This window comes from Leptodactylus fuscus, chromosome 6 (assembly GCF_031893055.1).
Source record: "Leptodactylus fuscus isolate aLepFus1 chromosome 6, aLepFus1.hap2, whole genome shotgun sequence".
In the NCBI taxonomy this organism is placed as follows: Eukaryota; Metazoa; Chordata; class Amphibia; order Anura; family Leptodactylidae; genus Leptodactylus; species Leptodactylus fuscus.
The window spans coordinates 128,726,717-128,842,750 of NC_134270.1; the positions used below are offsets into that span (position 1 = coordinate 128,726,717).

General features: G+C 43.1%; 4 protein-coding genes across 4 annotated transcripts; 1 reads left to right on the forward strand and 3 right to left on the reverse strand.

Annotated features, from left to right (window-relative positions):
- Positions 1-658: 658 nt before the first annotated feature.
- KPNB1 (karyopherin subunit beta 1) lies at positions 659-21,813 on the reverse strand. The gene is made up of 22 exons (XM_075277210.1): positions 21,660-21,813; positions 21,447-21,505; positions 16,357-16,539; positions 16,071-16,271; positions 13,792-13,944; positions 12,932-12,991; positions 12,763-12,852; positions 12,578-12,688; positions 11,084-11,185; positions 9,747-9,971; positions 9,054-9,245; positions 8,820-8,950; positions 6,905-7,052; positions 6,742-6,813; positions 5,549-5,693; positions 4,915-4,997; positions 4,211-4,318; positions 3,986-4,129; positions 3,798-3,903; positions 3,527-3,641; positions 2,409-2,570; positions 659-2,312 (listed from the first exon to the last, which is right to left on the reverse strand). Coding segments are annotated over exons 1-22 (2,631 nt in total). The 5' UTR covers positions 21,700-21,813; the 3' UTR covers positions 659-2,311.
- Positions 21,814-42,414: 20,601 nt separating this feature from the next.
- On the reverse strand, positions 42,415-83,400 carry NPEPPS (aminopeptidase puromycin sensitive). The gene is made up of 23 exons (XM_075278278.1): positions 83,125-83,400; positions 70,327-70,411; positions 60,309-60,386; positions 59,367-59,488; positions 57,754-57,861; positions 55,595-55,795; positions 55,034-55,130; positions 54,915-54,948; positions 54,091-54,205; positions 52,277-52,441; positions 51,544-51,648; positions 51,162-51,222; positions 50,928-51,037; positions 49,669-49,732; positions 49,255-49,394; positions 48,842-48,976; positions 48,501-48,720; positions 47,069-47,211; positions 46,910-46,966; positions 45,813-45,920; positions 45,455-45,610; positions 45,315-45,362; positions 42,415-43,616 (listed from the first exon to the last, which is right to left on the reverse strand). Exons 1-23 carry the CDS (start codon positions 83,245-83,247, stop codon positions 43,464-43,466), a joined length of 2,628 nt encoding a protein of 875 aa, XP_075134379.1. The 5' UTR covers positions 83,248-83,400; the 3' UTR covers positions 42,415-43,463.
- Positions 83,401-89,449: 6,049 nt separating this feature from the next.
- On the reverse strand, positions 89,450-94,230 carry LOC142210055 (G-protein coupled receptor 39-like). Its single transcript, XM_075279086.1, has 2 exons — positions 93,384-94,230; positions 89,450-89,778 (listed from the first exon to the last, which is right to left on the reverse strand). The coding sequence occupies exons 1-2, from the start codon at positions 94,222-94,224 to the stop codon at positions 89,450-89,452; spliced, it is 1,170 nt and encodes a 389-aa protein (XP_075135187.1). The 5' UTR covers positions 94,225-94,230.
- A 9,573-nt stretch (positions 94,231-103,803) lies between these two features.
- On the forward strand, positions 103,804-114,246 carry MRPL45 (mitochondrial ribosomal protein L45). The gene is made up of 8 exons (XM_075278722.1): positions 103,804-103,888; positions 105,986-106,184; positions 106,605-106,722; positions 108,362-108,460; positions 109,927-109,975; positions 110,062-110,211; positions 113,678-113,848; positions 113,942-114,246. Exons 1-8 carry the CDS (start codon positions 103,847-103,849, stop codon positions 114,038-114,040), a joined length of 927 nt encoding a protein of 308 aa, XP_075134823.1. The 5' UTR covers positions 103,804-103,846; the 3' UTR covers positions 114,041-114,246.
- Positions 114,247-116,034: the final 1,788 nt, after the last annotated feature.

Here is a 116,034-nt window from a genome sequence, read left to right on the forward strand (position 1 = left end):
AGGTGGTGGGTGACAGAAGGATACTGTCTGTGGTGACCTCCATGCGGGGGAACAAATCCCACCCCATGTATGGGACCCTGATGGGACTTGGCAGCACTGTAAGCGACCGTCTGCTTCACCCCAAGTGTGAGAAGGAGCGCTATCGCAGGTCCTTCCTTCCAACCGCGACCAGGCTGTATAATCTACATCAGACCAAACGAAGAGCTCTCCGCACAGAGAACTAATGATTATGAGGATGATCATGAGGTCTTCCTCTTTCTCTTCTGTTTTTCCTTAGCTGCCATGGACTCCTAGTATATCTTCTCTTCTCAGCTTATCTGTGTCTACGTCTGTAACATATTACTCTGTATTATCCTGTATCTGTATTACTATGCTGCTGTAACACGCTGAAATTTCCCCAAGGTGGGACTATTAAAGGATTATCTTATCTTATCTTCAGACACAGAAGGTACCACGAGAACATGGTACCAGCAATTACTGGCAACTATGTCATGTTCCATGAAGGCTGCTATAGAGGCTAAAATAAGTGTGTGAGCACCCGAGGGGGACAGGTGCAGATACATGGCTGCCATTTGGACATGGGACAGAAAGGGGAGGGGGGGGGGGGGGGGGGATAAAAAGTGCTCATACCAAATTTAACAAAAAACAAACCACAAGATGAAGGGCAGGGGATGTTTGACACCATTTTATTAATATTTAACTGCAGTGAAAAAATAGAACCTTGTACAAGTGCCATGGTCCAACGTACATCCAGTCCGTATCTATAATATACTTAGTTTTTTTTAATTTTTCTTTCTATTTTTTCAATGTTTTCTCTTTTTTTTTCTGTTTAAGTGCAGGAAATTGAATATCACATTAGACTCTGAAATAAAAGTTAGCATTGCACGCTCTATAGCATAGCATCACTTTAGTTCATCTTAGAAGTACCCATTGCCTATACTCTAAGGAGGCAGCCATTGTGTGAGCGAAAGGATTCATGAGAACACAGTTCAATGCGGTGACCCCACTGAGGCTCTAATTACTTCGTTAAATTAATCTATTCTCATGAACGCAGCTTCAACTCACATAACGGCTGAATCTACCATACAAGCAATAGCCTTGGTAAATTGTGTAGATTATACCATTTCACTGCTAGATGGGTAGAAAAGAAAGCACAGGGAGAATGCATTGTGTAGAACTGGTGCAGCACAGCCCCCCCTGGCTGCAGCAAAAGGTCATTTCACATTCTGAACATTTAAGGATTTGATTCTTTGGCACATTTGAGGGCTATCTTTTCTTTACAAATAATGACACCGTGAGGGGCAGATAGATCCCTCAAAAGCCTTGCACCCTTCAGATGAGATGTTACATGAAAGGCTGGGGGCACTTTCCCTGGTTAGCAGTTTTCCTACATTTATCTTAAACTTCCCTGCTCCCCCCCTTGTCCCATTCACAGATTGACAAAAGCAAGTTAACGGTGTATGATCCCCGCTTGCTCACTACAGGACTAGAGAATAACCAAGCCAGTGTTTCCCTTAACTACTTCCCTGCCAGGGGCAGCCGCTATGCAGACACCTCTGGAAAGGAAGCAGTTAAAAAAAAAAAAGAAGAAAAAAAAATGAATTAAAACAACCTAGAGAAACAGACCTTAATTTGTAATCTAGAATGCTTGTGTTGTGCATCTGGTAACAACGGCGTTACTCCTTTCAGCTGAATCCAGAAGCATGTTCAACATTAACACCTTCTCCTCAGAAGAAACAGTAAATGAAGTTCAGACTGTAGACTGCTATACCTCCGCACTCACACACACTTGCTCTTGAGAGGTTTTTTTTTTCGTACAGATCCCCCCGTCCTAAAGAGATGTCATATGCAGCTATTAAGAGGTGTGGGCTGCATCTTTATGCAGGGAGCTTATAAAAAAAAAAAAAAAGTAGGAAAAAAAATAAAAGAAATAAAAGCCAGATGTAACAATGGACTGAAAAAGAAAAAAAAAAAATTATAAAGTTACACCAGTCACTCCTGCTCTGCCCTGGCCACGAGGCAATGAAAGCAGACACCCAATTTGTGAAGGCCAACAGGCCCCTTGCTCCTCTCAGCTGGTGGGCGGATAAGGTTACAGCTCTCACCCCTCTCTCCCAGGAAGTCTGCTCTTCTCACAGCACTGCTGTGGTCGCGTTATCCATGTGGTATGTTTGAAGCCTCACTCAATCACTCTCTCACTCTCAAACATTCAGTACCCCGCTCATACGTCTCGCTTCCGGGATATAATTTTTTTGTTTTTGAAAAGGTTGGAGAATTCCAGTGGGTTATCAGCTTCACCCAGTCGATGTGGTCTAAAGGCAGAAGAGAGGTCACAGTAAGAATAGTGTAAAAAAAAAAAAAAAAAAAAAAGCTCCACTCGTGTCCGAGAAAATCTTGAGGCTACGTACCAAGCTTGGTTTTTTAGCTTCCGCAGCTCCTTGGTTGCCCAGGTGGCAAGAGTTTTCGTCTTGTTCGTCTTTGATCGCCTGCCCTCTGTCAGCAACTCATGGATCATTGGCCGAGTCTCCACTAATTTAACAACGTCCTTCCCAAAAGCAGTGCACAGATCCCTGTAGTAATATTGGAAGGAGGAAATTCAATTTGAAGAAATGAGCAAACAAACTGGTATCTGACAGAGCCATCTTCTACAGGCGGCTTCATCACCTACTGGGGTATTTAATAATTGACTGGCTTGTGGGCATCAAGTAGTTTAATAGAGGACCTTTCACCACATTCACCCACTTCAACATGCTCGAATCATTGGATTTATTTTCCTGTAGTCCCACCTCTGAGAAACCAATGTAGTTGTAGTGCCTGATATAATGCAGTTAGGCCTTGTACTGGGTGGTCACTGACCAACATCATCCAATCAGATCCAGAGCTCTGAATCAGAGACCACCCACCTTGAAACATCCCAAATGTGCTAGAATTAGTCTAATAACTGGTATTGAGGGTGTGGAGGTCGTCCTCTTAAAGGCTCTTGTAGACCATTTATAAGCCGTTCTCAGTGAGTAGCAATACTGGGAAAATACTGGTATCAATCTGTCATTTTTAATTTCTCAGCAGCAACGTTTCTTTCCATTTACAAATGCGCTATTTGGTGTACCTAAGGCATTGCACCATCCAGAATTGCCCACTAAAAAGACTAACAGCTCCAAAGTAGAACAAAAGCACAAGGGTGCTCCAGCAGACATTGTACCACCACAGGAGCACCAAACAGCTTATTTGTTTATAAAAGGCAGATTATCTCAAAGTAAATTTGCAAGATTTTGGTTTGGGTAAACTTCCTTTACCTGCATCCTTTTTATTTTATTCTATGTGTGTAAAGGAATGACAGCTATATCAGATTGCATTGTCCCCTATATAATGACCTTTTGTCTCATATGAGTATATCAGTTTGGCTTTGTAACATGCAGTTATTTTAAAGAGGTTTTCAAAGTCAAAGAGATTGATGACTTAGCCTAGGTTATCTTTTTAGTGTGGAAAACGCCTTCAATACATCTGCATACACATTAGCACTACTCACCCAATAAGCCCTGCACCGCATGCTACCACATTGTCTGTATGATCTTCATCTCCAGCAATATGATCGATAAATGACAGGATGAACTCCACACGTGGCTGCACCAACATCACATCAGCTATAAGAAGAAGATTGCCGTGTTAAGTTCTCCACTAGTTTATACATTACTGGAACAAATATTGATGTTCTAGGAAAATCTACAATTGAATATTTAACGAAAATTATTGTAGAGAGAGAAAGCAAGGGGGGGGGGGGGCTCCCAGATTCTACTCACGGTGAACATTCTCTTGGTCTCCTTTAAGACCCTGAATAATGCCTGTGTATGCTTCCAAGCATCCTTCACGCAGGTCATTGAGGTAATCCACCATATCGTAGTCTGTCTAAAGAGATTAAATAAAAGGCGTAAATACAAGACACAGTGAAGCCATTCCCATACAATAAGAGGACAAGTCTGCTACCAACCTTGTCCACCTGAGCTTGAGAGGCTTGCTGCAGAGTATTGAGCACTACATCTAAGTATTTCTTGAACTCCCCACCAATAGCCAGTGCAATATCTCCAAACACCGAAAGGATTTGTGGCTTTACTGACCGGTGAACATTCTCGTTCTAGAAAACAAGTTTAAGACCTTAGGAACTTGATCACAAACATCAGGTGGCTCAAACATTGCTTGAAGAAGTGGTGGTTACCCCTAGGTTCTCCAACAAAAGTTGCATTATCTCATCACAGAACGGCAAGATATTTGATTGCAGAGCACGGCAGAGATCCCCTACAAGTCCAACAGCGGCCAGGCAAACCTACACCAGGACAGTAACAGAATGTCAGTCAATGAGGCAAGAAATAGGTAACCATTTACAAGTACAGAAAAAGAAAAGAGAAGGCTGCAAAAACTGAAAGGCAATAGATGGCTTTTGCTTCCATATTCTTAGTGTCCTAGTGTAAGCAACATTAGCAGTGGGGCCCCTATCTTATTGATAAGCTATAACTTCATAACTTGGTACCTCCCCTTTTAATTTATATACCTCAAAATAAATTCTTGATTTCTGTGCCCTACAGAGCAGTAAAAATCTAAAAGGTTTTTTTTAGGTTTTCAATGAACAAACCGCAAACTGCAGCGTCACATAAATAGACTAGGACAAGCAGTGTCAAGAAACGAATATACACATAACCCATTGAAAAATGAATAAAAATAGTGGGCCAGATATTATGGATAAGCAATTCCATCTCCTGCATTACACATGTGATGGGCAGGTTCATTTTAAGTATGGTGAACTCAAGTACAAAAGAAAAAAAACAAGAAAAAGGAAAAGAGTTTGTAAAGTGGATTTCAAGTCACCAAGTTACTTTGAAATTTTACTATAGGGTATCCCCACTAAAGCCTAAATAATCTCACCTGATACTCTGCATAGTTCTTGAGTCCAATGCCAAGGAATGGTTTAAATGCATCCATGTATTTCAAAAACTCTGCTCCAAGTACTACAATGAAAGATAAAAGCGACAAGGGCCCAACAATGAGAACCAAAAATACAGACCATGTGTCACTTAGAGGGGAAGGGTCCCCTACTAAGATAACTTATCCCCTATTCACAGTAGAGTGTTGGTCCTGTATACCCTTCACTAGAATGGAGAGGCGACCATGTGCATGCATGCTACTTGTCCATTCATCTCTGAGACTGCACTGTACTCGGCTTCTCTGGCAGTCCCACAGATGAATGACTAGCAGCGGCGCACAACACACAACTACAACTGCCACTCCAGACACATGACCTGCACTCTTCTGATCAGCGAGGGTCCCAGGGATCAGCACAAGCCCCTGTATGGGGAATAAGTGATCTTGGTGGAAAACAGCCTTACATCAAAGTTCTTCAGAAAATCATAATCAACACAACAAATTCTGTGTGGTGCATGAACTTGTCATCCTCAGACATTGATATAAGAGATAGTGAGATCAGTACCAAACACCCTGAACTTTCTAAACAGCATTAAAACAGACGAGACTAGGAGAGAATAGAGTCTCTGACCCTTACCTTCAACTAAAGTGCTCACAGCCATAAGGGCGTCCTCCTGTACACCACCTGAACCTGCTGTGCTTTGGAACATGCGCAGTAGAGAGGCCATTACCACATCAGATATCTGCAGGGCGTCTTGGGGCTGTACTTTGCGGAGTACATTCTTGAAAGAGAAAAAGTAAGTTGAGGTCTGCTGCATGCCTGGTACACTAGAGACTACTAGTTGCATTTTCAAATTGACATTGCATACAAAACCGATCCCAAAAAATAAAGGGCATATTTAAAATAAATAAAAAAATTTAAAAAATGGGAGGCTACAATGGTGAACAGTGTATGTTCATTCTGTGCTCAGCACACCTCATATGTCATCGACCACTGTCTAGGTGACGGGGCAAGTCGTGCAATGGTTCAAAGAGGACTAGTCATGTCCTCATGAATGTGCAGTTTTATATACCGCTAGAAAGCAGAGAGTGCGCTGAATTCAGCACACAGCATCTGCTTTGCCAGTATGTCCACCTGTAGTGGCCATATCAGTGCTGTTAATTAATTGCAATATAAGGTGTCTGGTGAACTTTTTACTGATGCCATCTTGGTGAAAACATGCGGTTTTGATCACTTTTTATTTCATTTTTTGGATGGAACAAAATGGTGAGATTCAACCATTTTCATCCCCCCCCCCACTAAACTATCCACGTGGGATATTTTTATATTTTAATAGTTCAAGCAATTCTTCCCAGGAGAGCTATTCCATTACCGAACAAAAACTGAAGCGAAAAGTAAAACACAGAGGTGACTGCCATGTGAAACAGCAGGGATGAGGCTGCCATATTTATGACATCTGCAGCAATAGTACTGCACATGCTGCCATGGGATTAATAAAGAGAACCAGTCAATAAGATATGGTTAAGCTTGCCTGACTCTAGAAAAGCCAGCCCCCACGGGCACAGCTACCTCTTGAAACAGGAGAGATGGCTCTAATTAGGTGACCAAGGATCAGTACTAGCGCATATATCACAAAAGCAGGTACACAATCTCCAAAAATAAAACTGTGTCGACTTGGTCTTTCAACCACATGTAAGTCTTCAGAACGTCATAAATCAACACAGCAGGATCTGCGTGGTGCATGAACTTGTCATCCTAAGACTTTCCATGGTTATCTGATCTATACCAAGCTTTAAGTGGAGTGACCAAGTATATTCAAGATGACTTACCTGGAGTGTAGCACACAGGAGGGACTGCAAATCATTAAACTGTATCCTGTCTGATGTGCTCTGTATGTGGGACTGTCAAAAGAAATGAGAGGTGGAATGCATAAGAACATGATGTTGGCTCCAGATAGTTACGTCTCACGCAGCAGATGCTCCCAACTCCTACCTCCATCTGAAGCACTTGCTGCAATCTCTCCATTATCACTAAAGTAGTTTTCTGCACAGCCGGATAGCAGTCCTTGGCACTGTTCTTTACTATCTCCATTAGAGCTTCGTAGGCTGAGCTTCGTAGGTTGTTCTGATGCCCATCAGGTCTGATTAAGGGAGGGAAAGAGACTACTCAATTGCCAAGTCCAATACAAACTACCAAACACAACAGAGTGGAGATTTAGAGACACTCCAGCCTGAAGTATTTATCACCTATCCAGAGATTCAGGCTGGAATACTCCTTTAGCAACAAAATAAAAACATTTAGGACACCTTTAGAATGTCTTCAGAATGTCATAATCACCAGTGTTACATCTGCGTGGTGCATGAACATGTCATCCTCAGACAAGGAAATCATTTCTACACAATACAGACTTTCCCAGGTTTAAGGTGGCTCCAGAGAGCTCCAAAACATTAGTGTACAGAGCAAGGTCGGTAATGGCTGCAATAGTCAGTGTAAATTGATGTCACTGATTTAGAAAGGTGAAGAACGACTGAAAGGTATCAATATCAGATATAGTGAAGATAGTCTTCATGGCTGTAGTGGACTGTTATCCACTTCCTTTTAATCCTTGGATTACAAGGTAACCAACAAGAAGACTGACTTCATGACTACACAAAGGATGCAGTCAGTTTCTCCATTTGATTCTAGGGAACTCTCAGAAGCCAACGGGAAAGTCTTACTGCTGGTGCCATGACCTAGGTGAGGACTAGAAAAGAGTGGAAAATACACAAATCCATCCACTAGTGAACTGTAATGAAGGTAATCTTACTTCATGTATGGGCCAGATGGAACTTGTGATAGTGCTGCTTATTATGAAAGTGCCTTAACCTTCACAGTTATCTTTTATAAAACAGAGCATAGTCCCCATCCTCAAGTTAAAAATAAGCAGACATGCTTTACGAAGGACCCACCAACTGTCCTGTTATGTCATATTTAGGGAAACATTGTATTTTCCATAAGCAATTCTGGAAAGTCTATTCTAAAAACTACCCTGTGTGCCAGTCCCAGTTCTGATAGTTTTTTTTTTTTTTATGCAATGGTAAGTGGGTGTTACTATTCTCCTTGTTATTGGGATGTGGCCCTGCACTCCGATACTGTCAAGCACTGAGTAACCGTGCAGGCACACAAACCACTGACAAGGTAAAAGTAACACCCAAGTATATTCATGAATATCTAGGAGAAACATCAGGATGTGAGGTTTATAGGAAACCCATTACACTGGGGAATATTTTGAGTCCCACTTTGTACAAATAGTCAAAGTCCAAATAAAAAGTGCGGTTCCACTGTTGTGGGTTTTATGAATGCGGCTCTACTCACTGTAAAAATTTCTTAAGCCATTCACTAACTTTTTGATCGCATTCGGAGGTTGCAGAAAAAAAAAAAAGATTAAGATTTATGTGGATATTTTAGTTACATATTACGATAGACATTCTAGTTAATGTATTTTTAATTTGTGCAGCCCAATTATTAGTAATGTTCCTTTGTTTTTCTATTTTTATCTTCAACACTTGTGATTATTTTATACCATGTATCTTATGTAGTTTGTGTTGGTAAGGTACTTGTAAGGGTATTTATGCAAGCTCTTGCACTGCATAATCACTTCTCAGTCATGTTTTGTATTATGGATGCCATATAGTCAATATTTCTTCCATTCCATATTGTGCGATGCACCAACAACCAGGTGACCCAGAGGTGACTACTGTGAGGGTTCTTGGGTGCTTTTGACTTTGTGGACGCTGAGCGAAGCTCCTGTGCTTCCATAGTGGATCTGCGCTGCTGCTAACTGGTGGAGGTTTGTTTTCTAGGACTAGCTAATGCTCCACATGATAGTCCTCCCCTCTTATACCCACTGACTAAAAGCAATGCTCACCTGTCAGTCGTTTCGAGCAGTTTCTGTACAATCACCTCGAAGGAGCTGGACAAGCAATATGAGGCTGGCTCTTCCTGGTCATCTGTTACATCTGCGGCCTCATACGCAGCCTCAGCCAAACTGGAGAAAGCCTGAAAGCAAACAAACCTTATACTACCACTATAAAACAGTACCATGACAGGTATCGTGTCTAATCTATGGAGTTCTTCCCATACATGAGAACAATTTACTTACCCAGCAGACATTTGTAGCTACTCTTGGCTCTGCCCCTAGACCCTCTATGAGGCACTGCAGTAATGGAACGAGGTAAACATCATTGATGGCTGCCTCTGGCAGAAGCTCACATATCCTTCCTACGGTCCAAGCAGTAGTGTCCCTGACCACCACACTGGGATCCTTCATTAGCTCAATGAGAGTGGGCATTGCCTAGAGTAAAGCAGAGCGAAAACGCAATTTAGGAAGGACAAAATAAACTTTGAGAATTAAATTATGCTAGTCCTGGCTAGAGAATGAAATGTCACAGTAAATATACTTCTATAATATAGTCCTGTCATCCAATTAAGAGACCACCACCATCAAGTATTCCTTATATTACCTGTAATGAACAGTCAGAATACATAAGGTTTGGCTTAACAGTTGCTAATGAAACAGAGGTCCTGCCAAAACAGACAGACAATCTCCACATCAATAGAAAATTTTTCTAACAGGCATTGTCAAATTAATCTGTCAGAATATAACGAAACAAGATCCAAGTTACAACGTGAGCATTAGCTCAGAACATAATATATAGTGCTAAACTATAAAGGATGTTCTGCCTATAAATGTCTTCAGAAATTCATAATCAACACAGTTTGTTCTGTGTGGTGCATGAACTTGTCATCCTCAGACACAAAATAATTCACAAGAAAAACTGAAGAAAGCACCAACCTGGATAACTAGTGGCTTCAGCTGGCAGGCTTCGGGACCCTCGAGTATACTGCCAAATGCCATGACTGCTGCGTCTCTGTAGCGCCAGTCTGGATTCTTAATGTGTTCTTTAATGAATGGCAGCACATGTGGGACAATGTCATCTTCACAGCAGGTAGCAAGGAGCATGAGGCATACCCCAGCAGCCTTACAAGGGTTCCAGTCATCATCGTCATCATTCTCATCCTAGTAACAGAGCAAGAGGTTGGATACTGGCAGTACACAAATCCTTGCAGCATTTCAGATTTATGTGCAAGTACTTATCAGGAGACAGACCCAGAGACTAGCAAGTCCAATCTGCGGCCATTAAAGGGGTATTCCAATCTACATACCGTATATACTAGAGTATAAGTCGACCAGAATATAAGCAGAGGCCCCCCAATTTTACTCAAAAAAAAAACAAAACTGGGAAAACTTATTGACTCGAGTATAAGCCGGGAGGGGGAGGGGATGCAGAAGCTACTAGAAAATTTCAAAAATTAAAATGGTCAGAGTTTTTGGGTGCAGCAGTTGCTGGGGTGTTTTGGTTGTCTGTCTGCCCCTTCCCTGAGCTTGAGGACTGGGTTTCCCCCCCCCCACTTGGAATTCAGCCTGGTTGAATATATAGGATATCTGCAGTGCTCCTATTAACCCCTTCCCTCCGGAACAGGAGCACTGCAGATGCCGTATATTCAGTAGACTGGGCACTGTCAGACACAGGGATACCTAAGGTGTATGTGTTTCACAGTATTTTCTACTTTTATATGCATTTAGAGAAAAACAATTCTATGTGTTGCCATTTTGGGCATCTATACCTTCCTAGTGCTATTCAATTTTTTGGGGGACACAAAGCAATTTAGATTACCGGATAAATATATTTATATTTTAAGAGCCTCTTCGTGACAACTGCCATACTGCTAAAGAAGGTGTTCACGTATACCTGAATCTCTGTTATAAAGTAGCAGAGGAGTATGTTTGCTCAACACCTTTAGGCCAGGTTCAGACTGGGTTTTTTGGTCAGGATTTTGACGTGGAATCTGCATCAAAATCCTGACCACAAAAAACGCCTCCCATTGCAATCAATGGGAGCAGCGACATGTTCTTTCTTCAGGAGGATTCAGCCACGGACGTCCACCTGAAGACACTTCCTCCCAACTAGGCCCATTCATTTGGGCCTAAGCCGGCATCCAGTCGCAGCTACCCATTTTTTTGGTCTGGAATCTGAAGAGGCCTCTGCGTCAAATTCCGGACCAAAAAAAAAAACCCCGTCTGAACTCAACCTTAAAGTCAAAATTTGAAAGAAGAAAAAAAAATCTCACCTGTTTAGTCAGAGTCTGTGTCAATATAGGAACAAGGTACTGCAGCGCCCCCTTAGCATAGAACTTGCTGGTGTGTTCTGGTGGTCTCCCTTGTTCAGCAGCCTGGAATATAAAGAGTGCACTACAGTCATGTAAACATCTCGCATTGAGGTTGAAAAAAAACAAAAAAAACAAAAACTTTGTGGACAGACATAAAAGGGTTTTCCCCATAGAGTTAAGATATAATTTAAAAAGAATAACTTGCAGGTCAGTAGGATTTTGAACAATCAGAATAGGGGTACTAAAATCCACAATTCTGATCCGTGCTGGCCTGAGTGGAGCAGTGGTTGGGCAGCACGTACACTGCTCCACTCATTTCAATGAGAAAGGCCAGCTGTATAGCTTGGCCATCTCCACAAATCACCGAAAGCAAAAAAAGGTGCGATGTGGACAGGTTACATGACCACCGATCAATTCAGAACGAGGAACAAATGTCCTCAGTTCCCCTGATCGGTGAGGGTCTGACCTTTCAGACCCACACGGATCTGCAAGTTATTGTTTTAGTATGAAACCCCTTTAACTGTAAGGATAATGTTAAAGATAACTTGCTCAATACTCAGAAAGACAAATCTGTAGATGAGAAGGGGAAGGTCACAGCAAGAAGCTGCCTGGCAGAAGCAAATACGTGTTAGATTAAAAGATAAATATATATTTTCTATCACACCTAATTTGGTCAATAACCTAATTGTCAGTCTTCAGAAAGTCATAATCAACAAACTTTTTTTTTTTTTTATGAGTGGTGCATGAACTTGTCATCCTTAGACATACAATCAGGTATGACCAAAGCAGGACATCACAAAAGCCATTAAATTTTATATAGTTATCTATATCTAGTGCTGTGTCTTAGCCACTATTTCAACTGTATACAGTTGGTGAAGTTGTCCTAGAACCGTCATATTCCATTCTGACCATCTAAGACCATTAAGTCTGTTTAATAAGCAATTTCTCCATATGCTTGATTAACTTGCATTGGAGGTTACCTGAAAAACTGCATGCCTTTATTCTGCTGGACTGCAGTACAGGATGGCTGTGTAGCCAGAACCTTACAGAGGACCCATCCGCTGCTCTCAGGTATGTGCTCTAGTAAATGCTCGTAATCCGAAATAAGTTTGTACCCAATTACAAAATAATTTACCAACTGGGTATTACTATTGCAGTTTTGAGTCTGGCACAGACAGCACCGACTAGAAAAGTCAAGTGTTGACACCCAGTTGCCGATTTATTCATAAATGGATAAGGATACGCTAAATGGAAAAGATACTCTAGATTTGTTATTTCATGAAGTAAACAAGAATTTTTCCCCAAAACAGACAGGACCCTTCTAAAAACAGGAAGCCCTTTATAGTCAATTTGACACACAAAGCAGTAATTCACATGCTGCAGATTTATTCCAGAAAGTGTCATCTGCTCCATTCATGCACACACTAAAATGTGACACTTTCTTCGGATTCTTACCTCAGATGCTTCAATTGCCAGGTCCATCTCCTCATCACAGACGTTGGACCAGAATTCAATTCCCTGCAGTGCTACCTCATCGATTTCATTCTTCATTGCCTCCACGGTGATCTGCACAACAAAATCTACGTCACAAAGTTCTTTACATAACTACAAAGCAGTTCTTGTCAAATCACAGAACTTACAGCAAAAAGTGCAGGTCCCATGTAAGTTTCCATATACTGGTAGTAGAGGGACATGATCTTCACCAGGTTCTGGAGAGCAGCTACTCGCACCTAGAAAATAAAGATCTGATGAGAAACAAAAAGCAGTAATGTCACACTGATATATGCGCTGTTATTTCTAACAACTTACCCTAGTATCAGGACACTGCGTTGCTTCACACACCACTTGCATAATATAATGCCTTTCAGACTAGAGGTAAAAAAAATAAAAATAAAACTGATTATAACAAAAAACCCAAGCAGCTTATGCCATGTTCACACATGTATCACTCTGCCATTGTTCTGGTCCAGAGCAGGACTACAATGAGACACACGAACCACTAAAATAGTGAATACCAACAATGCACGATGGACCCACTGACTAATGGAATCAGTTGGACGTCTTCTTTAAAACTGATACCGCCTGACAAAAATGTTGGTGTGCAGCACTTTTGTCTGGCAATTTCCAATACACACCGTGACAGTCTCTAAATGGAGACTCCAACACAAATGTGTATGAAGCCTAACACATCCTAAACAAAAAGAGGTCTTGACATAGGCTGCGGAAATAAGTGCTGTGACATAAGTTATGACAATAAGGCTGGGAGTTACCACCCACACATGTAATGGTCTTGGCTTCTCAACTGAAAGTGGCAACAATGAACTTTCGACACAATGTATCTAACAAGCCTACAGCTTTAAACATGCCTCGCTGTATTGCAGAAGGTTCAGAGCACCTTGCCTTTCGGAAAAATTAACTTCTGTCTGTGCACCTTTCACTGAGCACTGAAGTCACATCCTAAGTCAGCAGTGATAGCCATCAGCAAGCTCTGGGTCACAATAGCTGATTCAAGCACAGGGGCCGGACGCTGCTAGTTCAGCAATTCCACACATTCTCTGTGGGCCTTTTATACTATGGCAGTACGTCCAGCTGGGTATAGGCCAGCTGACAGTGTGAAGGGAACACACTGACATCACAGGTAGGAAATAAACAGAAAACCACCAACTAACCTCTTTATCAAAGTTAGATTTCGTGAACTCCAGAGAGTTGAGCAGAGCATTGGTGGCTGCTAGCCTAACGTTGTTGCTTGGTTCCTCTTTTCTCATACCCTGGATAATTGCAGTCAGGATTTCATTGGATTTGTGTTGCAGTTGTTCTGGGTCCTAAAAGAGGGAGGAAAAAAAATAAATTATAAAATATTATATAGAACCTGTGAAATCCTATATGCATTGCAGTACAGTTTGCCATACTTTAGAAGGTCGTGCCATGTTAGAGGATAAGTTTCTGATGGGTGAGGGTCCAAATGCTGGGACCATCAATGATCACAAGTAAGGAGATCCACTACTTATGATTGGAGAAGTTGGGCATGCTGGCTCCTGTCTCATACATCTCTATGGGACAACTGAAAATAACCATGTGCTATGCTCTGGTCCTTTACAAGACTGTTCGATGGCAGTCCCAGCAGTTGGATCTCATTGAGCAAACATTTTAAACCCATTGCCTACACCGCTAGACTTTACTGTTTGAGCTAGGGCTCGCCATATAATTTAATGGATTAATTTGCCATTTTTAGGATGCACAACTCAGATTCTCATCGTGAAATTGATGATAACTCCACTATAGAACCAGATATATTCCACACAGGCTCGATCCTCCACTTAAATACAGTTTTACAGTAGATACTAGATCAGGGGTGCCCAATACATTGATCGTAATCTACCGGTCGATCGCAAAGGAAGTATGAGTCGATCACATGACAGGAAGAGATTCTGACACTAAGCTGACATTCAGCTTAAGTCCAGGGCATATGGACATGTAGGGTTCTTCTGTCCGCTTGAGAAGTCGGACATCTTTACATGAGGACAGGGAAGGACGGGCACGGAGTGCAAAAGAACGCACCTGATCTTCATTTAAATAAATGACAGGTGTCACGGACACAGCTAGTGTCCGCTCCTAATGTCCCTGCCAGATTTTGAGCGGACACTACCTGTCGGACACCGACGGTAGTGTGAACTCCCCCTAATTCTCACTGTGCACACTCAGATTTTATTTTTTTTTTAAAAAAGGGACTCTAAGAAAAGAAAATCTAAAAATGGAGACTTGCCTATACACTCAACGCAAAGCTAGATATTTTTATGCAAAAGTTTCCCGGCCAAAGTCTGCGCTATGGAAATCATCTAGTTGCTGGCGACAGACCTGTTAGCATTACCGTCATTGGACTGTTGAAAAGAACACCCAATGCAGCTAAAAATTCTTGCAATATAATCATTGCCCAATGACATTAGGCCAGTACTCATCACGGTATTTGAGTGTTCAGAAGTTATTCAGTCTCTTTCATTTGTAAAAGAGAACCTTTCAAGTCCTCTTAAAAGTGAGGTATAATATACCGCTAGAAGGCAGTGATATATTGGTTCCATTATTTTTTGGCTCAAATATTTTCCCACTGTCATAAAGGCGTTGCTCATAGCTCCATCGCTGGGAACACTCCCCCCTTCTCAACTGTACTCTAAGCCCTGTACTGTCAGAAGGGACATTCCTTACAGCCAAGCGATGACCCTGAGCTATGAAGAACGCCTTTCTGACACTGGGGAGATATTGGTGCCAAAACTAATGTAACAGAAACCTCCATCACAAAGGCATATATCGGAAAAGCCGATAGTGCACCGAATTCAGCCCACTGTCTGCTTTCTAGCAGTGTATAAAACCGCATGTTTATGTAGTCTAAGTAAGGGGGTTGGTTCACACTAGCGCTTGTATTCCGTCCGCAAGGAGTCCGCATGGAGACCCCACCGGACGGAATACCAACGCTAATGCAAGCGTTGTGCAGTTAAGCACACGGAGCCCATAGACTATAATGGGCTCCGTGTGCTTGCCGTGCACTGCCCGCACAATCCATTCGTGTGGGCAGTGCGCGGCAAGCACACGGAGCTCATTATAGTCTATGGGCTCCATGTGCTTTGCAAGCACATCGCTTGCAATTGCATTCCGTCCGTGCACGCCCTGACACTTCTCCCTGCCATGCTATCCACTAGATCTATTCCGATGAAGGTCTAACAACCGAAACGTCAATACTGATTGATCTAGTTTGCCTTTCAAAACTATTATTTTGCATTGTGTCAATGGCGTATGTTCTATTGTAAAATCATTATATTCCTTCAATACTACTAGTGTGCAGCAAGATTTATCTTCCTATGATTATATGGGTCGGAGGACCCCTTCTTTGCTAGCACCACAAACAATTTTTAATGAGTGTGCGGTACCACTGATTTCTCTGTAGTAGAATACTTACAATGTCCTGGCAGATGTACCCAATGGCTTCCAGCGTAGATTCTTTCATATGTTCTGTACTGCTTGGGTCTGTGACATTGGCAACAAGCTGGGGAATTAGTTGAGGCCATTGGTTGACTGGTATTTCCGCACATGCTATCCCTGCCACACACTGTGATGCTGAACTAGGCCTGTAGCTCTCTGTACCTAGTGTTCGCAGCACCTGTGAAGACATAAGAAAAGTCAATTTCTGCAACTTTAATATCAATGTATCCTTCCACCCAAAAACCAGTTAAATCAGAACTTACCAAGGCTTTTATTTCCCTACGGACGTTAGCGTCAATGGCCAGCCAGCGCTGTTGGTACTGGGCCTTCACATCTGGATCTTTTGAGGTCAACGAATTTTTAATCTGCAATCCAGATGCAACTCTAGCCACCTGACTGTTTCCAGGATTTGCAAGGACTTTTGAGAGCTCCAACAAGAAGGTTGCCTAGGAAAGAGAAAAAAAAGTTTGCTAAAGATACAGGTGTCATACACAATAGTATAAACATATCCATTATATGCCACCCCCAAAAAATAAACCTCTTATAGACCTGCAAAGGTCAATCTCCAAACCCCAAAAATCTTAGGATATTGCACAAGCAAAGTGAAATACAGTTATGACAAATGGAGATTTATATTTGCCACCACTGGCTTGCAGAGACCAGATACATACAACATGGACACCAGTGTGGGTCTCTGAAATACTGCTGGCACTACCTGTTCGCGGGTCTGCTTATTGCCTTAATACCTTTACAATACAGGCTGCAATAAGCACAGGCTCCCCATGGGTGCAGCAGGTAAATGGTATCCCAAAGTAGTTAAAAGGAGCTGTGTGAAGTGAACAACTTTTATCCTACCCTGTAGATAAAGGAAAACCAAATGGTAAGCGCCTGACAATTGAGGAGAGGACAGGGGTCCCTTTTACCCCTTTTGGAATAGTGCAGTTATCACACAAGCGCCATGACATTCCATTCCTCTCTATGGGACTGCCAAAGAAACTGAAGTACAGCTTTTAAGAATCTTTGGCGACCACCATGACGTTGAATAGAGCAGCATCGCACTCTTCATTGCCTCCTGTTCTCATGACCGGTGTTCCGTTAGCCCCCTTCCCCCTCACTAGTGACTCATCCCCTATACTGGGGAGAAGTTGTAAACTTGTAACTACGTTAAAGTGGCTGCAAATGGGATTTGTCACTCAACTAGCAAAATTTGTTGAATTTTCACAAGAAATATTACAGAATAGAAAACATCTGCCATCAACAGTAAGCATTGATCAAGAAACCCCAAAGTTCATCCAAACAACAGATTAGAAGACTCCCGTCTTGGATGACCCCCAATATGCAGAAAAGTAAAGCAAGACGACTCATGTTCCAGCACACACCCCTAGGAGAGGCGGGAGCTGGAGACACACCTACACTACTTCCTGCATAGGGAACACAGACTATGTGAACTGCACACAAGTCCCAATCTATGCCAAACTTTCACTTAGTAGTAACAGAACATGGACATCTCAGAGACTGGTCACCCTGCCAAGGACTGGGCTCACCAGCCCTCAAACATGTCCTTTTGCTGTCCCCTAGATCACACCGGCACATGCCAACAACTTTGTGCAAGTTAGCTGTGCATTGTTAACCATGTGAAAACTGAACTCAGCTTTAGGTCACATACAGGTACTGTAGCATTTCACAAGAAATGTAGTTACCTGAAACCTGATGGGTAGAGAGAGCCACTGTACTTTCTATAATATTGGGGTAGAGATCTGAGCAGGACATGACAAAGCCATCTGGCAAAAAGGACTAGAAATACTTTCACTGACAAAGGTTATAGCTGGCAGCTGTAATATTTCCTGTGGTGCCTGCCAAGTGGCTCACATCAGTCCTGCTCAGTTGTCACAGCCAGCACAGGCTTCATCTGCAGCCTAGCCAAGGTTGGCAATGGAACTATGAATAAATGTATTTAAAGTGGTATTCCAATTTTGTTTATTATTTTTTTTTAACCCTTAATATAATAAACAGTGCATACTCACCTGTTTGGCCAAGGATCCAGTGGGGAGTCTCCATCTGGGTCACTGGCCTTTGGCCTGAGCACGCCAGCCAATCAGTAGCGAGCAATGATGCAGTGATCAAATGAATCATTGGCTGACGCACCTGTGCAGAGGCAGAAAGGAGACCTGGGGACTCCTCCCTGGCCAAACAGGCAGATTAGAACGCAGGTTAGATATGTTTTCCCATTAGGGAACAGAAAGAACGCATTGTAAGCAGAAGACTGAGAGGATATGCGACAGAGATATACAGATATATTGGGGCAAGTTGGGTTCCAGTTAAGGGGGGGGGGGAACGTTCCTTACCGCTCTGAGTCATCACTGGGTGGTAAGGAGCACCTCCTCTCACATTACAGCGCAATAGACGCTACTGTGAGGAAGGGCATTTCTGAATAACGCCCTTCTGACAGTGAAGAGCTACGGTATCAGCACAGATAGCTCTTCACCGGGGGCACAGAATGGGAAAGCTGATTGAATTCATCGCACTGTCGGCTTTCTAGCGGTGTTTTACACCGCATGTGCCCCAGGAGGTGAAAGGTCTTCTTTAATGGTTAAGAGACAATTGCTGGTGAATCTACTAAGTCAATACAGCTTCGCTAACCTGCAGTAACATAGTCTGGCCACTACACACACCGGGGCAGTCTGCTTCCTGCTATATTTATTATTTACTGAACACCCAACTGTTGAGAGTGTCAGCCCCAACTGATCTGTTTATGACCTGATCTTTGGATAGGTCAATGTTTTGGGGGGGTTTTTTTAACCTGAAAACGCCTTTCAGGCTTACTTACACGTATTCAGCTTTCCTATATGTAGCTAGTTAGCAGCAGAGAGCCTGGACTCTTAAAACAGACTTTGGGTTCTGGATATGTTCTACTGAAAGAAGGCGGCACTACATTTTACCTACTATCTGATGGCAAGCCTATTGAGAAAAAACAAAACGATAAAACAACCAGAATGCCTATGGAGAGAAACACAGGGCTCAGCGTGTTCTCACCGTATCAGTTATATTGAGGTCTCATGAATGAATTATATCACTCTCTACTAGGATATTGCTTGAGGTTCGTATCCCATTGTCTACATTAGCTCCTTCAGTCTCCTCTGGACAACTCACTCCACTTCTGCTTTGTAAAGTTTAGGAATATAATCTGAACCCAAATCAGCATTAGCATCAATGTCTACAACATAACTATTCTAAATTGGTTTTCCCAGGACCGGAATATTGATGGCCTATTGGATTGGGGGAAGTCAATGTAGTGAAAAGCAGGATGATCAGTCCACAGAGCTCACCTGAATGGCTCAACTACCACAGAGAGCGGCATGGAATAGATGCTGAGAAGTGAACCACTATAGGTCAGCAATATCCTGTATACATGGTGGAGGATACAAGTATATATGGAAAGGTATTCATGCAGACAATGATTTGGAACAAACAATGAACCTCCAAGGGCAGAGAACAGGAAGGGAGGTCAGCAGCAACTGTATCCGTGTGACAGACTCCACCAGTGCCAAGTCCCTGTCAAAGCAGAACTTCTTGGAGAAGTTCTTACTAGTGTTTTACATGTCTGTTGCTCTGATCCATAATACAGGACAAGAACGAATAATGTCAATAGTGTGATAGACAGTGACATGACAGAGCCACCTCCAGCTGGTGTCCGACCCAAATCGCTCTAATGTAAAGAAACCTGACAAAAGCTGGCTACTATCAGGTATGTTTACTTCTGTGATGGAAGAAAGCCCTGCATGCATGACTTATGTCAGAAAAGTCAAAAACATGACAGAAAAAGGCGCCATTAGAATGAATACAGACAGAAACGAGAGAGGCTTCTCCATCACGGTGTCACTCTGCCGCCAATGCTAATGTGAACTTGTCCTTAAAGAGGACCTTTCATCAGATAGAGCACAGGCAGTTCTATATACTGCTGGAAAGCTGACAGTGCGCTGAATTCAGACTGTTGGCTTTCCCGATCTGTGCCCCGGGTAAAGCGCTATCGGTCCGGGTACCGTAGGGCTTTACAGTCAGAAGGGCGTTCCTGACACTTAGCCAGGGACGCCCTTCTGCCCAGCAGCGCCTATCGCGCTGTACTGTGTGAGCGGGGAGGAACGTCCCCTCCCCTCCTGGTAATACTCGCTATGGACAAGCACTGTGAGCAGAGGGAGGGGGCATTCCTCCTCGCTCATACTGTACAGCGCGATAGGCGCTGCTGGGCAGAAGGACGTTCCTGGCTGTCAGGAACGCCCTTCTGACACTAAAGCGCTACGGTCCCGGGACCGATAGCGCTTTACACCGGGCACTGTCAGCTTTCCAGCAGTATATAGAACTGCCTGTGCCCGATCTGATGAAAGGTCCTCTTTAAAGGAATTTTGGCACAAACCTACATAAACTTTCACCTACAATTGTGACCAATGTACAACTTGTCTCATGGATGACTGTAGGGGGCAGCACGCAGGGGTGGCTGTCATTTCATCACTTCCTGCACCTGGTGATTATCTCCGATCAGCTGGACAGGTTTTCCTTGTGGGATAACTCTTAATAGTAAAGTAATGGCGACTCTAAAGACAATTTTATCAGTGCTTGGGGGGGGGGGGGGGGGGGATACATTTTAGTTAATCAGGGGTAGTACCCGAGACCCTAAGCTTGGCTTTTCCAGTACAGAACATCTGGACACTTGGCTAGGTCAGTCAGCAGATAAACTGCTTCTTGCATCCATGTAAGTGGGACCAGCAGCAATACTCCTGCAGCACTCAGTGCAAATCTCAGACACCACCTATCTATATAGCAGCTGTGACACTAATGGCCACTGGGCTGACACTTGAGGCTCCCAGCATGGCCTGCCAGGCTAGTCACACGAGGGAAGCTGCAAAGCACTGGACCATAGTCCTACACTACAGAACCCTGCCAGTAGGGGCAGCCACACTATGGACACCACAGCTCCATCCCCACATGGGCTTTGGTTCCCGGCACTGAGCACTAGGCCACTCGTCAACTCAACATGCTGTGCCACCGCCCCCTGCGCCGCTCCCTCAGCCTCGCCTTCCCATTGGCCAGACGCCACCCGGCTCCATCTCTCCTAGCAATCCCATTGGCCGGACGCTTGTGGCGGGCAGGTTAGGCTGCGCGTGTATTGGCGGTTAGAGGAGGCCCAAGCACGGCCCTTTCCTAGCACACTGTAGCCGGCAACCTCTCACCCCGACCGTGTGCTGCCAACTATCCTGCTGCTCTACCCGAAGCACTGCCCTAAAGCTCGCGCTCGCCAGGCCCCAGTTGCCCATGTGCAGTTTCACACATAGTCCCCGGCTTTTTCCATTTTTTTTACCTGGTTCTCGATGGCCGCCTGCTCCAGGAACTTCTGCGCCGCCTCCAACTCATTGCGGTCTATGGGAGACAGAGAGCGTGACAGAATGAGGCTGTATGCCGTACCCTCGGCCCTAGCTGCTGTCACACCCGGCTAGCCCACCCTATGCCCATTACACCCAAACCCGCTGATTTCCGGCCTCCTACCCACCACCGAGGGCCCCCTCTCACTCACCAGGAGATACGGTCTTCTCGAGGATAGTGATGAGCTCCATGCGGGCGGTACCGGGTCACTGCTCGGGCGGTGCCGGGCGGTCTGCCGGAGGGAGGGAGGGAGCGTGGCGCGGAGGGATTCAGGCGCGCAGTGCAAGAGGGGTGGAGCGCGATCGCGCACTGATATCTACCGGACTTCACTCTACGCACAGCCTGCTGATTGGTAGCGAGCACGCTGCGGCGCCAGTCTCTGCCGCTATGGATTGTGGGATGGGAGAGGCGGGGTTTAGGAGGCGGTATAGAGGGAGGGCGGGGCTAAGCATGGCCATGTGACAACTGGATCTACATGCCAGATAGAGAACTGTCAGTGCTGCTCTATAGGGTGATGGGTGTCTAAATGCAGCAGTGGAAGTGTAACTTTAAATCTGTAGCAATTACAAGTTAAACAGTTTTGCAAATATAAGTTATTAGAAGGTTTATTATTAACATTTTCATAGAACCATGAAAGAAAACTTACATAACTTACATGGAGGGAGAGGAAGGTGAAAAGATACAAGGGGGAGACCAGGAGGAGGTAGGTAAGATGGGACACGTAATCCGAACACCGCTGGGCAATAACCAACAAGGTGAATTACATCAAAAACTGATAGGAGAAAAGAAAGAGAAGTTACTAAGCCCGAGAGAGGTCCGGGAAATAGGACCATGAAACAAGTGAAAGGTAAATGAGTAATAGAAGGTATTCCATAGTAACTACACTTTCTGGTGGGCACTATCATCCTGTCTAAGTGCCGCCATCCGGTCCTCCATTTGCTGAATATGCAGGATCTCTTGGAGCCAATGCGCATAGAGTTGGGGAATGACAGACCTGGCCGCTATCAGCATCAAACTAACTAATATATGAACGTGTTTTTGAATTTTGCAGGGGAAAATGGAAAGAAGAAGAGGGGCTGGGTCGTCGTCCAATGCAACGCAGTGACTGTCCTAATGATTCTACGGACTTCATAGCAAAATGAGTGGCGTCATGTCCACCAAACGTGTAACATCTTGTCTTGATCAGCAGAGCAGTGCCAACATCAATCAGAGGAAGAACAAAAAAATCTCGTGGTGGACAGAAAGAACGCTGTACCAGCACGAGAGAATTTTATAGTTGGTTTCCTGTGCTTTACAGGAGATAGAAAACTTATAACAGGAGCAAAAGGCAGAGAGCAATGCATGAAGGGGAAAAGTAGTCCCAAGTTCCTTTTCCCAGGCTACATATGTCATTAGGGGCTCATCCTTATCAGCAGTGAAGAGGTCATAGATGATAGATATTGGATGGAGTGGCATTGTAGAGCGCACAAATAGGTGCTCAAACAGGAGTAGAGGTCTGTGTAGGTTGTGCGTCTTTTTCAGAGATGAATAAAAGTAGTGCAGTTGAAGGTATTGCCAGTGGGATACTAAGCCTCCATTTTTTTGGGATACCAGTTCAGTGTAGTGTAAGAGAGAGGTTGGAGACAGGACTTTAAGAAATGTCAGATGTGACTGGGTGGGGCTGTGAACAAGAAAGGGTGAGTGCAAAGCCGCAGGAAAGTCTGGGTTGCCCGATATAGGAGTCAATTTGCCATCGCTGGTGAAGAGATGAGTGACGGTGCTGTATAATCGACACACTGAGAACTTGTTGAGTAATGTATGGAAGGTTAGAGGCAGTTCTACCCCACCAGTGGCGTCTATGGGGTCACAGAAGGGATGTAGAGAGCTCTCTAGGACAACTCCGATTTTAGAGATAGTGAAGTGGTGCCAATCTAGGATTCAAGCAGTGACAGCAGCCAGATAGTATTGAGAGAAATCTGGAATGGCTAGGCCACCCAGTTGCTTAGGTTTGGTGATGACTCACCTGGCTAGCATTGGTTTAGAGGCCCAAATGAATTCAAATCAAGCCTATATCCCACTAAAATTAGATGAAACAACAGAAATTCAATTGTTCGTTCAAACCGTTTGGGGATTCTGTCCCCAAATGGAAGATCCACTCAGTCTCTCTTTGGAGGGTCAACCACTCCCAGTTGCCTCCCCTAAGTGGTCGTTTCACAATGTCAATCCCCATAAATATGATACAGTTAATGTCTCCTCCATGACAGGCATTAATATGCCTAGCTACGGGAGTGTCACGTTCATTGCGGATGTCTCCTAAGTGCTCCCCAAGTCTCCTTCTCAGCTCTCTGTTTGCCTTCCCGACATGTTCCATCTTACATGAGCATGTCGCTTTGTATATTACCCCTTGTGACCTACAGGATATAAACTCCTTAATTTGTTAGGAGGTGCCCCATCTCTCTGATACAAATTTCCGTCTGGTCTTGACAAATGGGCACCCAACACAACAAGTGTCCTGCACAGACATTATTATAAGTATTCTATGGCAGAGCAAGGACAATACAGTTCCCTGCTCTGTCATAGGTTTAAACTATCAGCATGCATAGCACGCCAATATAGTTGTGAGTGCAGTGCTCCTGGGCACAAAGTCTGGTTTAAGGGGCTCTATCATTGGGAAAAGTCATTTTTAAATAAGCACATCCTTGCATAGCCTTTAGAAAGACTAATCCACATGTACCATTTGTATGTAAATTGCCTCAGTAGATTTGGAATAAGCAGGGTCGGACTGGGGTGTCTAGGGCCCACCAGTGGAATTGCTTCTAAGGGCCCACTGCCAGGACCCTACAGATCAGCGGTACCGAGACACGACGGCTATAGGTAATAACATGTCGGGAGCTATGCTGCTCACGCACTATACCATGTGCACTACTACCTAAACCTACTGCTACACCTTGTATGGCAAGTGAACAACATGGCTCCTAGAAATGTTACCATCACCTGTAGCCATGCTGTCCTGGAAAAGCTGATCTGCAGAGGTCCTGGCTATTGTATCATCGCAGATGTAATATTGATGGCCTATCCTAAGGACAGACCATCAATATTAGAAACATGGATAAATCCTTTAAAGTGGTTGTCCAGAAATTGGAACAGCTCATGTGCCGGGCGGGAGGTGTAAAATAAAAAACAAATAAATAAAAAAGAATACTCATCTGCCCTCGGCGCTCCGTTGTCCGCCGGTAGTGTCCATTCAGTCTCGTGCTGGCACCTCCTTGCTGGGAGTCCTGCACCTCATGTGATCACTAAGACCAATTAGGTAGAGGATTTCCAGAAATGAGGCCATGAGACCAAACAGACACAAGTGGGGGACAACGGGGTGCGGGGGACAGGTGAGAATGATTTTTTTTTTTTTATGTATTTTTTTTTTTTTACACCTCCCTGGCGGCCAACACAGTGATCACTCCAGTTTATAAACAACCTCTTTTAAGGGGTTGTCAGGGCCAAATATTTTATAGCCACTTCACTAGTCCCCCCATACAGTGGCCTCTTCACTGGTCCCCCATAATGTGTGGGGTACAGTGATGGGGCCATTATATTGTGTGGGAGCAGTGATGGGGTAACATCCTGTGCGGAAGGGGGATGTTAAACTGTGTGGGGCATATTAAAGGGGTTGTCCAGGGTTAATCTTTTTTATGACCTATGCCCAGTATAGGCCATAAATACCTGAAACCCCACATTGCAGAAACACAACGTCTTTGGCTACTACAGAAAAAAAAAAGTGTTTTACGGAACCAGCAAAGTGAATGAAATTTAATCATATTTACCTCATCCACACACTGCAGGAAAAAAAGATGTGGAACAGCCGCAAACTCCAAAATGTGTGCGCTTCTAAAAACATGGCCGGTTACTTTCAGCTGAGAAAGTGCAGGGAAAATGCATCAAAAGCTCAACGAAAAACACTGTGGAAAAAATACATTGAGATTCAGCACTATCTTTTTCCACAGTGTTTTTTAGCTGCATCTCACTGTTGGGCCTCATCCTTATCATCTCAATATACTGAGCATCACACTATAAGGATATGTCCTCATGTAGCAAGCCGCAGCAAAAAGCGCTGCGGGAAAAACCCCGGCGGCAACGCATGGGTTTTTCCCACAGCGCTTATTGCAGAAACTCCACAAAGGTTTCCTCTGAGGACTTTCTGCTTCCTTTATATCTATAGGGAAATGGCTGGTGTGTCTGTAGGCATAAGTGACATGCTGCGATTTGCAAAACCACAACAGTTTTGGAAATTGCAGTGTGTCCGCTGCGTATATTTTACTGCAATGGGTGGATAGGATTGCACACACTATATACCTACACACTCAGGCCTGGTTCACATCTGCATTCATTAATCTGAACTACTGAACGCATTAGCAAGCGGTGTGCAGTGAAAGCTATAGACTATAATGGGGTCCGTGAGCTTTCCGTGTGGTGTCTGCACGGAGCATGTGGACAGAAAAGTACTTCATGATCTACTTTCCTGTCCTCATGACTCGTGTGGAGACCACAGGGAAAGCACACGAACCCCATTATAGTCTATGCGGTCCGTGTGCTTTCACTGTTCACTGCTTGGTAATACGTTCGGTAGTTTGGATTAAAGATGTGAACCAGACCTTATATATATACCATACTAGCAGGAGGACCCGGCTTTGCACGGGTATATTTCATATTTTGTTTGTGTAGTGGCCCCATAACAATTGTCCAGTTTTGAATTGGTGTATTTTGTATATGTATGTGTGTGTATCCATAAGCATCATGTGTATCTCATTTCAGATATTAGTGACGAACCAGGGTTCGGTTGTTATGGAGATCTGGAGTGAAGCTATATCGCACGTATCTAATTGTTTGGCATGTGGAACTGTGTGCAGACACGCGTATCTAATCCTCTGGCATGTGGAACTGTGTGTAGACGCGTGTATGTAATCCTACAGCATGTGGTACTGTGTGCAGATGTGCGTATCTAATCCTCTGGTGTGTGGTATTGTGTGCAGTGGTGCGCATCTAATCCTGCGGCGTGTGAAACTGTGCAGACTTCTGTATCTAATCCTCTGGCGTGTGAAACTGTGTGCAGACTTGTGTATCTAATCCTCTGGCGTGTAGTATTGTGTTAAGACGTGTGTATCTAATCCTCTGGCTTGTGGTATTGTGTGCTGACCTGTGTATCTAATCCTCTGGCATGTGGAACTGTGTGCAGACGCGCGTATCTAATCCTTTGGCATGTGGAACTGTGTGCAGACGCGTGTGTGTAATCCTCTGGCGTGTGATACTGTGTGCTAACCTGTGTATCTAATCCTCTGGCGTGTGGTACTTTGTGCAGATGCGCGTATCTAATCCTCTGGCATGTGGAACTGTGTGTAGATGCACGTGTCTAATCCTGCAGCATGTGGAACTGTGTGCATTGTCGCGTATCCAATCCTACGGCTTGTGGTATTATGTGCAGTGGCGTGTATGTAATCCTGCGGCGTGTGGTACTGTGTGCAGACGTGCGTATCTAATCTTCCGGTGTGTGGTACTTTGTTCAAACGCGCGTATCTAATCTTCTGGCATGTGGAACTGATCTGCCTCATATATGCCACACGCAGTCAGCCGCCCGACAACTATGTGCACTGAGAGAGAGGCGGGGGAGTGTAGCAAGGTGAGTCCAACTACACTGAGGCCGATGTAGGGGGGGGGACATGCAGCTGGGAGCAGAGATGGGGGGACAAGAAACTGGGGGCATAGATGAGGGAACAAGAAACTGGAGGTAGAGATGGGGGTGACAAGAAACTGGGGCAGAGATGAGGGGGACAAGAAACTAGAGGCAGAGATGGGGGGGACAAGAAACTGGGGACAGAGATGGGGGCACAAGAAACTGGGGACAGAGATGGGGTACAAGAAACGGGGCAGAGATGGGGGGGACAAGAAACTGGGGGCAGAGATTGGGGGGACAAGAAACTGGGGGCAGAGATGGGGGGACAAGAAACTGGGGGCAGAGATGGGGGCACAAGAAACTGGGCACAGAGATGGGGGTACAAGAAACTGGGGACAGAGATGGGGGCACAAGAAACTGGGGACAGAGATGGGGGGAACAAGAAACTGGGGGCAGAGATGAGGGAGACAAGAAACTGGGGGAAGAGATGGGGGGACAAGAAACTGGGGACAGAGATGGGACAAGAAACTGGGGACAGAGATGAGGGACAAAAAACTGGGGGCAGAGATGTGGGGGACAGGAAACTGGGGGCAGATGAAGGGGGGACAAGAAACTGGGGCAGAGATGGGGGACACGAAACTGGGGGCAGAGATAGGGGGACAAGAAACGGGGCAGATGAAGGGGGGACAAGAAACGGGGCAGAGCTGGGGGGGCAAGAAACTGGGGGCAGATGAAGGGGGACAAGAAACGGGGCAGAGATGGGGGGACAAGAAACTGGGGGCAGAGATGGGGGGACATGAAACTGGGGGCAGAGATGGGGGGACAAGAAATTGTGGGCAGAGATAGGGGGACAAGAAACTGGGGGCAGATGAAGGGGGACAAGAAACGGGGCAGAGATGGGGGGACAAGAAACTGGGGGCAGAGATGGGGGGACAAGAAATTGGGGGCAGATGAAGGGTGGGGACATGAAACTGGGGGCAGAGATGGGGGACAAGAAACTGGAGGCAGAGATGGGGGGACAAGAAACTGGGGGCAGAGATGGGAGAACAAGAAATATAAGTGGTTCAGTGCCACTGCCAACCCGCGGGTAACTGCTAGTATATACATATTATACATACAAAAGAGTATACTCACATTTGCTAGCAGTCAACCATCACAGCAGACATCTTCCTGGCTCCCCCACACGCTACGATGTGAGAGACTAAAGTGGGAGGCGAGGGAGGAAGTCCGGCAGCAGGCATGAGACATCATAGGAAAGCAGGCAGCAAGTCAGTGAGAGGATTACAAGCAGCCATTAGCTGAAGCTGCACATGGTGTCCTCCGGTATGTACTTTCACTATATATCGGGAAGACACTGTGTACAGCTTCAGCATCAGCTAATGCGGGCCCCTGTGTCTGGAGGCAAATGCTGAGAACTTTCAGTCAGGGCTCGGGGCCCATCGGTGGATTCACCGGTTCCCCGATGGGCCAGTCCGACCGTGGGAATAAGTCTGTTTTTATCCATATGTTAATGAGCTTCCACCGTGCACTGGAAGTATCTGTAATCACAGTCTGCTCTATGTGTATGATAGCAGAGATGAGTCATCAGCACAGCAACCTCGGCTACACATACACATAGAGCAGACAGTGCACACAGACACTTTCGATGCACGGAGAAGCTCATTAGCATGTGAATAAAAACGGACTTATTCAAAATCTACTGAGGGAATTTACATACAAAGGGTAGGTGTGAAATAGCCTTTCTAAAGCCTATGCAAGGATGTGCTTAACTAAAAATGACTTTTCCTAGTGATAGAGCCTCTTTAAAGTTACTGTGCCAACCTGAAGTTGCTGCAGTTTTCAAGGCTCTTCTATGCTGATCCAATCAGCAGCCGAGGAAGGATACTTAAACCCTGTTCCTGTTCATTCATATACCTGCTATTTGGTTGTACCTTAGTGAGGCTGCTATACCCTGATGATTTGTGCTGCTTTAATGTTGAACTTTGGCTTGTTACTGAAAATCTGCTTGTCTTCTGATTTTGGCTCTGATGTTAGGCTTAGTTCACACGTAAATAACGTGTGGATTATTTTGGCACCGGAAAAAAACGCTTCCTAACTAGGAAGCTTTTTTTTTACCTTGGCACGCTTTTTGTGGAGCGCTTTATTGTAAAAACCGCTTTCAGGTTTCCCATCCTTTAACCTTTTCGCTGCTAAGGCTCTCTGGAAATTTTGCACCTCCAGTAGCCAGAGCAATTTTCACAGTTTTGAGATGGATAAATCAAACCTAAATTGCAACATTAAAAAAGCATCCAACCCCCCCATACCTATATATTTTCTTAAAGTAGACACCTGCAGCATTGTCAGAATGCCACCTGGTACTGTATACGAACAGGCACCTTCATGCAATTTTGATTTAAAGTGAATGTTTTATGAAAAAATGCTAATAAATGTATATTAGTTGTTAAAAGCGGAAACCAAACAAAAAATTAAATGCACCAAACCTCCTAAAACTAAGAGTTCAACATGTGCAGAGTTCATACATATCACTATGGCCTGAACCCGCATGCACGTGTCTTCAGAAAATCGCTAGAACTGGAAGGAACAAAATTCTGCTTTGAAGCTGGAAATGTTAAAAATCATCCTATAAAATGTAGGGATTACACACCATGAAAAGTAAGTGAACCCCTAAACCCTATATATTTTTTGAAAGTAGACAACCTGAAGATTACAAATGTCTTAATGGGTCATCGATAGCCACATCCACCTTCATGCAACTTTGCGACCAACACAAAAAATTTTTTGAAAAAATACGCTAAAACACATATTTGCACCTAAAACTCATGTTCAATCTCAGATTCATATACAAAATACTTTTAAAATAATAGCTTATGGTGTATACAATGTGTAAATATACTATATGTACCGCAAACATCAACTACAACAAGAGCTCGGACTCCCTAAAACACGAATACAGAAGACAAGCAGGATTTTGCTGTTGTTCACTAATATGTTAAAAAGCTATACTGCACCTACCAAACTGTGACTGTGATACCAAAATCTAACTTTTTTCAGAGTACGCAGCATACCGTATATAAAAACAATTTAATAGTTTATATATACAACCATAGTAACAAGGGATAGAAGTGGGATTTTAGGTACACTAAAATGTAACTTTTATTTGTTTAATTAAAAAGTTTCAGTGATAACAAGTAAATAAAATACGTTCAAAAAAAGGCATGTTTGGTGTGTCTTTTCTGCCCACACTCACCCCAGCTTCACTCCTAATATAGCAGTGTAGGTGATTAAACTGAATCCCTTAAATCCCCGCCTGCAGACATCAGATGTAGCAAATGTAACATATATAGCACCACATACAAATGTCAACCACTCAATATTCGATTCACTTGTAGTGGCTAAGGAGGGGAAATGGCATTGCTATACTCCATTTAGAGCTAGTCTCGGGCAACTAGAACACTCAGCTATTTTTCTTGTGAGTTACAATCACCTAGAGACTAGAATACACATGCCACCAAACTCACTGTGGACCAGTATATAAGAAAGCGCCCAAAGTCAAAAACTATGACCGACCGAGCGTGTATGAAGCTCGTTTAAACAGCGCTGTATTTACAGCACGTTCCTATTGAGCCTCTGATGATTTAGCTCCATGTTGGAGTTAATTGAAACGCGTCAGGCCTTTTCTATACGCTTATTATAGCGATCTATCTAGCATGTGTGTATGAGTCTGTGGGTGACTGTGGCTTACAAGTAAAAGAGCTAAAGGTCCCAACTGCCCGAGATTAGCCCAAACTTAAGTATAGCAATGTCATCCCCCCTCTCCAAGCTACAACAAATTAAGTGGAGTGATGAATGTATGACTTTGGGCGCTTTCTTATATACTGGTCCACAGTGAGTTTGGTGGCATGTGTATTCTAGTCTCTAGGTGATTGTAACTCACAAGAAAAATAGCTGAGTGTTCTAGTTGCCCGAGACTAGCTCTAAATGGAGTATAGCAATGCCATTTCCCCTCCTTAGCCACTACAAGTGAATCGAATATTGAGTGGTTGACATTTGTATGTGGTGCTATATATGTTACATTTGCTACATCTGATGTCTGCAGGCGGGGATTTAAGGGATTCAGTTTAATCACCTACACTGCTATATTAGGAGTGAAGCTGGGGTGAGTGTGGGCAGAAAAGACACACCAAACATGCCTTTTTTTGAACGTATTTTATTTACTTGTTATCACTGAAACTTTTTAATTAAACAAATAAAAGTTACATTTTAGTGTACCTAAAATCCCACTTCTATCCCTTGTTACTATTTTTGGTCTGTACACATACCTATTTAAACAAATACTTGATTTATATATACAACCACCTTCATTCAACTTTGCCGCAAACAGAGATTGCTAGCAAAAATTGCGCAAAAATTCAAATTTGCCACTAAAGTGCGGGTCAAGAAATCCCTTTCTGCAAACATAATGTACTTTCCAAAAAACTGCAATATGTGAGGAGTTCATACATACCACACTAAATAGGACATACAATGACTGCTACGGGCGCCAGGGGGTCGGTACACGGTGGTGGGCCAAAACCGGGCCCCCCCCCCCATTTTTCAATTTGGCCGGGCCCCTGACGCCAGTAGCAGTAGTACTGGCCTATCAGCGGCCCTGGCTGAACTGCTCGTGTCCCTCTTTCTTTCTTGTTCAAGATCGCACTTTGGAGCTCTATATCTTTGGACTGCATCAACATATCTTGATGCTTTCAATTGCATTTTAAAGAGGAGAATCTTATCTTTAAAATGATGTCAAGAACTCGATGATTGGATGTACAGTTTTGGAGCGATTCACTGTTGAAACGCTGTTGGGAATTGAGATCTGCAGTTGGATCTCAATGCCAAATAGTGTTTTCAACAGTGAATCCCTCCAAAACTGTACATCCAATCATCGAGTTGTTGATATCATTTTAAAGATGAGAGTCTCTTCTTTAAAATGCATTTGAAAGCATCAAGATTTGTTGATGCAGTCCAGAGATATCGGCATTAGTAGGGAGGATGTAGTAACTACGTCCTCCGCTACAGAAGTGCCACCTTGGGAGCACGTATAGCTACGTGCCTGGCAATGAAAGGGTTAAGAGAAAGGGCCGGTAAAAAACGCTTCCCATTCACTTCTATTGCTTTCTTTAGGCGGAAAACGCCTGAAGAAAGGTCATGTCGCTTCTTTTTCTTTGCTAGTTGAAAAATCTAGCAGTCTACATAGACTTATTGTATGGAGGAGGATTATGACGTGGATTCCGCTGTCAAAATCCTCCTCCATGTCCCCGTGTGAACTATCCCTTACCGCTCAGACTGACTCTTGGCTTGGACACTTTACTTTTCTGAGTCATCCCCCTGGTTTTGATCTGCCTTGTGAGTCTCTTGTGTGTTCTGGTTAGACTTCAGTTTGTGGAGTGTTCATTTCTTATATTAGTTTTAGTGGTGATCATTTGTGCCCCAAGTTCTGCACAAGTCTTGGTTTTGCAGTTGGTGCTGGTGAAGACATTTGAGCGCCCAGGATCTAGTGCCCAAGATTGCTCTCTGTTGTCAGCCAGTGCATGTCATTTCTAATATTTGCTCCAGATTTACTAACATAACTATGGACATATCCCCCCTAACACCATCTTCCTCCACAGACCCTTTTACCTTATAATGGGGTTTGTTAAGGTTATATCATGTTGTCCCATCACTTTAATGGGAAAAATCATGCTATAGTTTGTCCTATTCTTCCCACCAAGTCCGACATAATGCCTGACAGAGGCTCCAAATAAAGCTTTCGTTTGTTAACATTTGGGGTAATTTCAGGGTAATTTTTTTTCACTAGGAGGCACTTTGCCTGAAAAGGTTGAGAAATATTGCTATTACACCACAAAAGACTAGTTTTTCTTATTGGTGAGTGCCCTGCTTATTCTTTTTGCATATTTGTATTCCTTACAGGGGCGGTCTCATCAGAGACAACTGCTGTCAAAAAGCAGCTGCAGGGTTATCATCTGACTGCCTGGATCCTGCTTCTGGCACCCCTAGCAAACAGCTGACTTTGTCCAGGAAGCTTTGGCCGACCTGGCATTTCCCATTCAGCAGCAAGTGCAGGGGAAATGTTATATTACATGGTAGTGGTTTACGCTAGGTTCACATTAGAGTTCGGCTTTCCGTTCTTCTGGTCCACTTAAAGGGGCTCTATCAGCAAAATTATACTGTATGAGCCCCACGTATGCGTGAATAGCCTTTAAAAAGGTTATTCAGGCCCCGCTAATCTTATTTTAAACCCCCGTCCCGTTTTAAAATAAAACTATAAAAACATATATGTAAATGATAACTGAACGTGCACGCTGGGCGGTTGTGCACGATCCAACATCATCTTTGGTCCCTCCTTCCTCTTCTTTCTTCTTCCAGCGACGTCCTCCTCTTCTGGATCTTCTCCGCCTTCATCTTCTGTTTTTCCGGCGAGTTGTGTTCAAATTTCTCTGGAGCGCTACTGCGCATGCGCCGCCGCCATTTTTGTTGTAGTTCTAAGGATCCTTAGAACTACGTGAGCATGCGCAGAACGCTCACGAATGTCTTCATATCCAGAAGAAAAGAAGATGAAGGCGGAGAAGAGCCAGGACAGGAGGACGTCGCTGGAAGAAGAAAGAAGAGAAAGGAGGGACCGAAGATGACGTTGGATTGTGCACGACCACCCAGCGTGCATGTTCAGGTATCATTTACATATATGTTTTTATAGTTTTATTTTAAAACGGGAGGGGGGTTAAAATTAAATTACCGGTGCCTGAATATTCAGCGCATACGTGGGGCAGTATCAGCATAATTTTGCTGATAGAGCTCCTTTAAAAAAAGGTTACATGTGAAAATCTGTAGATCATAGACTATAATGGGGTCAGCTGGGTTTCCACCTGAAAAATGCATTTTCAAGCAGATTCAGGGATGGAAGCCTTGACAATACAGCAGCGCTGGTGTGAAATACAGTATACCTGTTCTCCCAGACCACACCCTTCACTTTCTCACAATATATTCAATAAATATGAACTTCCTTTACCTTCTTGTGGGCATGCTTTTTTGTACTAGTATTATCCTAGATATTCCACGGTTTGTTTCTCTCATCTCTAGTATTAGCCCTTTTGTTTGTCATATGCTCAGATACAAGTGTGAGGCCATGCACCGCAATTCTACAAGATCCAGCGGGATGCGTTGTTTTCCATTGTGATAAATAATGAAGCCTCCACCATATTTTTCATGGAAGACAAAGGTAGGCAGAATAGGGATAGTTTTTGGAGAGGATTTTGAGGACCTGTGAACATACACCATCCCATTACCTGTAGGCAAATGAATATGTATTTTACTTAGCTTCTGCGATGAGCACATATTACATCCGAGGAGCCCCGTCATCCATTCCTTGTGGCCCCACAGAAGAATTGGCAATCGGGACACAGGAGTAGTTAAGAACAATGAATGATTTAACTGGACCCCCTAGAAAAGGTTTGAGAGACCAAACAAGATTTCTGTTTAGTTCTCTTCAGGTGCTTTAGAAGACTACAAGTGCAGATTGGTTTTCCTTTTGGATATAGACAATTCTTCAGACTGGTTTTCAGACAGTTTTGCAGTCTACACATAAGCTGAAAGCAGTTTGGCTCAGATGCGGTGTCCTCCTCCCTGCAGAATGGGGTCTTCCAGAAAATTGTCGACAAGATGAAGCTTCCTGGTCTCAATGTAATAGACCATAGATCAGGGGTAGGGAAACTTCGGCTCTCCAGCTGCTGTGAAACTACAACTCCCATCATGCTCCATTCACTTCCATGGGAGTTCCAAGAACAGCAGAGCAAGTATGCATGCTGGGAGTTGTAGTTTTGCAACAGCTGGAGAGCCGTACGTTCCCTACCCCTGCTATAGATGGTCTATTGATCAGTGAGGGAAACAAACAAATCTTTGTCTTTCTCTGCTTCCTCTCCAGAGTTCTCAGCAAGATGGTGCACGAGCAGTTGAATGCCAAAGCCAAAATGCTATTTTTTCATATTGTGACTCTCACATCAAGGGTCAAATATTGAGGATGCTCAGATCAGCAGTGTCTTCTCTTGCATCAAGGAATGCTTGATTCTTATATCAACAAACAATCTTAATTTTATAGCGTTTGAGTGGACAGATGTAATAGAATTCGGCCTGTCTACAATAGACAATTGAGAATATACAAAGACATCTATCTTCAGGTCACTAAACCATTCACAGGTTCAGTGTCTCTCTCTGAACGGTTCTACAGTCAAGAGTCCAAGATTTATCTCAGAGATATGCTTTACATCAGCATCTTAGGCAGAGTTTAAGAGGCCCTTTCTTGTCCTCATGCACATGCAATTTTATATATTGCTAGGAAGCCAATAGTCCGCTGAATTCAAGCGCAATCAGCTGGAGACATTGGTACTGTTAGTTTTAGCACCGATCTCTCCCCACTGTCAGAAGGGCGTAGCTGACAGTCTAGCTTCATCACTGGGCAGTAAGGAACATCCCCTCAGACAGTACAAGGCTATGGACGAGTACTGTCAGGGAAGGGGGAGTGTATTCCTTACAGCCCAGCTAGACTGTCAGGAACGCCCTTCTAGCAGTGGGCAGAGATCAGTGTAGAAACTAACGGTACCGATAGCTCAATCACTGGGGCACAGAATGGTAAAGCCAACAGTGTATTGAATTCACTGCACTGTCGGCTTTCTAGCAGTATATAAAACTGCATGAGCAGGAGGACAGTAAAGGTCCTCTTTAATTCCGGTCTTTGGACCAAATCTTCAGATCAGCAACCTGGAGTCACCTTCATCCACAATTACAGGGTGATTGCCATATAGATGTTCATTTTTTAGAAATAGAGTGTTATCAAAAGCTGCTCCTATCTACCCAAATTATTGCTTTTCAGTTCCTATTGGTGTGCTGCCTATGGTTGAATGAAAAACGTAAAATTTGCTTACCAAAATTTTTATTTCCTGGAGTCTGGAGGCAGCAAACTTTGTCACCCTTAAAGAGGACCTGTCACCAAATAGAAAATTCTAAATTCCATATCTCATTTGATTCTCGCTGTGCCCCTGATCAAATTGGTATTTTTGTTTTTAAAATCCATCCACCTGTTCAAAAGATATGTCCCCTGGAAAGTTATAGCTTTGATTCTCCTAGTGGGCGGTAACCTTACGTTTTTCTACTAGTACCACCCACATGGAACATCAGAGCTATAACTTTCCAAGGGCCATATATTTTGAATAGATTGTTCACGGGCACAGCAAGAATCAAATGAGGTGTGAGATTTAGCATTCTGTACTTGGTGACAGGTCCTTTTTAAATATCTTTCCCATGCTACATACTATTGCAGTGCGGTTTGGTCTTTCCACCATTAAGGGTGGTCCAGTCCTCCATAGTTAGTTGATTTATTGTTCCTAGCCAACTCTTCTAATTGTACCCAATGAGATATTACCCCATTGGTTTGCTGCTTCTTGACTCCAGGAACTAAACGTTTTTGGTAAGCAAATTTTATCTATTGCTGTGTGCTTTCCTCCTTATCTATAGCTTATGTGATTTGCCCTCCCATACAGCTTAGGGTGCATTCACACTGAGTAAACGCTAGCTTATTCTGAACGTAAAACACGTTCAGAATAAGCGGCGTCTAAAGCAGCTCCATTCATTTCTATGGGAGCGGGGATACGAGCGCTCCCCATAGAAATGAATGGGCTGCTTCTTTCACTCCGTGCAGTCCCATTGAAGTGAATGGGGAGTGCCGGCGTATACGGCAAGCTCTGCTCATGCCGGAGCGTACACGCCGGCACTCCCCATTCACTTCAATGGGACTGCACGGAGTGAAAGAAGCAGCCCATTCATTTCTATGGGGAGCGCTCGTATCCCCGCTCCCATAGAAATGAATGGAGCTGCTTTAGACGCCGCTTATTCTGAACATGTTTTACGTTCAGAATAAGCTAGCGTTTACTCAGTGTGAATGCACCCTTAGAAGCTATTCCAGGCACTAGCACAGATACAGTCTTATGAAAAAGTTTGGGCACCCCTATTAATCTTAATCATTTTTAGTTCTAAATATTTGATCATCAGTTTGATATATCTAATAACTGATGGACACAGTAATATTTCAGGATTGAAATGAGGTTTATTGTACTAACAGAAAATGTACAATATGCATTAAACCAAAATTTGACCGGGGGAAAAGTATGGGCACCTCAACAGAAAAGTGACATTAATATTTCGTAGCTCCTCCTTTTGCCTCTAGTCGCTTCCTGTAGCTTTTAATCAGTTCCTGGATGAAGGTATTTTGGACCATTCCTCTTTACAAAACAATTCAAGTTAAGTTTGAAAAAAAAATTTGCAGTGACATTCCTGCTGGGATAGCAGTGGGTCCACTATTAGTCTGCTTACAGACTATACACATGGGAGAAGTCCTCACTTATCTTTAAATATAAGTTGCTTTTCCAGCATCCGATGGGGCTTCTGAGCCCTGTGAATACTATTTTGAGCCCTGTGAACGCTGCTTTCTTGGAGTCTTCTAGGGATCCTCCTGGGCATCCTCATAGGTATCCTCTTCCAAACGCTCTCAGCGGTTTTGCTCCTTTTGTGGCTCCACTTCTTGCTCTGGAGGTCAATCTTCTCAGGACTCCCGATCCAACAAGCCCTCTTTCAAGCCCAGACCCGCTTGGAAGTCCTCCACTAAGTTATCCAGGCCCACTGTGTCCAAGCCCATCTCTGCATGAAGGCCTGCTCCCACTCGGGCCTCTAGGGGTGGGGGGACGACTGCTCTCCTTGTGGGTGATTTGGCTTGCCAGCATCGGCGATGCCTGGGTGCAAGAAGTGGTGTCGACCGCCCATTCCATAGAGTTCACCTCCCTCCCAAGCAGAAGATTTTTTCCATCCAATTTGCTTTCTTCCCCCGCTCGAGTGGCCACTTTATTTCAGGTCGTCTCCATTCTCCAGCGTCAAGGAGTCATCATCATTGTCCCCGCTTTAGAACATTACCATGGCTACTATTCCAAACTGTTAACCGTTCACAAGATGGATGGCTCTGTTTGCCCCATCCTGGACTTGAAGGGGCTCAAGAGGTCCCTGCGTTTTGTCATGGCATCCCTAGACATCCGAGACACTTATCTTCACATTCTCATCTCACCGTGCCATCAGCGGTTTCTTGGTTTTGTAATAAGTTCACATTTCCAGTTTGTCGCCCTCCAATTCGGACTGGCCTCTGTCCCTGGATATTTACCAAGGGGCTGGCAGCTCTCATGACCATCCTCCACACCAGAGGAGTCGCCGTGATTCCATACTTGGACAACCTGCTTGTGAAAGCCTTCTCCAAATAAGACAACCTGACCAGCTGGCTCCTCAACGAGGAAAAGTCTTGTTTCGTGCCTTTTCAACGTATGGAATTCCTGGACATGATCCTCAACACGAACCAGGGCAAGGTTCTTCTCTAAGAGTTCAAGATTCTGCCTCTTCAGTCCAGTGTGTCTTACCTTTGGAGAAAGTTTCTTTCCACTCTTCGGTTCTGCATGTGGGTCCTTTGAGGCTATTCCTTTTGCTCAGTTCCACTATCAGTCTCTGCAGTTGGCGATTCTGGCCCGCAGACTGACAACTCCACCGCGGGTGGTGGAATCATGGGATTTTAACTTTGTCCTAGAGGTACTTCAGGCTCCCCCCTTCCAGCCTTTGCAGCTTATCCCTTAGCCTCTTGTCCTGGAAGGTCAATTTCCTGGTGACTATCACCTCCATTTGTAGGCTTATGTCCGCTGGAGTGAGAGCAACAAATTCCATCCGCTCTTCTTTTCCCTTTCCAGTCTGCCCTGGATCAAGGTCTGGGTCTTTCTTCTCTTAAAAGGACAGGTCTCTGTTCTCTCTATCCTTTTTCAGAAGACCCTTGCGTTCTGGCCTCCAGTGAAAACCTTCCTACAGGGAGTGACGCATTGTGTCCCACCCTACCATCCAACCTTGGAACCGTGGATTTTTTTGGTGGTGGAACTGTGGGATCTTAGCTTTGTTCTAGAGTACTTCAGGCTCTCCCCTTCCAGCCGTGGTGGCATATCCCTCTTATCCTGGAAGGTCACTTTCCTGGTGGCTGTCAACCTCCATTCGTAGGGTCTCTGACTTGGCTGCTCTTTTATGGCAGCCTTCCTTCTTGTTATCCACATAAGATAAGATAGATTGCCCTCAGTCTGTCTCCGTCCTTTCTACCTAAAGTGGTCTGTGGTCTCCTCCTTCCACAGCGAGAACATTGTTTTACCTTCCTTCTGTCCTGACCCCAAGCATCCACATGAACGTGCCTTTCACGGCCTGGATATTGTCTGGGCAGTTCAGATCTATTTGTCACGCATTGACTTGGACGTTTTGTTTGTCCTTCATGAGGTTTGCCTACCTTCAAGGTTTCCATTTCACAATCCGTTCCGTGATTAAGGAAGCCTATTTGCTTAAGGGTAAGGCCCTGCCCTTCTGTGTGACGGCTAATTCCACGAGAGCTGTTGGAGCTACCTGGGCTGTTCAGCATCAGGCTACTGCCGCCCAGGTCTGCAAAGCTGCCACCTGGGCCACCATCCATACCTTTTCAAAATTTTACAAGATCCATTCTGTGGCTTCTGCCGATGCCAATTTGAGTTGTAAGGTTTTGCAAGCAGCTGTGTCCTAGGTGTTTCGCATGGCTGTGTATTTCCCACCCTCTTGGACTGTTTTGGGGCACCCCACTATGTCTCCCAGTGAGAATTATTAGAGAAAGAGGGAATTTTTTTTTTTTTGAACTGACCATAAAATCCTTTTCTTGACGTTTTGCTTGGGGGACACAGATCCCACCCTAGTTATTACATTTTTTTTTCCTGTCCAGTCTGTTTTTTTTTTGGTTCTTTTTATGTTCAGGACTTATTGATTACTGTTGGTTCCATGTTCTTTTTTTTCCTTAGTTTGTGTGCCTCTCTCCTACTGCTGCGGTACTACTGATTAGCATAGTGTCTGTGAGAATGGTATTGCCCAGAGGAGGAGCCAAATGACTTTTGGTTCTACTAGTGTCAAGTTTCCTAGTGGCAGGGCAACACGGTGGCTCAGTAGTTGGCACTACAGACTTGCAGCGCTGGAGTCCAGGGTTGAAATCCTGCCAAGGACATCTACAAGGAGTTTGTATGTTCTCTACGTGTTTGCGTGGATTTCCTCCCACACTCCAAAGACATACTGATAGGGAAAAAATGTATATTGTAAAAAAAAGTTTCCTAATGGCCAGGCTAATACTCTGTGTCCCCCAGTGAAAACATTGAGAAGCGGATTTTACAATGTTAAAAACAAAAAAAACAACCTCTTTTCTGTGTAACAATAATATCATCTAAATCTCATAGTAAACAACCAAAAGAAATGTTTTGTTTCCACTTATTATACCCCTTCTCCCAGGTAAAGGAAGGACAATTACTTTTCAATGATGATCAATCATCGGAATAGGTCATCAATAAGAGATTGGTCCGCAGGGACCACCGCCGATTGTTTTGTCACAGCACAGATGAGATTTGGTGAAGTCTTATCCACAAATCCTGGTACTGTGCAGCTAACCCACTGTGACTATGCCCCAGGTAGACATGCCTTTAAGACTGAGACTCCACCTTGTAAAAAAGCAGCTTAACTTTTTTTTTTTTTTTTGGGGGGGTGTCAAACCCAGTAGGTGATTGAGCACAAAGTAGAAATGCACAAAGTATATGAATTTACTATACATCTCCCATTCCTTTTGTGGCCATTATCATACAGGCCCAAAGCCTTATAGTAGCAGTAACAGCCTGTTGCCGTACGCGCCCAAAGCCTGTGCTAGCAGTAACAGGCTATTACTACTACCACAGGCTTTGGGCCTATATGGTAATATCCCAGACCACGTGACGTCTGGGTTATTACCATATAGGCCTGAAGCTGGCTAGGATTAACATCGGATCCCGGAGAGGTGAGTAAAACTGTTTATTATTTTCTCTCACCTCCCCTGGGGCTCTGATTATTATACTCAGGGGTCTGAAAAGACCCCCCCGAGTATAATAATAGCAGCAGTGGGATCGCGGCTGGGGCCTACGCACTGCCGGCCTCCGCGGCCTATAGTATAAGGTGACACGGGGGTCGGCAGTAAGCAGGCCCGGGGACTAACAAACATTAAGTTCTCATACTTACCGACCAAGCGCTGCTGCTCCCGCTGCCTCCACTGCTCATCTTCTCCCGCGTCTGGTCCTGCGTCTCAGTGTAGGGGGCGTGATGACGCTGCCTGTGCTGTGACGCAGTACGACGTCATTGACATACGCCGGGTGCGGGCCTGAGCTAACGTGGCCACATCACCCGGCATGTGTTGGAGCCTAGGGAGGGGGCCGGGACTGGAGCAGAGGCCCGCTGCAGCGAGTCAATTACCATATTGACTCGAGTGGTAATTTCACTGGTCCGTAGTAAAAGACATCTGTGGGAGGCCGCTGGAACAGTGCTGCCTCACCGACCACCTATCGGCAGCAGCGCTGTTCCAGCAGCCTCCCACAGATCTCTTTTACTGCGGACTTCACCTAAATGGTCCATGAGCCTTTTAATAAATTACATGTCCACCCTTGCACACAGGAGGATCAAAATTGGAGTAGATAGCACCAGTGTTGATAAATTCTAGTTTTACTGTACCTGTTGTGAGAAGGTGACAGACAGGGTGCTGGAATCTCACTATACCTCCCCCAGGTTTTTAACTTATGTGTGGTTCAGTGCAGTTCTGGAGTAGGCCTCAGCTCCAAGTGTGAGTCCTTGGCTTATTACTGGGCCAGAAAAAGGCTGTAGATCCTGCACTTCAGTGCACATCCATGGAGTGAGAAGAAGGCACCCGAGTTTGTCCTGTAACCCTGAATCTGGTGAGACAATATTGTGCTTGTTTTGTTTGTGTGTCTATAGGTAAGCCACATGTATAGTCAGGTTATCATTACAGTTTTAGTTAGTTGCTCAGACGAGCAGGTTTTTATTTTGGGTTTTTGCCTGTAGTTAAGGCTGTATTTTGTTTTGCTCATTTTGTGCCTGAAGTCAAGGTTTATTTTCCTGGTTTTTTTTCTAAATAAACCAGTTTACTGCATATTTTGCATCCCTGTTTTGAATGTTTGGGTCCGCACCACTGCTTCTACCGAGCTACAATCCTCATACTGTACACATTAATATCCGATAGATAACATCCAGCTAAAACTGAACAGAATGAAAAATGTAAATAATTCATTTGTAATGGGCAATAAAATACTGATTATCAAAAGACAGTCATGACCACACATTCATTACACACTCACATTTTGTCTTTATTAACGCCAACTTTTTTTTTGTTTTGTCTTTTTTTTTTTCAATTTTTATTACTCCTTTTTTGTTTTAAAACAATAGCACAAAAGAGGACTCAGGTAAGCAAGTCTCAGAACCAAGGCCCAAGGCCCTGCCACTATGCCATTAGACTGCACAAACCCAGAGTGTGGGTATAACCTAGAAATTAACTAGGGATTAGGAAGGAAAAGAGGGGAAGAAAACATCAAGAGCATGAGTACAGTGCCTGCACCTTATTCTTTCTAGCACAGGTAAGAAGAAAAAGTCTACAGTATAGATATGCTTATCCATACAGTACTAGACAGACTTCCACAATGCAAGCCTCTCCAGTACTGGCCCAGGCCACAGAAGTACAGAGTGGTGGGCAGGAGATTAGTGTGAGTGCACACAACCCCTGATTAAATACTCCTTCCAGAACAAGGGGTATAACATCAGAACGGACAACAGGCAGCCAACAAGTACAATTTTCTGATGGGGGAGATACAAGAGGTAATTAAGGACCAAACATGAAGTGAAAAGCCCTCACCAGAAAATAAAGAAGAAGAAAAAAAAAAGTTCCATCTAAACCCAGCCACCTTCCATTAATGGCCTTGGCTAATGCACACTCTGTGATAACTCGTCAAGTCGTGGCCCCTTAAAGATAACCCTCTGCACTGGTGTTTGGGTACCTCTACCTCTCAGGAGCCAATAGAAACATTCTTTTCCCCTGTCTACTTTCAGGCAGAATTTCCATGGCAAGGGCATCTGGGAGATTCACAGTTAGCAGCTTGACGCTACTTCTATCATATATACAGATTTGACCGAGCAATTGATAAAATCCCTAAGGAGTTGACTGGGGACTGAGCAAGGATCAGATGGGAGCTTTCATTTTTTATTTTTTTGCACCAGCTTCCCAGTGGGTGGAAAGGGTGTTGAGGGATAAGGGAGGACGGGTACATAGCCTCCCATAGCAGGGGGCCTAGGGTTTAGCCTGTTGGGGCGGTGAGAGAGCAGGCGGATGGGAACGGCTGCACACAATCACACTGTAGAAGAGGGTGACTTGCGCAGAAGTAGAAACTGATGCATAGCATCTGCATCTCTCTTCAGCCAGGCAGCATTCAGTAGGATATTTTCACAGCACTGTTGCACTGTACGCTCAGCAGAGGGCGCTGGATGAGCATCAAAGAAAGCCTAGTAAGGAGACGAGAGAAAAAAACAAAGAGCAAAACATTAATATGGACTCACTATTATGCTCCCTTTTTTTGAGGGCAGCAAAAGGAAGTGACAGAGATTCTGGTATCATTTGGTCTGTCCTATAGTTTACACTTTATTAATTGCACCTAGTCATAAGTGAAGGAAACACCCACAGCAGATTGACAGCTTTCCTACAATTACTTTGCATAGAGAGAAAGCTGTCAATCAGCATAAAAAAGTATCAGATTCCCTTTAAGACAAAGCATTAAAGACACAAACATTAAATATGGTTGCCGCTTCAAACAGCTGATCCACAACGGTCCCAAGTGCCAAATCATCAATCTTCAACTAATGACTTATCCCAAGGATAGATCATCAACTGATGAACCTGATAAACACTTTTATATGTCTATCTTACTATTGGACCGAAGTATGCAAGGCAAAGGAACACATTGCTGGAGGCAATGCCTTGTCTAGGTATCTATGGGTGCTCAAAACAAGCAGAAACGGTTATATCAACAAATTCTTATTTTTGAATGATTTTCAAGTCTCCAAATCAACATGTACCTTAAAAAGTATTATCCATTGTTGTGACGTTTCTGCTGAATAGCTGCAGTCAACAGGAAAGTCAAGAGTCTATGAAAGGTCTCTGCTGTGGTGCTTTATTATATGGGTTTATATGGTACGCTCTTCATCAACCCCTTCCATCTATAAGCCAACTCCCTTCATTACATTTAATGAGACATAAGTGAATTATGTCCAGGTTCTAATATTGATGGGCTATTCCTTAGGATCGGTCATCAATATTACAAGTGTCCAAAACATGGGAGCGCCACCGATCAGCTCCTCTGAGACAGAGTTGAATGAAGCAACACAGTAGTACACTAAACTTTATACAAGTGAAGAGTGCTGCTTCCAGTGTCCTGGTGCAGCTGATCTGCAGGGCTTCTGGTTTTTAGACACTTGGAAAGCTGATAACTACTTTGATCAAAGGAATTTTGGCACTGCAATTGAGTACTGCTTAAAGGAGATGTCTCATTATGGACATTTCCATAGGACAGGGGGATAAAGTATCTGATTGCTGGGGTACCAATTACCGGGTCCCCCAGTGATCAGGAGGATGAGGTGAGGAAGGGGGATTGAAAGTCCCTTTAAGACCTCCTAGGGAATGGAGTTTCAGTGCACTTGCATGACCAGCACTCCATTCACTTTAATGCTGTGGGCGCTGCTGGAAATTACAGTTCTGGCGCTCCCTACACAAGTAGGCCTTAGGGGGACTTTTGGTCACTCATCTTCCTGATCACTGGGGGAAGCACTGCAATCACTTCAAATAGCTGATCTGAGAGGGTGCCAGATGTCAGACCTCCACCTTGTCCTCCAAATGTTAGGTCCTTAATATAAAAAAAAAAAAAAAAAAAAAAAAAAAAAGCCCTTTAAAATGTAATTAAAAAAATCCCACTCAGTATTTGGATAGTAGGGATACAGTTTCATTTATGTTTTATATAAAACTATTTAGCAACAACAACAAAAGAAAAATTCACCATCTGCAGACATTACAACGTAGACCAGCCAAACAGCAAATGAAGTGTACTTAATGGTGGTTTTCATCTTTGTAAAGCAGCAGACATAAAACTACGCAAAGCAAAAGATTGATATACGCAATTTTTGTTTTACCCAATTACGCCAATTCCTTACCTTGACCTCTGTAGACATTTTCTCACTAGCAAAGCCATCCGCAGCAAGCTAATAGATAAAAACAAGAATGTGTTAGCCACACAAGGCTGCCAATGCCACCAGAATGTAATAACACAAGGCCACTGCAAAAGTCTTCCTACTTTTATGAGTCGCGAGATAAGGAAGCCCCCTTGGTACCGATTATACAACTCCTCCCAATTATCCTTCACGAAGGTCCATGCAGATTTCCTGCCTTGCTTGCTGGCTCCAGCGACACCTCCAATTACAGATACTGTGTCCTGGGGGCGGACATCTTCCTAGAAAGCACAGAGAAGGCCAAGCATAATCAATAAGCTGTTGTCCTCTTGATGGGCCAACAAGGAACATGGGGGATAGTTGGATGTAGTGGTATTCTGTCGAGAGTACTTCAAAATCTGACATACTCTATAGAAACTACAGTAAAAACAGTGCAACAGCAACTCCTAAGGGAAACACATGTATGAGCAGCCACAGACTTACCGAAAGTGAAAAGGCTAACACCTTCTGGATTAACTCCGTGGCAGAAATGGCTCCGAGAACCCTCTCAATTCGGTTCTTTTCTTCCTGCATGTCAGCTTGTTTGTGCAGCTAAAAGTTGAAGACATTGATAATATATGAGACACCGATCATAAATGACGCCAGGCACTGTGCAGCATTATGCAACACGTTTTAAGGACCACATCGGGTAGCATGGTTGTGATGTACTTACCACACAGCCACTATACCACAAACCTTCTAGATTTGCGCCTCTCAAAATATTCACAGGGGATATAGTGGCAGAATTTAGAGCCGTGTGCTAGCCAAAAATGTCTTCAGTAAATGTAAATAATGCTACTGGCCCCTCCGCTCCTTTCCATATGGTAGATTAGACTATAGGCACATGTAATCTGATAAATTAGTGCGCTGACAGTCCATCTTTGGTGACCAAGATGGGTTTTACAGAGATTTTAGGGTGAGGGGTCTAATAAATAGATGGTCTGTCTTTCTCTTTTTATATATTTCTTAGATTCTTATAGTTGCCTGTGTTATTGATTTATTATTGCCTGCAGACAGGCTTTTCATTGGTTGGCACTTTTCAGGAAGCCCTCTTTAAGACTTCATTAGCACAGTCGAAAGCGTAGAGGGTGGAAATGGGGTGGGGTCTCATTTACTGTGCTTACTGATTTCTTGTTGCACCAGCTCTCTCGTGCTTGTAAAACTGAGTGCAAGCAAAAAAAGGAGGATAGGGTGCGGAGATCAGGGTAACAATCTGGTCAATGCCTTGTGAAGGAGAAGCAAGGCATACTGGGAAGAAGGCTAGGAAATTCAAGCACTAATTCCAGTCTGATGATTTGGAAACCAAGTATCACATCATAGTCTATAATATCGTCTACCCATAGGTCTCCCCATAAATGACCAGATCGGATTTTCATGACTGTATTCCCTCACGTGCAGGAGGCCTTAAAGTACTAGAAGAATGTGCAGGCAGAGTTTAAATCTAAATGGCATGAGTGCTGCAAACCCATGATATTCCTCCAATTTTGGGCAAAACCACAGGAACTCCAAGATTACAATGTTACATGTAAAGACACACTAACCTTCAGCATGGTGTCCAAAGTTGTAGCGTCTCCATGCTTCAGAACAGTCACATAAACCTGCAAAGATACATCTTGACTCAAGTAGATGCCATTATAAGGGGAGGGGGTGGGAGTAGTGAAGTAATCTTAAAAAAAAAAAAAAAAAAACACCACACTAACCGGGCTCCTAAGGTCAGCACTCAGCGTGATCTTTCCTTCTACGTGGTCCTTAAATCTACGACGGGCTTCCTCCAAAGTGGGTTTATGGCCAGCCTTTCCCAGCTTCCCTAAAACTAGCCCCCTCAGCAGTGCGTCCAAGTGTCCTACAAAGCAACACAAACTTAAATAAAGCAACAAAAGATGTGACAGCACGAAGTGTGTTAAGGATTTAGGATTTTTTTTTTCCTTCATCTGCTTTACTTAAATGTATATTAAAAGGGTTTTCCTAAAAGATATATACCTTCAGCAACCATGCGGATAAACCATCTGTAGTTATGTCCAACTCCTATGTGTCCTCTTATCCAAAATCTGCCCCCTCCATGGCTGCATTACACTTTCTACATTTCCCAGGTGCACATTGCTCTGTGCACATCCTAACTACCACAGTGGTCATTCCAGTGGCAACTGTGCTTAAGGGGGATTTCTGTGGCTATTACTATAATGTGTACCCTTGCCTTCTTTTAACCTCTCACCCCCCTCCCCCTTTCATTTCCATGTGTTTGATACAGATATGGAATAAACAGATGTGCAGAGGATTAATAAGACAGTAGACATAATGAAGTCGCAAGTTTAGCTTCCATTATAAGCTATAAACAGATGGGTCTTTTTGGACTATTCTGCAATGAAACCCGTTTAGCCACTAGATGTCAGCACAAGTGAAACCTAGCTAGATTAGTTTTACATACACTGCAAGGTGTGTAGAAAAAAAAACACGACAGTTGGATCTGATGAATAGATGATGTAATCCATTCGGAAGATCAATAAAGGATCTTTCACTACCATGTGCTTTCTGCCATTTGTATTATGCCAAAGAGAGAGTGTTACATCCTATTTTTTTCTGTGTGTTCATTGAATATCATTTCTCTTCATTATTTTTACATAGCCAGACATGTCTAAAGCTGACCACACACATTAAGTGTCCGACTTCAGAACACCAATATTAAAAATGATCAATATGTCAATGTGAATTTGATATGCCTTTGAAGGCCTCCCTCTTAAAGGAACATACAAGGTGTTTGCGAGTTACTCTGTGTATGTCAGTGTATTTTATCAAGTCTCTGTAACGATCTTGTGTTGCTATCCTGTTAGAACATGTAATATGGTGTTGTAAGGAAATAATAAAATATAAAAATTAAGATAACAGCAGACTTGTGTTTGCCACAAATATGATCAGCCAGCACTGTGGACAATCCATCCTACATGTATGGCCAGCCCAATGCAGTACCTTACACATTAGTTGGCTTCCTCTATTATCCTATTAATATATGCATGCTCGGCTAGGATGAATATGCATGCTTATGTTAAAGGTGATACTTCTTTCAGCAGCGTATCGTCCACCATAAGGCAGTATAATGAATGACACGTTGCAGAGCACACGGTATTTATAACCTACCCTCCCCAGGTTTGGGGTCCCAGCCTAGGCGCTGTCCAATCGGCGAGAAGACATCTCTGATGAAACCTTGAATCTCCTCGTGGAACTCTGTGTGAGATAAGAGTGTGGACAGGATCCCTAGATTACAGCTCAAGTCGCTCCATACAGTGTAATTAGGTTCATTCACAAAGGCCTCCATGACTTTAAGGACTTCAACCGTGCTGATGATGCCTGCTCGCGCCTGAAGGAGGGACACACATTAAATGATACTGGGAAAGTTGAAGGATTCACCATTTTTAGCAATATGAAGATTGAGGAGAAATACTGCAAAGCTATTATTCTAGTGTAATCTTCATACTCACCAGGGAGAACAGATCATTCTGCAGGCCTAGCCTGTCTACTGGCTGAAGGGAGAGATCTCTAATACCAGGCAACAAACTTTCCAGCATAGAAGGGCTGTACTGGGTGCGATAGAAACCAACTGTCCCCGGATTTAACTGAGTTGGATGAGAGCAGAATGTAAAAGAGACCTGAGAAATTCTGAGACATTATGCAAACAAGAACTGCAACAATTCCAAGCTACATTTTTTTTTCAGGTACTTTTTGCGATTCTGAGAAAAACTGAAACTCATAGTTGATAAAAAGTCATTTAGAAATCATACCATCAGGGGGCGGTACTGTTCCTTCCTTCCTGTGGCGACATCACTGGCAGAAGTTGCCTTTCACAATAGGCTGTATAGACATTGATCAACTTAGGCAACACATTTAGGCTCACCTTAACCCACTGGTCTGAGGTCACACCTTCAAGAACAACAGTCATCTCCGGCTTGTCCATTAGTAATCTCAATTTAGCAGAGGCTGGGGATTCACTGGTGCAGATGCTGATCGGTACCATCCAAAGGGGACTCTCCTCACCTGAGCGAGGGCAATAGGAGGATGTTATATGGAGAGAGGGGCTGGAGGCTTACCAGCCAACCTATCATCGGGAGAATAAAGGAGATAAGAGAAATAGGAAGAAAGAAAGGGAGGATAGCTTTGAGCAGCTCCAGAAAAGCACAAGTGAGACTACAAAGACAATACTGTACAGGTGGGCAGCATTGTCTGCAAAATGTGAGACTGCTACTGTAGCCATGTTTAGGGTCGCTCATGGACTAGAAGGGGCAATAAAAAGTAGCCTGGCAAATCTTACCATCATGTGGCCCACTTGCACAAAACTTCCTTTGAGACAGCTTTAATATGCGTGTGTCTTCATTCTGAAAGCAAAAAAAACTTCAGAATTATGTGCTTCTCCTACACAACTGTGACATACACCAGCCAGCCATAACATGTAACCACCTGCCTAATATTGAGTACTACATGGCACGGTGTGATACAGCCTGTACACTGACACCTTTCTATCAAAGGCAGCATTCGCTTATTCAGGAATTTGTACTACAGTAGCTCCTCTGGGATTGGACCGGATGGGCAAGGATTCAGTCTCAACGCCCATCAAATAGACTTGGCCACCAGTAACCCTGTCACCAGTTCACTAGTTGAACTTCTTTGGACTACTGGGAATACCCCAGTTGTATATGCATCACAAGTAGACCTTCTTAAAGTCATTACTTCCTTAGATGTCACTCAGACGACAGTGAATGACCGTAAAGACAGTTTTCTCAAAGGAGGTTGCTTAGCCCTCGTTCACATCAGCGTTTGGATTCTGTCCGGGGGAGTCTGCATGGGGCCCTGCCTGAACGGAATACCAACCGCAAGTGCAAAGCACACGTAAGCCATAGACTATAATGGGGTCCGTGTGCTTACCGCTAGATCTCCACAGGGATCGTGTGGACAAGAAAGTAGTACCCAATCTACTTTCCTGTCCGCATGGTTCGTGCAGGCAGCGCACAGCAAAGACACGGACCCCATTATAGTCTATGGGGTCTGTGTGCTTTTAAAGCACAGCACTTGCAATTGGGTTTGTATTCCGTTCAGGGGGGGGTCTCCATGCAGACTCTCCCCAGATGGAATACAAAAGCAGATGCGAACCAATCCTTAGTCATTTTCAAAACAATGACAGTATGTGCGGCTATTCACATGTTCATGTTCTGTAAAAAAAATAGCCTGTTAAATAGGACATGCCCTATATTTGGGAATTTTTCACAGATCACTCAAGTCTGACTGATCTGTTTGGAAAAGGTTGGATGTGTGAACATAGCCTTATGATTGCTGTTTCCATCATATCTTCAAGAACGGACTAATCACTTGTTGCCTAATATATAGCACTCCTTGACAGGTACCAATGTCTTCGATAATCCATGATATTCACTTCCCCTGTTTTTTTTTTTTTTTTTTTTTTGTTATGGCTGATCAGTGTATACAGCACATTACTGAACCAAGTATTTTAACTGGGGGTCAATGGCTGTCATGCAACCCATGTGTGGAACAAAATAAACATGAATGTCTAGTTACCTGTTCCGATTCCACATAGATTAATGGGAAACCCATCTGCTTGGTCCATGTACTCATTACAGCAGCAATTGGCTTCCCACTGGCTTGCTCAAGAGACTCCCACAGGTCCTCTGCAGAAAAGAGCACTGAATTTACAGCTGTGCGAGGGGAGCTGAATGGAAAAGGGAAGGTAGGTTTGGGTGGAGGCATCGCTATAATGTTAATGGTTAGTAACATGACAGGGCTATGGAATACCTGTGGCAGCGTTCTTCTCCTGGAATTTGGTGAGATATTGGTTCATGCCTTTACGGAAGTCCTACAAGAGGAAAGTAAAAAAAAAAAAAAAATTTGTAAATGATACTAAGATAAAAAGATGACAACTATAAAGGATTAAAGTTCCTCCAACAATGAGCAGATTGTGGAGAATGCTCCATAGTCAGGAATAACGATAACTAATCACACAAGCAGACTGTGACTACTACTCTCCCCGGATAGCAGATGTCATGGACATGGAGGATTTGGCCATGTTACATTTACATCATACCTGCAAAGTATGCGGCTATTTAAAGAGTATGGTCAGCTGTAGCCCCCCTTTTCTTAAAGTAAGCAAGAGGTTAATTCACACTCATACACTTACCTCATCACCAATGTAATCGTGTAGCATACGGATAACAGATGCTCCTTTGCTGTAGGATATAGCATCAAATATTTCATCCACTTCAGAAGGATGGCCCACATTGACCTACATAGAAAAAAAAGTTTACAAAATGTGATTGTGTCATTAAAATTTGGAGAAAGTCTAATATAAGCAGATCATTACCTAACCCTTACCACATAATGGTGCCATTCATATTACCAAAAGATATTGTTATTGATATGGTAAGACCCAACTAGACTTCTCTCTGACTGGTTATAGCAAGGTACCTAAAGTAATAGATGCTGATCAGGGGTCACACTGATCTATCTTGCAGCCTGCACAATTCTGCAATGGCTGCAATGACTCCTTGAGTAACAAATTTTATATGTGAGCACCTAGAAAAGTGGCACAAGTATTAAAAAAAAAAAAAAAAAAGCCTCAAATGCTACATACATATGAACAAGCTTACGATTCACATGAATAAGATCTGTTGGAACAGACAAGATAAAAGGCTTGCAAAATGGCTGTGTGCATGAAGACTAAGGCTAACTCCGCATCTGCAGGAGGAGATCAGTAAGACGAGTTTGGCTTCTTTTATTATTTTATCACATTCACATAGCTTTCATTTTTGGCCTTAACCCCTTGAATTAAGTTTTTGGCTAAGCCACGTCGGTCAAAAGGCAAAAACCAGAAGTGTTAAAACCAAATAGTTGACAAAAGTAAATGGCAGTACCTCAATTGGGTGACTATTATCCAATGCATCCAGTTCTTGAGCACGAGTATAATCAGCAGATACAAACTGAGTCCATATATCATATTCGGGGAAGCAATGATCCACACAGAGGTATTCAATCCAGGAGGCAAAACCTTCATTAAGCCACAAGTGGGTCCACCATTCCTGCCAGAGAGAAAGTATATCAGAATCTACTGCAACCGCATTACTACCTGACTGACTATGCTGTTAGTAAAACCCATGAAAAATTTTACGGAAAAAAAAATAAAAAAAATCTACAGCTAGAAACGATATCTAATTTCCATTTTTTGCTTTAATCCCTCCGCATGTATACTGAAAATGATTATTTTCCCTCTCCATACCTGCAGATGAATGTACTCAGCGTGTTGTGATGTCAGCGCTATAATAAAACATGTTGCCTTAGCATATAGTCTCACATACACCGAAAGGGAAAGCAACTCGTGTAGCATACCACCCTTTCAATGGTATTATCACCATCATATGCCCATTTTAAAGGGGCCAGAGATGTACACAATGGAAACAAATGCAATCTAGGGCGTAATATAACAAAGAATTACTCACCGTATTAAATCTGCCTTCACCCCAGTCCTTCCCACTTTTCTTTACTGGGCTGCAGCAATGACATCACATTGATAGCGTGTGACCACTGCAGTCACTGACATCATCCCTGCAGCCCAGTAAAGAAAGACTGGTGGGAAGGTTGGAAATGCAATGCTGCAACAGCAGCAAATTGAACAGAAATGTCATACCATTTTACACGACTTCTGTCTTTTCACCAATTCTGTTCATTTTTAGACAACCCCTTTAAAGGGGTATTCCCATGACGCTTGTTCACCAACCTGCAGGCTGTTGTGCTCTATTCACTTCCTGCTATTCTCAGCACATTGGTGGGCGGGGTTTCACTTGCATGGGATTGGTTGTAAATGAATTACCACGGTGTGAAGCTGATTTAGCAGACCTGGATTTGAGTCAGTTTGTATTACATACAGAGGTAATGGGCTCCCTATCTCAGCCCTTATCAGCCAAATTCAATTAAACCAACTGCAATTCCAGAGGTGAGAGCTCAGAAATCTCTCACCTCCCCTATCTGAGAAGCTCCGCTACTTAACAGACGCAAACAGCTCAGAGCTGCTCTCAGCCCCTCCCTCCCCCCCTGAGAGCAGGCAGTTACATCACTTGACAAATGAGCAGATAATTCCAAGGGTCATAGAAATAAATTCTAAACAATGAAGTGAATAAATTAAGATAGCGGCCAAACAAAGCAGTTTTGATAAAGCAATGCATTTAGGAAAAGTCTTAAAGAGGACCTTTCATCAGATCGGGCACATGCAGTTTTATATACTGCTGGAAAGCTGACAGTGCGCTGAATTCAGCGCACTATCAGCTTTCCCGATCTGTGCCCGGTGTAAAGCGCTATCGGTCCCGGTACCGTAGCACTTTAGTGTCAGAAGGGTGTTTCTGACACTTAGCCAGGGATGCCCTTCTGCCCAGCAGCGCCTATCGCGCTGTACTGTGGAGCGGGGAGGAACTCCCCCCTCCCGCTCCTGATAATACTCATCTATGGATGAGCTGTGTGAGAAGAGGGAGGGGGTGTTCCTGAGCTGTGAAATGTATACTATGATGCGATATTCCTCCTGTAACTAATGTATTAGCTCTAAAAAAAAAAAAAAAAAAATCACCACACTCACATCACAGGGTCTAGCCAAAGTACTTACATTTGTTATGATATTTATTTCATAGGGGTGGGCTTCACAAGAAAATAAAAAGTAACAAATGGCGTTAAATGCACTTACCATAGTAACTAGGTTCCCAAACCACTGGTGCGCCAGTTCATGCCCCACAACTAGTGCCACCCATTGGCGAGAGGAAGAACATGAGTTCTTGGGATCAATAAGAAGAGCTGTCTCCCTAAGGAGAAAAACGAAACGGAAATATCTTCAATATCGTATAAAGAAATCAGCGTCTATGTAGGCTCTGTTCACATTACACGTCGGAGGCATATGTCGGGAGTATTCCCTGGTGTCTAGTACTATATATACATCAGACAATGGTCATAATGGGATAAAGAAAAAACATACCACACAGATTAGTTTTTGGGGGTTTTTTTTATATGAGGTGGTCCAGTACATGTTGGTGGGGATGGGGGGCGGGGGATATGTCAATACAGATTACCCCAATGGAAACCAGATAAATAGTGGTCTTTAGCTACATCTGAAACGCTCCCAATTTCGCCAGATATAGAGAAAAAGCGAGATGTGAACAGGCTCCTAAACTAAGCCTATAAGTCTGCAAACACTGAATGATACATGAGAAACCTCCTATATACCTCAGTCAAAATGTACCAATACTTACAGAGGTTGTCTAGAAGAGTAAGACATCAAGCATCTCTTGCATACGCATACTTATCCCATACTGCCCCACATGTTTAATATGACTGCATTCCATGCCGCCATTGTAATAGTGCTGTTCTCATGTGCCAATATAACACACTCCAGTACAGAAGCGTAATAATGCATAGCTGTTACATACATATTACATGGCATAGCTGTTACATGCAATGAACATCCTTTCACCTATGATCTCACTGGAAAGGTGAATATAAATCCAACAAACGCACCTGTAGGTGACCAGACCCCAGTTTTCCATGGCTCCTGTAAAAACAAACAGAAAGTGAGGAATGAAAGTACACCAATGGCAGCGTCACCTGTACGGCAGGCCATTCAGTGGAAACTTTACCAGCTGCAAAGTCTGCAATTGCGATGAGGTCAATCTTGGGAAGAGGGTAGGGAACATTGAAGTAATCCTTATAGAAAGGCAGAGTTTTAGCAGCAACCTAAAATGAGCGACAGATAGAAATGGTTGGCGGAAGGCTAAGTATTAATATTAAAGGGGTTGTCCAGACCCAAACGGATTCTCCATAGTGATGACCTATCCATCAGTATGTGATCTTTGATAGTCCGACACCAATATACACAAACACAGTTCAGCTGTTCCAGTATCTACTAGTGGATGAGCTCCGTATGCAGCACATCTCTTGTTCAAGTAATAGGAACAAGCGCAGCAGCTCCATCCACACGACAGCGGTAGTTCCAGGGAATTCAGGTAATAGAAGCGGTGCCGCATACGCACCCATGATTGACAACTGGAGGCAACAGCTGATCTGTGCAGGTCCAGGTGTTGGACTCCACAGATAACATACTGATAGCCTATCCTGTGAATAGATCATCAGTATGAAAAAAAACAGTTTGGGGCTAGAAATCCCTTTTAATTTACGCAAAGACAACAACTGAAATTTACCTCCAAGGCAAATTTTCCTTGCTCTGCCTTTCCAACTGGTGTATAAACCCGGACAAGCACTCCGTCGGCAGATCGTGTCTCTACGAAGTCATACTCTCCCACCACAAAGGCCACGAGATAGGTAGACATTATAGGGGTACGTGCAAATTTTACTTCAACCAGGTTCTCATCATCTGGATATGGCTTACGTTCAATTAGGTTCTAAACAATGTGATATAAAGATGTAGAGAAGGATGAAAATTCAGACAACAGTTCACAGAGTAAAACTAACTGAAATAAAACTGAAGTGCCACAATATAGGACTTATGAAGACAATCCATTTGTAACATTATTGCTGCAGTGCCACTGCATAAAAAAAACGTATGGTACACTGCAGATTTTGCGACTGATATGCTGGTGAGGCTTCAATGTCCACCACTTAACATCCTCACCTCTCCCAGTGTAGTCTGGTTCTGCAGCTCTGCTGTTTGGCATGATGCGGGGATTTCGCCTGGAAGAAATCATCGGCCTCAGCGAAGGACATGGGAAGTCACGTGTCCTTTGCTTAGTCTGTTTGGCCTCAGCAGCCTGAGGAAAGTGACGTCACAGCCACGATTTCCGGCAAAAGGCGACAGCAACAGAGCAGCAGGACCAGAACATGCTGGGAGGCATACGAACATCCGGGGACAGGTAGGGATTTTTTTGTTTTGTTTTGTTTTTTTCTTGGCAGGCCTAATAAAAATTAAAAAAATATATATATATATTTCCCCAAACAACTTCTAATTCTCATTCACTTATCCAGGTAGTTGGTATTCAGGTGTCAGACACCCACCTAGCTAATATTTATGACGTAGCCTAAAGACAGGTCTTTCTTAGAGATGAGCGAGTACTGTTGGGATCAGCCGATCCGAACAGCAGGCTCCATAGAAATGAATGGATGCACCTGGTACTTCCGCTTTGACGGCGGCCGGCCGCTTAACCCCCCGCGTGCCGGCTACGTCCATTCATTTCTATGCGAGCGTGCTGTTCGAATTGGCTGATCCGAACAGTACTCACTCATCTCGAGTCTTTGAGATTTACAACCTGGAAAACCCCTTTAAATCTCGCTGTCAAATAAGTATATCCAAAATGTCAGGAAAGAGATTTTTTTCTAGAAGGAAAAAAAAAAAAAATTAAAGATTGATCTCTAGTGTGCTATTACTTGAGATTGTTAAGCAAAATATGATCTAACAGTGCAATCTTTTTTTAGAATTTTTGCCATGAGTCAGCAATCTTCTGCGCAAAAGTAATAAAAAGCCGATCAAGGTAATATAACAGTTGAAAAACAAGTTTGCCGTCCTACTCCATTTAATTGTTTGCGCAGGCTTCTGCTGATACGGGTCTAGAGGGAAGGTTGTCTAAATAGTATTCAGAGGTCACATCAGTCCAGCTTTATTAAAGGGGTGACCCAGGACTATGATTCATGTGAACAAGACTGAGCTATAGCGTAGCCCTGTGTCCACCAGATGTGGAGCACAATATCATCGCAGAGATGCATCAATTCTCCTTATGTGCCTCTAGTACTCCACTGGCAGATCAGGCTTCAAAAAGGTGACTACGCTATGTATCAAACTGCTTTGTATTGCAATTTGTCTACTAGTGGACGAATTTACAGGATCTAATGCTTTTCGCACGTCTAGATATAGGTCGATAGAGCGTTTCCGTCATGATGCATGTGCCGCGGTTTTCTACTGGAAGCTCGCCAAAGCATAGGTCAACAATATTTAACTTTCAGAAAACCCCTTTAACACTGTTTATGTAATATATCAGAGTTTTCTATTGTATACTACAAGATCCAATCCTTGGAAAGAGATTTCCTCAAGGACAAACCAAAGAAAACTTTGCCTAAATTGTTTCACAACATGTAGAGTAGATCTTTCCTTTCACTGCTCTATACCTTCATTGGATGGCGCTCTGACACTATGAATAGTCTGGTATGAGCACTGTTCTCTCGCGGACTAAGCGCCGGGGGAGGAGTGTTACATAATCTTGTTATTTTACTAATCCCTCTCTCATCGGTTATGGGTGGAGCTCACCATTACATAGTACAAATACAAAGAGTCAAATTAAAGGGGATACTTTACTAGAAAAAAGGCAATTCAACTTGTAACATGGAGAAGAGCAGTCCACATTCACTTTACCATGTTTGACAAAGCCACTCGATCTTTTGGGACAATCAGAATAACGTCAAAGGTTGCCTTGATAGCCGGTTCATCCCAGCAGGGGAAAGCTCTGCGTGCGTCTGTGGCCTGAAAATACACCAGGTAGAAGGTATAGCACGAAAATAAGAATCAGATGAATACAACCTGAAAGGCACTCAAACATGAGAGCTGCTAATCTTTAGAAGGGTTTTCCCACAAAACAAATAATCCCCTTCACTTCAGTGGGAATGCCAGGGATAGCCGAATTACAGCTGCCCGACCTTTACTACACTCAGAAACGCATTGTGGTTTTTTTTTCCCCGCAGAGTTTTCCTTTACAGACTTTCTGCCCCTATTATATCTATATGGAAAATGCCAGCATTCATGATTGGACATACTGGGATTTTCAAAGACGTATGTTTGAGAACGTAGCCTTTACGCTGCAGCTTTTATTCTGCAATGTGTGGATGGCATTAGCCAGAATCCCATCCACTTTGCAGGTACTGTATAACACAGCGTTTTTTGCAACGAAGGGCTTCAGCCCTAGGGCTAGTTCACACGGGGGCAATGAGGCAGATTTTGACAGCGAATTTCGCCTCAAAATCTGCCTCCATACAATGGTGGTCTATGGAGACCGCTAGCTTTCATTTTTCCGCTAGCAGTTTCCGCCTGAGGAAAGCAACAGAAGTGAATGGGAGGCGAAAAACATCTAGCTATTTTTTTTTGCAAAAAAAAAAAAAAAAAAAAATCCTTGCATTTTTTTTGCAAAAAAAGGCGACCAAAAATGGCTAGCTTTTTTTTTTTTTTTTTTTTTTTTTTTTTTTACAATGCATTCACTTTAGGGGAGGGGAAAACCGCGTGGAGTTTTCTGAAGCAGTTTTTACCAAAAATGACTCCAGAAAACGCTCCAAAAAAACGCCTCAAGGTCAAAACAACGCATTTTTTTTCGGGACCAAAATATGCCAGGCTGTTTTTGTGTAAACTAGCCCTTAAAAGGGTTGTTCTTCTCTAAAGACAGCCATTCCAGCAATCAGGCAGAGACATAAATATGAGGTAGCAGTCGTTACAGGGCCCCAAAGGTCCCCCATACCACATAAAATATACCACTATTGTAAACAGCACAAGGTAAACGGGCCAATTCCAGATTCCGACTGTGGCCCAGGAACTTCAAGTTAAACCTCTTGCTGCTGGTCTACCGCCTAGAACCTGCGGCGAAGACAACCAACCATTGGGGGCTTCAGAAGTTGGACATGCTGTGAAGTTTCTTTCAGCCATAATGTTCCAGGGAAAATATTGTATGACACTCCAAACACTTTACTTTGCAACTCTTTGCTCTGGCTGAAAGCCCTTAAACATATTTCTGATAACTACATTCTAAATGGGGTTCATAAGCTATGTTACCTATATTATAAGCAAAAAATCCAAAGACGTGTCCACTATTCTGCAGCAAACAATTAACGGATACCGTTATGCTTCTCTTCTTGGGCTTGTGCTCTACCTATATGCCAGAAGTAGTCCCAAAACTATACCTATGATCTGGTCACATAGTTTTGAAGACTCTTGAAAGCCGTCCTGTGATCCCACTAACGAAACTCAGATCCACCTTTCCTTACCTCAAACTGAGTGACTGCGGCATAGCGCACTTCTCCAGAAGCTGTGGAATATTTACTGCGATAGAATCCTTTCATCTTATCATTCAGCTCGCCCACAAAATCTATCTTCAGCATCCCGGTACCTACAAACATGCACAATAATAAAGCAGAAAATCAGAGTCTTTGTTACACAATAAGTCCCTTACACGGCCTCATATTAGTGGATGATGAATAGCTGGATACACAATAACAAGTGTAAAGCTGCTGCAGACAAGCAGTGTGCCTGGGGACCATGAGAATATAATAGCACCTGTACACCGCCATGAAGTCTGCAGCCTGACAGAAGGTGTATAATCACAGAAGATAACCAAATAATAATTGGAGAACCTGTCAAAAAGTGGCCAGTGAAAGCCATAGACATCTGATGGCAAATAAGAACATAAAAGACTGAAATATGCAGGATTGTTTGCTCTGTGTGACCTAAGGTCTATGGGTGGCCTTGGATATTATCTAGCACTGACAGGTAAAAAGCAAGTTGTACATTAAGGGAGAGTTCACACAGGGAAATTTCGGGAGAAATCTAAGGCAGTCTTCAACTTCTAATTTCTTTCTAAAAACTAGCCCTGTGGAACCTGCAGCAAAAAAGATAGAGCCACAATTGATATTCCAAGCCCAATCAGACATAGGCCTTACACCGCAGTTTTCGTGGTATTTCAAGTTTTTCCAGTGCACCTTCCAATGAGAACAATGGGACGTAGATGCAATTTTGTGGGAGAATCAAAATCACTCCAGCGGTGACGTCTTTTGTCACACAAGTGCTATGTCCCAGCCATGTGATGTCTTAGACCACAAGATACAATTAGAATATGGCAACTGGCCCCACAATAGTGTATGCTGCATCGCTTTACAAAGTTCACCTTATAGGAGACGGAGTCCATTTATTTATTTATTTTTTTAACTTACCCTTTTGCAAAGTGCTAGGAAAGGACAGAGTCACCTTCTCATCTTCATTCTGATAGTTAAAACCTGTGGCATGAATTTCTGCAATACAAAAAAAAAAAAAAAAAAAAATCAGGTTATATGAACATGTTAATGCTGACCTTACCCTAAGAATTTTCATTTATTTATTTTAACATGGGACACCAGACAGAGGGGCTCTATGTACATTGATCCTTTAATGTCTGCTGTTCTCATCAGTCATAGGATTAACACTAGTGTGGGCCCACTGTTGGATTTATTATTTCATATACTAAATATATTCAGTTAATTGTCACTTTTTTTTTTTTTGTAATGACAAACGGCATTAAAGAAAAAAACACAAGCAGCAACTCACACACACTTTGTTCCACCTGGCCCGTGCGGATTACGTTTGTGGGCATGATGCTGACCTCAGCTATTAAAGGGTATGTTCCCACATCATAAAGTGATGCCAAATTTGCTTGGATATGCTATACTGACTATGAAGCAGCACTGCAGGTCCCTCACTGGGTTTCCCTTAGCAGCCATTCATTGAGTAGAGCTGTGCTGGGTGTCCAACAGCACCACTATGGAGGAAAAAGCACTGAGCGTGCCTCTTCATTCTCAGGATTGGTGAGGCTTACATCCCCTGTGACTGATCACACCTAATAAGGTGGAATACCCTTTAGCTGTATATATCATGAGCCCAGGCATGAATGTTCTTCTCGCAAGGGAAAAACACTATGATTCAGGGGACCACCGAGACCACACACGCAAAGTATAAACCCATTCATTTCTATGCCCAGGCCATAATGCAAAATATGGAGTCATACTTTGGTCAATTTGAATCTATCATTGAAAATCATGGATGACAAGCTTATCCGTGTCACCTGTGCTGTTTGTTCTAACCTGTAAGCTGCGCATGGTTGTGTGCATGTAGTCTAACCTATCTGCGGGGTTATTATAATATGCTGGGTTCTGAAGACACCCTCTAAATTCGGCATTGTGTTACAGTGTAAACTGAGCTTTGCCCGACGTCCAAGGAAATATTCTAATATAAATGAAAAAGGAGAATCATGAAATGAAGTGTTTAATAGTGCTGCTGGTTGGTACTAATACTACTGCTGGCACAAACCCTATTATAGCGAGTTTCTCTTCTTATCCTGCTCTAAGGCAATCTCCATAGCCCACAAGTCCCCAGACAGTAATTGCATCAGAAAAAACCAAATGCCATGAAAACACTGCACCCATGTGCGCCCAGATTTACTGCAGACTAAATGGATTCATTCTCTGTGCTGACTTCAGGCGAGAACCTCTGCAATAGGGACATTGTCCGTATTGGCTGCATAACCTGCTGAAAAGTCTGGCACCGAGCCTGCCGGCGATTGTAGACTAAGCTGGCATCAAAAGCGGCGCTGAGATCATACCTGGCACATTAGGACATACTATAGACTTATGTCAGCACAATACGACAGACTTCCTAAATGAGACCATTCCCTCCAAACACTGGAAAATTGTTCACTGCTGACACTGTAATCTAAGCTGTGCATGAAACAAACAGTCTCCACGACCGAGGAAACTGTGTCATCCATTGCTATGTCCCCATACAACAGAGTCAGCACTGTATTACAGTAGCCGAATGAAAACTGAGGCAAGAAGGACTATAAGCAGTAAATACCTGGGTGCAACTATTAGTGATAAGAACCTGGCAGGCCATTTTACCACTGATAGCACTAACATGTCAATCGATGTCCTGACTGTCTTTCCAAACAAGCCCATCCGTTTTATGCAGATGTAGCAAAATTGATAAAATCAATATCTGTATTCTACTGACGTGTGAAGAGACAAGGGGCGTTCACGCATGTGCCTTTGTCTTGTACTCGAGTATACATGGTGCAGCCAGTGACTGAACACCTTGATAATGTGTGCATGCTTGGGGAGTAAAGCATTGGACCATACACGAGACTTGGAACAGCCTGGTAGGGACTACAGTAGGCAGGTGAGGCCAAATACCACTGGAGTTCAGACAACACCGCAGGAATGGTCGCCTGACTCTAAACAGATCAGCGGACAGGGCTAATTTTGGATAGACTGTCGGATCACCTTAAGGGGCATCGTAATCATCTAGGTTAGTAAAATTACCTGGGAGGTAAATAATTCCAACTGAAATGTTAGGGGGCGCTCACACTACCGTCGGTGTCCGACAGCTAGTGTCCGATGCTAATGTCTACGCAAAATCTTGCGCGGACATTAGCATCGGACACTAGCTGTGTCCGTTACATTTTGCATTGATTTAATGGGACATCGAGTGCTTTCTTTTACAGTCCATGTCTGTCCTTAAGTGTCCGTTCAAAAAGATGTCCGATTTTTCAGCCGCGGCGTCCGCCTCACCACAGCACCCTGCAGACTAGGCCCATTCATTTGGGCCTAATCTGGAGCGGAAAGCTGCGACAGGATGTGCACACGCGGAATCCCTGTGTGAACTAGCCCTTAGGTTTCAGATCCAACCAAGGAAAACATCTGCAAGGAGTTTGTGTGGGTTTCCTCCAACACTCCAAAGACATACTGACAACTCCCAGTTTAAATAGCACGCACCCATAGGAATGAATGGATGCACCCGGGACGTAGGGGTTAAGCAACCGGCCGCTTCCATCCATTCCTATGGGTGCGTGCTATTCGAAACGGCCGTTCCGAATAGTACTCACTCATCTCTAGTTGTGAGCCCTATATGCGACAATGTCTGGAAAGTGCTGTGGAATATGATGGCGGTATACATGAAAGGGAAAATAAATATTGCCATCTGCTATTTCTTTACTTGAACCTTGCTCCTAGCTATAAGTGAAGGTGATAACAGATGGCATTTGGACACAGTCAGATAGTGATGAGAGCCATGCACAGTGGGAAGCAGTGTATATGATGTGATCCACAGGCGGCCCCTGTCTCTGCTCACCCTCACATGGTGCCAGTCTGTTCCCACTAGGCAGATGCAGCAGGAACCTTTAATCCTCATGTCACTGCACAGGCCCCTGGCAGAAAGATCTGCACACTATTTCTCCTATACAGTGTGACAATTGCAATTGCTGAGACACAGCCAAACACATCCACCCTGGGTATCACAAGGCTCCACAGGTACCAGAATAGAAATACACGACAACACTTTACTGGGCACCTGATAGCATAGGACTACTGGTAGCCTGTGCTGCAAGAGACCGGGATCTGGAGAGGTTATCATAGTCATTTGATAATACAATATTCCAACTGCACTATAAAGCCAAATCCAGGCAGGGGTGCCCACTGCAATGCAGAATACAGTATGGTGGGGGTGAGCAGATCATCACGTTAGTGTAGCATACTAGAATTCTCACACTGACAGGTTCAAGCTACTTGGCAACCAACCAAGGAATGTCCATGGCAAGACTAGACTTGTGCTGGTAGGAGAGGAGCAGAGAGGACTGTGGGTAAATGGAGCCAATTCTACCTAATGCTTATTATCTAAGGATTGCTCATTTACACACTATGGCGGAAGTAGGTGGGTCCCTGATTCCATCTATAGTATTAGTATAGCACTAGAAATGCTGAGCAGGAGAGGTATGGTATGCTTGTACGCTGCAGATTTCAGACACACAACACTGAACTCTCCTCCCCCCCCCCCCCCCAGCACTAACAATATAAATCCAGCTTAGCTATGCTCTCTGGCATGGCCAGAAAGCTCCATTAGTGCATTTGTCTCCTTAATAACCTGATGTACTAATGGCCTGTAAATTACAGAATCGCTCAGACCAAAGGAATCAAACTCCGGTGTGGTCACCTCTTCATCATGTCCGCTGCTATAAGAGATGGGGAACATCTCTGATGGGTTTATGACATGAGGGGTATAAGAAGTGGCCGACATGCTTAAGGGTATGACTGTTTAACTGAAGCATATTCCGACAATACAGGCCTCAGCTCTAAAAAGGTTGTGATCCCCCATCTATATACCTGGATTAGGACAAAGGGAAATGATAGTGATAACTGGTGGGTGGGTTACAAGACCTCTATTCTTTTGATGAGTGAGGGTCCGAGCAGTCACACCATCTAGTGATAGATGGATGATAACTTCCAATATTGTATCATTTATTAAAGGGGTATTGTGGTTGTAATATGCCAGTAGGATATCAGATGGCTTGTCCATTTTTATTATTAACTCTTACATCTCTTCTCTTTACGCTTCCATGACCAGCTCCAGAAATAATTTTGGAGTCAGTGACCTGTTCATCTTAAAGTCATTCAACTCCCTATAGGACGCGTCCTACTTCCCATGCCTGCCACATTTGGCCGACATCCAGTTTGTCCATGCATTCACAATTTGGAAACCAAACACTCTGTGGATCCCACAAAGGAGAGGATTAGGGTACGAGGTAGATTTCCCTACATCTTCTAGAATGAGCCTTCTTGGAAAAACCATTATTTTGGGCGCCTATTACTTGGACTCATGATACTGTACAAGACAATTTAAGACGGTACTTGACCCGTGGAGGTTATCCGCATATCTCTCGGCTCTCCAGAGTATACATAGTCATTCCCCCAGCTCCCAAGCACACAGATTATGGTCCGTGTATGTCCTAAGGCATCACTAGGGAGCTTAATGAAAAACAATAAAATCAGCAGAATATTCACTCAGGACCTCAACTAGATAACAAAGGGCAAAGAACAAATACTGGAGTCAATGGGTAAAGTGCACTTGGAGGAAATCTGCATCACGAGGACATATTCTTATCATAGCTTGTGCAACTTGTCCTCATCTTAGCAAGTCTGAAGAAACTACAAACTGAGGGAAGGTATAAAGCACTACAGAAAGCCTTACAGCTTCTTCAAATGTATTGCTACTGTGTTTTGTAATGGATCGGCTGCTCTGGAAATGACAGATAAGGACGATCACCATCCCCCCTTCGTTGCCTATGATAGTGGGGGGTCCAACCGCTTAGGCTTACACGTTATTTAGCAGGGTTGCTCCATTTATATACAGTGACAAGTTGGATAACACCTTTGGCACAGTTCTGCTTTCTACTACAGAAAAGGCATTAACAGTAGCAAAAAAAAAACAACCTAAGAAACTGCAATGCAATGAATTTACTCCTAGCAAAGCAATATGGAGGCCCCAGATAAAAGCAATTAACTAATGACAAGTCTTAGAAGAGGCAGAAACCTGCTGTGAAGGAAGGCGGCTGAAAACAGACTGGTTATAGAGGTGTGAAAGAGGACATTTGACCACAGCTTATCTACTAAAAGAATTGGGCGTTTGGAAACCCAACTGCATGAGTCTTCACTCCCCAAAATCTGCTGGTGGGGAAGCTTCAGGAGGCTTCCATTTATATTAGCTGGTTTGCAGATTTAGATGACATTTACCTAACGTCTAAATCATTCCTGTAGTCATAAAAAAAATACAAAACTTTTTATGCATTTCAAAAATTATCTTCGTATATCTTATTAAAGAAATATCTATAGAGAGGGGAGGGGGAGGAGGAAGCTGATGGAAAACAACATGTTCTGTTGCTACACTTAGCAAGATAACATTCTGACTTTGCTGTATAAGATAACACTATTACTATACAGAGCACGGCAATGAATCCTTTACAAGCCAGCATCGGTCTCATCCCCCCTCCCCTCTCTGTAGACTTTGCATAAGGCTGGATACAGATGACAGATTCTATTAGCAATGGACTGTAGGAAAATGGGAGAAAGACAGCCAGTGTATATTCCCCTGTACTATTCATTTCTAAATAATTTAATGTAAGCTTTATATATTTGGGGTGGTACACTTTAAGGTTTCATGCAAGCGACTGTATAACAGATCGGTGCTCACAGCTAATAACGTACAAAAAAACCACAAAATATGATCCTATATCCAAGCGTTTCAGATTTAATGTGGAGTTTTCTTCCCAATTGACACATGATGAAAAATAAAAGTGTGGTACATTTGACTAAACACTACAGAGGAACCAGGTATAGATACACATATGGCAGCGCGGTGTGTGCCCAGGATTCTGTCTGCGTTTTACTGTACAAGCTTTCCAGAGGCTCTACATGAAGGGAGAAATGTATGGTGCGCGCACAGTAACAAGCTAAACAAGTATTCTGCATACCCTTCCTCCTACCAGAAAAATGTCTGCACACGGCTGCTCTGATCCTACATGCAGAACATACCTTAGACAAGGATTCACCTTACAAGCAAGACTGCTTTTTAAAGAATATAATACAAGGCGACACTTTATAAACATCACCACCCCATTACCCTACAGAGTACATTTCCCAGGTAAAGGTTTATCAAGTAAAATAATGGACAACATTTATCAAAACTGTAACCTTGCTTTGTTACCCATAGCTGTCATTCCACAGCTGAAAGGGGATAGTGGATGGTACCAGGGATAGGTTATCAATATCAGATCAGTTAGGGTGTGACACCGGCAGTGTAGAGTGCCCAGTATCCCAAAATACTAAGACACCCCCCCCCCCCCCCATTAATCACCAGAATAGAGTTTTGTGTGCCCTGCATGGAGGCAGCATCAGTGATGCATCTGTAATGCCACTCCACACTACAGGATTGTTAGGCCTAGTTCACACGGGGCAAGGGGGGCTGGGGGGGGGGGGGGGGGGGTCGGTGGGCGTATTTTGGTCCGGATTTTGACGCGGGAAGAATAGGTCCAAAATACACCTGCCTCGACTTCTGACATTTGCGGCACTCCGGTCCGGGGTAGGCCCAAAAGAATGGGCCTAGCCCGGAGAGTGCTGCCGCGAGGCAGACGCCGGGGCTGAATCAGCCGCAGAATCCTCCTAAAGAAAGGGCAGCTCGCTTCTTTTTTCCGGAAAAAAAGTAAGCTAGCAGTCTACATAGACCGCTATAGTGAGGGGGTGGATTATAACGTGGATTCAGCGTCAAAATCTGCCCCTCTTGCCCCGTGTGAATGGGGCCTTAGAGAAAGCAGAGCTCTGTACTTTGTTCATCGCAGTGCCCATCCAATCCAATCATAGACGATAAATGGGGCACACATACTCATGATTGTCAGGGTCCCAATAGTTGGAACCCCACTGATCAGACAGAAAACCCCTTCTCCTCCAGATGTACAGGAATATCCCTTTACCAATACACTTACATGTGTGCTGAAAATTGCACAATAAGCCACTTACTAATATATCCTTATTACAACTTTAACCTCAATGTCCTCCTCCTCAATGTCCTCCTCCTCCTTCACTGTCTGCACTGAACTCACTGGTTCCCCTGTAACCCACTCCTAAAATGGACACCAATCAAGGACCCCGCTCACCTACAAGGAGCTTCCATTGAATAACATGGCATTCAACATGAGACATCATTGATTGGATGGGTCTGACCACAGGCTCCTCCCCCAGTAGCCAAGATATAATAATTAATAACCACCACATTTACAAAAAGTAATATTAAACTGCCCAACCCCACACTTTGCTATTGCCTTTGTTAATGATATTTATCCACGATTCTTTACTTCTTTCTTCCCACTATTTGCTTGCTGCATAAACACTGACTGTAATAGTCTGATGTCATTTCAGTGAATTTCCTATGCGCTGTGAACTTTTTCAATGTAACAAAGTTACTAGCTGACACATTGCATAACATTGTTCTTTATGAAGTGATAATACCGCTTTTTTTTTTTTTTTTTTTTTATTATTGGTCACACAAGGATGAAAGTTTTCCATTCAGGGATGGGTTAAACTGTGCTGACAATGTCCAAATACCAACAGCAAGGATATCTCTTAACTCTTAACATGTTTTTCACTAACTTCCTCCTTTCACATGCCAAATACTTAGAATATTCTTCAGAGCCGTAACCTGTCACACACTGATTTATCATTGCCCTCTCCTATACACCATATTGTCTACTCATCTCCTTCCAGTCCATTTACACGATTCTGTAACGCCGCAGCGAGAGGTATAGCTTACACATTTTACTACACGGGAATCATCTTAAGTCTGGGATGCTTTCACACGTTGTGCAATTAATAAATTATAGGCTTCATCCTAAATGGATTATTACACTGCATCCACTTTCTTCTCATACACAATTGTCACACCCATTCTTAAGTCGCCCTCTTTCCTTCCGAACATTTCAAAGGGAGTTCATCAAAAGCTGTAGTCACTTGATTTGCTTCCTCTTCAAGTCATCCCCCGCTTGACCCCCTGCAATCTTATTTGTCATTCGCTGTACTTAACTAGAGTCAAGTAAGTCACGATCTGCTTGTACTTCCTTCTGAAACTGTATTAAATGGCTCAGTGAACTTCCCTTATGCAACCAATATTAATACACAAACCTACAGTCTTCCCTTCCCTTGGGGGTTTCTCCGGTAAAACACCCATCTGCTGGCTGCGGTTGAAGTGCCTTAGGATTTGTATAAAAGTATTACCTATGCAGCATGTTTCATATACAGATAACAGGAGAAGACATTGCAGAGTGAGTGTAAGAATTGGGACCAGCAAAATGGTACAACACTAGAAAATAGCCCCATACCCTTCCCCCTACCAATCTATTCCTATAATGAGCCATAATGCTGGCCCTAAAAGACCAGTGTAGCCTATTTCTATGGTGCCACAATAGCCACTGCCGTTAGCAAAATAGTTGACTGTGGGCCCATGCAGGTTACAGTTTTAGAGCGTACATGGACCTACTTGTTCAACTAAATTTAACAAACACTTGCTGACCATTACGCTTCAATTTCAAGTCTGCTTTATATATATATATATATATATATATATATATATATATATATATATATATATATATATATATATATATATATATATACACAAAAAATAAATGATCTTCGCTGGGCCACTCTAACCTAAAATGATGTACCGTGATACATCAATAGGACATGGGATAACTTCATGATCCGTGGTGGTCTGACCACCTGGACCTCTATTAAACCGAAGAATGGGGGTCCAATTCTCCTGAGCTGATGGAGAAGCAGGCTAAGCATGTGCCTTGATACTTCATTCATTCTTTATGGGAGAACAGAAACAGACAAGTGCTGTACTCGGCCATCTCCAGCGCTCCCTTAGGGATCGTTCACACGTGAACAAAGGGGCGGATTTTGACAGCGGATTTCGCTTCAAAATCCGCCCCTTTACAATGGTGGTCTATGCAGACTGCCGGGCTTCTTTTTTCCACTAGCGGCGGGCTGCTGCTAGCGGAGAAGAGAAGCGACATGTCCTTTCTTCAGGCGGAAGCCGCAGCGTGCTAGACCGCGGCTTCCGCCTAGCGGCAGCACCCTCCTATGTCGGCTCATTCATTTGAGCCGACATGAGGGGAAAGCCGCGACCGCGATGGTCGTGGCAGGCGGGTTTTGACCAGAGAGAGACGCGGCTCTCTCTGTGTCAAAACCCGCGTGGGCACCCCATGTCTGAACTAGCCCTTAGAGAATGGACAGAGTGACAGAACACATTGTCAACCTGCTGGTCCATCAAGATGGGAATACCAGACTCCATTTTCAGGATCCGTGAATGCTCCACCAACCAATCATGAAGTTATCCCTTATGAATGGGTTAGAGATTAACGTCAAAACTTGATACAATTCCTATAAAATCACATTCCACATACGATGAAACAGTCTGGGCCAATTTGCAGCATATGTGACATTCAGAAGAGGCATTTCACTAGCTAAACGTGTAATACTGAAATGCATACACTCAGATACTGTCTGACACCACTTCTCTACAGTATTATTTCTCTCATACAGTGGCAGCATAGATCACAGGACTTTACAGATGTCACTCACTGCTCCTAGTAGGGCTCACAATATTAATTCACTATATTTTTGGAGTGTGGGAGGAAACTGGGGTACATAGAGAAAATCCATGCAAACAAGGAAAGAACATACAGACTCACTGCAGAGGTTGCTCTTGTTTGGATTCAGACCCCAGTGCTGAGTTGCCATACTGCCCTCTACTTTATAGGTATGTACAGTACTTCTCTTTACCTGTGCCAAGACGAAACCTTCATATGTGGGAACTCACCTTCATCTCCTTCTGGAGCATACGAGGCGGTGATGATGTCAATATCCGCACAGTTCATAACAATCTGATTTGTGGAATTCTTCACCTGCACACAAAAATATATATATATTTAGGTATTAGGTATGTTAAATGTTTAACAAGTCATAGAGTTATCACTTTATTCACTGCCGCTTCACACTTCATGATCTTTGCTGGGCCACTGTAACCTAAAAGGTTGTACCACGATACAAAGGTATCCCCTATCAATATAATGGGAATAACATCATGATAAGTGGGGGTCTGACCACTGGGACCTCTACTAAACTCAAGAATGGGGGTCCGATTCATCCACTGTGCCTGCCCTACAATGCTGGAGCATGAATTACAGGCTGAAGGATGACTGGCATAGGACAGGTCCTCTGCTTGATGAACTACATAGTCTTCATAGGATGCAGAGTTCAAAGGAGACAGGCAATTGATCTGTGGCTTCGGAGGGCAGGCACGTCATCTTATCATATTTAAGTCGGCCATTAATTAGATTCAGCCACTGAGACTAGGCCGAGTCATTAGGGAAGTTTCCAGGCATAAACTACAATGCGTCTTTAGCGGGACCAGAACGTATCCAGGAAAATGTTCACTCAATAGCCCCAAGTGTGTGTTAACAAGGCCTGATTTTCCATCCATATATATATTTTTTGGCTACTGCAATGATTTACAGTATTGGTAAAGGAGAACAGGAATATTTCCAGAAATTATGTCTAAATAGGTAAACCAGCTCTTCAAAATTCATAAGTCACCATTTTCAGATTGTGAGGGTCCAATTGCCAGGACCCCTACAGATCAGCAGAAGCTACAGTGCTCTCTTGCTGTAGATTTAATAACAATAATTGTGAGTACTGCTGCAATTGTCCCAGTCAAATCCAAGAGACAGCTGCCGCCATTAAAGGGGTATTTGCTGGATTCTGTAATGGAGAGGGAGAAGATACATATGTTGTGAACAACTTAGAGAACAGGTCATAGCTCCATCTACCAATAGCTAAGACTTACGGTCACACGATATATTTATATTTTGGCGATGGAGAGCAGCGCCAGGGGAATTACCTCCTTTATGTACTACCGTTTGCTCAAAGATGAATAATGAAGTGACAGACTTGACCTGACTTCCTTGGTTTGTGGGAGGCTCAGTGTTACTTGCCTATTGGAGATATAGGACACCCTCTCTCGTCTTTGAACTTTGGGCGAAACAGGACTCACACAATGCGGACTAAAGCATGCTCACTTTATGCATATACTATGGGAATGGGGGGGTCATTTTGGATGATGTCCACTGCAGCTCATTCTGTCACAAACGTCTGATCAGCGGGGCTCCAGCAGTTGGACCCCACAGATATTAAATGTCCTGGCTTATGAACAGGACATGAATTTTACAAAGCTGGATAAGCCCTTTAACCCCTTCCCGCCGATGGCACTTTTTGACTTCCTGACCAAGCTCGATTTTTCAAAACTGACATGTGTCACTTTATGTGGCAATAACTTTGGAACGCTTTAACTTACCAAAGTGATTTTAAGATTGTTTTTTTTCGTAACACATTGTACTTCATGTTAGTGGTAAATTTTGGTTGATATGTTTTGTGTTTAATTATGAAAAAATTGGAAATTTGGTGGAAATTTTGAAAAATATGCATTTTATAAAGTTTGAAATGATGTGCATTACATACAGATAGTCGGACCGCCAAAATTATATCATAAATCTCATGTCCCAGATCTCTGCTTTATGTCGGCATCAAACTTTAGTCACCCTTTTAATTTTTACGGACATTATAAGGTTTACAAGTGAAACAACAATATTCAAAATTTTCAAGAAATTTCCAAAACCCATTTTTTAAGGGACTAATCCAGTTATGAAGGCGTTTTGAAAGACCCTTGTATTAAAGCCCCCCATAAATCACCCCATTTTCAAAACTGCACCCCTTAAATAAGCCAAAACAACATATACCTAGTAATTTAACCCTATAAGTGCTTAACAGGAATTAATACAAAATGGAGGTGAAATTTTCAAATTTGAATTTATTTTACTAATATTTTTGTTTAGCCCTAGAATTTGCACATTCACAAGGGGTTAAAGGAGAAAACGCATCCCACAATTTGTTAGGCAAGTTCTCCCGACTACCATAGTACCCCACTTGTGGGTGTAACCTAATATATGGACGCACAGTGAGACGCAGAAGGGAAGGCGCGCCAAAGAGCTTTTAGAGGGCAGATCTGGCTGTGATCAGTTTCAGGAACCATGTTGCATTTACAAAGCCCTTGAGGAGTCAAAACAGTGGAAACCTCTAGAAAGTGACCCCATTTTGAAAACCGCACCCCTCAAAGTATTTATTAAGTGATGTAGTAGCATTAGTAACCCCGAAGTGAATGTGTAAGCTGTGCGGAGTAAATTGGGTACACCAAATCCTATTCTATTTTCCCACTAGCTCCTATGACACGGACGGGGAAGAGGGGCATTCTGGGGGATCAGCACTGCTGTATTATCTCTCATAAGCTCTAAATATGGGGTGCCCCCTGAAAACACTCGCACCGCTTACACATTTCCTTCTAGTCGCAGCCACTTATGTCCTAATGATTTGGCGACTTTTGGGGTTTTTGTCTTCACATTGTACAAGCTAGATTTTTATTTTTATCTTCTGGCAATGTGGCCATATGAGGGCTTGGTGTTTGCGGTATTAGATGTACTTTTCAATGCCACCATTTTGGGGCCTGTAACTTATTGACTACATTTTATTAACTCTTTCTGGGTGGGATGTAAAAGGAAACATCAATTCTAGCATTGCTTTTTAGCATTTTTTTTTTTCCCGGGCAGCGTACAGCATAAGTAACATGTTACCTTTATTCTGCGGGTCGGTACGGTTACGGCGATATCTCATTTATATGATTTTTTAATGCGTTGCTATTTGTGCAGAATAGAATTCAATTCAGGGAAAAAAATCTATTTTTGCATCGCCATCTTCTGAAAGGCATAACGTTTTTATTTTTCGCTAGACAGAGCTGGTTGAGGGCTTATTTTTTGCGGGAACACCTCTTCTTTTTATTGGTACCATTTTGGTTTTCATCTGACCATTTGATTACTTTTTATTGAACATTTTGTAAGGGAAAGGTGGTGAATAATCATTATTTTGTGCGGTTTTCTACGTTTTTTTTTTTACGACATTCGCCGTTTGGGTTAAATAATGTTTTAATTTTATTGTTCAGGTTATTACGGACGCGGCGATACCAAATATGTAATTTTTTTTCTATTTTTCTTTATTTTACATAATAAAACATTTTATATGGGGAAAAAGGGATTTTTGGGGCTTTATTTATTTATAATTTATTTTAAACTTATTTAAACTTTTTTATTTTGACTTTTTTTTCACTTTTTTTTTCTGTCCCCATGGGGAATTGAAGCAGTGATCGGCTGATCACTGCTTCAATAGAGATACGCTTCAATACACGTGTAACACATGTATTGCAGTGTATAGGAAGCTGTCAGCCTGTGTAGACGCACAGGCTGACAGCTTCATTTACGACAGGATCGTCCAGGCGCGAGGACGGGGTAAGTGAAGGGGCAGACCCGGGGTCACTGATCAGACCCCGGGCTGCCCCCTACGAACACCGGCACCCCCCGAAACCGGCGCGGGGGGTGCCGATCGGCACCATAACAAAGTGAAACCCCGGAGGTGCCGGTGGTCATGTTGATCACCGGCATCTCAGGGGTTAACACCCGCGATCGGACCCGGTTCCGACCGCGGGTGTTACGGGGCATTGTCAGCCGTATATTAAGGCTGACACCCGCTGTGCATGGTGCGCACACAGTTTCTGTGTGCGCACCATGCATCCGCAGTAATAGTACGGCGGTTTGCGGGAAGCCCTTCCCTGCAGCGCCGTACTATTACGGCGAATGTCGGGAAGGGGTTAAAAGAAAAACTAAATAAAATAAGGCAAAAGCTTCCAGCTTTCTTACATCACCCTTCCAGCATGTGTTGCCCTAGATAAAAAAGAAAAATTAAAGTCTTATTACTTTCCTCTAAAGCGATGAATTCCTGATTTTAGGGAAAAAATGGAGATAAAAGAAAGTGTAAAATGTCAGCAGCGCATGTGCGCTCTAGATAGTCAGATACATAGATACTTCTCTCCTAAGAGATAATGGTGTGCATGATATGACGCCATGTCAGAGGTATACTTATATTAGGAGGATACAAGCTCTCGAAACTCAGGAAACAAAATAGGCTGAATGGCATCTGCGGGCCATGGTAAAGTGTCCCACGGGACTATCCCAACTGCAGGTAATCTCTACCAAAGCTAGCTGCCTTTCCTCACTCAACCCTATATCATATGCTAAGCTTTACGTTACCATACACATTGGGATTCAAAATTTGAGCTGAAAAGTGTTGTTTTAATATGCATTTTAACTTTGGTGCCAGCCTTTCTAAACTAACTTCTACGGCTTTTTTTCAGACTGGCATCATTTTGCTTTTTCGTGTGTTTTTTTCAATTACAGTGATAGAGCAAGGCAGACAATGCTTCAATGTAATCTCCGTTTATCTATAAAATTGACCGAACATAATAAACTAGAGTTAACACTAAGGCTGCGTTCACACGGAGTAACGCGCCGCTCATTCTGACACGTAAACACGTGTCAGAGTGAGAGCTGTAAAACAGAATCCCATTGACTTCAATGGGTGCCGTCTTACGCTAAAAAGGTTAAAAAGTCTCCCATTGATTTCAATGTGTAGCAAGCATAAGACGGCACCCATTGAAGTCAATGGGATTCTGTTTTACAGCGCTCACTCTAAGATGTGTTTATGTGTCAGAATGAGCAGCCCGTTACTCTGTGTGAACGCAGCCTTAAAAGGACACTCCAGTGCTTTTTGGGTTTTTTTTACTTGTTTTTCTGAACAACTATCCTGTCAATAGCAATGGTCGTCCACTCAGTGTTGTTCCTTATCCTGATTTAACCAAGTCTTAAGATCATAGTGCAACTTTTTTTTTTTTTTTTAGCATGGATTGCTGTATAAACAGGAGGTGCTGCCTGCAGATACCAGTGAGAGCTCCCATGTGACCTCAGATTCATCAGAGCCACAACCCCGTTCTTCTGCCCTACCTCTCCTGTAAAAACGCCTCCTCTACCTCTCACTTAATCTGCTTCCTATAGCCCCTTGTCACACACTGCCTATAGTTCCTCACAGTTAGGTCACCATGTCTCTATTACCTTCCCTATAACTATCTACAGAAGGTGGTGCAGCTTTTGGACCTGTGGTGACATCATCGTCGCAGTCTAAGGTCCTGACACGTATATAGTATTTATGACCTCTGCAGTGCTTTTGCAGAAACAGGCAATAGACACGGATAACAGCATAGCAATAGCAGAGTTTACATCTACTTCCATGACTACCTTGTACATGGACTTAGTAATCCTAATGACTCAGAGGGTTTACCTATAGAATACAACCCTGTTTGATAGAACTGCTTATCTTGAAATAAAAATGGCCCAACATTAACCACAAGTATGTAAGTAAAGGCCAGACAATGCCAGGATCCCGCCACTCTCATCATGTCTTCCACAAGGTTCTGGCATCTACCTAGTTCAGTGTAAATAAGACTTTGCTATGATATATAATGGAAAGGTTTTATTCCCACCCGCGACATATCTCCTTAATTACAGATGGGATACCTGAAAGACTGGCAGTGCCAGCTGCACAGGGCACGAGCCCAAGTATCACACCCAATGTCCTCAAGTACTTCCTATGGTCCTGAGAGTGTGTGGAGTAGGAACCTATGTCTAGGGAGTTCATGGAAAGAAAACAAGAAGGGAACTGAGAAGTAAAACATGCACATGGCGTCTTGTACTTTACACTTTGGAAGGAGATCAATGGAGTAGCACAAGTCAGGAAGGAAAAAGCTTATTAGACAAAAGAGAAAAACTTACAAGTGACAGCTGTACAAAGATGTATCAGCACTATGTTAGTGGCAATGTCCTTAAGACTGGTTGATGGTCATTCTGCTATCTAAGGGGTATCACTAAGCAAGAGGCACGCCCTGTTAGAAGGCTATACAGGGGACAATAAAGCATTCCCTGCACTGGGTAAGCTTTATTACTAATAAATACCCAGGAACCTCACATTAGTCAGTCACCTGATCCTTCTACATCTCACTTCTATGTAAGTGAATGGGACTGGGCTATTATACCAGACACAGCGACTACGCAATGTACAGTGCTGGTGCCTGGTATACAATAAAGAATACACAGTTCTTTCAGATCCCCACTAATCGGATTATTGATGACCTATCCAAAAGACAGATGATCAATGTAAAATTCCAGGAATACCAGATAAGCTGATCAAACACATTCAATATATATGGTGCCCTCCAGACTCCCGACAACGCCAGTGCTTAAACTGGAAAAATTTAAGGGGAACTCTGGAATAATGGCCCATAGTGGCCCCTGCAAAAAGTATTATGCCTTATTATACTGGCCCCTGCACACAGCATTATGCTCCACTGTGGACACCCATGAATAATTCTTATACTTACTTATACTATCTTTTCAGACCCCCGAGTATAATAATCACAGACCCAGGGAGGATACAAAGATAAAAAACAATGTTACTTGCATCTCCCTGGCTCCGGCGCACTCCCCGCAGATGTAGGCCATCTTCAATAGCATATGGAACGTCACGTGAGCAGGGGCTTGCATTGCGAAACATAAGGACGCAAACCACGGCCCACGTGACGTCTGGGATGGCCAAAAGAGGTAAGTAACTGTGTTTTGTATGTTCCACTTTAGACACATTTATACCGGAACGCGGAACCATTTTGCAATTATGCCTGAACTGATTCCCAGCGCGTTCCGGACCACTTTAAGCACTGCTCATAGCAATGATTGTCAGTGAGAGTAAGACCCTACACACACAGAACTGGTCACACTTTAGATAGGAAATCTCAATGAGACAATTTGACTTCAAGGAATTGTTCACGTTACAGATTTTCTGACACTGACCTTGAGATCTCAGTGTAGTTTGTAAAAAGACAGACATCTGCCGCAGATTTATGGAACAGACACAAAAGTATCTGCAACAACGTGTGACCATACCCTTCAGAAAATCTCTATGAATACATGAAAAGAGAGCACACCTAAAGGATAAGTTCACACTTTGCATTTGATGCATTTTCACAATTTTTCACTGAAAAACAAACCCTAAAGTAGCAGTTGCGATTCCTGTTTTTTCCTTATTCACACTTGTATTTGGAGATCCTTTGGTCTATAGCATTATTTTAGAAACCGCCATAGTAGCGGAGAGGACATAACCATCTTTCTCTGTATTGTTACACCGTGCTTCCCATCTTCTATATAGTGCTGTAAACTATTTCCAGAGGGCAAACTGCTGACGGATTCCCTTGAAAAGGGAGTCTATCAACTTCCCCACCCATTATAAACCACTGCCATAGTCCTGTAGAGGCTGTGAATGATTCTGCATGTGCAGAATTTTGTAATGACTCCTTGTGATTCAGAGAAGTAGCAAGATCAGAACATACTAGAATCCAGGATGGGCGTGTTTAATGATGACGCGGCTGTGCTCGGCAATTGCAGTCAACTTTTCACATGGCAAACTATGGCAACATGGCGAAAAACAGAAATCAATCCCAAGTGCCACATGTCATCACTATGAAGAAATTCTGCCATCTTAGTATTAGGGTCTGGAAATATTAAGACACACCTATGGCTGGCACATGCTGAACCGCTAATTATACTCTTGGCCAAGAGCAGCCACCTCTTGTCACACTGCCTGTTCCACAACGGCTCCTGGACGCCATCTCTACAGGGTTTCCAAGCACATTCTCATATAAGAACAACAAAAAGAACATCCAGGTTCTCAATTTTCCTGAGTATAAAAATATGTGTGAGACTTGGACATGAAATAATGGAGAAGTGTTTTAGCAATGAGCCCTGGGCAAAACATCTCAAGTCACCCTGGAGCTGTACAAAACAAGCACTTCTAAGGGCTAAGTACATCATCTTCCTTAGGGCCATACTACAGCTCCTTATATGCAGAGTTGTACAGGGCATATCTAAATACCTCCAGTTTCCAGGTATTCTCCACTAGAAGAACCTCCACAATTCAGGGCTCCAGGTTGTCACCATCCAGCAACACAAATAGAGCTCACAGTCCCGGACTAGAGTCATAGGGACTCTGTAAACCATTGTATAGGCCAGGGGTCAGCAACCTTCGGCACTCCAGCTGCTGTGAAACTACAACTCCCAACATGCTCCATTCTCTTGCATGGGAGTTCCAAGAACAGCAGAGCAAGTATGCATGCTGGGAGTTGTAGTTTTAGAACTGGAGTGCCAAAGGCTGCCTACCCTGGTATAGGCTCTAGCACGTGCATGTATCCTCATGCTGCCCCTTTTACTTCTAGTTGGTATTGTCATGCCTGAAGTGGAAGTTTGTACAGAAAAAAACTCACTCTGGTGGTGACAGCACCGAGGAGGGATAACCAGTGCCAATTCCAGACAAAAGCGAAATTTCATCACCTCTCTCTGTAGAAGTCAGTTCTTCAAAAGCAACAAAACTGTGTTTGTTGTCTAGAGAAGGATTCCCCTGCACTGTCAGCCCCCAGTCCCGATAGATCCCCAGCAGGCACTACAATACCTGAGCCGTCAGATCACTCATTACATACCTCATTAATAGGTCACATTTTGCTATACCAATGACCACTGCGGACTGGTCCAGTACAAAATGGCAATTTCCCTTTATACAGTACACATGGTGAAGGAACCAAGTGTCATTTTAGTATGGCCTGTTGGCAAAAAGCACTTCACAAAAACTGGAAATCGCCAACCATGAACTTTAGACAAGTGGCGGTGGGATCCAAAACAATGGTATGTGTATAGGGGCAAGCAAACATAACAGATCAGATCCTCCATTTACTGCCAGAGAAGGCTATCAGAGGATTATCCAAAAAACACAGGCATTGTCAACAGGAATGTGCTCCATCACTTGTATACATGTTCAGCAGATTAGAACAACTACCGTTACTACTATTACTGGATGTATACTGTATGCTAGAATGAGCAATAGAAACATTGGGGCTAATATAGTGGTGTCTACAGTAAATTACAGAGCACTCCTGAAGTCTAAATCAAATTGGTGAGGGGGGACAGCACTAGCTAAATAACCTGTGATGAGGAGACAATCTCCACCTAAAGCCCAATGACAATGACATTAGCCTGGATATAATGCCGGGCCGAGATGGAGAAGGATCATAACTCCATATTCACACAATAGTTTCAGCCCTGAGACTAGGTCCGTGTGTTGGCCAAATTTACTGGCCTGGACATTACTCCAGGAGAGGGACTCCTAGTATTATACTTATCTACGCCGCTAGGAATCCCTCGCTGCAAAATACTGGCCCATACTGAATATGGTGCAGGACAGTATGTCATTGGGAGGCAGTGACTGCTAGCGGCATAGATAACTGCACTGCTAGGAGCCCTGTCCCAGCACTCGACCGTGTATATATGGCATTATATCCAGGTTATCATCGTTGGGCTTTTGATGGAGGTGGTCTCCCCATCACAGGTTATTTAGCCAGTGCTGTGTGAAAGCAGGGTCAGACTCTATTCAGACAACAGTGGTGCAAAATGGCTGTATATGTGGACCACCCATTTTTACAGAACCCTCCCAGACTTGAACCGATTGAGAAAATAGACAAAAATGGACTGTGAAAATTGGTCACATGAATAGCCTCACTGAAACAAGTTGGTGTCAAATGCAACTGTGTGTCGCTTGGTATGAATAGAGCCTTACACAGTAGAATCACAATATATACCTCGCATGGGCCTTGGAGAAACTTCCCAGTGACAAGGAACTGAACCGGATACATCATAGTCAGCCATGAGAAGAGTCGGGGGACACATGGAGAAAAGGGCAGTGGCTGGAGGGTGTGTGAATGTGACAGTGGATGATTCAGTGCCTATCTGTGATTGACATGAGGAGTGGCGGCTAACAGGAGGATATACGTGTAAATTACCTAGTAGGTCACATTCTAGTGTGTGTACTGCATGCTATAGTAGCACCAAAATACCCCAAATATATATCAGAGAAGACCATGACAATACAGAAGTCACACAGATCCCTACAGTAAACCTGTATGTATGGAATACATCAGTCTGTGCAGAAATCTGCTGATCCAGGGTGACTCCCTATTCTTTGACTGCAAACTTATCATGTGTTAAAGTCCAGGGTAAACCCATGATTCACTATGAAAACCAAGAGCCACAGGAGATGCAGTATACACCGTTCCTATAAACGCACCAGAGGGTGCAGACTACACTGTTCCTGTATACGCACCAGAGGGTGCAGACTACACCGTTCCTGTATATGCACCACAGGGTGCAGACTACACCGTTCCTGTATATGCACCACAGGGTGCAGACTACACCGTTCCTGTACATGTACCTGAGGGTGCAGACTACACCGTTCCTATAAACGCACCAGAGGGTGCAGACTACACCGTTCCTGTATACGCACCACAGGGTGCAGACTACTCCGTTCCTGTATATGCACCACAGGGTGCAGACTACTCCGTTCCTGTATATGCACCACAGGGTGCAGACTACTCCGTTCCTGTACATGTACCTGAGGGTGCAGACTACACCGTTCCTGTATACGCACCACAGGGTGCAGACTACTCCGTTCCTGTATATGCACCACAGGGTGCAGACTACACCGTTCCTGTACATGTACCTCAGGGTGCAGACTACACCGTTCCTGTATACGTACCAGAGGGTGCAGACTACACCGTTCCTGTATACGTACCAGAGGGTGCAGACTACACCGTTCCTGTATACGTACCAGAGGGTGCAGACTACACCGTTCCTGTATATGCACCAGAGGGTGCAGACTACACCGTTCCTGTATATGTACCAGAGGGTGCAGACTACACCGATCCTATATACGCACCAGAGGGTGCAGACTACACCGTTCCTGTACATGTACCTGAGGGTGCAGACTACACCGTTCCTGTATACGCACCACAGGGTGCAGACTACTCCGTTCCTGTATATGCACCAGAGGGTGCAGACTACACCGTTCCTGTATACGTACCAGAGGGTGCAGACTACACCGTTCCTGTATACGTACCAGAGGGTGCAGACTACACCGTTCCTGTATACGTACCAGAGGGTGCAGACTACACCGTTCCTGTATATGCACCAGAGGGTGCAGACTACACCGTTCCTGTATATGTACCAGAGGGTGCAGACTACACCGATCCTATATACGCACCAGAGGGTGCAGACTACACCGTTCCTGTATACGCACCAGAGGGTGCAGACTACACCGTTCCTGTATAGGCACCAGAGGGTGCAGACTACACCGTTCCTGTATATGCACTACAGGGTGCAGACTACACCGTTCCTGTATAGGCACCAGAGGGTGCAGACTACACCGTTCCTGTATACGCACCAGAGGGTGCAGACTACACCGTTCCTGTATAGGCACCAGAGGGTGCAGACTACACCGTTCCTGTATAGGCACCAGAGGGTGCAGACTACACCGTTCCTGTATAGGCACCAGAGGGTGCAGACTACACCGTTCCTGTATAGGCACCAGAGGGTGCAGACTACACTGTTCCTGTATAGGCACCAGAGGGTGCAGACTACACTGTTCCTGTATATGCACCAGAGGGTGCAGACTAAACCATTCCTGTATATGCACCAGGGGGTGCAGACTACACCGTTCCTGTATATGCACCAGGGGGTGCAGACTACACCGTTCCTGTATATGCACCAGGGGGTGCAGACTGCACCGTTCCGGTATATGCACCACAGGGTGCAGACTACTCCGTTCCTGTATATGTACCTGAGGGTGCAGACTACACCATTCCAGTATATGCACCAGAGGGTGCAGATTACACCGTTCTTGTATTAACATCAGAAGGTGCAGAATCCATGAATTCCTGGATACATATCCTGGGGGTGCAGAATACACTGTTCTCATAAACACACCAAAAGGTGCAGAATTTTACGTTCCTGGCAGCAGCACACACAGCAGATCCCATGTGCGCAGTTTAACTTTGACCCACAAAGTTGTAGTGATGTCACCAAGTGTAGAGCTGTCTGGGTGGTGACAACAAACCTACTGTGTATGCTGGGCACCGCATTACTGGCAAGGAATTTAACAACAGGACTGCAAAACCTAAAAAGATAAGTCAGAAGATAACATGCTATTATCACATGCACATGTATGTGGAGGGTCTCAGAACTGGAGCTATTCCAGATAAAGCAGAGATCACAGGGGCAGCGGGGACATGTCCGTAATCCCTCCGCAGGGAACTCGAGGTGGCTGATAACAGGGAACAATAGACTGTATTGTAATGTACTGCTGCAGAGACATCACAAGTGCACATATTTATACACTAAATACTGAAATATGGAGAAAAACAGAAAGCCAGGACATATAATAATGGAGTGTGGATTACTAACTATACATGAAGATCATATAGAGAGGCATATATCTAATTATAACCCTGTATATAGATCGGTGTATAATATGCATTGTATAACCCACACATATATATATACATATAATTACAGGCATATACATGTATACACACATACATGAACCACTGCAGCACTGTACATATATACGGTATATATACGTGTCTCTAGATGTATACCCGTGTGTCTCTTAGTAGCGGTGTCTGCACTGACAGGCAGTCTGGTCACAGCCCCCCACCATCACCACCCTGCCCCCAGACCCCCGTCTACCGTAGTTATACCTCCACAGCGGCCTCCAGTTTCCCCTCGAAGGTGAAGTCTATGAGATCGGGCTTGAGACACAGCCCATAGTTGACGGGCCTCACGTCTGCGGGGAGCCGCTCGAATGGTCTGCGGTCCGGCATGATAGAAAGAGAAGCCCCGAGGCCTGTGACAACTAGAGGAAAGAAATTGCTGACCGGACCAGGTAATGGACCGAGCTGACCCGAGCTACCCTCCGAGCGATCACCGACTGACTGACTGACTGAACGAACGAAGGGGGCGGGGCCGCGCAAAGACACGACGTAACCGCGTCAACTGCCTAGGCTCCAACCGCAGAGCGCCCCACCCACCACGCGAGACACACCCCGTGAATTCAGGCCCCGCCCAGGGAAGGACATGCTGCGACTTGAAAGCAGGAGATATAACTCCGCCCACTGCGCTAGTCACACCCCGCCTGTTACACTATGCCACGCCCCTCATTGGTTCTCTCTAGACATGTGCCACGCCCTTTCATTACGTTATGTCACATGCTAGAGCCACATGCGCATATTCCCGCTTCTATCCCTGAAGCACAGAGGTGGAGGTGGTTGTCACCAGCGTTAGGGCGCAGGGAGAAGCTCACTGTATCAGTAGCCGCATCTCCTACCTATACAGGCATGAGATTTATAAGACTGCCATTGTTAACCATAGCGACCAATCCCAGGGCTGCTTTCATAATTGAAGAGCAGATTACGAAATGAAAGCTGCGCAGGGATTGGTGGCTATGGTCAGCAAATAGTTTTCTTTTACACAGATTGATAAATCTTCCTATTGGATGGGGATGGCCTGCAATGAAACCCTATAAGGCTACATGCACATGACTGGTGTGCAGGCCTAGTAGCTTCAGTCCACTATTGACTTTAATGGGAAGTTATAGGACCTGTGCTCTAACCTTTGGCCCACCATCACAATAGCTTCAGCTTGCACCCTTGGTTGTGTGCTTGAGGCCTAATACTTGAAGGAGGTGAAGGCCCTGTCCTTTCACCAAGCTTTGCATGCATGAACAGTACAGGCTGTTGTCAGATACCTTGTAATACATCTTCTCAGTCTGTTTCGCTGTACCCCTTCTGCTAAAATGAACTTCACTGCTCATGAAAATCACAGCTGTAGCTGTCTCTAGATGGACTGCAGTTCACATGACTTGGATGACTCATCACTATACCATAGAAGTCTATGGAGAGGGAAAGGGGAGGATAAGAAAGAGAGGGACTGACCCTAGAGCTTACTATCATAGCCATAGCACTTTATTCCCATCAGTACAATTCAGTACTTTTTATTATATGTCCTGCATGTTCTTATGACTCTTGGAGCGCTCATGGCTTAATAAGACTCCACACACCTATATGGTGGTCTCTCCCTATGGAATGACGATATCCCCTTAACCTTGTCTAAGCCTCTCACCTCTGCCAGATCAGTCCTCTCTGCACCAAGCTGACGAGATGCAAGTACAACGAAACAGCTGTACTTGGCTGAGAAGACTGTATGTGGTATAATCCCACCATCATTGCAAACAAAGGCCTCTGAGAAGGTCGGCATGATGTTAAAGGGAGCGCCCTCTATAGACTTGCTTGACTGAGACTCTGTCTTCCTAATTACATCATGGAAGACAGACTTGCACATTCTCAGTCAGCGCTCCTCTATTGGTGTGCATACTTGAGGCACTGGCATCCTAATTACATCATGGAAGTCAGATTTGCATATACTTCCCATGTTGCTGAGTTGTGAAGAGACGGGTAAATTCACACAACTGAATTTAGAGCGCATTTTGAGGTGAAATCTGCCTTCCATTCCTGTTTCTGTGCAGAATCTACCTTCTTTAGTTTTCAGTGGAAGACACTACTGGACACCTTAATCTTGCCACAGATTCAACAGCTTATTTACCTGCAGAAGACACTGTTGGTTAGCCCCATTATATATCTAAGGCTAAAAAGCGACCAAAGCCACAGCGGAATGCACTGAAAGGGCAACCTCAGGTGGAATTCCCTACATAGTGCCCCTACCCAAAATAGCAAGCCCATGTATTGTAAAAAAAAAAAACAAACAAACAGTGTTTACGCTAGGTTAACACTAGTGTTTGTGTTTCCGTCCTTCGGGTCTGCTTGGGAACCCCAAAGATGGAAACCCTATTCAGTTAAAAAGCGCTTACACATAGGAAACCTATGGACCCCATAGACTATAATAGGATCCGCCTGGTTTCCACAGAAAAGAGAAAAGTCCTACATGTCCGACTTTGTGTCCGTGCAAAAAAACGGCTTCACGGCGGAGTTGCTGCATACGGACCCTGGCAGTTTTCTTTAAAAACCCATTGAAATGAATGGGTTTTTAAACTGACTGCCAGCAAGCCGTCCCCATAGCAGTTTTTCCCGGGATTTAGGCAGAATCATGGCGGACAGGTACAAGGCGCAAGTGTGAACGCTGCATTACTCCATTCAGTTGTTCAGTTTTGGGAAGCAGCTGCAAGGAACTAGAAGTCTGTTCAATGAGTATGGAAGGGAGTGTTACTGTGGGAAGAGGAGTTATTCCCGTTGACTCATGGAAACTGGGTGACTGAAATTACATGTGAAGTGTATTTCAACATTGCATGAGCTGTACCTTAATTTGTATACTACAATCAAGCCCAGAAAGGTTTTGGTATATGGTTTTTATTTTCTGACATGATTACACTATTCCACTAGTTCTATGTAGGGCACAAGCGGCAAGATCACAGCTGGCGTGGTTATTACAGGACTATCATATTCTTAGTCATAAGACAAGTAACCCGCTTGGATCTCTCTATGCAACCACAGTTAGCATATTATTCATATGAACCCAACACCTTCTCATTTTCAGACAGTAATAGGGCGCATACTCCTGGCGGCATTAACCACCATTACCAAAAACTGGAAGAATGCCTATTCCTGTCCATAGAAGAAATTAAGAGAATGATATAATTTAAAATTCCTACTAGATGATATGTTCCAAGCATGTGACTGTGATATTTGTAAGTTCATGTGGGGGTTGTGAGCTCTGGTCACAAAGCTCATGACAGATCCTATTCCTGTCTGTTATGTAGTCTGGACTCATTCATTGAAACGTATGGGACTGTGGAGAGCGCAGATGGCACAAGGATGCCATCTATGTGCTGTTGATGCCATTTTTTCACTGACCCTCACATGCGCACGGCCATGTGCATGTAGCCTTTGGGTATGTTTACACTGAGGAATTTGCTGAGGATTTGTAGATGGTCATCCACCGTAACAACCTGCTCCAAAAATACCCCGTACTGACCTTGGGGCTGCACAGCATGAGGCTATTCGCTGTGGTTTTAACATTTATTCCACCGCAAGAACTGTGAACGAATTGGGCAGGAGACTTATTTTTCTGCATGCTGTCCACCACTGCATTAGAGGCAGTTTTTAGAAAGGATTATTTTGATGCAGAAGACCATTTCAAAATTCTTTTTTTCATTAACTTATCGTAAATTTGAACATTATTGGAATGTTTGAGGCAAATATATAAATAACGAAATGATAAATCATAACCTGTCCCCACCTAGACTTCATCCTGGATGGCCTGGTTCCATTTGGAAGGCTATAATAATCCTCTTCTACCAGCATAATGTTTGGGTAACTCTCTTCTGTCACCTCTTATACTCACATATCCCCATGTGAAAACACTAACTACGGCTAGGTTCACATTTCCTCTTTTTAGTCCATTGTTCTTATGCATCCTAGGATCAGAAAATGGACTGAAAAAAAAGGAATAAAAGAATGGCTGCTTGCGTCTTATTTTCAACATTAAAGTCAATAAAAAGTCAAACAAAATGTGCACCATCTTCATGTATCATTTTATTACTTTTTCAGTCCAGTGCTCTGATCCCATCATGGATCAGAACAACAGACTAAATAGTGAAAATGGGAACCTAGATTTACTCTACGTTCAGGTTTCCATTCAGTGGATCCGCTTGTATCTACATGAAAAAAAAATGTCCTGAGATTCCTCAGATATAAAGTCCAACATTACATTGCATCTTAAGGCCATTGTTCCAAGCTATCCTGATCAAAAACCTCACATTGTATGTCGTGCTTAGCACTGGCTTGGCTGTCTCCCGGGGGTGTATGTATTTTAGTCAGAGGTGGTATCTCACTGTGTAAATTACATGTTATTCTAGGAGAGAGTGAGAAGAAGCAGACAGTGGGGACTTGTGATTAAACTCAGAAACTTGTGATGGGAGAGACAAGATGTCTATACCAAAAAATAGGTTAGAATCACTGAATTGATTTTTGTGTTGGTGTCACACAGACCACAGGAATGTCATATAACCAACAACCCTGCGGCCTTGTTCACACATAGCTTAACTGGGGAGTTGTTAGTGCAGGTCAATGCCGTACTTCTAATACATGCATAAATTAGTGCAGAAACACATTTGACGGGTTACTGTAATTATCTGCGTATGTTTTCATTAAAGAAGCAATCCAAGAACTTCTAGAATTGCATGTTGTTGCCTTTAGCTTATGCTCACGTGGCGGTTTTCTAAGTGAAATAATGAATAGATTTGTATGCGTTTTAGAGACACATCTGCTTTTGGATTACTAAAAGAACTGAGCAGAATACTGTTGTGTGGACAGGCCCCTAAAATGTATACATGCACTTTTACATGAACATTACAACAGTAAATGTATGCAAGTATTCCCTCAGTCACTATGAAAACAGCAGCCTGAACAGTGGTGTAACTAGGAATGGCGGGGCCCCATGACGAACTTTTGACATGGGGTTCCCCTCCAAGACCCTGATCGACCGAGAGATGAACAATTATTATACTCTGGGGTCTTTTCAAACCCCAGAGTATAATGATCATAGACCCAGGGAACGATACAAACATAAAAAACACTATTACTTACCTCTCCTGGGCTCCGTCGCACTCCATGCTGATGTCGGCCATCTTGAATGATGGAAGAGACGTCATTTGCGCCAGCGCTTCCGTTGCAATGCATAAGGATGCAAATCCCAGCCCACGTGATGTCTGTGACGTCACCAAGTAGGCCTGAAGCTTTCCAGAGCCAGGAGAGGTAAGTAACAGTGTTTTTTATGTTCTCTCACTTCTCCTAGCCCTCCAATCATTATACTCGGGGGTCTGAAAAGACTCCCGGGTATAATGATAGCAGTATTTGTAGGGTTCCCATGGCCTGACTTACTGATTCCAGCTCACAGTCGCCTCCGCAGGAGGGAAACGTTGGCGTTCTCTGTATAGATATAATAGGGGTAAAAAGTGCTCAGAGGAAAACTCTGTAGACTGTCTTTGAACAATGTTGCAGAAAGAAAGTGATGTTTTTCCACTGCAGTCTTTTCTGCACCTTGCTGCATGAGGCGTTAGCATTAAAGGGGTTATCCTGGCAAAAATGGACAACTCTTTTAACTGTTAAATCAGATGGGACATTGAGAAAAAATAAACAGTATTCATACTCGCCTGTCCCTGATGCTCCGGTGTCCTCCCGGTGTGTTCGGGTCCTTCTGCCAAATGGATCTTTTCCGGAGTTCCACTGAAGCCACTGATTGGCTTCGGCAGTCACACGGTTGCTGAGACCAATCAGCAAATGGCATGCCTGTGACATCAGGGGTCCTTTTTCTGAGGTCGCTGATTGGCGCTGAGGCTAATCAGTAGCTTCAGAGGAACTCTGGAAGAGACCCCGGTAGAAGAAGAACCAGGACATGCGTTTTTTTTGTTTTTTTTCACTGCCCCTAGCTGATTTAACAGTTGAAGGGATTGTCCAATTTTGTCGTCATAGTATTATTTTACATAGAAAAAAAAAATCTGTTAACCTGGATACAATAATCTATATTATATATAAAGTGATATAATCCGTGAATAGTGTGTAATGTGACTTTCATATTTACAATACTATATTTATTGGTCAAACCAGTGAAATAAGTTAAATGGTGACATATGATGTAAGATAAAACATGAATTTTAGAATAATCAAATAGTTTTAAATATACAATAATACAGAAATTAAATCATATTATTCAGGAAAATTATAAAACAAAGGAAGCATTATAGGACACAGAGGATTCCATCACATCGGGCCTAGGAGCCTTAGGGGGCTCATACAGATTTAGCATTGGAGTCCAGTAGCTTCATGTTATCCCTCATACCCAGGTTTCTTTTTATTTCATTCTTCATTTAGCCTTCTCTCATAATATAATAATTAATAGAAATTCAGTGTCAATAACCATGTCCTAATAGATTCCAACTTTGCAATTGGGTAAAGTTTTTTTAAGGGGTTTACCCTGGTGACCCTTTATAAGAAGCACTGCTGGGGTATACATTCATAAATAACTTGATTCTTGTCCTATGGTAGAAAGCCTGATCCTTTGATCTCTTCCGTGTGTTTCCCAGGATCCTGACTCTGGAGAAGGCCCTTTTGTGCAGGGTGTGATGCTATGCAGAAAGGCTCTGCGGAAGTTGCGGGATGTCAGGTTATACAGCAGAGGTGTAAGGCAAGCACTGAGATAGTAGAAACAATTAGTAATGGGCTGCAAGGTGATGTAAGACCGGTAATAGGTCTCTGTCCATTGATCTTTACTCCGCAGCACAGTCATGAGTCTCCGTGATTGAAATGGTAGCCAGCACACGGCTAGTACGCCCACGATACAGCCTGGAATGAAAGAGGTTGTATAAAATCAAATGTATTTAAAAACTATGTATTTTTTTCCATATAAAAACACCCGCACATAAAATTATGCAAAATAACAATTGTGATAATTTAAATCAATTAAGCAATAGGTTAAAAATGTCCAAGCTTGAGAGGGTTCAGTGGTCCTCAAACTCAGGGCAACAGATTAGTTCATGCAATGGGAATTGATATAGTAGCCTATGCTTATCAGGATACAATATAACTTTATGCTGAAAGTACTGCTGAAAAAATGATTTAGGGTACATCCACATAGAGTTTGTGACAGAAAATATCTGAGTTGCGAATTCGGAGTTTTGCAAGATTGCATTGTACGGGGTTAAATTTGCAGTGAAAATCGACACATAATCTTGACATGCTGCAGATTTAGGAACCCGTTGGGTGTTTTTTTTCCCACTGTAAACTGGTCCAAGCAAGGGCACCATAAAGGATTGACCCTTCCTATGGAACCCTTCATTAACCTCCTCAATTTGATTTTGATGCTGAGAAACCCATTGAAGTAAATGGGAGGCTTTTTTTCCACGTGGATTCTGACGCGGATTCAGCATCAAAATCAGCGCCAAAAAACTGAAATATCCACAGCATATTTGTCCCATGTAGACATACCCTGAAGCTAAGGCCTCACATTGCGGAAAAGCTATTTTTGGAGACAAAGTCAAGAGTGGCTTGACAAAGGAATAGGAAATATAAAAGGAAACTCAAACTTTTCCCTTTTGTTAAATCTACTTCTGGTTTTTGCTTAAAAAATACAGCTTTTCTGCAATGTGGAGCTTTTCTCCAATAACAAAATGATGGTATTTTTAGGCTTAGGCCCAACGTTGCGAAAATGCAGCTGTTTTTGTTGCAGATTTTGTTGCGGTTTTTTGAGCCAAAGCCAAGAATGGCTGCAAAAGGAATGGGAAATATATAGGAAGTTCTTATACTTCTCCTTTGTACTCAATCCGCTATTGACTTTGGCTCAAAAAACTGCAGCAAAATCTGCAACAAAAGAAGCTGCGTTTCCTCATCGTGGGGCCTCAGCCTTAGGGTGCATTCACCCGGCGTAAAATGGCGCTGAATTTGGTGTGGAATCCGCGTCAGATTCAACGCTGAAAAAAAAGCCTCCCATTGACTTCAATAGACCCATTTTTTTCAGCGCTGAATCTGATGCAGATTCCGCACCAAATTCAGCGCCATTTTACGCTGTGTGAATGCACCCTTAGCCTTAACTAGACTTTTATATGTAGGCTTACCATAACAATATATAGAAAAAGAAAATGGGGAGAGGCTGGTGTCAAGGAATGTGAGAAATAATGGAGAGAATTGTGTTTTAGTTATTAGTTGGGGCCTATAATCACTTTTAATCCTAATCTTCCTGGTTCATGATTAAAATTTCAGTAACAATGTAATACATATGTGAGTAGAGCAGTCTTGTAGTACAGTGCGGTATACTATTACAGATCTGTATGTAACAGAGGATCCGGAAAGGTGTCTGACAACCTCTATGGGTATTATAGTGGCTGCCATTAGTGGTTGTCTAGATATCGCTGAAACTGCTAAACAGAGAATAAAAAGGCTTTACACAGGGGGGAAATCTCTGTCACGTTCTACAAATTTTCCTTTTAAATTATGAATTTACCTTCTAAATTATGGATAGTCCAATGGAAAACTATATAATATAAAGGGTAAGGTTAAGGCAAGGTTTAATTGAATCCATAGCGGATACAGAGAATCATATTGGCATCTTGTAAGTAACAGTACCCTGCAGGAAGTTGTATTAGTATATTTCGTTATGTTAACATTTATACAATATAGCCATATATTTTGATTTATTCTTATTATAATATTTTTCATTTCAGCACATGTAGAAAATGTACTGAAAACAGGTATATTACTACAGGATCTGTTATGCAATGTAAAATATTTGATGTATATGTTATATGACTTTTGCCTACAGTATTTTTCCCCAACCAAATTTCACTAAGACCATTATCAACATTCATGTGAGGTTCAAGCTGAGGATGCAGGTTTATAATTTATTTAAAGGGAATGGTTGGGAGACCTAGCAAGCAATCTAATGTGTACAAGGTCCACTTTGGATTTCAAATGCCCTGTTCTCAGGGGGATAAGCTTTAAGTGAAAACAGTTTTTTATTAATTTTCAAAAAAAAAAAAAAAAATCACCATGAAGCAAAACAAAAGCAAGTCAAGATTCTCATGCGAGACAACAAATCAACGCCCAGGAGGGGCAAATCTAGAAACTTGTGCATGAACAGTACAACAGTATTCAACACAAAATAACCCAGAAAGGAGATCCTAAAGGTCTGAGCGACCCAAGGGGACAGGGAAAGAACAATGAAGAACCAAAGAAGGACAAAACACTACAAGGACACAAAACAAGAGGGAAAGCAATAGACAACGGTGGGTTTAATGGCGAATAGAAGGACGAAAGACCCTAGAAGCCACGGGAGGGGACCATCATGGAGGAATTAGGCGAAGAGGGAAGAAAATTCTGCCGACTCCTAAAACACAACCCACAGCCGCCAAATTTAGATGGGTCCACAGAGTCCTCTGAGACCAAAGCTTCCATCCTCCTAATGAGGAGAAGCTCCTGGAGCCATTCCGTCAAGGAGGGCACCACAAAACTACGCCAGTGGCGTGGGAATAACCGTTCTGGCAGGGGGATATAAGAGAGACTTGAACACTTTGTCTATCACGGATGCTTCTCAAAGCTAGAGGTGTCACTTGAGAGTGAAATTTATTAAGGATGTGGTTAATAGGACTACTGGATATTTATAGATACCTGTAAATCAACCAATAAACTAAACGCCGGATCCGTGCGCTATCCCCCTTATGCACAACTATCTTTTATATTGTGCTGCGGAAGAACAAGAGACGACTGACGAAGAACCACTCAGTAGTACTGTTAAGTACAATCTGGCGTTACAATCCCTAACTCAGCTGGCAGATTTTTTATCTAATCACGGAACTTCAACCTTTCTAAACTACTTGGAAGAAATCAAGGTTACCCAAAACAATGCCAGACGAGGTTCTTCATTATTATAACCTAGCTTGTCATATAACCAGTCTGTACATCAAGATGTTGCAAGTGCTGAGACTACAAATGTTTCGGGTATAGTTGATGAAAATGCACTACCTTCTACAAGCTGCCAATTTTAGTTGCGCCTTTTCGGGCTATAGACAACAATATAGACTTCGATTTGGGAAAAAAGTCTAACAAATTGACAACTTGTTTTTCTTGTTGTTCCAAACTACATGTACTGTAGATTGTTATAGAGCGGATGGATGTCCGCAATACGAGGATGATTAGCCATATTCACTGTAAGATAAATGTCACAATATTTGCAGTTCATTTAAGTTTATAGGTACAGTACCTATAAATAGCCAGTAGTATATGGGTACGGTACCTATAAATAGCCAGTAGTATATAGGTACAGTATCTATAAATAGCCAGTAGTATATAGGTACTGTATAAATAGCCACTTCCATTTATTAAAACTAGTGTAAGAGAAAAGCAAAGGTGTTGGAAGAAGCAAACAGTCAGATGCCATTTTCCTGCTCAGGACTTACCTAATAGTCTGGCATTTTGCCGGCGCACAGCGACATGTCCACCGCAGAACCTGCCTAATAGCTGTATTGATCCATTAGGTCCTGTAATTTCTAGACTATCACTCCTGTTCCCCTGCAGAGTTCTCCTGATGTTCCAGCAGGTTATGGCTACTGCCATCAATACCCCGAGGTATGTAAGGAAAGATGCCCAGACGCTGGTCTTAAAAAGCCATATCCGTGGGCTAAGTGGTGTACACACTGATACTTGTTTTTTCTCACCTGCTTTAATACTGATGTTTTCCAAGCCTATATAAAAAATCACAGGCAGACCAGCAAGAAGGGAAGCTATCCACAGCAAACAAATCCGTAAGCGCACCCTAGAGGACTGATGCACAGAAAGGCTCAGAGGTTGACAGGTGGCACGGTGCCTATCATAGCTCAGAGATAGTACATTAAAAATAGCAGCATAACAAAGCACTTCCCATAGGTAATAGAAACCAGAGCATCCAACACCTCCCAGCGGCCAAGGAAAAGGACTCCAGATACTCCCATACAACTCAGCTGGTACGCCCAGTACCAGCTGCAAAATGTCACAACATGCCAGGCTGCACATGTGGTAAATAAGAGAGACTTGAACACTTCGTCTATCACGGATGCTTCTCAAAACCCGTATGACCAAAGTGTTCCCAAAAATTCCAGCCAGTAGCAGAACAACATAGGCCAAAGACACTAAAGACTTGGCACAGACACCAAGTTTGACTGGTGTCTCAGTGGTGGCAGTCACAGGGGACATTGGCACACCTTGGTCGGGTCTGTCGGTGCATACATTAAATGCAATTGCTTCTTTGTAATGGGATTGCATAGAGGATTCCAAAAATAGTGCAAATCTTATATCTTGGTTAAATTTGATCTATACATATGCACAGGTCACTAGTTAGTGGGCCCAATGGAATGAAGAGTAGCCATGTTTAGGTTGGTTCATCATATTTTCTTGCATTTTTCCAACTCCCTCTGCTCTTGGCATTGAAGCATGGCATGAGTCATGCTTAGTGTATGCAGTCAGCTGCAATAGCCATGGATACTCAAGGATATAGTTCTTTTCTGTTCCTCTTGCTGTGTTAGTCAGCAGTATCTCAAGATGATACAGTAAGTGTCCACAAAGTCTACAGCATAGCTGATTCCTTCAGTTCCCTTTCATCCAATCTCCACTGTTCCAAGCTGCCTGACATCTCTTCGCTTTCACTCATTGCTCTTCAGTCTTCTTCTGTTTTTGCTGTTTACTTCTTGAGATGTCAGATATCTGTCTCCTTTCCTTTTATTCCTTGTTCATCGTGACACCCTGCATCCCTCCCATCTTCTGACTTCAGAGAGGAAATGATAGAATGTTAGTGTTAGGACTGTCAGAAAGTGAGGATGCCCGCTCGGTCACAGATTTTGAAGAAGGTTCCTTGGGTGTGAGGAAATAGAAGATGAAAGTTTTCCATCTTCAATGTGGTTGGTTTGTTTTGGGTTCTGTAAATAGAAACTTATCTGTGAGATGGGCTGTATCATAGAGGCGGATATGCGCAGTGCTACGCTGTCAGTAAATTCATGAGATCCGGTGGTCACACAACAAATGCACATATCAATGTATCCAATGACAGGATTTGGCACATCTTGAACAATGTACAGCCAGTGTCAGACTGGAGTTCCTTGGGCCCACCAGATAAAAAGACTCTGGGGGCTCAACTTCCATCAACCCCTACAAAGAAATAATAGTAGTTTCCAAATTGAGTCTGGGGTCCATTGTTTTGTTTCAGAGCCTGGATGCACCACATGGTCCTCTGGAGTTCGCAACGGCCAGTTCAACCGTTTCTACTGCCAAAGACCATTATTTTTTTGGAATGATCTATAGTTACCAACCATACCTATGGGATATGCATTGTAATAAAGTCCTGAGATTTGTGAATTCACATCATCCTTTAGAAGAGAAACTCTAATAAATAGTGGAGTCAGGGGCATAACTACCGGGCTAGCAGCAGTAGCAGCTGCCACAGGGCCAGGGACATTAGGGGCACAGTGACAGCTGCGTGTTTTTTTTTTTCTTAATAGGCCCTATTTCCTTACTGATTCTGGCAGGGGCTGGGATCGGTAAGTGACGCCGCGGGCCCCACAAACACTATTATTATACTTGGGGGTCTGAAAAGATATATAATATAATGATATATATAATGATATATATAATGATCGTAGGCCCGGGAGAGGTAAGGGAACATAACAAACACTGTTACTTACCTCTCCGGGCTCAAGATAGGCTTCGGGCTAACTTCTGTGACGTCCCTGACGTCATATGACCGGGTCGTCATTGAAGATGGCCGACACTGCCGGGGAGTGCAGCGGAGCCAGGGATAGGCTTTCCCCTTCGGTCTCCAATTATTATACTCTGGGTTCTGAAAAGACCCCAGAGTATAATAATTGTTCATGGGTGTCCACAGTGGAGTATAGTGCTGTGTGCAGAGGCCACTATCCACTATGCAGCATAATACTGTGTGCAGTGGCCACTATGGGGTATAATAGTATGTGCAGGGGCCACAATGGGCCACTATGGGGCATAATACAGTGCACAGGAATGGGGGGAGGGGGGTCAGTCGGGGTCTTCAGTGTCAGTCGTAGGGGAGGCCCATGTCAAAAGTTCGCCACGGGGCCCCATCATTCCTAGTTATGCCACGGAGTGGAGTGCCCATTTCAATAAAGTCAAAATACCAACAATCCATTCACATGGGGGACTCGCTTTCTCAGAGTGAAGACAATACAACACTGTAGCAACCATGTAGTCTCCATGTGCTCAAAGGATCATAACACTGAGTACCCCTAGCGGGTAACATCAACACACAAAAACAAGAGGGCAGAAAGGGGAACTATAGCCACTGCTTAACAGCTCAATGTTATCCCTCTAGAGCTATGTGGTGTAAATTTCACTCACCGTGGGTCCCATCCAATGTAATGCGGTGACACACTTCTGTGGATGCTGTCCCCATGATTTTTTGAGATTAGAATTTTGGGAAGTGAAGACTGTTCCATTTCTGCATGCCTGTGTTCTGGTTTTAGCAACAGGGTTATACTGTACTATCTGAGGGCAGTATAAAGTAGTGATAGACTTAGATTAAAGCAGTATGCTACATGTAGGTTTTCTTGCATTATTTTACTGAAAATTACACTTTATTAAGTACAGAACACGGAGTCTTCTCAATAGCATGTGCACAGTTTGGAGTCCTCAATTTTCATGACCTGCAGACTCCAGCCGCCCACCGAATCCTGTCAATCAGCTGCTGAAGGGTAGGGTGAGCACACTGCTTATGAATATAAGGACTCCGCACTTGGCTGCAACCCAATAAAGTGTGATTTTGCAAGAAAACCTGTAAGGCTAGGTCTGAATCTGCATTTTTCGGGCGGAAACTTGCCGGATTCCATTATAGTCTATTTTCTGCAGGTAATTGTTTTTTAAGCAGATTCGGTTTCCGTTCTTTGGGTCCCCTTGTAGAAAACAAGGCACAGGTGTGGACCTAGTGTAAGTGAAACACTGCTATAATGAGTACTATATGCTTCCCCTGGTGAGAGATTCTCTTTAGGGCCCATTCACACTACGGATACGCTGACTGATTCTGAACGTTAAAACACGTTCAGAATCAGCGCGTATAAAGCAGATCCCATTCATTTCAATGGGAGCCGGCATACGAGCGCTCCCCATTGAAATGAATGGGCTACTTTTTTCTCTACGAGCGCTCCCATTGAAGTGAATGGGAAGCGCTCGCGTGTACGGCTAGCTCTGCTCATTCCGAGCCATACACGCGAGCGCTTCACATTCACTTCAATGGGAGCGCTCGTACAGAAAAAAAGCAGAATGAGCCCTAAAAGGGAGTCTGCCTCCAGAATTCAGCATATTAAACCAGCCCCGCTGTTGCTGAGATTTTGCTGTTTTAATCAATATGCAAATGAGCTATTTGGAGCAATAAGGGTTTTGCCATTGCCAACACCCTTGATGCTCCAAAGTTATGCTCCTGGTTAACCATGCCTTGTTAACTAATGTGACATGTGCGTATATTGGGAAGCCCAGAATAGTTGGGGCCCTCACGTCTTAACTCCACCTTCTCCATAAGCTCCCTAGCATCTATATGGCATGTACACCTTCACTTATTACACAGTTCTTTGTCTAATGGATTTCTACAACAATATGACAGGTCTGCAGATGTTTACCATGTAGCTCAAGCTTATGAATTATTAAATGTTATACATGGCTGTTGGATACATTGTTTATAGTTAACGATAACACAGTTGGCTTTGACACAGGGTGACTGCCCTTTGTGGCTACTTCTGGAAGGCTTGACACATGAAGGGGTCTGTGTTACATCTAACTAGAGGTCATCCTCAAAACATATGATGATACATTAGAAGAATGTGATATCATGAACCCTGTGATTTCTGCTGAATATACTCTGGTCATTCTCTTTTCTATGCCGCTCATTATCAAAATATGTGCTTAAATAAATACTCCGATAGCAGAAACTGGATCTATAGAAAGCGCAGCCATCAAAGGAAACTAAACCCCAAAACAAGTATAAAAGAATAATGAGAAACAAGCACTTACTTTAGTCTGAAAGACTTTGTGCAAGTTCCTGCACCATTCTTGTAACCAGGGGCCTACCAATATCTATATTTTTAAGATGCTAAATTACAGGGGAGGGCTTAGCTTACACAATAGCCAGTTCACTTGTAAGAAGGTCCATCTCAGCTATATTTTATATAGACTGTTGCTATCAGTTATGGGTGAGCCTTTTACATTGATATGCAGTATATTGGTAGGGTTCATGCAACACTGTCCTGAAACTGGTGAGAGGCCTTGCCAAATTACACGTGAATCTGAGGGGATGGCAGGACTGCTAACAACTTGTGTTCTTTTTTACAACTGTTTGTGGGAGACAAACTCAAAAATCATGAGTCTTTATCCAGGGAATTTGATCTTCTACTGATTTCTTGTAACATCTCTGCTTGCTCGGATCACTGCGCCTTCCTCTGCTCGCATGCGGCGGTGCAGGAGGCATGTGCAGTTTAGTTCCTTGCTTAGAGTTTTTGGTTGCACTGTGTGAACACTGCTCTAGTTCTTTAATTGAATTTGCACCACACCCGTCTTCTGCCCTTGTCTGCCTCTGTCCATGAAGTAGTTAAATTCGGTCTTGCCCTGTGATTGACAGCCTGTATTCCTATCAGGTCCAGGGCGGGTTCATCCTTCCCTATTTAGTCTTGGCTCACATTCACACTGGTGCCTGTTATTGCCTCGTGCTTGCTGGCTTTCTCTTGCTGATTATTTTCTTGTATCAATCCTGGCCTTGGCTTTTCCTATTGACTATTCTTTTGGACTTCGATTTGGCACTGCATTACTCGACTGTTACCGAACCCTGGCTAGCTGACCTCCCTTTGTTGTTGTTTGTCTTGTCTGCATTTTGTGTGTCACACATACAGGAAGGGATCATCTTCAAGTTGCCGCCTATTACATAGGATAGGGCCTGGCAAGAGGAAGGGACAGTGGGGGGCTTCAGATTAGGGCTCACTGTCTCTTGTGCCCCTTCCTCCAGGGTTCTCCAGCAGCTACTGGGGAATTGTCATCTAAGCAATTCCCTAACATTTCTACTGAGAAATGTGAAAACAGGCCTCACACCGATCTATTGTTCTATTGATCCCGCTCATCCTTACAGAAGACCTATCCATTACGTTTGTTAGAGAGGGTGCTTCATATATCGTGGACCTCCACAGAATGGAAAAATGGCATTCTGCCTTCTTAATGCCTCCCAACCGCTCACATGCTGCGGCGTAGGAGGCGTGTATTGTTTGATTCTTTGCTTGGAGTTTTTCATTGCACCGTGTGAACATTGCTCTATTACCAGCTGTGGGGAAAAAAGTATTTAGTCAGCCACCAATTGTGCAAGTTCTTGTACTTAAAAAGATGAGGTCACATTGCCCTATTTACTATATCCCTACTCACCTTCCTTTCCCCTCCTATTCTTCTTCTAACTACCAACTTTTCCAATACCCTTCCGAGTATGCTATAATACAACATGTTGCATTCATACCAACAGTACAGATTGCTCTGTTACATATTTCTCATTTATTGTATTTTCTTTGTACACATGCAGAATTGTGATTTTTTTTTTTCTTATGTACCCCCCCCCCTTTTCTCTATTGTAACCCTTTCCCATTTATTTGAAAGCTCAATAAAACTTGTTGAATTAAAAAAAAAAAAAAAGATGAGGTTGGCCTGTAATTGACATCATAGGTAGACCTCAACGATGAGAGACAAAATGAGAAAACAAATCCAGAACATCGCACTCTGATTTGGAAATAATTCATTTGCAAATTATGTTGGAAAGTAAGTATTTGGTCACCTACAAACAAGCAAGATTTCTGGCTCTCACAGACCTGTAACTTCTTCTTTAAGAGTCTCCTCTTTCCTCCACTCATTACCTGTAGTAATGGCACCTGTTTGACCTTGTTATCAGTATAAAAGACCCCAGTCCACAACCTCAAACAGTCAGACTCCAAACACCACTATGGTGAAGACCAAAGAGCTGTCGAAGGACACCAGAAACAAAATTGTAGCCCTGCACCAGGCTTGGAAGACTGAATCTGGTGTTTTACCAGTAAAATTATGATTTATTGGACCCTCCAGCCAAGCATAGTATGTTGAATATGCCTTCAAGATACAAGAAAACACTGCTGTAAGTTGAAGATATTGTATCCTGAGGCGATTGAACAGACAGAGGCTGGTCAGTCAACCACCAGTAAGGTAAATACAATCTAAAGGAATTAAAACCCCCCAGAAATATCACAGAATTCAATCGCTTATAACACAAGCTTTAATACAAAACCTATAAAAACATGATCCCTATAACAAAAAAATAAGTAAACCCCCACCCAGTGAAAACTAATAATATAACTTGTATTGTATGTATATATATATATATATATATATATATATATATATATATATATATATATACAGTGCCTACAAGTAGTATTCAACCCCCTGCAGATTTAGCAGGTTTGATAAGATGCAAATAAGTTAGAGCCTTCAAACTTCAAACAAGAGCAGGATTTATTAACAGATGCATAAATCTTACAAACCAAAAAGTTATGTTGCTCTGTTAAATTTTAATAAATTTTAAACATAAAAGTGTGGGTCAATTATTATTCAACCCCTAGGATTAATATTTTGTGGAATAACCCTTGTTTGCAATTACAGCTAATAATCGTCTTTTATAAGACCTGATCAGGCCGGCACAGGTCTCTGGAGTTATCTTGGCCCACTCCTCCATGCAGATCTTCTCCAAGTTATCTAGGTTCTTTGGGTGTCTCATGTGGACTTTAATCTTGAGCTCCTTCCACAAGTTTTCAATTGGGTTAAGGTCAGGAGACTGACTAGGCCACTGCAACACCTTGATTTTTTCCCTCTTGAACCAGGCCTTGGTTTTCTTGGCTGTGTGCTTTGGGTCGTTGTCTTGTTGGAAGATGAAATGACGACCCATCTTAAGATCCTTGATGGAGGAGCAGAGGTTCTTGGCCAAAATCTCCAGGTAGGCCGTGCTATCCATCTTCCCATGGATGCGGACCAGATGGCCAGGCCCCTTGGCTGAGAAGCAGCCCCACAGCATGATGCTGCCACCACCATGCTTGACTGTAGGGATGGTATTCTTGGGGTCGTATGCAGTGCCATCCAGTCTCCAAACGTCACGTGTGTGGTTGGCACCAAAAATCTCGATCTTGGTCTCATCAGACCAGAGAACCTTGAACCAGTCTGTCTCAGAGTCCTCCAAGTGATCATGAGCAAACTGTAGACGAGCCTTGACATGACACTTTGAAAGTAAAGGTACCTTACGGGCTCGTCTGGAACGGAGACCATTGCGGTGGAGTACGTTACTTATGGTATTGACTGAAACCAATGTCCCCACTGCCATGAGATCTTGCCGGAGCTCCTTCCTTGTTGTCCTTGGGTTAGCCTTGACTCTTCGGACAAGCCTGGCCTCGGCACGGGAGGAAACTTTCAAAGGCTGTCCAGGCCGTGGAAGGCTAACAGTAGTTCCATAAGCCTGCCACTTCCGGATGATGCTCCCAACAGTGGAGACAGGTAGGCCCAACTCCTTGGAAAGGGTTTTGTACCCCTTGCCAGCCTTGTGACCCTCCACGATCTTGTCTCTGATGGCCTTGGAATACTCCTTTGTCTTTCCCATGTTGACCATGTATGAGTGCTGTTCACAAATTTGGGGAGGGTCTTAAATAGTCAGAAAAGGCTGGAAAAAGAGATGATTAATCCAAACATATGAAGCTCATTGTTCTTTGTGCCTGAACTACTTCTTAATACTTTAGGGGAACCAAACAGAATTCTGGTGGTTTGAGGGGTTGAATAATAAATGACCCTCTGAATAAACTTTTCACAATTTAAAAAAAAATTAAACAAAGAAATAACATTCTTTTTTGCTGCAGTGCATTTCACACTGCCAGGCTGATCTACAGTCCAAATGTTACAATGCCGAGTTAATTCCGAATGTGTAAACCTGCTAAATCTGCAGGGGGTTGAATACTACTTGTAGGCACTGTATATATATATATATATATATATATATATATATATATATATATATATATATATATATGTTCTGCAGCTAACAGCATATTCTGATGAGTCACCAGCAGCAGCCTCCCTGCTCTCACCTCCCCCTGTTTACGCATATCAGACAGTGCTCAGTGAACTTCTAATGCTCCATGCTGGTTAATTATCATACCAATAAAAGTGAGCTCATCCAAAAACAGCTGAGAGGATTAAACAAAAGTTATGTCTGGAATAGGCTTTCTAAAGGCTATGCAAATATGTGTTTAGTTAAAAATGACTAAAGCCAATGATAGAATCCCTTTAAAGGGGTTGTCAGGGATAAAAATTGATTCACACACTACTCCCCCCTTCATCCACCCCATCATACTAACGAATGAAATAAAATAAGTTAGAAAAGTTTTCTATGTGCTTTGATGTACTGTCCAAAAAGCCAATGATGTTATAATGAACTTTATATCAGCATGTATAGAGGGACAACAGAGAGACGGTCAAGACTGTCAAATATTGAAAGTACAATATTCATGAGAATGAGACATAAAGTGTTAACTACATACACTACTGACATATACCATCCATACCTCCCAACCATCCCGGATTTAGTGGTACAGTCCTGCAATCTGTCCCAGTCGGCGGATAAAATGTCCTTGTATCAACTCATTTGCATCTTCTCCGGATGAGTTAAATACAATGTTGAAGTCAGAGGCGTCCGCAGATAGCTCCTGCTTCACCACTATCACCTGTGTGCTTCGCTCCCAGGAGCTGTAGGTGTGATGTCATTGTCATTACTCACATGGCGCCTGCAGCTCCCTGAACAGTTTGGGAGAGGAGACTTCACAGAGTGGCAGGGGAGAGAGGAGAGGTGAGTATCAGTGTTTTATTATGTCAAACTGGGGGCAGATGAAGTGGGGACATGAAACTGGGGGCAGATGATGGGGGCATTAAACTTGGAACAGCTGGAGGGGGCATTAAACTGGGGGCAGACGAATGGTGGACATTAAACTGGGGGCAGATGAAGGGGGCATTAAACTTGGAACAGCTGGAGGGGGCATTAAACTGGGGGCAGACGAATGGTGGACATTAAACTGGGGGCAGATGAAGGGGGCAGTAAACTTGGAAAAGCTAGAGGGAGACATTAAACTGGGGGCAGACGAATGGTGGACATTAAACTGGGGGCAGATGAAGGGGGCAGTAAACTTGGAAAAGCTAGAGGGAGACATTAAACTGGGGGCAGATGGAGGGGGCATTAAACTGGGGCAGAGGAAGTTTTTGTATGTTCTCCCCTATTTGTGTGGGTTTCCTCCCACATGCCAAATATATACTGATAGATAAATCGGTTTCCTGCTAGAAATAAAACTAAATAATTGTTGGGGCTGAGCCTGTACAGCAGCCATGAGCTCCCCTACTCCACACCGCGCCCTGTCCCCATGACAGAATCGCATTTCAAGTGTTTGTCATTGTCGCAATCCGTCCATATACTGTATATCAGTCCTTCTGTCTCTAGTATCACATTTCCACAATCCTATATATCACACAGGCTCACACCATAGTAAGACCACAGTGCACAATACAGCTCTCTATATTATATCTATTACATCTCCCTCATTATCTGTCTATGGCGCAGTGTCCTACACTACTCTACAGCTCTAGTCACCAGCTCTTATCCCTGTCTCCATTGTCACATTCCCGCAGTCCAACGCTCGTCCCGTTACACAGCAGCAGCCAATCACAGACGAGGCTGAGGCTCGGTCACTGGAGGTCGGCTAGAAGCTCCGCCCACAGCACAGCCCTCAGTGACAGCTCTGGTCATGTGACCGTAAAGCGTCCCAACGTTCTGTGCGACCTCAACATGGCGGCCTCCATGAGGATTGTGAGGGCGCTGGGTGAACCTGTAAGTACTGGAATCACGAGAGGTGACACTTACAAAGTGTGACTTACACGGGGGACTCACTATAGGGCAGGACTGTGTGGGTATAGCGGGGACTGCTGCATAGATAGCTGGAGAGGTGACCGTGTCCTGTCATAGAACTACAAGTCCCAGGATGTCTGTATACTGAGAACGTACTGCTGGACCTTGTAGTTCTACAACAGCTGGATAGCCAGCCATTGCCAGAACATGTACATTAGATTTTAATGTGGGCAATTAGATATCCTATAAATAGATTTATGTCTATCTATATAGATATTTATTGATTGATCTAGATATTTATATGTATCTATCTATATGGTTATATATTCATAATAATACATTGTATTTCTATAGCACCAACATATTCCACAGCACTGTACAATGTTTAGGGTATATATAATATATTGTGGAAATGAGGGTGTTTGAACCTTTTATAATTTCCTACACATGGCTGCCTGTAATCGTCTGATTATTATACAGGTAAGAACATGTATAATTAGTAGAGATGAGCGAACACTGTTGGGATCAGCCGATCCGAACAGCACGCACCCATAGAAATGGATGGAAGCAACTGTGACGCCGGCCGCCGGCACAGTCAGCGTCACAGGTGCTTCCATTCATTTCTATGGGAGCGTGCTGTTCGGATCAGCTGATCCGAACAGTGTTTGCTCATCTCTAATAATTAGGAGATCTTTGGCTGCCATATTCGGTGGGGGGCAGATGCACCATTTGGGTTGGTTCAGACTAACTTTAGGGGATGCCGTCCCTCATTCCGCTTAAAATATAAAGAGAGAATCAAGCAGGACTTTTCTCTCTGCCAGTTTCAGGCAGAAATCCAGCCGATCCCATTATAGGCTCTGTGGTCGGTGGGTAAAGGGTTTTTAAGCAGATAGGGTTTCATTATTCAGGGACCCAATCCAGACGCTAGTGTGAACCAAGCATATTTTTTTTTGTATTGGTTAAAAACTTTTTTACTACTTTTTTTGTAGTCTTAAATGTAGTCTCTAGAAGAGCTCCCATTGAACTATAAGTACAGTCAGATAGCTGGGATCACGTGAATGAAACATCTTTTTGTGCTTCCTGGTTGTCTCCTCCATTGGTGTAATATTAGCTGTTTTTCTTGATTTGTTTCACACCAAAGAGCTACTGCCTACTATGAGTACATGTCAGTCATAGCAAGGAGGTAGAAAGAAAGAAATGACGACTCCCTTCATGCACCAAATAGCTCATTAGCATATCAGGAAAAAGCTAATATCACATCAAGCAAAAGGAGCATTTTATTCTCGTGAACCCCAACTATCTGACTTTGCTTATAGTTTATAGGGACTGATTTTCTTAAAGGGACATGGGTTCACTTGATCGCTTGTATGGTATACCACAGTCTGCATTGCAGTGTGTTGTACCAGTGCTATCTAAATATTACACCTTGTCAACAGGTGTACCAAGATTTCCGGTTTTGGGGCCTTCACTATTTTTCTTGCAGACCTGGCGTATACATGAACAGTTAACCATATGAATATTTGCTGATATGTAATGTTCTGCCATGATCGTAGTATATGGGAAGCTGGTTCAGATCAACAGTTTCTAACACTGGACCTGATGAGATTAGTAGATCCAGGGGCTATCGTTGATATAAGAATAGATTGCTATGGTGAAACACTTCACCAGTTTATTATTATTATTATTATTATTATTATTATTATTTATATAGCACCATTAATTCCATGGTGCTTTACATTTGGGGGTTACATACAATACACAGAATATACAGGTAGATATAATACTAACAGTGACTGGCACAGTGGGGTAGAGGGCGCTGCCCGCGAGGGCTTACAATCTATGAGGGAGTGGGGGTAGAGACAGAAGGAGACTGTACAGATGGTGGTGCGGTGATAGTGTTATTAGAGGTTGTAGGCCTTCCTGAATAGATGAGTCTTCAGGGCCTTCTTGAAGCCTGTGATTGTGGGGGTCAGTCTTATGTGTCTTGGTAAGGAGTTCCAGAGTTTCATCTTGCTTTATAGAGGTTACAGATTAGACCTATTTGCCAGTCTGACATCAACACCATCTTCTAATTTTTAGGGCCTTTCTGCCATTCTGAGTCCTACCCGGTTGCTTTCACCTATCACAGTTATACCTGTAAGGAACAAGAAAAGAATATACAGGCCTCCATATTTAGAAAAAAAGTTTACTGTGGAAGAGATGACGAAAAAAGCAAAGGCTGCTGGAGTTGTGGTGCCACAAGAAAACTTGGAACGTCCCATCAATGTATCTTGCACAGGTAAGAACGCTCCATACAGTTTACTTAGAGTCACATAAAAGTTAGGGTCGCCCATGATGCTTTATGGTTTGTATATTGCTATGTTCTATATATGGTTGTGTTTCTGTATTCCTTATCTGAGAAAATGTTTATAAAGTTCGGGTCACATACGGGAGAACATACAAAAAGCTGATATTTGTACTGCCAGGCTGACATGTTCCCTGTAGCGTCCTCTGTGGGGAATTGTAGTATTACATAATGACCATTTAAAGAAATAGTTGGCCATGTAATAATAGCTGCCGTTTAGTCTATTCTTTGATATGGGCATGTGGGTTCATTGAGGCAGTGCCCTTGGTGGTCACATCATTATGATATATAGCTGGCCGTTTATAAAGTTATTATATATAGACATCTGTTCATTGTTCTGTTCTTTGTTCCTAGCTGGAATACTTGATCCATATGTGCCACCCGAAGGTGATGCCCGTCTCTCCACGCTTTCCAAGGATGGTTTGAAGCAGAGGACAGAGCAGCTGAAACAGACAGCAGCTTCTCAGTTGGCGTATGTCCTGACCTTAAAATCATAAACCACATTTCTTCTTTTCTTCCAGTGATCAGAATTGTATACCCCCTATGGTAGCACTTGATGGTCATAGACTGACAAGACTGCCTAGCTGCTTGTATATAGGATAAATAGGACTCGTTGCATACCTATTGATCCATATTTACTAACACTGCCTATTCTTTAGAAGAAGATATGTAGATGAGACAGTCACAAAATGCTTCATTTATCACAGTGAAACATGAGTGATAGATATGGTTCCTTTTATATCGAACTAGACTCTTTTCTCTTTTTAAAGAAGCACTCTGGAAAGAAAACCTTTTTTTTCTTTCCCTGCATCCATCACCTGATTGTCACTCCCCAGGTCTCTTTATTTTATTCTGCGCATATATATATATATATATATATATATATATATATATATATATTTATTTATTTTTTTATTTCTCTTCATTCTACTATCAATTCCATGATGCAACAGCACAGCATCACATGGGCAGCTAGAGACTATACTTCGTCTACATGTTGCAATTATTATGATTCTCCTAAATAATGTAAGCGACAGCAATTTTATAGTTAGGGAGGAGATTCTGTGTTGAAACATCCATCATAGGCAATCGGTGAAGGTAGGTTTTATCTGGTCATAGTCACATGAGCTTACTGAAGATCAGGATGTTGATAGAAACGAATAACCAAATACTTTAATACTGGCTGAATTATACATAATGAATGAAGATAAAAATCACCAGAGTGCTTCCTTAAAGCCAATTTCAGACCAATATTGAGAGACAAATGTTATTGTTTGCATAATAATAAGTTATACAACTTTCCAATATACTTTCTGTTTCAACTCCTCACAGTTTTCTAGATCTGTGCTTGCTGTCATTCATTATGATTACCCCTAGTGGATGAAATTCTGACCATGGTCATGTGATTTACGGTCCATGGTCATGTGATGAGTACACAGCTGCACAGCTAATTACCAGGCAGATATCTGTGCTGTGACTATAACAAGCAGCACTTGTGTGTCCATCACATGATTATGGACTGTATATCACATGACCATGGACTGTCCATCACATGACCATGGACTGTCACAATCACATTTATCTGGCCAACTTCGTAGTTGGTGTACTTCAGACCATTAGTTTCTACCTGAAATTTGGTAATTTTTTTTTTTTTTTTTTAAGGCTTCAGAAAGTCACGTTCTCTTGTCTAGATACACTTGCACAAATCAGTACTAAATTTATCTAAAGTGATTTGGGTCCCTGCACCAGAGGAGTTTGTTGGTGATACAGAGTTACCTATGCTATGCACCTTGTATGTGTATTTTTCTAGCTGAAGTGCATTTTTGTGTTTCATTTGCAGCTGCTGTTGTGTATTTTGTTTGTCGCTTCTTTTTGTTGTTGTTGTAAAAACGGAGAATTTTTTTTCATAAAAATTCAGTAAAAAATAAAAAAAATAATTCTCTGTAGATGTTGACTATTGTGCTGTATTGTTGTCTAGCGGCTAGTTTTTAGGAGAGACAAATGACTTTTCCTTACATGTCCTCATCATGGTTCACATGTATACACGATTTTCAAAATATTAGTAGCTGCTCACAAACTGTGTTTTTTCATTTTTTTTATGTTTTACACAGAATTCGAAAGATCAAAAATTACGATGAAGATTTTAGCACCAAAACATTTCTAGAGAAAGCTCAGGAGATCTTTATTGAGGCACACAACTGTCTGACAAAGTAAGGAGTTTTTAAGTTTTTTTTGCCTTTAAAAATAAATTGCCAGAGAGTGTGATACAATGGGATTCTCGTGGATCAATTGACCTTAGGGCTGGGCGGTTATGACCTAAATCAGTATCATGATTAATTGATCGTTTTTTCCTCAATTAGCGAACCAATATTTCAGGATGCTCCCCATTTTAAAAGTCACTTTCCCTATTCATATGCCATTGAATTTGGTCAGCGTTATTCATATACCAACAACACTGATGGATAGTTCACTCCCTTTAGCCCAGGGGTCAGGAACCCCCAGCACGTGACCCGTTACCCACTGGCATAGCTACCTCCTCTTCTATGCAGCATGCTTTATAAAGGATGATCATCTGCCCCCATTCTGTCAAACTCCAGCACCTGCAGGTATTGATCCTGTCCATGACTTGACAGTGGAGGGATCAACCATGTGACTGTACATGTCATGTAGCATTTTCTATACTATAGAGTGTATGGTAATGCACTAGCTCAGTAAGCTATTGCAGGTGCTGTGGAGGGGTGATGTGTTCAGTCACATAATGTCTGCAGGTGCCAGAAGCTGTGACAGAATGGACGCAGATGATCATCAGTTGTGAAGAACATAACACAGAGGTAGGAAATTCAGAAGGATCACTTGGGGCATTATACTGTGTATAGGGGCAACAATGAGACATCATACTGTGCCCTCTATACACACTATGATGTCCCGCCATCCTACTGTGTATAGAGGTCAATAATGAGGAATCATACTATGGATAGGGGACAACAATAAGGCATCATACTGTGTATAGGTCCAAGAATCTGGTATCATTCTGTGTACAGGTGGCCTGGCATTCTACGTACAAAATAGCAAAGTATGCTTAATTATTGTGTCACTTTCTTACCTGCAATGGAAGCTTCTAACAGAGAGTCCAATGCCCATATCTGGCCAGGTTCACACAGCTGTAATACTGATGTAATGTACAATCTGTATTACAGCTACAAGTCCCATTATTCTGACTTCTATGTAGGGATTAACAACCTATAGCTCGCTGAGTACCTTATTCTCAGTTTGTTTATTTAAATCGGCACACTGTACCAAAAAGGCTGCCTACCACTACCCAAGATGGCATTGGTACAAAATGGTTGAAGTAATCAATACGACAAGTTCATGTCTATTAACTGAGCTGATTTTCAGTTTCCCATTATTTTGTGATTTATTGCCCAGACCTAATTGAGGTTGTCATTTTCTTTATATGATAGTGTTAGAGTTCAGAATGACGTATCAGTCCCTGCTTGGTAGAAGTTGATGCTATTTCTAGCAATGGAGGGAAGTAGTAAGACCTACTTATTTGCCTCTATTTTATAACCTAGTGGGGAGAGCGGCAACTGAAAGTAAAATAGCTAAAGGTGAACAGTTTTCATTAACCATCTTTCGGCTGACCTGAACTCATAGTCAACTCTTTCTTCTATTCAAGGTTTGATCGTCATAAGTTACACTTACTAGTGACAGAGCGTTGCTATCCTGTAAGTAACCAGTTCTGTTACGTGTCTAGATTGTATTTGAGTCTGATCAAGTGGCTTACTTATGTTTTCTCCTTTCTGTGTTATAGGAGATGGTGCGGGGTAACAGGTATCGTACAATACGTTGGTCTTTTGTGGAATCCTTAGAGCCACCCAGAATTGTACAAGTTCGGTGTCCAGAGATGGTTACAAAAGGGAATCTGTATGGGCAGGTGACTGTCCGTATGCACAGCAAACAGGTGAGGGACAGAAAACTGATATAGATACCTTTGTTCTTTTAGAGCACTGAATGCTCTCTCCAAATTCCCCTCCTTCTTGATAACTGCTGTAGGTTTAGTATAATTTGACCTCTCTGGCTACAACTGATCATAAACACAATGATGGGATGTCCACAATTTAATCTTCTTATCACAAGTGACTTGACTCATTTTAGGTTAAGCCGCTCTGGTTTCAACAAACTTGCCATAGATGAATAATACAGACATTTATCTTCAGGGAGAATGTATTCTTTGTCCGTTTGCCTGCTCCACCCTCACTCTGCTGAGTTGACTTTCACTCTGAAAATTCTGCTGTATCCATATCAAGATGGACTGGAGGTCACATGACTGAGGTCTCTTCAGAACAATTATCTGAGGCCCATGGCAGATGAGCAAACCTAAAAAAGTTTTACTCACCTTCCCTATGCTCTGGTATTGCTCCTGATACTCTTCAGACCTGCTAAAGATGTTAGGGACATTTAACACCCAATCACAGGCCTCTGTATATGGCGTCATGATGTAAAGATGCCAAATGGCCAGTGTTGGTCAGGAGCCCAGAAAAAGATGAAGACCAGCACTAGAGCCCATGGGAGGTAACACTGTTTTTTATGTTTGCTCACCTCCCATAGGCCCCTGCTAATTATGTTCTTGGGTCTGAATAGACCTCAGAGTCTAATAGCAGTTCCAGTTTGGATGCACTTGGTCTAACTGAACAAAACTGCAAGAAAAAGCTTGCAAATAATGTGATAACCGAACAGAAATAAGCAACGTGCACAAAATGACGTCTTCCATCCGGATTGTTGGTTTGTTTCAGTTGTCTTTTGAATACTTGCCTAGCCCTAGGTCAGAACAAGTAAAAATATGGGCTAGAGGAGGCAGTACCTATTTCACAGGACTTCAGTGATCATGACTGAAAAAACATCTGCTATTTCATACTAGTGAAGATCACAGCAAGGAGTCCAGGGCTGAAGCCATATTAGGGACACCTGATGTTAGGTTCACACTATTGTTCAGCTTTCCGTTCTTCGGGTCCCCTTGAGGACCGAAGCACAGAAACCTAATCTGCTTAAAAAACAATTACCCTTGGAAACCCACGGACCCTATAAACTATAGAGGGGTCCGTCCGCTTTCCGCCCAAAAAATGCAGTGGAAAATTCCTATTTGCAAGACTTTTCTCTCTGCATTGTTCAAGTGGGTTCAGGGGACAGAAACCCCAAAAAGAGTTTGAACACTGGTGTGAACCCAGCTTTAGGCATCAAAATGATTCATGGCAGTGAGGAGGCCTGGAGAATGGGCTCAGATAGTAGCAGTCACAGCTCCTCTAATACAGGAAAAAAATCCAATATATTATAATATATATATATATATATATATATATATTAGGAGCCTCATAAATGCCATTGGTGCACATTTAGTTCACGTGCATTAGGAAAAGCTTTGGTTTTCCAAGAATCCTATTACACACAGATGAACAGGGCTGTGCAGTCGTAGTCAGGGCCATTTTTGGGTGGAGTGGGAGTTGGAAAAATGTTACGCTATCTTTAAAATAAAATTATCAATTATTTTTATTATAATACACATTTGTTGATATTGTATAATTAAGTAAATGAATAGTTTGCTGCATATTACTTTCTTAGCAATTCACTAATTTTCTTTGTAAATTAGAGGAGCTTTACTGCTTCTGTCTGACCATGGCTGTCATTTATACAGAATCAGTGGTTTGGCCTACCAACGCCAGAACCCTGCCTATGTTATATTGACAGATGTCCAACAAAGCTCACAACATGGAAACCTCTAGTTAACACTATAACCTCCTACGTAGAATAGTATTCATCGAACCAAGTGTAGGGATAACCCCCTTCTATTACAACCACCGACTATCTTTTGTCATTGTTACGCACCCATCTAAATACCCCCTGACGAAGCTGTAATGGTGAAACGCACGTCGGGGCGAGTCTCCATGTGGTAGGTAGGACTTCTGTGCAATTTGGAGTTTCTATGTAATGTTAATGTTTTATTTTTGTGTCCTGATGTCTTTTTTTCCCCTTTATTTCAATAAACGGAGTTGCCTACTGTCTCCAACTGAACCTAAAACCACCCCTGTCTCCATGGGATATGTAGGCCTTTTAAATGAATGTCCATGTAATATATGGACCGAAAGGCTTCTTGTGGCTAATATATATGGTCGTGTGCAATAGACTCCCATACTCTATGAAATTTTTATGCCTTAAAGGGGTGTTCTCATCTCATAAAGTGATGTAATATGGCTAGGATATATCAGTATATCCTATATGTAAGCATAACTAGATTTTTTTTTCATAAATCCATATCTCGGGGAAAGATATAAAAGCGTTATCTATTCAGCCTTTTCCTGACGGAAAATGTTGTAGACTGCCTTATATCCATACTTATTCTGTCCATAGACCCCATTGCAAACTAATCAGCTTGTGTACAGAGTATGGACAAAATCACACAGATAAGAATTAAAGACAGGAGAAATACTTAGACACATGCACTTTTCTTTAGTGAAGCATATTGAAAAATTTGTTCCCTTCACCTGCGCTATTGATTTATGAAATAATAAGTAGAAGTTTACCCCCCACAGTTCTGGACAAAGCATGCTAAGGGTTTCAGCAGAGGGAGCAGTCACTTTAAACGGCTGTAACTCCAGGTCCGAGGTTGCTAGGGCCATGATCTTGGTTTTATTGTAAAGCTTTAAAATACCAAGATTATGTCTGTAGCCGTCCTAGATTTTGAGTTATCAATGGTTAAAGTGGAGCTGTATATACTCACAACTTCACTTTAATCATTGTGAAAAACACAAGGAACTGACAGTGAGCAGGTAGAGAAGGTTTTTTTTTTCTTTTTTTCTAAATCTCCTTCCCTTCAGGCAGGGTTCACATCTGCATTGGAGTTTCCGACACAGGATCCTCCTGCATAGAGGATTTCTTTCAATTTGGAAAACATGGACACCCATTAGCACCCATAATGATCAACCAAGGTCCACCAGTTTCCGGTTTTAACCGTTGTAGCAGTCCAGCTCTCCATTGCTCGGATCCCCCAATGGACCCAAACAATGGACAACCTGACATTAGTGTGAACCTAGCATCAGATAAGTGGAGGGGATACCATGAATATTTGTTGATGATATCACACCTCCCATTAATAATCAGAAAGCATGCTTGTCATTTAGACCCTTCTATGCTGCGGTCAATGCTAAGCGATTGTTAGGGGGTTAAGTGAGAGATTGTGTTACATGTTATTTTCACCTTGTAATCACTGTGTATATGAATTGCTTGTAAGCTCTCACGAGCAGGGCCCTTATTCCTACTGTTTGATATGTTCTTTTTTTGTCACATTGTACTGTCTGTCCCTACACCCTCTGATTTGTAAAGTGCTGCGGAATATATTAGCTTTATATAAATAAAATTAATATTATTTTTTCTAGACCTTAATAATCTACGATCGGTTTGGTCGAGTGGAATGTGGGACTGAAGAGCCACGAGATGTTCTAGAGTATTTGGTATTTGAGCGTCACCTGGTGAATCCATACGGGTTATGGAGGTTGCATGGCAAGATAGTACCTTCGTGGGCACCTCCTAAAGATCCCATCGTAAAGGTTAGTATAACCAAACCATTGCTTTGCCCCATGCTGGTTTAGGAACCATTGCTATATCACATTTACCTATTTTGCCTCTTCCTGTTTTTGCAGACTGTGATGTTGCCAGGTCCACAATTAAAACCCTGGCAGGAGTTGGAAGATGTAGCTATGGAGAAACAGGAAGCTGAACCAAAACAGTGGTATAAATAAGATACGTGGACCTCCTGTTTTCTGCATTGAACAGGCCACCTTTGTGTGTAAGCACCTGAATCTGTGACTTTCTACCAAGGACTATATTATAACAGCGCCATTGCATCATGTACAGTATACTGTTGTTTGGAACATCTATGCTGTTAAGAACAGTATATGTCCTAGTATCGGGACCTTTTGTAGTAAAATAAAGTTTTTGAGACCTGTGTCGGAGTGCTTGGCATATGTGTTTTGTGTTTTTTGGTCACACCGTCCTGAAAGTCATTGGATTCTAATAGAACACAATATATGTTTCAGGAGCAGATAATTTCAGCGCTAAATTATTGGATGTAGTTAATGCAACTGGAGAGATACATCTCGGTATTATTTTTACATTTTCAATCTAACTTTCATGTATATGCCAGCTTTGAAGAGTATTCATTACATTACGAAAGGGAATGTCCAGGAATTGGACCAACTTCTGCGGAGGCTTGAGGATGCGTGAAGTGAAAAAAAAAAAAGTATACTTGCTTGTTACTGGTATTTTATTGTACATTTAGTTTCGTGCCGGTGCCATGTTGCCAGAAGTCCTGTACCTATATGATTGCTGAGGCCAATCGGTGCCCTTAGCGGTTATTGGAGTGGATCGGGTGACACCACTCACATACATCACTGGTTCTGTATCGGCAAGCACTGAATCCACTATTGGTCTGAGCGGTCACGTGGGTCCCAGGATTTTTTTGGGCAACAAGGTACTGACATAAGCCAGAATGGACAACCAACAGAGACAAGTGAGTAGGCTTTTTTTTCTTATTTGACACCTCTCCTGGCCTTGAGTATCTTTAAAAAGAAGCTTTCTTGTGATATGCCCAGTTATAGCCCTGATACAGTTCTAATGGCACCCTTCCCAGAACTGCACTTCTTTATATATTGGTGTATTTGTCATTTTCTCTTGGAACTGCAGGGACAATCCTATTGTTTTAGCACTGCCCTTGTATTCACTACATACATATTTGACTTTTTGTGTCAGTTTCCGATACTGGGATTACATTACTGATTCTGGCATCAAAATAAAATAATAAAACATGTGGACAAAATTGTTGGTGCCCCTCATTTAATGAAAGAAAAACCCACAATGGTCACAGAAATAGCTTGATTCTGACAAAAGTAAGTATAAAAATTTTATGCAAATGAAAGTCAGACATTGCTTTTCACTTCAACAGAATTAAAAAAAAAAAAAAAAAAACTCATGAAACAGACCTGGACAGAAATGATGGTTCCTTTAAAGGGATTCTACCATTGAAATGATTTTTTTTGGCGATCACACGTCGGAATAGCCTTTAGAAAGGCTTTTCGTCTTTTACCTCTAGACGTGGTCTCAGCTGCGCCGTTCCTTAGAAATACCGGTTTTTACCGGTATGCAAATTAGTTCTCTCACAGCGATGGGGGCGGGCCCCAGCGCTGAAAATGCGATGGGGGTGTCCCCACTGCTGCTTGAGAACACGCTCCAGTGACGCCTCTATCTTCGGCTGGATCCTTCCCTTCTTTCGTCATCTTCCTTCTGCATCACATCCAATGCCTGCGCAGTTGGCTCTGCCAGTGAGATACCAGCAGAGCCGAGTACGCATGCCGGCCGGCGGCTGTTTTTGAGAGGCCGCTCCTGTATTGAACTACAAGAGCAAGAGCAGCCTCCCAAAAATGGTACCATTACGAAGTACAATATGTCCTACAAACATTAAGCCCATTATAGATGGCTCTATGAACGGAAAAACAAAAAAGGTATGGAGTTTGAAAAAAAAATCAAAAAAGGGTTAAATAGTGACTTCATGAATTTTGAGTCTTGAAACTGGATAAGCCACTACAGGCAGACTGTTTTGCATGTCAGCATGTTTTAGTTAGTGTATATGAAAATTGGCCAGTGCTATTGCAGTGTGTTTGTCTTTGCTATACACATTAGATTTCGGATGGCTGTCATGTGGACATCTAAGTGGTGACGGAATCATATGTGCAAACAA

What these genes read in the sequence shown, in the direction of transcription:
- LOC142210055 (XM_075279086.1), bottom strand. Translation starts at nt 94,224, where the DNA reads ATGCAATCCCATTACAAAGAAGCAATTGCATTTAATGTATGCACCGAC. An exon ending in GCAAAATGCCAGACTATTAG is followed by an intron (nt 89,779 to 93,383) that starts GTAAGTCCTGAG and finishes CTTTCATTCCAG; the next exon opens with GCTGTATCGTGGGCGTACTA.
- NPEPPS (XM_075278278.1), bottom strand. Translation starts at nt 83,247, where the DNA reads ATGCCGGACCGCAGACCATTCGAGCGGCTCCCCGCAGACGTGAGGCCC. An exon ending in AACTGGAGGCCGCTGTGGAG is followed by an intron (nt 70,412 to 83,124) that starts GTATAACTACGG and finishes TTTTGTGTGCAG; the next exon opens with GTGAAGAATTCCACAAATCA. An exon ending in TCTATGTGGAATCGGAACAG is followed by an intron (nt 49,733 to 50,927) that starts GTAACTAGACAT and finishes TTTTGCTTTCAG; the next exon opens with AATGAAGACACACGCATATT.
- KPNB1 (XM_075277210.1), bottom strand. Translation starts at nt 21,699, where the DNA reads ATGGAGCTCATCACTATCCTCGAGAAGACCGTATCTCCTG. An exon ending in AGGCGGCCATCGAGAACCAG is followed by an intron (nt 16,540 to 21,446) that starts GTAAAAAAAATG and finishes TCTCTTTCCTAG; the next exon opens with GCAACCTTCTTGTTGGAGCT. An exon ending in AGAACTATGCAGAGTATCAG is followed by an intron (nt 4,319 to 4,914) that starts GTGAGATTATTT and finishes GTCCTGGTGTAG; the next exon opens with GTTTGCCTGGCCGCTGTTGG.
- MRPL45 (XM_075278722.1), top strand. Translation starts at nt 103,847, where the DNA reads ATGGCGGCCTCCATGAGGATTGTGAGGGCGCTGGGTGAACCT. An exon ending in GCACACAACTGTCTGACAAA is followed by an intron (nt 108,461 to 109,926) that starts GTAAGGAGTTTT and finishes CTTCTATTCAAG; the next exon opens with GTTTGATCGTCATAAGTTAC. An exon ending in TGACAGAGCGTTGCTATCCT is followed by an intron (nt 109,976 to 110,061) that starts GTAAGTAACCAG and finishes TCTGTGTTATAG; the next exon opens with GAGATGGTGCGGGGTAACAG.